Source organism: Takifugu flavidus, chromosome 22 (assembly GCF_003711565.1).
Source record: "Takifugu flavidus isolate HTHZ2018 chromosome 22, ASM371156v2, whole genome shotgun sequence".
Lineage (NCBI taxonomy): Eukaryota > Metazoa > Chordata > Actinopteri > Tetraodontiformes > Tetraodontidae > Takifugu > Takifugu flavidus.
In genome coordinates, this window is record NC_079541.1 from 8042547 (window position 1) to 8181091 (window position 138545).

The window sequence follows — 138545 nt, forward strand, 5'->3', positions numbered from 1 at the left end:
CATTAGGCCGAGGTCCTGGAGGAGTCTGTGGGACTGGTGGTCCTCCAGAAGATGTTGCAGGTTTCGGGTCCTTCCTGTGGAGGGAGCTTCCTTTTGAGTCTTCTGGAAAAAGACAAATAAAGAAATAACTCCATTAGCTTTATGTTACCAGTAATAAAACATTCATAGAAGGCACAATTATAAAAGCTGTAAATAAATAAACCACATGCTAATTTGTCTTGTCTTGGTTTCAGGACACGGTCCTACCTTTAGATGGCGCTATTCTAGGTGCCTGAGTGGGTCCAGGGTCTGTAGGAGCCAGCAGGGTTCTGCAGGACCCACCAGGCCCAACGAGTCTCCTCCGACGCTGCAGACATGGCTCCCTGCTCGCACCTGAAATATGATTTTAATGTACATTTCTCTGTGACATATTTCTAAGCAGAACAGACTTCTCACCCATGTGATCGGACCGTAAACCGGCTGATGGAAGGCTGCGGTGAGGAGACGCGTTTGTGGGACGAGGAACTCGGAAACTCTTCTGATATTCACTCTGCCGAACAAAACCACAATCACTTCACGATTTAATACCGTTACACCTCATCAGTCAACAATACTAATAACTCATGTCAACGTTTGAGACCTCCAGCAGACTCTTAAACATTGACTGTGGGTTGTTTTAAAAAAAATAGTGTTTAAGACTTGTGGAATCACCTGTACGGATATCAAAAACATATTACTATTATATTATATTACTATTATAGGTTATACATATTATAGGTTTATTGTATTTCCTTTGGTTGTTTACTCATGTCCTTGACAGACTGCTACATGTAATTACAACTGTATTAGCTCGGATAGTCATCTAGCGGTGATGGACGGGATTAGCTCAGATTAAATCACATTAATCTGGACTGTTCAGTCTCGTTCATAGTTCGGTGGTGAACTGGGTCGCATAGGTTTATTCGGTTCTGGTCATTTAGTCAAAACTTGTGCATTCACCGGGAATCTGCGGTACAAAGCTAACCTGTTGCTAAAGCCAAAGGCTACAACATTTACTTCTACCTTAAAACCGACGGTCATGACGACGCTGTGACGTAACGACGCGCGACATCACTCCACCGTCCTCGTGCCATCAGATGAGCTCGTTAACAAGTCGACAGAAAACGTCTCGTGAACGCAGCCGGCAGGTTAACCAGCCTTCCGGTCGCTAACCGGCGCTCGGCTTCTGCGAGGCGCCGCCGTTGTCATGGCAGCAGCTCAGCCTCGCGCGCAGACGCTTTAACGAGGCACAGGGCGGGGCCAATGACGTCACAGGGCGCTAATCTCGATATTTTTTATTGTCTCGATCTTTTTTATTGACTGAAAGTTTGGAAGAGAAGTCTGTAAATTAGACTTAAAATAAAAAAAGAGCCCAGAAACACTCCACACGGGTTGTTGGTATAAAATTGCACCACTTTTATTAATTAAGGCCTTTTAGTTTTTACTTGCATTTGGCTTTCCCCCTCTCGTTTTAGCACTGGAAGAAATCTCACAGCAACTGGGATGATTCAACGTTAATGTTAGTGGTTGAACTGGTTCCTTTAACATTTCACTGGTCTTCATGCCACACACAAAAAGAAGCATTTGCAGTGAAATCTTTTCTTTGTAAATTCATTATTTTTACTTTGTATTAGTCTGCAGCTGCTTCCATCACTTCATGAAAGAAAAGATAAGAGTGAGCTTAGCATAGCAGAGTGAAACTGCTAGGCTACCTCCGGTATAGTGGAATATTTTAAATCTTGGTGTTTATTTTGAACTTTTTCCCTCACTAAATCAAACATCTACCAATATGCTGTCAATATTTAGCATGTCATGATGCTAACGCTGACCAGTCTGACCGCAGCTGCCACCAGGCCTCCATCCGGTAAAACTCCGTCCACATTTCTGGTGAACATCCACCAGATGTTTTCCTGGTGTTTGTTTGTATTTATTTTAATATAATCCAGACAAAAGCATCAGTTTCTTGTGTTTATTCATCTATTTTAGTTTGTAATCTGATAAATGTGTCGTTTATTTCAAAAGGCCAAAACTAACAGATCCTGAGATGTAAAAATATATTTTATACTTCGGGCTATTAAAACAAAAAGTATTATATATAATGAAATGTTTGGAAATCAGTCGTCAAAGTGTCTTGGTTTCTTTACAGATTTACTATCCAAGAACTCACTATGGGGCAACATTTTCGCTTCTTTTGTGAAGAGCGGCTGGTTTTCTAGTCTGCAGTGGTGTTATCTTCTCTTCGGTCACCAGGTAACGGGTGTGAGCTGAATGTGAGGTCTGTTTGCAGCTGCAGCCAGATGGCATTACGAAAAGTGTTGCAGCATCAGATCACAATTGAGTAAAAAAACATCGACATGCTACATGACCCAACGTACCTGCAGGAGCAACAGAATATTGAAAACAGTACTTCTAAGTACTGCAGTACTCAACACTCAACAGCAGTACTCCCATTGACGCTCCCACTTTCTAAAGCCTTTCCGTGGCGGCTACTTGACAGGCTACACACCAACTGGCAGGGGCGAGGTTTCAGCCTCTACCTGCGCTGTTTGAGATCAAAATTTTAAGGTCAACTTTCTTCTTCAGCTGATGACTATTACCATCCAGGCATCAGTGCACATGCTAATGCATTCTCTCAACCTAGTGCAAGCTACATTGTTAGCACACACAATGGCACCCATGCGACTATGCAGAGGAGTTTGATTTGGCCCCGTTCACAGTTTAACATAAGCCGATCAGTTATAAATAATGTTGACCGCAAATCTGTCCGTTAATTCTGTATTTCCCTCTTTATGCGTTAATAGCATCATCATGACTAATAATACAATGGTAATAACACTTGCACAGTACACATCTTCCCTCACCCTGGGGCAACAGGGCCATCAGAAACTGGCCTAGTACAAGAACACACACACTCACTCACACACACACTCACAGTACTGGACTAGTGTGAGTCTGCTGTCTGAAGGCAATGTGTCTGCTGTTAGGAGCAGTTCAGACGCTAGCTGACTACACCTTTGAGCAAAGCATGTCTGCATGCAATTGTCATATATCTGTACGTCTGAAGTTATGGCATCATTAGCAACCACTTCCAACACACCAACACCAATGCAATGCATAAGTGGTTAGCCCTCATGCTAGCTCAAAACAAATGTAGCTTGCAGCAGTCCCAAAAGGTTACTGACCAATATTGACAAATAGAAATGTCATATTCGCATCTGGCAATTTACCTGACTGTTTAGTAAGGCTATGAGCCATCGCTTGGTACCATTAAACATTTCTAAGTTAATGTATTTGACTAGCTGCTATACTGATGACACAGTCCAAATCTCAACATACATCTAATTTACCTTGGGAAAACGGCTCCATGAACACACTTGTTAGCTTAGATTTCCCGTTAAATGTCCATGCTTTTGATTTGCTTCAAGGTCCAAAAAGGGCTACCAACTGTTGCTAACAGTCTCTTAAGGTACTCATTTAATGATAAAAATATTATTATGGTAGCTGGTTTGACAAAATCTTACTCAAATCAACAATATGCTAATATATTTTACAAAATGCTTAGAAAGAAAAAGTAAAAACTGTTCTGACAGCTAACAGCATGGTGAGCTAACTGTACGACCTGCTGCATTTCCCTAAGCTCCACCCCCAACCACCACCAAAAAAATAATAAAAACAAACATTAAATTGACTTTTATATCTTTTCACATGGTAACATATTATTAACAATAATCACTGGTTAATAACCACTGCATGTATCCACAGGTACTAAAAGCCACACACGCAAGGTCGGCCATGACAGGTGTGACATCACTCGGTAACCGTGGCAACAACATGGCTGACAACCATGTGCGACTGGCTCGGCACTGCTGGACAGCAAAAAGTAAAGAAAGAAAAGAAACATTGAAACATTGAGCAAAGAAGCCATTCCCCTGTGCAGAAGGCTGAGCAGAGAGCATGATGGGAACTGTAGTTAAACTGGGCAGTTGTTTGGTCTGCCCCAATTTCCTGCAACAGCAGAATCTTCGTCATCATCATCATCGTCGTCATCATGGCTGCTGCTGCAGTCTGTTCATGTTTGGTATCCAAGGCAACCGTCTCTCTCAGTGTGGTGGAATGATGAGGAAATGTAGTCATCATGAGGTCAGAGATGTCTGATGATGACAGGTTTCTGTGGCCAGCTGGAAGATGTGGCGTGATTGGTTGATTGACTGTCAGACAGGTGAGCTCAAACACTGGAGAGAAGAAGAAGAGAGTTTGTACAAACGCCAGAGTGCGTGTGCGCGTGTGTGTTGAGGACGCACCTGTCATTAGAGAAGCTGACAGTTGGACTTTTTGCGGGTTTTTCCTGGAACTGGACTCTTCCTGTTAATCTGCCGCACCAGGTCATAGAAGATCTGAGAGGGAAAGAGAGAGACATCAGCCAATCACAGCGCAGCTCCACCTGCTGCTTTGACACACCTGAAACAGGAAAACAGGGTATCTGTTGACTGTGGAACTGGCTGGACTGGCTAGTGATGCTGGTCAGGACCTCCTGAACGCCTGACCAACATCTCAACATAAGCCCGTTGCTCCAACTCATTCCTAGATGTTGTCAGGGCAACAAGAGTCAAGGAAATGTTTGCAGGAGTAACATTGAGAGCAACAGCAGTGATCCAGGGAGTCGGTCAGTCCGAACGGACCTCAAACTGGAGGAACTGGAGGCTGGATCAGTCTTGATCCTCTGGTGTTGAAGAAACACCAACAAGAGCCAGCAGAAGAACCAAACAAGCTCTGATTTATGTGGTTTTGTGTGTGTGTGTGTGTGTGTGTGTGTGTGTGTGTGTGTGTTCACCTCGTTGACGTTGATCTTGCTCTTTGCTGAGGTCTCCAGAAAGGCACAGGAGTTCCACTGGCGCGCGAGTCCAATACCTGACTCTTTGGCCACAACGCGCTCCACCTCCAGGTCACATTTATTCCCAACCAGGATCATTGGAACCTGCACCATCACAGAAGGAATTCACACTCACAACCACGTAAAGAGCAACGTAAGAAATCCAGACCATCATTTCATCTTTTCCAACATTCTGATCCAGGAAATAAAGTTAAGTCCACCGCAGTTCCGCGTCTGGCCAGCAGGCGTCTCCAAATATTAGCGAGTGCACTTGTGGTTTTAGCAGGTTGGAGATAAAACATGTTGTTTTTGACAAGTTGAACGCCTTAAGTGTGTGTTTTCTGTTTGTCTAAATACGTGGGGGCGAAACTTTCCAAACATTTGTTTTATGAGCCCAGAGTTTGATGTTGAATTCCAGTTTTTAACCAGCTGAATGTAATTTATGAAATTTTAGATTACGGTTGTAATTTACTCTGTGTGTGTGTGTTTGTCTTACGTCCTCGGTGTCCTTCACTCGGAGGATCTGCTCTCTGAGGTCCTGCAGGTCGTTAAAGGTGGACTGAGCTGTGATGGAGTACACCAGAGCAAAGCCCTGACCGTTCTTCATGTACAGGTCTCGCATTGCCGTGAACTGCTCCTATACACACACACACACACACTCACAGAGTCAGACAGACAGACAGACAGATGGACAGAGTGGACTCTAGGTCAGTCATGGCGACGTGCTTACTGTTCCTGCTGTGTCCAGGATCTCCAGCATGCACTGCTGCCCGTCCACCTCCACTTGCTGAGAACACAGAGGAGCCCAGAATAAACCTCATTTACCAACATTTGAGTGTTCAGAAAGACCCCGAAGACGCGCCACCACTCTCCAGAGTTAGTGTGTAACACACTAAAACAGCATATGTATGAAAAATGTTCTCATTTTAAAGACTTCGCACCAGCAGTTTCCGCTCAGTGAATATCAAGACTATTTTATGGATCCAACCCTTGTTTACGCCACCAGTTTATTTCTTGTGTTCTTCTGTGGGTTCATCACATTTTAACTTGGTTAAATCAACTTTGAATTTTGTAGCTTCTTACATTTTGTATCAGTGCTAAAATTAGCAGCAGAGCTAGCATGGAATAGTCTTACCTTCCTGTAGGAGTCCTCTATCGTTGGGTCATACTTCTCCACAAAGATTCCCTGTACAAACTGGACAGTCTGCACACACACACACACACACAGACAGACAGACAGGCAGAAGTAGGCCAGTGTTGTTAATGGCGCCTTGTGTCGCTCTATTGAAAGTCATTAGAATGGAAATAATGTGACAAGTCTCCATTTTATCATCTGGAGTAAAAAGACCTTCATTGTGTGACAGAGACAGACAGACAGACACAGTTTTCCCAGAGGAATTCTGAGACCTTTTCATCATCATCAAATACAACATCACACGTTTTAGCACACGAACATCTATATTTAAATGTTGAAGTAAGAAATTAAACAAACACGATTTTCTTTAGTCAGAAAATCTTATGAAAAGATTCAAACCGGATTCAGATATTAATAGATTACTGTTTCATTTGAAACAGCTGAATAATGTCTATGCTAACACACACACACACACACACACACTCACCAGTGCTGACTTTCCAACTCCTCCTGATCCCAGAACCACCAGTTTGTATTCACGCATCCTGGCTGTGTCTGCTGGGTGGGCGAGAGACACAGAGACACACAGGGTGAGAGAGGAGACCAGCCAATGACAGAAAAGCACTCACACAGGCTCCGCCTCCTGCCACAACACACCTGAAGCGGGGAAAATATGTTACACGCAAATAAGGAAGTTATAATTACCCAGAATACATGACAACAGAGAGGTCACGTGATCGCACAGCTGGTGGTGATGTCACAGCTGTCCAATCCTGCGAGTGTGTGTGTGTGAGAGGCTCTGTGAGTTACCATGGCGATAAGAGCACTGTAAGTAGTTTGTACTTTGTGTGTGTGTGTTTTACTCGTCACTGTCAAGAAACTATACATCTTAATGTTTTTGTTCATGTGATCAATGTGGAAAATACTGGAGTTGTGTCCATTTTTGAGCAAATTACCTAAATTTTGAGGTCATAGTAATTTGGGGGGGGGTTCATTTCCGACCCTCACACACCCCAGGGTGACAGACTTGTACATACAGTACATTAGGGGGCGGGGTCAGTAAATCAAACAGGAAGTTAATCACATGTATAATCTCACATAATCCAATTATATGTTGATTCATTCCAAACAATGTTTCGCAATCAAGCTACAAACGCGGATGGCATCGTCATAGAGACGACATGCCCGGCACGCGCCTCAGTGGTCGGCACATGCTAACGGATGCTAATTGAGGTTGGTGGGTTGCAGCTGGAGTTTAATCTAGTTTGACTTTTTCTGAGTACTTTTACGCCAGAACCACAGACGGCTCTGAAGTACCACTCCTGCTCTGCTATGATAACATTTCCACTGACACCTAACAGGATAATTCCGCCATTTCTCCCACAGAAAGACAACATTTCCGCTCTGAAAACTTTGGATCATCAAATGGCCTTGGATCATCAGAGCTGGAAGCTCAGAGGATGGACCAGGTGGAACAAAAGGGTCCTGATGTTTCTGAGGATCACTGTACAAAAGGAACTGGTGATCGTGTCACCTGATGGGAAACCATTTTCCCAACTAACACACAACTCCATCCAAGTAGTTAATCATTTTATGTTCTTTTTTCTTTGTTTTGGGGATTGTTTTTGTTGTCTATCAAGCAGTAACAGAGGAATACTCTAAGGAAGAACAAGGAGAATCAGGAACTTCGACTCTGGGCATCAGGATGTCTAAAAATTTCTGGAAACACCCAAATCTTTCACTGCGACCAAAATAGGTAATCAATGAGGGCGATGTTTCCAACACACCCTGAACGCAGCACGATGATCATCAAGTAAAGTTGGAGGATGGACACACACATCCCAGAACTAGGTGGGGCTTGTCAATACTGGTGTGTGTGTGTGTGTGTGTGTGTGTGTGTGTGTGTGTGTGTGTTGCTGAGAGTAGAACAGCAGAGGAATAAATCCCTTTGCACCCCAGCCAGCCTGGTCGGTCGGTCAGCTCTAAACTCTTCCCCACAGTTTTAATAAGTTTCTCTCTCGGAGCAGCGGGGGCTCCGCAGCTCCGGAGCCGCCTCACAACGTCCCCAACCCGGCCGCTCGACTCTGACAGGAAGGCCACCCACACACCCGCCTGCTCCTGCTGGGGGGAGCAGCTAAGCAGCCTCCCCGTGTTCTCCAGCAGACTGTTTCTAATATCAACAGTCCTTTCTGCCGGTCCGCCTGTCTGTCTGCCTGTCTGTCTGTTTGTCTGTCTGTGTCCACCGGTCGCTTCCGCAAACCCAGCCCAGCTCGGCACCGGCCTGTCTTCCCTCCGTGTCCGTCCCCGTCGCCGTGTCCCGGTTCCTCCCGAACAATACTACATTTACACACCGGAGGAAGGAGAGAGACGAAAAGGAAAAGAAGAGTTGGAAAGAGACGAAAGGAGAGAAAGGAAGCAGTACTTACTGTCATCCACCCGTCTGCTCCGCAGCTCTCTCTCTCCCCCGCTCTCTGTAGATGTCGCTCTACCCGAGCCGCTCCCTCCTGCTGCCTGTGCGCGCTGACGTCAAGTAACGTGGTGCACTTCCTGTCACGTCTTTCACAATAAAACCCCTACAACACTTTCTCAGAATTCGGAGAAAGATTTGATTTTTTTTTAAAATGTAAAACCAAATCCAAAGACACGTCAATTTAAATTGTTAAATAAAGTGTTAAATACAATAAAACTTAATGTATGGAACCGACTGCAATTTAACCTTCCCAGCATAAACGAACCATTAGGAAATGTCGAACATGTGTGTCGAACATTTGTTCTTGATTGTCCAGTTCGTCATTTACGTTTGTTGTTCCGGACTTTAAATTATATGCGTACTTGCAACAGCATGGGTTCTCTAAATTAACTTGATTTATTTTGAAGATGGCTCAGCATCACATCCGGTGTAACTAACTTCATCGCAAGTGACTAACCAGACTTTTTTCTTGTGACGTTTCAGCATCTTCAGCAACTTTATTTACTTGACACAAATGTTGTATGTGTCTTAAAAGAAAAACGGCCAGAAAATTTACCCTGAGTTTTTTTTTTTCACCCTGAGTGAGAGATGTGTTATTTTAATGATGTTTTCTCATTTAGGACAGTGAGCATCAACCCCCAGGTTAAAGTCCATTAACTTTTCAGGACAGCTTTGATTGTCTGCAGGGTGATGTGCTATCAGAACAGGAGTAGTGATCCATAGGAATCATGTTCTAACAATTAAAATGATCTGATATAATAAGAACTGCTGACACGGCACCTGTGTGGGCATGAAGAATGTGGTCATGTGATCGAACAGAAAGGTCTCAGAAAGGAGCCCCTGCAGGTAAGTGAAGGTAGCCCTGGGACGAAGATGAGATTGTATATTTGTTTTCTCTGACGATGTCACATGATGGCACAAGTTTCTCCTCTGGCTCTAAGAACTGTCTGGTCAAAGTGGAGGACAAAGGTCAAAGCAACCCAGAGGTCATTAAAATTAAACGGTAAAATCCAGAATTTCAAGCATAATGTGTGTGTTCAAAGAAAACCTGAGCATGTCACAGCATGATGGGAACATTCTTACATTCTCACTCACGCACACAGTATTTACAACAGTCAGAGCCTATGTTGAGAAACCACACCCAAACAGGAAGAAGTCACCAAGAATAGAGCACCCCCCCCCAAACTTCCCTTTTATACACTTCCTGTGTGTGTGTTCTTGTACCACGTTAGGGTTGGGGTCAGAGGTTAGCTGCTATGTTTAGGGTTAAGGTAGGGAGCTGGAAAATGTATTATTTCTATGAGAGTCCTCACAAATATTGAAGTACAATGATCATCACTTTTCTCTGTTCGCAGTTGGTGAAAAGGTTTAAGGACATTTTCTTTGAACTGTAGGGAAAAGTTTTAAAGATATTTTACATTTTAATGTTTGATCCTGAATTATACCTTTACAGATGTTTTTGAACTGAATCTACAACAGATTAAACCTTTGGTCGAAATTGAATGTCTTAAAATAAAAATTTATTTCGATGAGACACTTTGTAGTTCAGAAGCAAATACAAAAAACTGGAGACATTAACATGTCAATGATTAGCCAAGCTACAATTCAAGCTCATCAATTCGGCAGTTGCTAGGCAACCAAAGGACTGAACATCATTAACTGCGTTTGTTCTGTTTGCCATGAACAGCCAATAAAAGAAGGGCTCAGTGAACAGGAAGTTAGCCTTACCTGTGTGAAAAGGAACAGGTGATGTGATCGGAATCCTGAATATGGGCAGATTAAACCAATGCTGCGACGCTTGATAAATACATTTTATAGATTTAACAAGCAAAAACAATTTAAAACATGGGCAGTGTTTATAAAGTTACTGCAGTCTTGGATGCAAGTTCAGCAATTCTTATAAACCCCGCCCACTGAAACCAGAGGCTCCTCCCACTGTAGTGAAATCAGCAAATCAGTTCAATGTCACATCAATGAAAGAATTACTGCCAAATATAAAATAGAAGTTGGCAAAAATCATGAGAAATTTTGTATTACACTGTAATAAAAAAAACTAAATTTGTTTGAAATTCCCCTACAGGATTCCTGCAAACAGGACGGTTGTACTGACGACGAAGAACAACAAAATGAAGAAGACAGAACATGACGGCAGGCAGAAATGGATAGTTTTATTTTTCTTGGGCGACAGACAACAGTGGATTCCCCTGACTAGACCGAACCAAGTCTGACCCCGATGAGAACGCACAGGTGTTACCATGGAAACACCCTAGTTGATATGACTCGGTCCGCTCAGTCCTGATCCAATAATCTCCCCTCTTTCTCTCTCTCCTGTGGCAGGAGGAGGGCAGGTCTATTGAATCATGGGAAACAAAGAAGCTGTACAGTAAACCCCGCCCGTCTCTCCTCATTCACTATATCATTAATTAAAAAGAAAAAAAAAAAGCGAGCCCTCCTCCCATTGGTCAGCACATCCTCAGGCAGGAAAGACTGTTTCACTCCATTGGTCAGTTTTAACAACCATCAGTCACTCTGCAGCGGCCAATCAGGTTCAAGAACAGTACCTGTGGAACCTTCTGAGAAAAAAAGAATGTTGATGTATGGAGATCAGCCAATCATATGACCTCACTGAAAAAATAAACAGGAGGTGGGAGGAGCTTCCAAGCCTCAAATGCAACTCATTTTTCTGGATTTTTCTTTGTTTCAGTCCACGTTTGAACGTCAAGTCTTCTTCCATCACTAGGAGACGGTGCGTTAACCTGTGTGTGTGTGCATGTGTGTGTGTGTGTTTGCTGTTGTCATGGATCCGTGCTGCAGGGTTTAACGCACCAGCAGCAGGGGTGGTGCTGTGGTGTATCGGGGACGAGGGCGAACCGCCTCTTTAACTGGTGTCCATGGATTCCATGTTGGCGGAGCTGGAGTCTCTCTGGATGGAGTCAAAGATAGCCGCCAGCTCCTGATTGGCTGAGATCTGCGACTGAAACTCCGACATGAGCGGCGACTTCTCTGCCTCGGGGATGGTCAACAGGGCCACCACAGCCCGCATGGCCGACCGTTTCAGCTCATCCTGCTTCTCAAACTCCTGCTTTACCGAGTTGGCCTTCACCTGCAGAGTCGGAAGATGGATCACTGCTCTGGAAAATGCAACGAAGGTTCTTTAGGAAGAGTCTCAGTCAGTGAGGCCCTACCTTGGTGGTGCAGGTGGCCCTTAGCGGCTCCACCAGCCTGTCCAGCCTCTGCAGAACCGCACTGGGACACAGAGAGGACAGCCTGGCCAGCATGAGGAACGTCAACATCTGCAAAAAAAAAATCAAAAAAATAGCAGAGTCACAGCCGGAACTGTGAGCGTTGCCCTCTGAAGTGTGTGTTCAGGTGTGTGTTTGGACCTTGATGTCATAATGGTCCTTCAGACCGTCCTCCACGTGGTTCAGGAAAGTGAAGATATCGATCCGGTCCAGGCAGCTGTCCAGCAAAGTGTACATGCACTCGAAGGCAGCCTTCCTCAGGTCCAAACCATCATCAACAGTGTGCTTGAACGGGCCCATCTCCACCTGTGAACACACACACACACAACACACACACACACGCACACACACACACACACACACACACACACACACACACACAGTAAGGTGTCTGCTGGTGTACTGGGAGATGAAAGCACGCATCTGGTGTCGACGCTCACCTCTCGGATCAGCTCCTTCCTCACTTTGGTCTCGTTGTACAGCTGAGGGAGGACTGAGTCCAGCAGCTCCCGGATCAGACTGGGCTTGTTGTGGGCGGCCGAGTTGAACGTTACCAAGGCAACGCGCCGCACGTTCAGGTCGGGGTCTGCTAATGTCTTTAAGAAATCCCCTGAGAAAAGGAAAAGGCTCAAGTCCACCTCTGATCTTTGTGTGGTAACATGAAGGATCAATGAGTGATCACTGGGGATCAATGAGTGATCACTGGGGATCAGGAATCAGTGCGATCTCTTATTACCTATGCAGTTCTTCAGCAGGGGGTCAATGGGCTGAGGCTGGTCCGAGATGGTGAACTTCACCGCCGTCACCACGGAGCTGCGGGCATACGATGAACCTGGGGCAGGTTAAAAATAAACCACCAATCAATAAATCACCACAATCACAACACAGCTCTATAAACAAACAGGAAATGTGATTATTGAGGGGGGGGGGGGGGCAGAGGCGAGGCGTTCCTCCTGATCGCCATGCGATCGGCTTCAGTATTGATTACCTGACTGCAGATAGCCTTTGAGGCGTGGCAGGAGGGTTTCAGGGTCAATCAGCGTCAGTTTACCCAGACACTCGGCCACCACGTTCCGGGTTCCCTCCTCCTGACACTCGCTGTGTTTGAGCAGGAGGGACCAGACCAGCTCCACGTAAGGTTTGAGCCCCGACACCGATGCCGAGCTGATGATCTCCTTGAGCGAGTGCAGCAGCAGGTACTGCCTCTTGGACGACGTGATCTCCTGCAGGACGAAAGGCAGATACTCGGGGAGGTTCCCCACAGCGATGCTGCCCAGGGCGTAGGACGCCGCCGACTTCACCTGAGGAACACACCAGCAGAGGTAAATCCCAAGATAGATCATTTCTGAAATAAACACTTTTGGATTAACTAGCCTGGTGCGTCTTACCTCTTCACTGGAGGACGAGAAAGCGTCCAGAATAACCGTCTTCAGCTCCGGCTGGCTGCTGAGGTCCACGTGGTGTCCCACCTCACCCAACGAGAGCAGGGCGAGGAGCCTGATGGAGTCTGTGGAGCGGCTGTTCTTCACATCCTGTCAGAGAGGAAGCAGTTTAGCGCCACCCTGATCGGAGACACGTCAACCCTGATGTGCGCAGGTAGGTCACCTGGATGAACTGCCCCACGACGGCGGGCCCCTCGGCGGGACAGGCCCGCGTTAGTGCTGCGACACATTTGGCAATGGAGCAATAGGCCTGTTTGTGAGGAAGAGCTGTGCTCTGAGAGTAAACCGGACCTGTCAGCATCCTCAGCAGGTCCATGTAGCCCAGACCAGGCGTGTCTGTGGCAACTAAAGCCTGAACAGAAGCACATGCGGGACAGTTATGGTTTGATTGAAATTCTGACCGCTCGCCAAACCACGATGGCGTCGCTGTTGTACCTGATAGAAATCCAGCATGGCGGAAAGCGCCCCGCCCTGCAGCAGCGGGGATCGGACCAGACTGATCAGCTGCTGCAGGATGTTGCCGCTGCTCAGCTGACCCAGAGAGGCCGGGTGAGTCACCGCCAGCGTGGACAGGAAGCTCAGCGCCATCTGCGACACGTGCATGTCGCTCTCGGAGATGAGCGGCGGCAGTTCGGCGAGCACCGCGTCCACCATGACGGGAGTCACCGCGGTGCTGGGGAGCGCAGGGACAGCGTTTAGCGCTCGAGGGGAAGCCAGGCGAAGGTGGCAGGATCAAAGGTGGGGGTGTACCTGTAGTTCCTGAGCAGGATGTCCAGAGCAGCCAATGTGCAGAGCTTCAGCGCCCGCTGGTTCTTACGTAGGAAGGAGGCGAGGATGGGAACAGCATCCGGAAGAACTGGCCTAAGGTCAATCTTCAGCGGTGATCCAGCGATCAGTGTCAGAGCTGCCGAGTCAGCGAAACTCTCATGAATCCAATCAATATCCTTTGATCCTAACGGTTCTGGGAGGGCGGGGCTTACCTTTCACCGTTGTCAACCTGGTGATCTCGTTCTTCAGGCGTTCCAAGAAAATCAACAACGTTCCAGGAAGTTCTGCTGGCAGACGGTCACCTGCACAGGAAAAAAAAATGCAGGATGGTCGGACAGGAAGTTGCATCGCAGCTGACGCCATACCACTTTGACTGACAGGTGGCGGTCACCTAGGTTGCAAATGATCTGGCCCATGCAGGAAATGGCGCGCTCTTTGACTTCCTGGTCAATGTCTGCAGCCTTGAGCCGTTTGATTGTGCAGGAGAACAGATCGCTGATGTAGGGGGAGGGGTCGAAGCTGTCAGAGCTTTCTGATTGGCTGTCCAGAGGACGGATCACCTGCGAGAGGTCAGGTAGAAAATAAAGTAGACGGAGGGTGACATCATCAGTTCTACAAGGACCGGACCAGACGCCCACCTTTACGAGCTGCTGCGTGACGAGCAGGGCCTCTGAGGTGATCTTGTAGAAGGGGTCTCCCACGCAGGCCACCACGGGCGGGACAAGAGCGGGGACATGAGCGTGGAAGGCGTGGGCAGGATGCGTGACCATGATGATGTGAAGGCATGCCAGGGCATCAATTTTCAGGTTGGAGCTGCTGGATTTATCATTCAAGGAGAAGATGATGCCTGAAGAAAAAGGTTTTGTCAATCGTACTTCAACACCCCGCCCCCCCCAACACTGGAGGACAATCGGGGGAGTTCAGATGTAACATCACCTGGTATGAGGACAGGGATGTGCTGTGTCAGGGCTCCTGGCAGCACGTTGACCAGCTCAGTCAACATGTTGAAACAACACTGACGGGTTTTCACACTTTTCTCCTTTAGCTGCTTGTGAAGAGCTTTCACGATGATGGGGACCTGCAGAGAGCGAGAGACAATAGCTTACTGAGAGAGAGAGAGAGAGAGAGAGAGCGCCTCAACTGCTTCCTGTGGTTACTGCAGGAAGTTAACGTTTTCTGGTCCAATTAAAGGCGTCACGCCGCCACCTGTAGGAAAAAATCGGAACTGCACTCAAACGAACCAGAGGTCCCTGAAAATGTTTCAAAGCAAAAAAATACAATACAAATGATTCTGATAGATAGCTTATTTGCCCTAGCAGAAGAGTTACCTGGCTCTGCAGCATGGTTAGCGGGGTCTCTCCCTGCTCCATTGCATCTGGATCAGCCAACCAGCTTTGAGCCGGTCTTGTCTGTTTGAGCAGCGAGAGGTAAGCGTGGAAAACATCTGCTTTCACGTTCTCCTCGCGCTCCTGCTCACACGCAGGAAACAAGGGAGAGAAAGAGGATCAGTTGGCGTGATGAGCAATGGAGGCGGCGGGGACGTCGCCACAGATCGTCGATACCTTGAAGCGACAGACAAGTGCGGGAGAGACGGAGCGATAAAACTCTGGCAGCATCTCGTGGCGAGTGGAAACGACGGCGTCCAAACACTTGGCCGCCGCTCGCCGAACTTTCCAGCTCATGTCGTCGTCGTCACTGTACTCGTCATCACTTCCTGCGGAGACGGAGGCGCATGTTAGCTTCCACACCTCCCCCTGGAGGAGAGGCAAGTCCGGTCCTGTTTTCTAACCTTGGTAGTCTTCATCGTTTTGTTCAGCATCCATGGCGTTGTCGTCCTCATCTTCATCATCAAAGTTGTAGTTGGGGTCATAGGTCAGGTAGCGCAGACAGATGGAGATGACGGTGGGGACGTGGGGGTAGACTTCTTTGGGACACCTGTGAGCAGACACAGACTGTAGAACAAGGTCTCTGCAGGCCTGGTGCAGCATTAGTGCTCCTGTTACCTCCTGACGAAGGACTCGAAGGCCTGGATGCAGTACTCCCGTAGCTCGTCGTCGTCAACGTTGCAGAACTTCACCACCAGAGGGATGATCTTCTCCAGATACTCACCTACAAACAAGAGCTTCAGGATGACAACGCCAACTGAAGCAACACGGAGAAGCAGCGAGCGCCTCACCGATGCGGTGTCCCGCCTGTCTGCTGATGGCCGCCGTGCACTGGATGTACGTCCTGGTGGTGGACATGTTGTCGTTCCTCCCCAGCTCGGTCAGGAGATGCTCGATCAGATCGATGAAGACAAGGTTCCCGCAGGACATGACCAAATGTCCAAGAGCCATGATGGTCCTCTGAGGGGGTGCACGGCCACAAGAAAACAGTCGTCAGGACAACACGGGACAGGATGGAAGGCTGCCGAGTCGGAAAAGTGGGCGGTACCTTTCTGACAGCCAGTCTGGGGGAGGTGAGCTGAGGGAGCAGACAGCTGAGGATGGAGGGGTGAAAGTTGACCAGCAGACCTCCCTGTCTGCAGGAGAGCCAACAACAGCACTCAGCAAACACTCTGTAGCTTAGCATTAGCCACAGCCAAGCTAACGTACCTGCAGAGCATGTCGGCCATGATGTCCAGCGCTTCCAGCTGGACCGACACGTCTTCCTGTTTGGCTATGGCGCTGGTGAGACGACCCGTTATCTTCTTACAAACGCTGGCGGCTAAAGCTGAGCCTGCAAGAACAGAGACGTCCACGGTAAAGTTAAAGAAGAAGTACTTCACATTATCACAGTACTTATAGAGCATCGATCTTCTCACCGCTGGAGGCGGGCGGCAGCTCGCCGATCACAGTTTTCAGTCCGATTGATGAGATGTCTCTGAGCTGTTCCTTGTCCGACAGCATGTTGGTGCACAGCGTATCCACGATGGTCTCCACCTGGTACTCCTTCACCTTACTGACCAGGGGCCCCAGACTGAGCAAAACAAACGCGGTTACGAGCGCAGCCAGTCACGGTGTAAACGAACCCGCAGAAGCGCCATTTACCATTTGACAGCGAGATTCTGAACTTCTCCGTTTTTGTCTTCCAGCAATTTGAGAATCATTCTCACCACCTGTCAATCAAAATGTCAGAAATCAGCTCTCAAAGGCTGAGCTGGTCCCACCCCAAACCGATGGCCCCACCCACCTTCCGCTCGCTGTCATCGTCCAGTTTGATGGAATCTTTCTGCAGCTCTGTCATCAGGTCATTGGTGGCCATAAATCTGCAGACAGATCACACTGGTCACATGACAACTTCAGGTTAAGGGCCTCTCTGACGTTTGGATGAACAGAGCGAGCGTCTGATGGTTCTAAATTTCTTTCCTAAAAATGTTCTCATTTTGAAATTTAAACTTAATTTCATTCCTTTTAAATTAAAAAAACACTTCCGACAACTAAAAATATTACCCATGGAATATTTCCACAGACTAAGCAACTCAGGCCGTCTATCACAAAATTAAACTGAATAAAATAAACCCAAAAACTAAAAATGTGTTCCATTTCCAATCCAAAACTGTGCTGCATCAGCTTGGTGACACGCCACAGAAATGACATGTTTTATGCTGATGTTGAACGAAAATTTCATGTTAGTTTTGAAAATACTCTTTACTAAACTGTTACGTTCGGGGGATTTTATCATGTCTGTGTTGAAGTTGTCTAGACAAACTCAAACTTTCCAATGGGAACTATTTTCTGTGTTTCACTAAATCAAAAAAATCCAAACCCTTTAATTAAAAAGGGGGATACAGAGGTAGGCGAGATTAAACAACAAACATAACACTACTTCCTAAAGAATTATCAACACAAGGCGTAAACCTCGGGATTATTGTATGGATTGGAGTGTGCTACTATTAGAATCCTTTATTTTAAACACTTCGAAGTGATGCCTCCTACATCAGTGACGGTTGGAGAATCTAGTCTGTTTACATGCCGTTAGCCTCGCTGATGCTACCACACCCCCAAACATGCTAGCTAGAGAACTCACAGACTAATGCTGCAAAACCATAGCAACTAATTACATCCTAAGTCCTAACGCAACCCAGGATCCGTATGCACGTCTGGTAACTTCGCATTTTAGTCCAAAGCCAGTATTCACACTCGCACCATCACACACGCTATATCACGCTAGCTTGCAGCATGATAGAAGTTACTCTTGGATACCCTGTTAGCATGGGGCTAACTCTTCAGTGCTTGAATTCAGCAGAATAGTGTGAGGGTCGGCGGGTTATCTTGAAATATACATTGCCGAATAGGCGTTAAAGCTGTTTGACTGAGCCCAGATGCAAATAGTCGATAGTCTGGACAACGATGATCAGACAGGTGGCCGCTTAGCTTTTAGCACGACAGCCTGCGGCCTGACACACAACGATTACTGCCCGGCTACAGCTTTAACGCTGCGGGCAAAAACGTTGGGACTGGCATCGTGAGCCGTACGGTGAGTCGGCTAATCGTGAACGCGGTTTACCTGAAATCCTTGTCGCTGGAAGTCATTTTCTCCAGCAGATTGGAGATGTGGTACGAGGCGCTCGCCATGTTGGTACTATTAGCTGTAGCTGTTAGCCTCCTGCTAGCAGACTGCGTTCAGCTTGTGTGAGGTTCCGGCTGTGTGTCTGTCTGTGTCCCTGTGAGTGTCCTGTGGCTCAGAGTTTCGGGGTTGATGGCGTCTCTTTCCTTCGCGATGCTGTCGCCTTCTCTCTGTCTGCACAGCGACTGTCGCCTCCCGGGGCGCCGAGTTTGGTTTGTTTGAATGGAGCTCCCGTTCTCTCTGCAGAGGGGCGGGGTTTCCCGGACTGACGCGGCGGGGTCGAAGGTCAAACTATCAGCAAGTTTCTTCACAATTCTCCTTTTTCCCCCTGAAATAATTCTCCCCATATGCGTGAATACTTCATTAAACTGTTGAACAGAAGTGATTCATGATTAAACACGTGGATTTGTGTTAATTATAAATAAATTATTTTAAGTATTTATGACATTAATTAACTAATTGATGGGAAGTCACTATTTGTTGCTCCCGCATGCAGAGAATAAATGATTGAGTCATATTTATGTATTTACTGAGCCATGAAAATAAATGATTTCACTGTAAAGGGTTTTTAGTGATTCCTCAATGTTGAAGAATTGGGTTAAAGTAGTTTTTCACACTTGATATGTATAATTTTGATCCTCTGCGCTTCACCTGAAAACCTCTGGGCGCCACTTCTGGTTTCCTGTCAGCTCCAGCTGTGTGTTTAGAAATGGGGAGCTGTGGGTGTTGGTGAATGCGCCGCGGATCAGTCGAGTGGGATGTTTTCAACCCCCCAGGCGGTCTTTTTCCTCTCTTTTCTTCTGCTCACACATGACGTTGCTGGCATGTGCGCGCCGAGACCGGTGCGTGTGCGTGTGTCAGTGCGAGGCTGCAGCTGCTGGCGTCTCCAGGAAATGCGCCTGATTATGATTGTGACGAGGATGAGGAGGATGAAGCTCACACTGACGGTTCGGCGGAGATGAAAATGACTGTGAATTTAAATGTAAAATCAAAGCTCATTAGAATGTCCGAATGATGGATCGATACGGGAGTTGAAACTGGACTTTTACTGTATCTGTACTTTACAGTACTGGGATAACCTAATTCAATCATCAATCACGTGACCAATGAGCTGTCACACGTTCGAACAACGCTTAATTTGGGGAAGTGGGAGTTAGAAGCGCCCCAAAATAAATAAGTCAATAAATCACGTCAATATGAGGAAGAGGACCAATCAGCTGCCGTCGGAGCCACGCTGCATAGTTCTATTAATCCCGGTAAAATTGAGTTTTGGCGACGTCTGTCACGTAAAGTATCAAGTTCCTTAAACTGTACCTAAGTTAAACTGAATTGCGACATCAGAAAATACCCGTCATAATTTAGATTTTAGAATTAAGACTTAAAGAGACCCCCCCATTGAGGTCAGTCTTTGCTTTTTGTCTCCTTGCCTGCAGATTCTCATTCTTCCACTTCGCTGCATCTTCTCCTCCATCTTTCTTCAGCCCCCCTGGGGGGATCAAAGATGGCCGCTCGACATGTGATGTGTCTTACTTCATTCTCCAGTGGTGGGAAGTCAGAGTGCTGAAGATGGAACCATGCTGGGTTCTTCAGCTCTTTCTCACAGGAGAACCAGCATCTGTGAAGGTTCTTTAGAACCCACGCCGATAATTCTAAAAATAACTGTTTTAACACAATAGTTTTCCACAAATGGTTCTACAACTTAACCTTTTATGGTTTTTAGAACCTACAGAGGTACAACAGGTTCGTCGATAATTGTGTTCTCTGGGGTTTATGAAAACCACAGAACTGGTTCTCTCTCTCTCTCAAGAATTCCTATAGGCCTGTTGTGCTTCGCTGATGGTTCCTCTTCTCTGTTGGTCCTAAATCACACTTCAAAGAGGCTGAACACACATCCAGATGATGTGGAATTAAAAACAGAGTTTGGTGGAATCCTCCTTTAATCCAGAGGGATTGGGAACCACTGTCTGAATTCCTGAGGCGAGTTGGAACAGGAACCCCTCAGATACCTGCAGGTCAACTCAGCATGTTTAATGATTCTAGTGCTGAGGAAACAGACAGATCATCTGATCTCACAAGAGTTTTTAACATTTTCACTGCTGAGTTTGGATCGAAGTCCCAAAAAATCAGTCGATCTGAATCAGATGGTGTTTATATTAGTAGCTTAATCGTTTAAGCCCCGCCCACTAACATTATTACATAGCTAACTCGCAAACTTCTAGCATGGCCTCATGCTAACATCCATGGGAACACCTTAACAAGAGTCCCCCCATCCACCCACCACCCCAAAAAGGCCCGATGAGCTACGTGAGTCAGCATTCGGCAGTTTAATTGAAACAAGTTCCCCAATGAATATTTAGTATAATTTTTCACCCATTATGAAATGAGTGTTATTAGTACACACACACACACACACACACAATCGTGACCACCCCTGCAGCAGCTGTAACTGATCTTTGTGTTAAACCATAAACATCAAACGGGAACATGTTTTTTTTTAAAGGGTGTTCTTATCTTTTAACACTCTGCACCACACAAACCTGCTGACTATCAGAGTGATCGATCAGTCAGGAGTGGGAGGGTTATCGATCAGCGGCGTCCTCGCGCTGACTGCCCGTATGAATGAATGGAGGAAGGCGCGAGGCGCGTGCCCTCGGTGGCTAACTAACCGCTAACAGGAAGGAAACGGTCATAATCTGAGGAATCCACGGAACCCACGGCTTCTAGATGTTCACCGCGGGTTCTTCACGGTGATCACGTCACTCCCTCTCACACACGCCCCAGAGATGGAGACCCTGGAGGGGTAGAATTACGAAAGGGGGAGGGGGTCGAGAGACCTAGAAAAGACGGGCGAGAGAGGGAGCGCGAGAGAGATACGTGTGTGAGGTTGAAGGAGAGAGCGAGCGGTAGAGAGAGGTAGGCTCTGAGTGGAGGGGGAGGTGGGTCCTGTTAGCGTAACGGCTTAAGCTAAAGCTAACTAGCCATGTTGCTGTCGCCGCTGCTCCTCCCGCTGCTGCTGGTGTGTGTCTGCTAGTGGGCCGCCCTGGACTCCCTATCCGCCCTGAGGTGCATCATGCCCGGCTGGAAGAAAAACATCCCGGCCTGTCTCCAACCGGACCAGGAGGGAGGTAAGACCGGACCGGACCGACCCGCTCTGGTTCATACGGACCGGGCACGAGTGCGTCCGTGTGTTACTATACCTGTGTCTGCGGTCATGTGTATATACTCTGCGTGCGTGTGCGCGTACTAGCTAATTATCGCCGACGCAATCTCGCGCAGCGTGGTTTGGCGCCGCCGGCAGAGCTCGTGCAGACAGAGACTGTAAAAATTATTGAAAGTTGGTAACTGATACTCTCTCTCTCCCCCCCTCTCTCTTCGTGTGTGTGTGTGAGCGCGCGCGTGTGTGAGTGTGACGTAAAAGGTGAGGTTACAGATGACGTTAAGATGATTTCATGTCACTGAGAATTCACCGTTACCGAGTTAGTGGCTGCTGGCAGAGAAAGCGAACCGGGAGGGGAATTAAGGCAGGTGCGGTGCACGCAAGGATCTGCGGGAGTGTGCGTGCGTGCGTGCGTGTGACCAGCATCGTTCCGTCCTCGGTGTTTTCTCTGTGACCCCCGTTTATGATGCTGGAGGGTCAAAACACTTGTGTATCGACCTGCTTGTTGATACTGTCTGGCATTCGTAGCATCATATTGCAGCAACCCCAGTGTTTTTATTCCAACTCTGTGATGATTTAACAAGTGTTTTATATGCTTCTATGTGTGTAGGCACCTGCTTATTATATATCACTTAAAGATGTCGTGACTTTAAAAACATGTCATGTGTATTCAAGTGAATTGGGCTGTACTTTACAGTCCGTCAGTATTGTTGTGTAACTGTTGCATTGAGCAGAATTCTGTCCCCCGCAGGTGTGGATACATTCACGTCCTCAGGTGTGCAGCCTCTGGCTAAATTGCATGTTTGACAGCGGCATGCTGGGAAAATAACAATGGCAACGACGCTAAGGAGAAATGGGCAAACGGTAGCAGAGCAGGACAAATAGCTTGTGTAAATAACACAATCCAATAACCACAGCTGTGCTAACCCAAGCCACATATTGTGCTTCACACTAGTCTAACTCTAATGTTCGATTAAAAAAAATCTAACCTTTGAGCTATTTTATGAAACAAGGATTTTGCTAACGGTCTGTGCTAGTTTAGCACAGACCACAGCGGAAAGTGTAAAAACTGCTTTGGTTAATCCTGCGTGTTCGCACCTTTCAGACCGCCACCCGAACGCGTCACGTTGTCCATCACATCAGATTTACCTGATGAAGGAGACGGGGCACGTTAGTGGTGCTGTAGAATCATCTTCATAACTGATGACACACAAGTGCGCTATTCTTAGTTTGTGATCGTGTGTGTATGTGTGTTTCTTACGGAATGACATCATCCCTCCGTTTTCAGCTTCCTGACTTCAGATGCAGGGGAAAAAGGCTCAAACACACACACACACAGTCACAAATTACTTGCTTTTCTGCTGACACGCGCATACGCGAACACACACACACACACACACACACACACACACTCAGGTTTGGTTCAGTAATCCTGAGGACAAAAATGAACAGAGTTCTGACATCAGCACCTCTTAAAGGACACTGTGTGTGTGAGTGTGTCTTTGCGTGTGCATGTGTGTGTTTCTGTGCATCCAGCTTAATGTTTTATCTTTTCTTTTTCTCTCTCACCGTGACTGTGGAACAAACCTACAAACTGCTGACTGTGTTAGTGTGGGTGCGCGCGTGCATCTGTGTGTTTGAGGTAGAACAGCACAGTGTTGTGTGGGTCTGTCTACCCCACCTAGAGTACGAAGTGACAAATTGTCAAATTTCATAACACTGATATCTGGGTGTTCACATGTCATGTGACCACGCTGTCAGATCAAGGGGTGAAGTTTTCCACAGAAAACAGACTTACTGCCCTTCATCTGACACACACACACACACACATACACACACACGCATACATGCACACACATGGGCTCTGGGCAGTGTCCAGGTGGACCGCCAAGCTGCTGGCATCATACATATATACTCATTTTCTCCTTGGATAAACCCAGCATGGTCTCACACACAGACACACACACACACACACACACACACACACACACACACACACACACACACACACACACACACACGCTCATTATGGTTCAGTGTGTGTCACAGTTGGTCTGACACTGAAACCTGCAGAGTTGGCTCGTCTGTTATATCCACTCTGGCCTTTAAACAGCATGGACGTGTGTGTGTGTGCGTGCTTGTGTGTGCGCCCGCGCATGTGTACCAGCTGCATTCTTAAGATAACTGTGTGTGAGGCTGAGGAGACTTAAGGAGTGAAGCGGTCGTTACTAGTGATGAGGCGGCAGTGGAGAGTTGTCCATCATCATCACTGTGATGTCATCATGAATCTGAGAGTTTTTAATGGAGTCGATGTCCTCACAAGCCTGGAAGTTTCTGGGTTGAGTTTAAACATAACAACAGCTATGAAGGCAGACCCTCTGATATTACTGTAAAATAAACAAATTACTGAAAAAGTGGATGTGTCTAATTCTATATTGAGGGACATTTTTTACTGTGACCAAGAGATTTTTCATGTCAACACGAGATAAGTGGAAACGTTCCCTGGATAAATTTGTCCTGTTCAGTATGAGTTGAACCCTCAGGGAATGAGTGGCCCTTGTGTGTGTGTGTCTGTGTATGTGTGTGCGTCCATTAGAAATCAAGGTCAGTCACTCAACAATCCATTAAGAACTCTGTCTTTTGTCCAGTTGGTGTGTCTGTCCGTCTGTCAGCTTTGGTCTTTATCAATCACTGCCGTCTACATCACTGACCCTCTGAATTATGGGTAATTTTCCATCGGAAGTGAATGAGTTTAATTCCTTTCAGAGTCTGAATGCAGCTGATTTTCTCTGAAAAGCAACAGTTCTGTAGAATAACCAGCAGAGGGGGTGAGCGGATGAACTCTGTGTGTGTGTGTGTGTGTGTGTGTGAGAGAGAGAGAGCAGCGTGGAGAATTAGATTATAAACATACACGCGCGCAGACATACACACTCACTGTGGAGGCGTCCAATCGCATTGCAGAGCTGCAGAGGCTTGATATGCAAATTAAGCTATAGGTGTCATTTTTAGCAGCCTCTCGCTCTGTTTTTCCCTGTGAATGTGACTCAACCATCTGCCTGGCTAATATGAATCATGCTCGGGTGTGTTCTGGAGGTCTTACCTGCGTTTACACAACAACGGATGCGGTGGCTCTAGTCTCCATTTTTAAGCATTCCTTTAGCCAAAACGGAACCAAAGTTAGCTCTGCATTTTCACCACATGCGACACACCAACACACAGATCTGTGAAACATAAGGGGACATCATTTCACCTGTTCTTTCTCCGTCACTCAATGTCACGCACACACATTTTCAGCGGCTCTTTGGTTTCCCACAGGAATGTTGGTGCTGAACACAAACAGCAGTAAACTGGTGTGTGTGTGTGTGTGTGTGTCCTAAGACTACACGTGTCCAGGGGAAACCCAGAGTACACCCAGACCAGCTGTCAGTCATCGTGCCTGTGCCATCGTCAGAGGTCAGGGTTTAAAGTGTGTGTTCTTGTACGGGCGACACGGTGAGGACCAAAGTAGGTACAGTGGGACCTCTACTTACGAACGTCTCTACATGCGGAATTTTCAGGTTACGACACGTCTCAACGGGAAAATATTTCCTCTTGTTACGAAAGAAATTTCAGGATACGAAAGGCAAAAATACGCTCCCGCTGCTGCTCGCGGAGTTTAGCGAACGTAAACGTGCTTGTAGCTGCTCTGCCATTGGCTATCGCCTAGCATCTTCCTGTCATCCCATTGGCTAGGAGGGACGTCAATCTGTACAAGTTTGTGTGTATCCCAGCGTCGCCTTCGTTTAACTTTTATTCGCTATGGACCCCAGGAAAGTGATGGAGAAAAGAAAAAAAGAAGAAGAGAGCTTTTTTGTCCATACAAACGAAGCGGTGTTACCACAAGTGTTAATGTTCGTTGCTAGTAATGACGGCTAATGTAAGATTAGCCTGTAATAAAGTTCATTTTGTTCCTGGAGAAGCCTTGCACTGAATTTCTAAATTTATTGTGCGGTAATCTAATTGTAACATGTATTTGTTACATGTTTTGATGCATTTTTATGATTTATAAAAAAATTATGTCCGAATTTTTGGGGGCTTGGAACGGATTAGGGCATTTACATGGAAAACGCGTCTCTACTTACGTAATTTTCAGGTTACGAAACAACTTCCGGAACAACCAATTAATTTCGTAAGTAGAGGTCCCACTGTATTAGGGCACACCAATATAAAAGCTCTTGGCCATAATCAAAAAACAAAATTAAGAAAACTGAAATTGTGGAAACCAAGGCTGAAAACGGAAGCGCTGAAAGAAATTCTCATGCCAAATCATTTGCACCAAGCCGGGAATCTATTGTTGGTGGTAGGTTGCCGAGGGGGGAGGTGGGCGAGCACGACGCTTAGCTTGCTGGCTAAAAATGCTAACAGCGCCGGCAGCTGTTTGATCCGAGAACTGAAAATGCCATTGTGGGCTTACTATTTGGTGCAAGTTCAAAGTTGGGTTTGTGGGTCCAGGCTTGATTTGAACGTTCAGGTCAGCGTTTGGCTGAGGTGGGGTTATGGGTTATGAGCGTCCTCACAGAGATAGAAGTCCAAACGTATGCGCGTGCATGTTTTTGTGAACGAGTCCTTGGATGTCATGGTGACAGCTGTCGTCGTCACGTCAGCAGATTCTGGAACAAACCGACCAGTCAGAGTCGGTAAGTTGATGTCAGAACTCAACTGATGATGACTGTTGTTTGAAGCTGTGGGGGCGACTGTTTTTTTTACACCAAAGAAGAAGAGTAAAGAAGAACAGCAGGTGGGGTAACGGAACCAGAGCGGCGCTGCTGTTAAACACACAACCTCGTTTGCAGCTTTATGTTGTCTTTAATTCATTTTGGGACTAAAAACAATCACCTCTTTTATCCAGACCCTGTGTGTGTGAGTGTGTGTGTGAGGGGGATTATGCTTCCTCATTTCCTCTGCCAACATCCTGGACTTCCTGCCAACAGTCGGCGACATCAAAGCGCGTGAGTGGGAGGAACGCGGGGTTTTAGATTATTACTAAAACATTTGTGATGAGGAAATGCTCATTTTCAACTTTAATGAGCTTCAGGTGTTTGTGATGACTGATGGGTGGCTCCCGGTTTGATTCCCTGCTCTGCTTTGATGTATTTAAACAGCTGACGTCAGTGTTGTGCCGCCTCTACTGCCCCCTGTTGGACTAACGACGCCATCGCAGCTATAATTGAATTGAATGATGCCGTAATGAGCTGCTGAAACTGATCATTGATTATTGTGTGACATGCTTTAGTTAATTACGCAACAGTAAAGCTTCCTGGACTGCAGCGGTAGCCTTAGCAGTAGAAAGTAGCCTTAAAAAAGCTCTTGTGGTGTTAACAAAACAAGGCCAATGTAAAGGTGATAGGGTGTGAACCAAACATCAGACCCCTAAAAAGACATTAAAATCCACTTCTTTGCCCAGGCCTGGGGGTTTCGTAGGCTGCAGCTTCTGGATCCAGAAGGTTTCTCCCTTATTTAACTGTCTTTGTCTCCTTTTTTTAATAGAAAGTGGTATGTGGTCCATCCCACAGGCCTGTAAAGAAGCAGGCTCTCTGTTGTGATGTGCTCTTGTATATTTAAAGGGGTGATTCCTCGAGTATTTTGTTTACCGCAATTAGAAATAAATGATCGAGGAATTTTCTCTGCCTGGGGTAATCATTTATTTAAATGTGACGCTCAAAGCACGGAATTTCCCACAGACTACTTTTAACGAGGGGGAACACGTCTATGTCACCCTCGCAAATGGAAAAGAAGAATATAGGAAGCACAAAGGTTGAGTTGAAGAAGGTTTTGTCCAATTACTCGATTAATCGACGACCTTTTCAGCAGAAAATCCAGTTGGTAAAATATTCTACAGCTGCAGGATTAATATTTATATTCAGCCAGTCTGTTTCAGTCATGGTTTTTACATTTAGGACGTGACATCTACAGATGACAATGACACTTTTACAGTTAATAAAATGGTTGCTTTGTTGGCCATCTAGTGTCATCTGTGGACCAAATCATCTTGTAGTGTGGGGCACCTTCTAAAGCTGACCAGAGGAGGTTCTGATTGCTTATCTGATTAAATCATTATTTTTAACAATACCCCATTTTATTAGTGATGATCCCCTTGATTTGCTCTGCTTCTGTACTATAAGAAGTGACGAATATGGTCTGTCTTTGTAAAAGGGATCTTTGTCCTGTACTGATGCACTCTGGTTGACCTTACGGATGGTCAGATCAGGGAATATGATCTTTCCTGTTCTCCAAAGACAGTTTAAAGTTGGTGTTCAAGCTCTTAAAAAACTTCAAATCTCTTTCTGACAAAAACCTATTATGATAAATATTGAGTCCAAACCATGTGTTTGAGAAAGGACTTTTATTGGTTAAAGACACCTTCTTCTTCCCATTTCCTCAGTGACAGAGCAGCATATGATGGACTATAACAGGCACATCCCTTCCTCTCAACAGCCAGATTATTTTCTGGATTTTATGGCTTGAAATGCACATCTGGCTGCAGGAGCTGCTCTGCTATGTGTCATTGTGTAAAATAGGTCCACACAAAATGATTTCCATTGAACTTTAACTTCAAACGATCAAATCTACAGCCCTGTTGCCGATGGCAACGTGTTAGCTAACACGGAACAACGCCTTGACCCATAGCTAGCAGGCAGCTAGCAGTAGCCTGGTGTACGCCGAGTGTGATGTTGACAGACCTTTATCTTTATCTTCAGCAGCAGGTTGTGGAGACAAATTATTGTTTTAGCCAATAACATACCGTATTTTCCAGACTATAAGTCGCACTTTTTTTCCATAGTTTGTCAGGGGGTGCGACTTGTACTCCGGAGCGACTTAAATAAATACATTATTACGGAATTTCACATGTTCGTTATTTTCACAGTGACAACCACAAGAGGGCGCTCTAGGCGTGTGTACCTGAGGAACGAGTTCCTTTAGCGACGCAGAAGAAGAAGCGGTGCTTCGTCTATGGAGTTAGACTTGATTGTTTGGTAAACTTGCTCAGATGTTCTTTATGCTATAGTTATCTGAATAACTGTTAATATGTTACGTTAACAAAGCAGACACGTACTCAGTTCGTTGTGGGTCATGTGGCTGAATTTGTTATGTTAGCATACCCTTATGCTATTGCTAATCCATGCTAATGGATTGCTAATTGCCTTTCAAGATTAAGTGTATGTTCTTGGTCTTGGATTTTATCAAATAAATTTTCCCCCAAAATGCGACTTATAGCCCAGTGCGACTTATATATCTATTTTTCTTCTTTATTATGCATTTTTTGGCTAGTGCGACCTAAACTCCGGAGCGACATATAGTCCAGAAAATACGGTAATGCAAACGATGACCTTAATTGCTGTCTCATTGGTTTATAGGGCGATACGACTATAACAATCCATCTGAATTTAACCTGCGTTTTAAATGACTGACAACACAGGGATGACAGGTTAGCCCTTCATCTTTCGCTCCTCATGTCACCTTTCTGACTCTCCTCCTCATCCTCACCTCATTGGCTAGTCCCCCCCACCCCCACCTGTGTTCAATTACAGAGGCACACACACACACACGCCTGAACAGCTCCCATCCCCCCCTACAGGGGCAGTGTGTGAAAAAGGAGGCTAGGATATGAAAAAAATGGAAATGTGATCAAGGAAGGGAGGATGAAAGGAGGAACGCTCATTCCCTTTGCTGACTCTTCAACTACACATTTACAATTCACACACACACACACACACACACACACACACTCACACACACTTACAATAGAGTGCTGCGATAAAGGAGTGGTGTGTGTGAGGGTGAGAATGATGTGTGTGTGTGTGTGTGTGAGAGAGAGAGAGAGAGAGAGAGAGCGAGCGAGCGGGAGTGAGCCGTGAGTCCTGTGATTGGCTCAGCAGGGTTAGATGCACCAACAGGAGAGGGAGAGAGAGAGAGAGAGGCTGCATATCTCAAAGAATACAAAGAGCATGTGAGTGACTGTGTGAACGTGTGTGTCACAGAGTTAGCTTGTGTGTTTGTGTGTGTGTGTGAGAGAGAGAGAGAGAGAGAGAATAGAAGCGAGCAAACAAGGAGGAAACCTGATCTCCCTCTCTCTCCCTGTGGAATATCGCTCCCTGTGAGCGACCGCTGCTACTGCTGTCAGCCTATAGCTCACCCAGCCTGGCTCGGCCCGGCCCGGCCCAGTTCAGACCTGGTGCTGGTGTTGCTGGTGGGATGGAGCGGTTCATGGCACTGCTGCGCCTGCTGGGCAGGAGGAGGCGAGGGAGGAGGTACCGAGCGGATGACGATTATCAGGAAGGCTACGAAGACGTTTACTACTACACCAGCAAGTACAACACACACCTACTGAGTGAGTCTCATAGAGCAACACTGAGAGAGAGAAGAGAGAGGAGAGAGAGAGAGAGAGAGAAGCTTTCTTTTATTGTCTGGCTGGGAGAGCGAGAGGAGCTTATCATCAGATTACAGCATTTATGGCAAGTGTGAGTGTGTGTGAGAGCAGATTACATATCACACACACTCACACACAAGCAGGTATTCAGCTGAAGGAGGGCCAGGTGGTTTGTGGGTAATAACAAGGTAGGAAATGTTGAGTCTGGGACGGAATGTTGAGAACGTAGGGAACACACAGACCTATACACACCTACACACAAACATCTGTCAATAGAGGTTCCTCATTGACATAATCCCTTTTTGTTGGGTAAAAACATCCGGTCCTCATGAACCACACACACACACACACACACACACACACACACGGTTTTCCAGTTTATCTGTTTTGTCCATATTTAGTTGTATCTATCCATCCAGATCTGAATAATTTGTGTTGCAGCAGCACTAAGGTCAGTATCACCTGAGAGTTCTTCTTCTTCTTCCCTGGTTGCTAATTAAATCAACCGCTCTGTCAGTTTTGATACATAATTAATCCTGACCTTTAATTAGAATTTCAGATTAATTATTTTACTTCGACCTGAATTCCTTTCATCTGCCTGTGCCTTTAATAGTGTTTTAAATAAATAAACTGTTAGAATCATAATTAAACGGATGTGTTTCCATCATGGTAGAGGTGTTTCACCGAAGCTAACAGGCTAACTCACATGAGCCATCACATCAGGTTATGTGTGTAGGCTGGTGTCACTGGTTTCACTGGGACGAGATGCTGAATCATATCGCTGATTTGGTGGGTTTGTTTGGAACTTTCTGGTATCAGACGGGAGCTCAGACGGTTACAGAAACGTCCGAGCTCCCGTCAAACTAGCTGCATGGAGCAAACGATGGAGATACGGATGGAGCGTTCATTTGACTAGAACTAGAACTAGAACTGTGTGTGAGCGTGTGAATGCATCTGTGTTACTGCTATTTCCAAGCAGCTGAGATGTACTCCTGCAGCTAGCTAACAATGAGTGTGTGTTTAATGCAGAATCTGATTATATATAAAGGCTTTTGAAGGTTGGTTGCATACACCTACACACACACACACACAGACAAGATCACATGCACATGCAAAGCGAGAGAGACTCAGAACCTATATATAACAGTTATAGGTGTGTAGAGATGATGTAGAGCAGCTGTGTTAGCATCAGGGCTGTGTTCCCACTGTGATCTACCTGCTGTCTATGAGCTTACCAGGAGTCTTCAGACGGTTGTTGGGAATCACTCTGGAGGTTTTTGTAACTCTTAAGTGAATGTAGAGTTAATGACACCATGTAAGGAATTTATGGGCGGGGCCAGGGATTTGTCCAAACCCCACCCCCTATTCTACCTGTTTGTGAGTCTGAGTTTAAAATGGCCCGTGGCCACGCCCCTTTTATTTGACGTCCCCTCATGTTTTCCGTGTACCCGCTAACATCTTTAACTTTGATGGTGGTAACTTTGAAAGGTCACCAATGGGCGCGTGAGTTCCCAGCAAATACCGGGGACAGGAACCGTTCCTCTCACTAGGCCGTCTCCATGGCGATGTGCCTCCGCTGCAGGGTGGGACCCCTGGATGATGGCACAAGCTTCGGTCACCGCGTGATGTCGTACAAGAGATTCAGGTACCAAAAGCAAAAATAATAAAGAAGGAAGGAGGTAAACATGAAAGTAGAATATGATTTCCTACAGGTCCGTGAAGTGCGGCGTTCCAGAGTTTTGCCCTCAAATACAAAACAAAAATGGGCATTTGGCGCGTTTCTGGTTTGTGTACATGGCGGTGGATCCAAGGAACGAAGTGGGGAGGCGTTCATTAGGGACAGCCAATGGCTTTGGATTTAATAAAGAAGGGTTTGGTTATCAAAAAGCCCAGGCATCAAGACATCGCTCGTCAGAAAACTTTGTCGTTTAGTTCGAATGGGTCCTATATATAACCAGCCTTATTGTTTTGTCTAAGCTAAACCAGTTTAGATCACCCTGGCTAAAAGGCTAAAAGCATCACCGCATCGTGGCTCCCCTGATCTACGATCCCGAAATTTTTGAGAGGCGCACTTGTGCGGCGGTCGCAGGTGATCCAATACTGACACAATCCCTCCTGTAAACTACGCAGACACAGAAGCACAACGGATTACATTCCTCCAAACCCCACTAAGAGGTTTTTAGGGCTAAATTAGCTACACTACAGCTACAGTTGGGCCCCTTAAATTTTCCTGTAAATGGCTGTTCAGGGGAGGTTCCTGCAGTGGGTACACGCCCATATTAGCAGCTAGCCTAGCAGGATCGGTAAACATGGACATGACAAAATTGTAAAGGTGTCCATAGTTACGATCCCACGTAGCTATTAAACTATATTTTACTTGTGCAGATTAGCGGTTTAGTTTTCTACAGAACTCTTCACAGTAGCTAACACATGTAGCACACACCCCTGCGTAGGGGTGTACACTTCTGGCGGAGTTAGTTGGATTTAAAGACCTATTTTCCAGCATTTTGACATTGAGATTCAGTTTAAAATCCGCCTGATTTGAGGGGTTTTGAGACGAGGTTGATGTAAGGACGAGGTCGTCTCTCCTCTCTAGTCATGTGATGTGCTGAAGCGAAGCTTCTGAGTTTGTGTTCACAGTTCTGAGGTTTCAGCCCATCTGGTTCTCTCTCTCTCTCACACACACACACACATGCAGAGACTTGTGAGTCTGTATGTGACTGTTAACACTAATTAAAGCTTTACACTTCCTCTTCTCCTCTGATACTGTTATTAACACTGACTCCTCTTCTCTGTGTGGACTTACATAAGATGTCATAAGATGTGACTCAAACCCATGTGTTTAAGTAAGTTCACGCGCACACACGTGCGCTCTCACGCACACACACACTGCTTTCATCACTCAATATCACTCTTTGTACGGTGCAGAGACTATCTCCCTATCACCCTCTCAATTATTCATCAGCTTGTTTCCATGGTAACGGCTGCAGTAGTGTGTCTGTGTGTGTGTGTGTGTGTGTGTGGTGTGTGTGTGTGTGTGTTGAGCTTCATCAGCTTATTTTACTGTATCACGACAGCTGATGTGCATTTACAGGTCTGTGATAGGAAGCAGAGGAGAGGCAGTGAATGGACTTCCTCCTGTACGGAAGCCCGTTTGCACCAAAAAGGAACAACTCCAGCAGAATCATTGACAGCCTAATTTAAGTTCCGTTGTCAGAAGTTTGTTGCAGCTCATCAGGGTCGTGATCCGTCTGGTTCCGTTTCAGTTTGACGGGATTGCGGTTCGGCAGGCGTGGTTCTGGCTTCTCTACTGTGTTTATTGTTAAGGTTAAATATTGTTGAGCCCTATTTAAACCTTTTACTTCTGTTCAAGGTTTTGCAGCTTCAGTTGCACTGATATTTTAGTATTAGAAGCTGTTGCAGTAACAGTTGTACAGTATTTCATTAATAGTCAGTGTGATAGACAACATTTCAACTATTTAGTTCACCGGAAGTTATTTGTTGTCATCGAGGACCTAATTTATTCACATTTTGTGTCTCTGTAGTACTTCAGGAGTTGTCGTAGTTATACACTCAATACTGAGGTGTATCCAGCAGGGGGCGCGATGTGGTCAGACAGCAGCAGCTACTCTATACGAGCAGCAGGGGGCAGCAGAGATCAGTTCACCTCAAATCACAGCCTAAAACTGTTATTTGTGCGCGTGTGGTCGTTTGTGCTAAGGGGGTTGAGAGGAAGGGGGAGAGATGGGTTTTTGCATGTGTGTGTGTGTGATGTTATTAGAACATCACACACACACACACACACCACACACACACACTAATCTGGTGTAATCTGCATCTGAAACACTGACCCACATGTGTGTTTTTACTACCTGATGGATTAGACCACGCCCCAACGCGGTGAGTGACATCACAGACAGAAAAGCTGGTTTCCTATTGGCTCCGATTACTTTTGGATACCATTACTGTACTATACTCTTACTAGTCCTGACTACAGCAGTCTGTGCTGTACACTTATGTGTCTATGTAATATTTTACTGTGGTAACCTGGAGTAAGTCATATTATAACCGAACTTCCTGTTAGATGAAAGGATAATGATGATGTCATTCATCAGAGCCATATCAAGCCAGATCATATCAAGTATACAGCGAGTGCAGAATTATTAGGCAAATGAGTATTTTGACCACGTCATCCTCTTCATGCACGTTGTCTTACTCCAAGCTGTTTAGGCTCGGAAGCCCACTACCAATTAAGCTTATCAGGTGATGCGCATCTCTGTAATGAGAAGGGGTGTGGTCTAATGACATCAACACCCTATACCGATATTGATTACTCCAGTTTGTATTTGTAGTGATCAGAGTTTTATTGATGCTGTGTTTATGAGGGTGTTTACACCTCGAGTTTACCCTCTTTTCCTGGGAAACAAATCACTGGGCATTGTTTCCTTTGATGCTTTAAAATCATTCATAATTTCCCTCCTTTCCTTTCATCATTCACCTCCTCTTCCACCAGCATTTCGTCTTTCTTCATCCCTCCATCTCGCTGAGGGATTCAGCCACCCTCCTCCCACCCCCTTCTATCTTCCCCCTCCTCCTCTTCATCCTCTCATCTGCGCAGCGCAGCCCCCCCCCCCCATCGTTTTATGGAGGAGCTTCACATCTGCAGCCCTCCCTCTCTACCCCGTCTCTCCCTCGCTCTCTCTTTCGTTCGCTGTGAAACGATTACGTGCCGGTCTCAAGGAGCTCGTCTGTCATTTGGCTGCTCAGAGAGGCAGAGGAGGACGAAGAGGAGGAGTCAGAGGCGGAGGTGCATTCTGTGGCAGCTGCATCTGCATGGCTGGGGGGGGGAGGCCACGGTCAGCTCGGCTTCGCCATGATCGCCGTGTCTTTTAAATGTCGCTGCCAGATCCTTCGCAGGGTGAACAAAGGTAGAGAGCTGTGCATGGAGAGAGGGTGTGTGTGTCTGTGTGTGTGTGTGTGTGTGTGTGTGTGTGTGTGTGTGTGTGTGTGTGTGTGTGTGTGTGTGTGTGTGTGTGTGATGGGTTTGGCAGGATTTGAGCGGTGTTAACGTATGTTGGCATGGTGAAAACTGCTGACATTGAAAACAGAGATGGATTGTGTGTGTGTGTGTGTGTGTGTGTGTGTGTGTGTGTGTGTGTTGTGTGTGTGTGTGTGTGTGTGTGTGTGTGTGTGTTAGAGAGGGAGAGCGATGCTTTCATTCAGTAGGTAGCTTTGGAAGAGGGAGAGTGAGTGTTAGCAGGGAGAGTGTGTGTGTGTGAGTGTGTGTTCTTGTTTTCATGAATGTAACATTAATGGTATGCGTTGAGAGGAATAGGAGGAGGTCTGATGGACAAAGCTCTGCTGGATTTTGTAGCTGAAGTTGGTGAAAATGCTGCGATGACGGGGCACTCTGAAATACTTCAGTACTTCCGAGTACCGAAGTATCTACAGTGACGATGGGCTCAAGTGTGAAAACATTTGGGATGAGCGACCGTTTCAGGTTATTTTAATGCTGCAACATTAAAGATGTCTACTACATCCTAACATAAGCTGTTCATCCTGTATTTTTACTGTTGCTTTTACACAAAATTGAGACAGCAAAGCCTCTTTCTATTCAATTGGCTCAGATTTAAATACGGAACTCTGATCCATGAACACATGACCTCATTTAAATGATTATTTGTATAAATGTTGTTAAGCTACTGCTACTGTCCTACATGTGGAGGAAGAAGCCTTCTCCTCCAGTTAGCTATGGTGTGTGTGTGATTCTGTACTGTTATGTAGTGAGGACCAAAATTCCCATTTCACTGTCAAAGTGGGGACATTTGGTCTGATCCTGACAGCTTCAAAAGTGTCTTTACTGGTTCAGACTTGGTATGAAGGTTTAGCGTTGGTTTAGGTTAGTCATGATGGGTTTGGGTTAAAAGTGGAAGAATGTGTCATCATGTAAGCGCCATGTCCTCCGACCTTTATCCTTCTATTATTTTTTGTTCCGAGTTGTTTGAATAAATTTAAATCTCATTACACAACCAGGATTTTTGATGCCGATAACCGATTAGTGAATATCTCTATTAAAATAACTTGTTTATTTACTGTCTTGACATGTGTTTGCTTTACTGACCATCAAAAAAGGATTCTTAAAATGCTGTAATTAGATTACTTTGATGTAATTAAACTCTTTTTCTGTAAGAAATATACTGCATGTATGATTGTATCTGATGCAAGATAAGATTCAAAAAACTTTATTGACCACGAAATAGTGACAGAGCTCAAAACACAAACACAACAGAGACACAAAAAAGACACATTTAATCCAACAAGATGTGTCTATTTGGCTGTGTTTGCAAAAACAATGTCATTTGGTTCAAATGCGTCTTTGATGGACTAATAAAGTTTTTTTTAAAACTTGAATCATTATTGTTATGGCCCTAGCAACATCTTGGTCGGTGCAGTGAAGCTCCTTCAGAGTAAATAGGACAGATAAAACATGCGCATCCACCATCTACGCAAAACCCCGACGACATCTTTGAACGGATCAGTGAATTACGACATTGCGGACAATTGTGCAGATTACGTAAAATGCGAAATATTGGCCGACCCGATATAGCCAATCAGATAGGCCGGAAGCCTGACTTCATTACTCCTAATTTTTACAGATTACTAAAAGTGGCAGCTGAAATCCTGAGATGAATCCATCAGTGTTTTGAATACAGTGGTATTTGTGCTCTTGTTTATATTTAGGTTGGAGTATTTCATTGTCAGTGGGTGCTGCTGTAATGTGACCAGCCCTCAAATGCCAGAACCTCCCCTGTCATCAGCTGGTGGAAAGCTGATGACAGGAAAAAGAGCTTCAGATGTGGACCTCATGTTGTCGCTTCTCATTTCAGATGAAGGCCCGTACACCAAACACTCAGCCGGGTCCAGAACCCCAGATGGAGCCCTGGCCATCAGGAGGCAGAGTATACCAGGTGACCATCCTGTTCCATGATCTGATTTGAGATCAGAACCCTGAGGACAGACCTCCAAGATCACCTGATCTGTATCTGTAGTCTGACTTGTGGAGCTGGGACCAAACATCCACCTTTAAAAACCGAAAAACTAAACAATGTTAGCAAGTCTTCACTCAACTGTCCAGAAGAGACAAACAACAAACACACAGATGTGCTGTTCTTTGTGTTGGTTTTGGCCTCATAATTGAAGCTGTTGTCTATGATTGACTATGAATGGTAACAAATCAGAGCCATGATGCTAGCTTCCCCGTCCTGTTAGCACCAGTCAGAACCATGACCATCACATCCAGAGGAGAACCTTCAGAGTGCAGGAGAACAAGAGCGGTGGCTCAGTTTGATGAAAAAGAATGGTGGAGCGGTGGCCTTGGGCTCGGCCGGATTCGGCATGACGACTGTAGGATCAGTCAAAAGGCTGAGTCCCTTTTTGATCGACAGCTATTTTTAGATATACTCGAGCGTCACTTGAGCATTGGGAGCTAAGTCCCATCGCGGATTTTGTTAGTAAAGGCGAAAGAAAATCTGCAACCCAGTTCTTGATGTTTGCTCGGTGAAATCGTTTGATCGTTTCCAATGTTCATTTCTCACACTGCAAATGAAACACACTCCCTCTAGGTTTTTGTTTCAGTTTAACATCATGTCAGCAGTTCCTTTTTCGAGGGTTTATATTGTTTCATTAGTATCAATCATTCGTGCTGTTGACTAGGGCTCCCCCACCCGTGAGACTGGCAGCAGCCACTACATTAGACCCTCCAGATCAGAACCATTTGACAGGTTACTGAACCATTTAGAGCGCGGTGGTAGAACAACAGTTTAAAGCCCATCTATCCTTTTCTCTGTGGTTGGTGGGAGCAGAGCTGCTCTGGACTCGTCTCTCCTGCTCTTCAATATTTCAGCTTTGTGATGAAAAATTGATGAGTGACAGAAAAAGAGGTGACATCACATCTGTGGTCTTCTGGATTCTTCCTCTTCGGCCGGTCGGACGGAGAGCAGCGATGGAGGGATGGATAAATGAAAGAGACTACATGTCAAAGTGCTCTGCTGTGTGTCGTAGATGAGTTTCGGGGGTGTTCAGTGGTGGAGCTGGTGAAGAAGGAGGGTACGACACTGGGGCTGACGGTGTCCGGAGGCATTGACAAGGACGGGAAACCGCGAGTTTCAAACCTGCGGCAGGGAGGCATCGCAGCCAGGTAGTGCTACGGCTCAGTTTGTGAGGATTCCTCAGTGTGTAATGGAGACCGGTCAACCATTCACGCTAACTGTTGAAAATGAACGGGTTTAACAGGAGCGACCAGCTGAACGTGGGCGACTACATCCGCGCCGTGAACGGAATCAACCTGGCGAAGTTCAGGCACGACGAGATCATCAGCCTGCTGAAGAACGTGGGAGAACGAGTGGTCCTGGAGGTGGAGTACGAGCTGCCACCTGTGTGTGAGTACTGCCGCGGGGGTCCGTCAGCAGCGCCGCGTGTCTGTGACCTGCGGGTGGTTGACGTGTCGTGTCCCGTTGCAGCCGTGCAAGGGTCAGGGGTCATATTCAAGAATGTCGAAGTCACGCTGCACAGAGAGGGAAACAGTTTTGGCTTCGTCATCAGAGGTGAGGGATTTGTTTGTATGTGTGTGAGATAGGGACGATTGTGTTCATGACACGTGTGTGTGTGCGTGCAGGCGGCGCTCATGAAGACAGGAACAAGTCTCGTCCCATTGTCATTACAAACATTAGGCCGGGCGGTCCAGCTGACCGGTGAGTGACCTCTGACCTCAGCATTACTTGAGGCTTTCTGTCCTTCCAGAGCCTATGTGCAGACTCTCTCTCTCTCTCCCGACCTCTCCCCATCCCTTCAGAGAAGGAACGATCAAGCCGGGTGATCGATTGTTGAGCATCGATGGGATCCGTCTCCATGGCAGCACGCTGGCAGAGGCGATGAGTATTCTGAAGCAGTGTGGGCAGGAAGCCACGCTGTTGCTCGAGTACGACGTTTCCGTCATGGGTGAGTTCGCCAATCGATATCTACAAAACAAGCGGAGTCATTGCTGATCAATAACCTGTCACCTCTTAACTGTGATTGTAAATAAAAGAGTAAAACTAAGTTTATATGAAGGAACAAGGTTTTGAGGCATTCACTTAAATAATCACTGCTCAGCTCATCGGGATAAAGTTTTATATTTGTGAATAACACACCCGTGATGTGATGCCTCAGATTCGGTTGCCACGGCATCGGGGCCACTGTTGGTGGAGGTTGCCAAGGCGACAGGCTCCAGCCTGGGTATCGCTCTGTCTACATCCATGTTCTGCAACAAACAGGTGATTGTCATCGACAAGGTGAAACCAGCCAGCATCGCAGACAGGTATGTGGCCCCGCCCACCTTCAATGGCTCACCTGGGTTGACCCGACACATTCTCTGACCCTATGTGTGCGTGCGTGTGTGTGTGTGTGTGTGTGTGTGCGCAGGTGTGGTGCTCTTCATGCTGGAGATCATATCCTCTCCGTTGATGGGAAGTCAATGGAGTTTTGCTCACTGGCTGAAGCCACTCAGCTGCTGTCGGCCGCCTGTCAGACAGTGCGCATGGAGATCCTGCCCCAGCACCAGGCCCGACCAGCGTTGAACGCACCACAGCATGGTACAGTACACAGCACCAGGCCCGGGTGCCCCCTGAATGCACCAGGATAGTACAATATACAACAATGGGCCTCAATGCAACACAACATGGTACAATACTTAGCACAGCTTCTGAAAACATTACAGTACATTACAATACACAGCACCAGGCCTGAGTGGCCCTGAAGGTACCACAGGATAGTTTAATACACAGCATTGGGCCTCAGTGCAACACAATATAGTACACTACATAGCACAGGGCCTGAACGCATCACAGCACAGTACAGTACACAACACCAAGCCTGACCAACCCTGAATGCATCGCAGCGAGGTACAGTACACAGCATCTGGCATAACCGACCTTGAGCGCATCAGAGCAATTTTCAGTACACAATACCAGGTTTGTGTGGGTGTGAACACATGACAGCAAGATATCAGAACATGAATTACTGGTCAGGAAAAGGAGGGGAGTTTACCTTCTTCCCAGACAGAGAAGAATACGTGAGGTTTGGTTATCTATCGTGGAGGGTTTGTGTCTGGACCCGCTGTGTTCAGCCATGGGGCACTTAAGATAAAAGGTTATAAAAGATCACAGAGACATGTTTGATCTTTTATACGGAGGTCACCCGACCTCTGACCTTTCCTTCTGTTCTAACCTGAATACCCTATGTGTGTGTCTGTGTGGGCGTCTGTGTGTGTATATGCAGTCAAGGTACAGCGTAGTCCCCGGACCCTCCCCTGGGAGACCGGAGGCTCCGCGCCTGTCCTCCCCCCCTACCACTACAACACGTACCACCCTGACCAATCAGCTGCCAGATCGCACAACCGCCATCCCAACAACCCTTGTACGTCTGATCCCCTCTTTCTCTCCTGAAGTGTTACACGGTGACCTTCGCTCACATCTCTCTCTCTCTCTGTCTGCAGCGCTCAGCCACTCATACTCTCCTGGCTCCATGTCAGCCTATAGTCTCTCGTCCCTCAACATGAGCACACTGCCCAGGAACATGTATCCCACAAGTCCACGAGGCACACTGATGAAGAAGAAGTCCAAGAAGAAGGACTTCAAAAGTTGCTGTGAGTGTGAACTTTGACCTTTGACTCCAGGTGATTAACCGTGAGACACTGACGCCCTTCTTTCTCCCCCTCTCAGCGTCTCTTGCCTCCTCCACTGTGGGTCTTGCCGGTCAGGTTGTTCACACTGAGACCACCGAAGTGATGTTGCTGGGTGACGGCATCATGGGGTTCGGCCTGCAGCTGCAGGGGGGAGTTTTTGCCACGGAAACTCTCTCCTCACCGCCGCTCATCGCATATATCGATCCCGACAGCCCCGCTGAGCGGTCAGTTATCCAAATTTTACTGATTATTATTACACTACATACAACTGACTGTGTGTGTGTGTGTGTGTGCGCAGGTGTGGAATCCTGCAGATTGGTGACAGGATTTTGTCAATAAATGGAGTTCCTACTGAAGATTCAACTCTGGAAGAAACCAATCAGCTGCTCAGAGACTCGTCCATCACAGCCCAGCTCACACTTGAGATTGAATTCGATGTGGCAGGTACACACACAGACCCACACACACATCTGTGTTTTCTGTGGAATTGAAGCCAAGATTCCTCCTTGTTATGTGAGTATTTCAGAGAGCTCTGTCGAGAAGCTTGTTACGGTTTACTCACATTAAATGACAATGCTGGTTTTAATGAATGTTTTTGCTCGTTTTTGAAAAGTATCACTGATGAAACCTAATCATGAAATCAAAGCTACCATGGAAAAAATTAGCTGTTGGGACGCTTTGACGCTTCGCTGGTGTTTGACTCTGCTTCTTTGGCATCCTGCTGCCCAAGCATCCAAACAAGCATATGTTTGTTTTCCTGTCATCCAGCTGGATAAATAACACCTCTCTCTCTCTCTCCCCTCCCTCTCTCTCTCTCTCTCTCTCTCCTCTCTCTCTCTCCTCTCTCTCTCTCCCCCTCCCTGTCTCTTACTCCCCCCCCCAAGAATCAGTCATCCCCAGTTCTGGGACGTTTCATGTAAAGCTTCCAAAGAAACCAGGAGTGGAGCTGGGAATCACAATCAGCTGTGAGTAAAGACAGAGTGAAGGAGAGGAGAGAAGGATGAGAGTTATCTCTGTTTGTGCAGCGTGACATAAAAATGAGGTCACGCTCGCGCGCTGTATAACAATTATTTTTAGCCTCGTTTGCAGCACAGCAAGAGTTTCCACATCTGTGATTGAGACTTAGGCAGCGCCACCATGTGGTTGTTGTTTGATATTAAATATCCTATTGATCATTATTTAATTGTTGTTTTCTTTTTTTATTTCTTGAGACACAAAAATGTTTCTAAAAGCTGATGATTAAATCTGTTTGAGACCAATTTTCTTCACACGTATTTTAATCCAATTACAGAGTTCAAAATGTAACCAACATTGGAGACATTTAAAGATCAAAGCAGCACTCATGATTAATTTGTACTTTCATCAGCTTCTGACAACAAGACTTGTGGGAACTTAAAGTTTACATTTGCATAAATGTCATTTTAATATTGATTTCAGCATTTAACGTTTAATCTTCAGCAGTTAAATATATTATTAAAAATATAGTATTAGTAATTCATCTGAAGCCAATTCTGTGTGTTCAGCTCCATCTAACAGGAAACCAGGTGATCCACTGATCATCTCTGACATCAAAAAAGGCAGCGTGGCTCACAGGTAACCTCTCTGACCTCAATGATGCTGATTCTGTGTGTGTTGTAGGTCATGTACTCTGGGGTGGGAAACTCAATCTGGGCTGTTTTACTGTAGCAAAGATTAAAGGTGATGGAATTACGTGGTGCGTTTTCAGGACGGGAACGTTGGAACTGGGGGACAAGCTGCTGGCCATCGATAACATCCGTGTGGAAAACTGCTCCATGGAGGAGGCCGTTCAGATCCTGCAGCAGTGTGAGGAGCTGGTGAAACTCAAGATCCAAAAAGATGAAGACAACTCAGGTAGTGAGAACAGATCTGTGGCCGGATTAGCAGATTAGGATTTGTGGCTTTAATTTAGTCTGGAAAGTCAATTCAGTTCATCTTTATTTAGTACAGTCAAAATTGTCCTTAGGTGCTTTCCAGAATCCCAGGGCCTGACCCCCAACAAGCTACAGGGGCAAGGAAAAACTTCTCTTTAACAGGAAGAAACCTTGAGCAGGACCGGGCTCATATAGGGGGACCCTCCTGCTGATGGGGGGCTGGGAAGAGAGAGAGGAGAAGGGGGAGGAGGAAAGGTACAGGAGAGAATAGGCCTAAATCATGCAAATGCATTAATTACAACAAGCTATCAATGTAAGAGCTGACTGGGGGTTCGAGGTCAGCAGGTCAGTCTGCAGCTATGAAGTTACCGATTCCTGTAGATGGAAACAGCCAATCACAGCTCAGCACAGGAGCTCTGTCATTAGAGCAAACCAACAATGTTCTAAACGTAGAACCCTTCTTCCAGAAAGTCACATTTATGGTGTGGAACAGATTTTCAGTTTATGGCCTTTGCTCTTTCTTCCCTGTCACCATGGAAACACATAATGTCTTTGAAGGATCTCTGCAGGATTTTGCCCGGGCCATGAATTTGATACCTAAAACATAAAAACCAAACCCACTGACGCTAATTAGTGATGATCTTTGCCAGACTGTCTGTTGAGAGGTTTGTGATCTTTAATGAACCTGTGACATGTTGCAGATGAACAGGAAGTATCAGGCAGCATCATCTATACTGTGGAGCTGCAGAGGTATGGAGGCCCACTGGGAATCACCATCTCAGGCACCGAGGAGCCCTTTGACCCCATCATCATCTCATCGCTGACCAAGGGGGGGCTGGCAGAGAGGTAAACAAACACACACACACACACACAGTCACATACAGATGGTTACTGTAGAGGCTTTATAAACAGTGTCAGCTGCTCTGGTTTTAGTGGAGAAGATCCATCTGTTTTATGAGATAAATAAACCATCTTCAGTCTATTCAACAAGATGTTACTCGCAGGGGTAATGGCAGAGATTATTAAAAAGCACAGAGTGTTGACAGTGTGTTTGTGGGTTTGTAGGACTGGTGCCATCCACGTGGGTGATCGTATCTTAGCCATCAACAGCAGCAGCCTGAAGGGGAAACCTCTGAGCGAAGCCATCAGTCTGCTGCAGCAGGCGGGCGAGACAGTCACCCTGAAGATCAAGAAGCAGGGAGAACGTACGCAGTGCAGCGAATGCAGCTTTAACGTCACTAAACCACCGTTTCAAACAAACTCTTCTGTTTCGGTGTCCATCTCAGTGACCAGTCCAAAGTCCTGTGTGATTGGACAAAGCCTAGGCCCAGGCGCGGGGCACGAGCACCAGGATGGGAGGGAGGAGTCTGTCGTCACAGTCCCGCCTCTCTCCAGCCAGAGACCCTTCAGCACGCTGCCGTCGGTGGACAGCGCCGTGGAATCGTGGGACGGATCCAACATGGACAGCAGCTTCACCAGCCCGGGTAAGAGACTGACCTCTGGCCTTCTGAGCACAAAGATCAGGGACTTGTGGTAGATTCTGTAGAGCGCTGCTCCCAACAACTAACCAAACTGTAACTCTGTGTGCGTGCGCGCGTATGTGTGTGTGTGTGTGTGTGTGTGTGTAGCTCCACCCTTTCAGTCATCTCCATACAGTTTCCATGAGTGGTGCAACGCCAAGGTGACCAACAGCCAATCATCTTCTTCCACTCGCCCGAGAGCCAATCCCCTATCGGACCTGGGCCTGGGTGATGATGACTGGGACCGCCCCCCGCTCGGAGGGTGAGAGAGTTATTGGTGTTTTTGGTGGAAAAACGGCCACGCTGACCCCACTGACTGCCTACAGCTGATGTTAAATGCGACAAGCAGTGGTTTAAATTGTCTGCAGTAAAGATGATTTGATCAAATCTATGATCTGTTCAGTTCACACTTTATCAGGTTATGTTTTAAGCTGTTAAAAGCAGAGTCTGTGTCTCTGATAGCGTAATTCATAGTATTTGTATGGCAGATATACTTTCCGGGTACTTTGTTTCAGTATTAGGAGGATTTTGTTTGCATTTCCCCCTGTTATGTTCCTTATTGAAATGAACGGGACATTAGCATGCAGCTAACAGCAGTATCCACGGTTTGTCTCTGTCTACAGAGTCTGTAACCTCCCCAGCGGTTTAATCTCTGACAGCAGGTATCACACTGACCTTTGACCTCTAACCCTAACCTCACACACTTGCCTTCTAACACCCACCCCCCTGACCCCATCAGCAGAGACCCTCACTTGGTGACCCTTTGACCCTGTCTAGTGCTCAACTGTATGTGCATGACCTTACCAGTGTCAGAGCAGAGGAGCGTCTCACGTCTGGTTGGCTGACTTTTGACCTCTCTGCTCCAGGTTCACCGTGGGACACGATGGGACAGAACCAGACCAGGAGGAGAACTTCTGGTCTCAGGCTCTGGAGGACTTGGAAACGTGCGGCCAGAGCGGCATCCTCAGGGAGCTGGAGGTGAGTGAGAAGGTTCAATTCCAAGTGAAATGAGCGGATTTCAGTGAACTCATCGTCGAAGGAAGAGAGGAATTCAGGGTCCCTCCAAAATCCTTCAAAAGTTTAAATACTGTTGCGTTTGAGTCCCAAAGCTGAAAACCAAATTAACTGGTTCTCTTCCAGGAGTCTGGACAGGAAATGCACCTCCACACTCTGGTACCTCTCCTCCTCCATCCCCCTCTTCTCCTTTCTTCCTCTCCTCTCCTTTTTTTATCTGTTTGAATGTGACTAACGACGCTTCAGCAGCAACGCTGTGATGTCATCATTTTAATGTCACATGGCTTCTGACCAATCACGTTGGCACGGCTGGTGTGAGGAAGGCATGCTGGTACAGCTTCTGCAAAGCCCGATGGGAGGTCTGTGATGCTCGCCTTTAATTGGCTTGAATGTGAGAAAGAAGTGATTGATCTAAACTGTAAACAGGACAGATCATTCACGACTGGATCTAGTAGATCTTCAGCAGGTCTATAACAGCCCAAGATCAGCGGTGGGTTGAGGAACCTGTCGGAATCCGATCTGCTCTCTCTGGATCATCACAGGCTTCTCCTCAGGCTCCCCGAATGCATCTGTCCTGAGTTGTGATCAGATGCCTTTTGATTCGCTGTCTCCAGGCAACCATTATGTCAGGTTCCAGCCTCAGTCTGAACCACGACCCCACCCCCCCACGCAGCACACTGGGCCGACAGGCGAGCTTCCAGGAACGTAGCAACTCCAAACCGCAGGTGACCACCCCTGACCCAGGTCAGCCGCTCCACTGAATAACTGTGTCATAGCTTTATCGGCTCCTTCACCGTCTCACAGGTGTCGGCGCGGTCCAACACCTTACCATCTGATCCTCAACGTCGTGCATTCGCCATGAGGAAGATGAGACAGGAAGTCAATGACATCCTGAACCAGAACCCCGTGGAGCTCCACAAGGTGCCCTCTCAGACACTGACAGAGATTGGTGTCGTTGTCATGACGTTCAGATTAATATTTACTTTATTCATCCCTGTAGGGAAATTGAATTAACTGTGTGTGTGTGTGTGTGTGTAGCTGACTCTAGAGAAGGCCTCAGATCTGGAAGACTTTGGTTTTAGTGTCTCTGATGGTTTGTTGGATCGCGGTGTCTATGTTAGCAACATCCGTCCAGGAGGCCCAGCGGAGCAGGGTGGCCTCCAAGCCTACGACCGAATATTGCAGGTAGTCAAACAATGACAACGCTAAATAAGTATAAACAGTACAACAGCTCCCCAAACCTGGGGCTCCGCCTGGCTCGTTAACGGCATCCATGTTGTTTCTCCCAGATTAACCACGTCCGGACCAGAGACTTTGACTGCTGCCTTGTGGTTCCGCTGATCGCAGAGTCTCCAAACCGCCTGGAGCTTGTCATCAGCCGAAACCCCGCCTCCTCCCCTTCCCTGCTGACCAATCACACTGAAGGCACCGCCAACAACAGCCACTCCCCCCAGTCAATCAGCTGTGACCTCGGACCGTCTGAGCTCCCTATTGGACATGCAGAAGATGGCGTTCCAATCAAGTGGAGCCAACCTGGAGACGTGCTGATGGTGGGTCAGGTGACAAATAAGTCCTTATAGCAGACACAAAAGTAGACAGAGCCAGTTAGGACCAGACAGAAGAAGAGAGATCAACAATCAAAGAAGAGAGCTGAACTGGTTCCGGCCTGAGTCACAGTGGACCCCCCATGGTGCTACACACCTAATGGATGAACTTTAACTCATAACCACTGATCTTTGAATTGCTGAAGCAGCACAAAAGCACATAGATGGACACCTTAACTGTCCATCTGAACCTGTTCTGGATACTGGTCCAAATGGAACAATAGAAATGACTACTGATCAAAAAGGAACCACTGAAAATACTGGTGAGACTGGTCCAAGAATGATGGGTAATTGTTCTGTTAGAGCCACTAGCAAAGGTTTAACTCGTTCCAAGAACTATACGAGCCAAGAAGGAAGACTTGAATTGGAGTTTTTGGGTGGTTCTGGTGGATTTCTGAATCATGGCAGCTGACTCCACCTGGGTCAGAAGAACTCCTCTGTTTCTGTTGCCGTGTCCTCAATGGAGCTACAATACTGTACTGGTCCCAATGGACCCAGAGCCTCAGCCAGTAACCTTATTTGTCTTAGATGATTCTCATTTTTATTTTGGGTCACTGCTTGTCCCAGTCCAGTGCTGAACCAGTGCCGTGGTTCTGTCCAACCTGGCAAAGAACCACAGAATCAGATTTCAGAATCTGACACGCGACCGACCTGGATCTTTTCACTTCCTGCTTTGAGGAAACAAATATGGGAAAATGGATGATGTCATTGGGGTTACACACTTCCAATATATATCAAGGATCTATCAACGTCCGATCATTCTGGGATGGTTCTGATCGGAGCATCTCCAACCAGAGTGAGGGTTTGAATTTAAGATTTTAGTTCTGTGCCATGAATGAGCTGCCGGCTGGAGGAAGACAATGAGGAAGATGGTGATGATGAGCAGTTCAATAAGATTTTTCTACCGTTTACACCTGTTGGACTGGCCACACTGTGTGTATGTATGTATGTGTGTGTGTGTGTGTTGTATTTAGAATCAAGGCCAGTTAAGCCCCTCCCACCTTATCCTGGCTTTGTCCTTCTAAGGCCCTGTTCACACTGCCGCCCCAAATCGGGTTTCTATCCTGTCTGGAATCATGAAAATCCGATTGGGACCAATAGCGACGGACATCATCAAGAGGGAGACGCTAATAACGGCACAACATTCGGGAAGAGACACCTAGAGTCACCTAGTGGGACGCCGCAGTGAGGACACCAAGGAGAATATCGCGCTGTGGAGCTTGTCCATTGTCTCACATGCTTCTGTGTCGCTACTTCTGTGTACTGAAGCCGACGTCGTTACCACGGCAACCGATCCAGCCCGGGCTCTGAAGTTCGGACGCGAAGAAATCTGATTTGATCACTTGCAAATGTGGACGCTCAAGCTTCACGATTCGAGCAGCAAAAAGGGGTTCGCCCGCAGTGTGAACGGGGCCCAACTTCCTCCCTCATCCAAGTTTCATTTCTGAGCGCTTCAGCTGATTGGCTGGAACCAATCAGAAGATAAAATCTGCCCCCTCCCCCACACAAAAGCACCAATCAGCTCCGAGAAAGAAGCCAAGCATGCCACCCCCCCACGTCCCCCCACCCCCTCAGTAATAGTAATCTATTATGCTAATCGATTGTGTGTTTTTGATTGATTGTTGTCAGTTTCTCTGTTTGTTTCTGTGGCGACTGAATCTGAAAACATGTAAAATAGATTAAATACAGTTCAGTCATGTTGCTGTTGACATAAAAAAATCAAACCCTGAAACTCTTCACCTCATGACCACAAAACATTACACAAAAGATCCTGAAAAACAGGAAGTCTGTGTCAGTAAACATGAGTGTGTGTGTAAGTGTGTGGGTGTGCTGTGTGTTAGAAAAATTAGCATCTCACCTCTAAACTCGTAATTTTCAACTGGCCAATCAAATCCCTCCTGCTAGTCATTTGTTAGCCACAGGCTGTTTGACAGGACAGAAAGCATGATTGAGGTTTTCACACAGTGCTAACATGCTAATGTGCTGATAACAGCCTCTACATACAGGGTGTCGAGATTGTCTGACATGTGGCTACCAAAGACAGCACAATGCTAGCTGTAGTTATGTTTCCCACCAGGTACACTGATGCTTTAATCCTTGTTGGTAACCCAAGCGCCAACACAGCTCCTGATGGGTCTGTGCACGAGTAGCACAAGGTTAACATAGGGCTACAATCCATCAAAGTGGCTGGTCTTATATTATAGACGACCTAGTTAAGGTTGCTACTCTCTCGACAGCACAAGATATGGTTTACACAGCTAGTATTTTACATGCCACCTTAGAGTTAAGAGAATGAAGTGACCTCACAAGTGATTATGTGTGAAATATGTTGACGGCAAACACTTATTAAATATTTCCATGATTTCCAGGGCGCAAAAGTAGAGGCTGATGATAAATAATGTAAACAATAACGGTGTCATTGTGGTACATAGTATGTCTCTGAGAAATAGCATATTGTTCCTTTACATGTAGCCCATGCTAACGCATACCTGAGACCCACCAACGGGATTAAATGGCTGTTGATATTGCTGTTAGCCATGTATTCCACACCACTGTGAGGAGCCTTTAAATTCTGTCACAGTGACAGCAAACATGACGTTTCTACTGTTTTAGCGTGTAGCTGCGTATGGTTCAGTGACATTTACCACACGGGATTATTCGTATCATGGCTAATACGGCTGGTAATGCTAATCTAGCTCAGTTCTACCAATGAGGAAGAGCCACAGGGCTGTGGGGGTCTGGCTTCAGGAGGGTTTGAAGAGTGAGATCTAAAGCCATACACACAGGATTGTGCAAAAAGATGGAGTCTGTGTGTGTGTGTTTTAGCGTTTGTGTGCATGTGTGTGAGTGTGTAGCACTGCAGGGATTTGCACGCTAGTGATTCACCTCAGCAAGACTTCCACATACACAAAAAACACACACAACACGCACATGCACACACACGCATCGCACTGCCATTTGAAACAGTGGGTCAGATTAGTTTCCATGTAGCTTCACCAACCAAACGGTATTTTTCTTTAAAGGAACAGGGATGTTGTAAAGTATTTTTGTACAAATTTAATACTTTGGTAGCATGATGATGTTCCTGGTGTTTGTCCTGTTGGGCTCAACTGCTCCCACCCCCACCCCCACCCCCTTTGTATGGAAGACTACTGAACAACAATAAAGAGGAAGACCCGCTGGAGGAATTGGCTCCTTGGTTTCATTATCCATCCATCTATCATGGCTAGAGTCTAACCCAGCTACCTTTGCACAAGTTGCCTTTAGTTGAAGGAACCTTTTCAGAACCATATCTGATAGACCCAAACATAAATATAAAAAACTTCAATGTGGGCCTTAAACTGGTCTACACTTATGTCTCAAATTTGGGATTCATTTGTATTATTAACGATGCTCAGTTCTTGGTAACATCGTTTAGAAAACGATAAATATCTTAAACCTGAACCGGATGTGACGTTTATTCCGGGCGCTCTGCCTGTTCGCTGACTCTGTGTTGGATTGCTTCTGTCTGTCCCCCGAGTTGCTGTTGCCGTTAGCCGGATGTGACGTTTGTTTCGGGCGCGCTGCCTGTTCGCTGACTCTGTGCTGGATTACTTCTGTCTGTCCCCCGGGTTGCTGTTGCCGTTAGCGGTTGTTTCTGCATCTCTTCGTCTTCCTATAAGAAACGGGAACATTTATCGACTTCTCTAACGTAAAAGGAGCCTCCAAGCCCGGCAGCAGCCATGTCTACCGCCCTGGAGAGCTATATTAACCGTATCCTGCTACATGCGCCGAGCTAACGTGCTAACTGAATGAATGACAACACGCTAAGTAGCTTAGCCTTGGAGCCCCGAGAGGTGTTTGTTTTGATATTAAGGCGTGCATGCAACACTACATAGTAAAAGCTGTAAAATATAATCCTGCTTTTGTCCCGGTTGTATTTACCTTGACCATGTGACTCAGGTACTGTGGCCATCGTCACCTCAGACGGCAGAATGATAGTGGTGAGTTCACATGTACATGTTAATACTGCCAGCATGCTCTTTTCCATATCTGGGGGAAAAACTCTACAAAAATGTAAAATACAAAAGACTTTCGGATTTCAGGTACATTGTCCAAAAATCTGAGGTTTTGTTTATTTTTATGAAGATGGTTGATTAAGGCCACAGGGAGACGTTTTATTTGTACAACTGTAAATAGTGACTAAGGTTACAACTATGTGTTCAGGGCACCCTGAAAGGCTTCGATCAGACCATCAACCTGATCCTGGATGAGAGTCACGAGCGGGTGTTTAGCTCCAGTCAGGGGGTGGAGCAGGTGGTTCTGGGACTGTACATCGTCAGAGGAGACAACGTGTGAGTGACCCATGACCTTTCACCCTCAGACAGCTTTCAGAGCTTTGCTTGACCAGCGATCGTGGCGACATTTATTTCGGTGGATTTTTAGAAACTCATTTTTGTCGACTGATTAAATGATTGATCTTCAGGGCAGTGATCGGGGAAATCGATGAGGAAACGGACTCCACCCTGGATTTAGGAAACATCAGAGCAGAACCGCTCAACTCTGTTGCCCACTGACCACATCCTCCTTGTGTCTCCATGGCAACACATGATGGCGTGGCTGCTGTGGGATAAGAAACCTTCACTCGATTTTTTTGATGGTGATTTTGTTTTATATATAAATAAAGATTTGAAATAATGAGACCGTGGGTACATTTTTATGCTACTAATCTTTATTAAACTCATTTTAATAATTCAGTATTAAGAATGAGGTAGCAGAAGTTCTTCAATCAATTTGGGCCGTACACCTGTGTCAGCGTTTCCAAGCATCACTGCATTCTGTAATCGGCTGATTAGGTCTGGGGGCAGGGCTGCGTCCTCATGATGGAGCCTCAACCAAGAATCGCCTGAAAACAGGAACGCGGGGGTCTCAACACAGTCCTAAATGCATTGTGTTAAAGTTGGATATGACCTCTGACCTTTAGCCACCCGCTGGCCGACAGACACCAGCAACTCTGCCCCCACGCTGTGATTGATAGCTTGTCCAGCCTTCGTTCGGCCTGCCCCCAGGTTATGAAGAACCTCAGCTATAACTAAACCGTTGATGTCCAGAACCGTTCCTGTGGGAGGAAACAAAGGTTATTGATTGTTTGGTCAATCATTGATCGGCTTCTGAGCTTTCTCTGAACTTCCTGAACCTGCACAATAAAAGATCTGAGTTTGAAGTCAACATTGGTCACAAAACCCGTCATAGAGCAATGGTCAGGATCAGGACTCTGAGAAACTCACTTTGAAGTCGCACAGAAACTTCAGGATTAAAATGTCTGGATTTGTTCGTCCACAGCATCGGAACGTGGATAAAACAGATGGATCATTCATTCGTTAGAGGGTCGAGCTTTTTACCATCTGCTCCAGACTGCAGCTCCAGCTGATGCTCAGATTTCCTCAGGACCTTGAAGTAATCAGTGTGGGCGGAGCAAAGCTGCATGGCCGCCTCTCTGGCCACGCCCTGAGCTTCCAGCATAGCCTGGAACCTGGACAGGGCAGCTCCACCTGTCACCGCCTCATGAATCTGCTTCCTGCCCTCTGACAGGTCAGGAACCAACCCAGTCATCAGTAGCAGGACTCCACCTACAGCCACAACAAAAAATAATTCAACCTGTATTTTTAAACCTCTGCTGTAAATCACCTTATTAAAACTATACATGTAAATAATTAGATATTGGAAGAGGTTAAACAGTTGATGTCCCCTCAAATGCATTTGATTTTTTTTTTCAAGCCTTTGCTGACTACCTCAGGGATGTGGTTAATGTTGTTACCCAGAGTGTTGACCAGCTCCATCAGGTCGTCAGGTCCTCGGCCCTTTAGCGTCTCTAGAGACTCCATCACCTCCAGACTGTTTCCAACACATCGACCAATCATACTGTTCATACAGCTGAGTACCGCCCCCGTTCGTATCCCCAGACCATTTCCGACTTTCACCTGCAACATCATCCACATTCGGGTCACCTTTGTCCCCCTCAGCCGGAAACATGCAGACTGAACCCTTTTTACGACGTTTTGATGCTTCTTGGTTGCCATGGATACTCAGATGGCATAAAATGACCCTGGTTGTGTCAGAGGTCAAGTGTTTATATTTACTGTGTTTAATGGAGCTAATCCAAATTTTTCTTAATGACTACTCACAACTTGACAACACTTTTCTCAATGTACATACCAGCAGATGAGCTAACTCTTTAGCACCCTTCAGGTCTTTATACAGAGCAGCTTGTCCAAACTTGACGTCCAGCACGAGAGCAGAGAGTGACTCAGCACCTTTCTTTGAGATAATAGAACCTGAAAAAAACAAGCCCTTTAAATTCACTCAGAACTGGGGAGCTGGTATGATGAGAACCATTTCAGTACCAGCAATCAGTGGCAGGCTGTCCACAGTACTGGTGGCATCTCGCAGAGCATAGAGGACCCGATCTGCAGGAACCAGACTTTCAGTCTGACCCACAATGCAGCAGCCCACAGAACTCAGGATCTCCAGAATCTGTGGAGTCAGAAAACTGCTAGGTCACACCGGTGCTATAGGGGGCAGCATCAGGATAGTGAAACCTCAAGCACAGCTGATGGGGTTCTTCTCAATGTATTTCATTGATCAAAGAAAGAAGTTGGCTGTCTCCCAATTCCAGATCTAAGGATTTAAGAGAAAACAAGTCCTCCCCTTTCACATGCCACAGGTAACAGATGTTCTCCAGACTATAGCGTGTTTTTCGTATCAATAGACTTGAAAGATATTTTTTTTGTCCCTGTAGCACAGCACAGGTGGCTCCTCCATTTTGAGAATAACAGTTCAAGGTCCTTCCGTTTGGACTGTCACTGACCCTACAGATATTTACACAGTGTATAACAGCAGTTCTCTCTCCGCTACAAAGCAGGGGTATGAAATACCAACCACATATGAACAATTGGTTTCTCCAACTCGAGAACTGGTTATCAGGGACACGGCCATTCTGCTTAATCACTCACCTTGGTCTCACAGTCAATTACACAAAGAGCGGCTAAAGAGCAGAAGCCTGTTCACTTAGACTCTTTGGCATTGCTAGCGTCCTTCTGTCTGAAACAGACGCCATTCTTTAGCTTCTGCAAAGCTTCAGGTACTGGAAGTTTAAGTGATTTACAGTCTGTACCTGTCAATGGACATGCTGACTTCAGCCACCTCGGTTCGTAGGTCAGACAACCTCTTTGTGGTGAGTCCAAGAGGGGAGTTGCTCCGACCAAGCAGAGCCTTTCTTCTTGGGTGGTTGAGATTATGGAGAATGCTTACAGCCCACAGGGTCTTCCTGTATCTAAAGGCACTGACTACCCACTAGGAGCGTCAAGTCATGGGCTGCTTTGAAAAGAGTTTCTGAAGATATGTGTGCAGCTGCTACATGGGCCTCTTCTTATACCTTTACCAGATTTTACAGGGTGCAACTCTACATAATCGACTGAGTCCTCTGTCACTCGGACCCTCGTTTCACAAGAAGATCCAGTAGGAACAGAGCGTCTGCTGACACTGGAATACACACATTTTTCTGGGCGACCCAGGTGACTTTGTTGGTAATATTACTCAACCTGCGGATGTGTGAGATGGAACATCCAGTAAGCATCATCCAGAATGCAGAGAACCTCAGTTACATTCATAACTCTCGTTAATGGGAGAACTGGGCAGACCATTTTACCAAGCGCTGATTAATTTGATGTTCTGACATTGACACATATGAGGTAGTAGAGTCTTGTATGTACTGTACAAAGGCACGTCATTTTTATGTTTGTAGGATGTTCTGAGGGAGAGTTATGGTGATTTATGGAGTTTCTAGGTGAAAGTCTGCCAAAGCTGTGGGACATTAAACAGGGGTGAAATTGCGTAACTTTTCCGAGGCCTCTCCCAGACAAAAACATGGGATTTCAGGGGTCCTTTAAACTGCGATATTTATAAAAAATCATGGCTCCGATTCTAGTACTTTACACACATTTTGGTGTAATTTGGTATCTGTATGACAGGTGGTGCTAGAGGAGATAATGGCCAGTATAGAGGCACGCAGAACAAATCATTTCGTTGTTTAAAGTAACCAGAGACACCTGAGAAGCAGATTGGTTGATGTTGAATCCTGGAATCGATTCCATTTTGTCCAGAGTTCCTCCCGTATGAGCCAAGCCCCGACCACTGATCATTGGCACCTAAAGACCGCACAACAGTTGTCAAGACATCAGTGTGTGTGTGTGTGTGTGTGTGGGTGTGTGTGTGTGTGTGTTCTGACCTTACACCCACACACAGCGAGCGCTGGCACCAGCACCAGGCTGACCTTATCCCCGACCCCTCCAGTCGAGTGTTTGTCAACCACCAGCCCCTCCCAGCTCTTCGGCCATGACATCACTTCCCCTGATGACATCATCTCCCTGGTCAGGGTCTGGATCTCGCTGTCAATCATTCCCTTCTGCCAGATGGCCATGAGCATGGCTCCTGACCACAGAAGAAGATCACAGTGATCAGTTCAAGTTGTTGTACAGGAAACGGTTTTCTTAGAGTCTTCGCACCGATTTGAGCCTCCTGGATGGACTTGTCGGTCACCATCCGGACGAAGGTCCTGATCTCTTCATCACTCAGGACTCGTCCGTCACGCTTGCCTTTGATCAGATCTGGGATCGTTAGCATGTTGATCTGGAAAAGCAGAGTTTATGAAAGATCAGCTGACTGAAGAAAAGTGCTTTGTTTATCGGGGAAATTCAATCTGGTAGTCCAAGTCAAGATGATAGAGTTTTGCTCAGGGTTAAAAATAATCTTGTATTATTAATGTATGTCTATGAGAGACCTCTCTCCTAGCTCTCCTCTCCCTCCTCTCCTCTCCTCTCCTCCCTCCTCCCTCTCCTCTCCTCTCCTCTCCTCTCCTCTCCTCTCCTCTCCTCTCCTCTCTCTCTACCCAGCCCCCCATCAGCAGGAGGGTCCCCCTACATGAGCCTGGTCCTGCTCAAGGTTTCTTCCTGTTAAAGGGGAGTTTTTCCTTGCCACTGTTGCTTGTTGGGGGTCAGGCCCTGGGATTCTGGAAAGCACCTAGAAACAATTCTGATTGTAACAGATGCTCTATAAATAAAGATAGGTTTGATTTGAATCTTGTATTAAGTTCTTGTAGCAAGGAGACAAGTCAAGTTTCCTTTCACATTGTCCTTCAGACTCCAATCCTACCTCCCCGTTTTCCCACAGTTCCACTCAATGATATTTCAGGAACACTTAGGCATAGACAGAATTGTTCTGGAATGTAATTTTAGTTCTGCTCTATTGAGAACAATACTGATTTCCTTCCTTTGATCCAGGACAAGGAAGGCTTTGATCCTCACTGGAGACATCTTAGCTTAGATTTAGCTGAAAGACTAAAGAAGCTGGGACCTCATTCCTGTCAGGTGGTCTTGAAGGTCTGATCATGTGATCAGTTGTGTCCTTACACTCAAAGGAGACCAATGTTGGATTGCAATACCTCTCGTGTGTCACTGCTAATCCGTGTGTTCTTTGAATGAAGACTTCAAGAAAACAAATGCCAATTTCAAAATGTATTTAGCAAATAGAACCAATTCAAGATCCAAATATTACAGAGCTCCGGGCCAGTTCATAACCCTACAATAACAGAGTCCATTGCCAGGGCATGAAGTCTGACAACCTAACTATCCCTTGACCCAGTCTTTTATAGAAACACATATGTAAATTATTGATGCTAATTCAGTCCAATCCAGTCCTTCTTCTTGGATGACCTCATCTTCTTCTTCCCGTCCCATTGGATGCTGACACAGTCCTTGTTCTCCGTTGTCTAACAAATGGCCAGTTCAAAGTTCACCTTCTTGCAGAGGAACTATCAACACCAGTAAACTATTCTGTCACGTCTTATGATTGACCCTTCCTTGACACAATTGTGTCAAGGAAGGGTCAACTGACCTTTATTACACTTACTAAACATTCTACCATTCCTAACTTCTAAAGTGCTTCTAACAGAAAACAGAAACATATGGTACAACACATGATAATAAAATAAAGACAATTCTCTTCACCAACATCAGCCTGAAAACCAGTCTATGAGGACAGACTTGGTCTGCTGTGGACTCAGGTCCAGCAGGGGCACCACGTGGGCCCAGGTCTACTGCTGACCTTTAACCATACTGCAACCTCTGTAAGCAGGTGTTTACCACCAGCAGGAAACCTTACAGAACATTCTTGAACACATATATACAGTTTGTGGAAGCAGGGAAAACAGGATTTTAGAGAAGACAGTCCTTTTGACACTCGCTGAATATTTTCAAGTTTCAGGTTTTCATTTTGTTTCTAGAATGTTTTCAATAATGTGTCCCTTTACAATCTGGCTCATAGGCAGACCGGGATTTACATTAACCCTCTACTCATCAATGAATAACACACACACACACACACGCACACACACACACACACACACACACACACACACACACACACACACACACACACACACACAACATACCTGTTCTGCTTCTCTCTGTCAGTGAATGTCACTAACCTGTTGTTCATCAATAAATGGTTCCTTTCAGCCAATCAGAGATCAGGAGGTCGACAGCCAATTGGGGCTGAGGTCTCCGTGATCCGTCTGATCTGGACCGATTTAAGAAAACGTTCAATATTTTCACATTGTTAAACAGCCGCTGAAGAATGGAGTAAAATCAGAAATAATCTACTGTGGAGTGAACTCTGGGGTTGAATCTTCCCCTGGGACGGAGAAACTCTTCAGACTGTCCTGAACATATGACAGGCTTTTATTGTGAAGGAATCAGACAGGAAGCCAGGGGTTTAACTCTGTAGTTTAATATTTATTATAAAGTTACAATCTGTAGGTGCAGAGCTCCTCGGTGTTTACAAAAGGAAGAAGAAAAAGAAACTACAATGACATCACTCACTCCAGAAGAACTACATACACACTGTCAAAAGAGGAAGCTGGACCATCAGAACCTTTAGAACTAGCAGGACCATCAGGACCTACAGGACCATTACAGTCTTCAGGACCATCAGAACTTTAAGAACACTCAGGACCTTCATGAACCTTCAGGGCCATCAAAATCATCAGAATCTGCAGGACCATCAAAACCAACGGAGGACCGTCACAACCATCTCAACCTTCAGTGCTGTCAGAAACAATAGTACTGTCAGCACCTTCAGGACTACCGGAACTATCAGGCCCTACAGAACCTTCCATTAGACCATTAGAATAGTCTCAACTTGAAGGACCCTCAGAAGAATCAGGTCGGGCTCTCAGAACTGTTAGAACCTTGTCACCATCATTGGGGTTGGGGTTTTATTCACAGGTTAGACAGTTTGGATTCTCAGCCAATCAGCAGGAAGCTGAGGTCTCCATCAGCCGACAAATGACCTCATATGATTGCTGACAGATCACATGACCTCTGACAACTGGTCTGCAACGGTCAGTTTGAGTTTCTGCTAATGCGAACAAAAGTTTGAGCTTCTGAATGAAGGTCTGAAAACTGAAACAGTCTGGATTTATGATCCATATCATTGATTATTAGAACTTATCAGACAACAACAACTGTAAAATGATCAATAACACATAAGAAAGAACCAATAACCTTCAGAATGAGTATATGAAGCGATCAATCCTCAATAAACCCCAATAATCTCTTTGATATATTGATTACTGATGTAACAGGAACATCAGTTTCCGTTGTCCTCACGACATCAACAAAAAAGACTTCAAGGCTAGTCCTTCAATGCTAAGCTAGCAGTTAGGATACACTGGAATGTAGCTTCCCAACACTGAAAAACCTTCCAAAACACAAACTCTTTAGTTATTTATGTTAGTGAAAAACACAACGATAAACGGTTGGCATACCGGCTGGAGCGTTTTGCCGGCGGTTTGAATTTGAACATGACGTTGTTGTTATCATTGTTAACTTTGTCGCTGTCAAAAGAGCAAGTACAACACTTGGCACTAACAGGAACGGTTTGAGAAAGTTATAGTGCTACCTGATCAAAAATAGCATTGCTAACATTATGCTAGTTTAGAAAGGTGTTAAGCTTATAACCTGTGACTGTCAGGCTACAGCCGGATGTTGTTGTTTTCCTCCAAATTTCTGAGGGGGAAAAAAAAAATCAGTTTTGCACAAAACAAAAATGAGTTAAAGCCCTTAAAAAATACTGATGTCATAGATGGGAATACTGCAATCTACCAAATACGACTGTAGCAATATTAGCTTTTACAAAAATGTACATGTTACAGAATGGCTACATTATTTTATAATATTTATTACACTTTAAAGTTGACTGTAATGTGCAGAAGTCACGTTCTAGATCTGTGTGCATCATGTCTGAACGAGGTTTCATGATTGTAGCATTAGCTTGTGTTTAGGGCTGTTGTTGTGGAAACAGGCACTGGTACGTTGATTGTGCTTCAGAATGTGGCCATTAAATTCATCGTGTCCAGCTTTTATGAAAAGAGCTGCAGTGGAAGCTATGATAACCTAGCTCCATCATTTAGGTACAAAAGTGGAGGAAATTCAGGTTTTGAGTGGAAGGAGAAGTTGTAGATTGCACATTTTCTGCCCTGTTTGTTAAAAAAAAAAAAGGTCTCAAGCAGCAGTTGGCATGATTGTTTTGTGCTTGCATTCTCTCGTAACTCTGGCCAGATATATTAACAAATAACTTGCTCACAACGCGTAGCAAGATTCAACATGGCTTTCTTCAGCTGGCTAACTGTTTCTCCCTGCTTCTGCCCTGGAGTGTCCAAGTGTAGATATCAGAACAGATTTCCTTTACCGGGCAGAAAAATTAGCTTTGCAATGGTACAGTTTGAGTTATGCTTGAAACATGAGTGTAGCAGCTAGGAAAGATGCAAGGCTTGCTATTATTGCCATTCACAAGCTGTAAATAGAACCCAAAAGAACAGGATTACTGCAGGTCTGAGGGGGTTTGAGGAAGTATGAGCCAGTGACATCATGGGGAGAATTAAATGTAGGGACTTTACCTTCATGTAAAGCCACCCCCCCATAATAATTAGTGTTGGGGAAATAATAATCACAAAAATTATGGATTACACCATTAAGAACACTGCAGATCCTCTGAGTCACCATGTCAGCATTGATTTCTGGATCAGGTCATTGATCATTCACACTTAAATGCTAACCAGACATAATTTAAGAGCCATTTGTAGTGACAATCAAAACCATGAATTTTGAAAGCTGTCAGAGATTCAGGATGGAGGGGGCGACAGGTATTTCTGTGCAGATGGCTTTAAAGCGATAGCACCATGTACAGTCAGCCCTCATTAGAGACCAGAGAGGTTTATAGATGGAGCTCCCTGAAACACAAGTCAACATCCACAAATCATTAGCACTTCCAAAACACCACAGGAAATCCTGAACTTCACACAAAAACATGAACTTCAGCTCATCTTCAAACCAAAAGAATCTCTGAATCGTCAACTGCGGAAGTCCTCACAACGTGTTCAATTCTTCAAGATCGGTATTAGAATACAAACTCAAAGTCAACAAGTCTTTAAGAGTAAAATTTGAAGAGAATAAGATTCCTCTGCAAACCTTCTGTCGCCACAGTCGAGATGCTAACTGGTTCTCGGAAGCAGAGCGATGTAAGGGGAAAAGCCTGGCGCATTACGATAGTGGTCACGTCGCATCAGTTCTTTGATCGTCAGTTTGATAAAAACGGGTAGTGAAAATCAGACACTTCACGAAGAAATGAAGCTAACGGGACGCTAAGAAGCTACTGCAGCTTAAGCAGATAATCGAAGTCAAAACAGATATTTTAAGATCAGAAGGTGATAAGCAAGGAGCCGCTGACTTTGATTTTTGATATCATCACCCTGGGTTAAACACAGCAGATTATTAATCCTAAAAATAACACAACAAAGGTTAAAGGTTAAAGGCCAGAGTCATACATAACACTAAAAATAATTGATCAAAGAACTGATGAGCTGGGATACGAGCCCACTGGTCTCACCTGAAAGACTCAATCAAGGCTAAGATCTCCTAACAAAGATGGTCAGGTATCTGACCAGAGGTTATGGGGTCATAGTTCAGGATGTGTAGAGGTTAAAGGTCAAGTGGATCCATCCAGCAGCCCCCTGAGTGCCCTCTCGATGTTGATTCTGTGTCCCAGTCTAGTGACACCCAGTTCCAAGTAGTCCTCTTTGGTGAGGGCGGGGAGATGTGAGCCTTCGATCTCGTGCTCCTGGAAGCGCTGGCGATGTTCGGCCAGGCCCACGCTCTCCAACCAGTCACCCACGTCATACTTGTTCCACAGGTTCAGGGGTCGCTGCCTCCACGGGCGCAGGGCCAGCAGGGGCCCGCTAAGGACTGGAGAGGGGCAGGGGGAAGCGTGGGGTGATGGAGAGGGGGATCGAGATCGGGTTCGTGCACTGGCGCTTCGCATCACAAAGCGGACCTCCTTCGGTTCTGAGGGGAGACTCAGACTGGACGACTTCAGGATGGTTAGACCGCGGCTGGAACCTAGGTCTGGCCTTTCAGAGGGCAGTCCCATGGACCTATCAGAGGGGGAGGGAGAGGGGGAGGGGCTTCGGCGGGTCACAGGGTAGCGGGTTCCGGGTCGGACAGTGTAGCTGGTGCCAAATCCTCGCTGGGAGATCGTATGAAGTTCACCAAGACTGGAAAACAATCTGCAATGCAGGAAACAGGACCTGGATCAGATTAACGTCACCCAGAGCGGCAGCTTTTACATGTCCAGCAGATATTTTACACATGGGGGAAAAGCATTAGTACTCTGGATGACAGGAAGTCCTGCTCTGAAAGACAGGAAGTTCTAACCTGGATGACAGGATGTTCTACCCCTGCAGACATGAATTTAAATAGTAAGTTCTGCCCCCTCCTCCGTGAACCATCACCTTATTGTGGTGGAGGAGATTGCGTACCCTAATGAGCCTGGGAGCTATGCTATCCAGGGCAGTTTGCCCCTGGTAGGGTCTCCCAAGGCAGACTGGTCCTAGGTGAAGGGTCAGACAAAGAATGGTTCATAATGACCCAACATGGAACATCAAAGTGAGAAGCCACGTAGGGTTGGAAGCCTGGAGGGTTAGCGGGGCCCCACCCTGGAGCCAGGCCTGGGGTTGGGGCTCGATCGCGAGCGCCTGGTGGCCGGGCCTACGTCGATGGGGCCCAGCCGGGCCCAGCCTGAACTGGCTACATGGACACTTCCGTCCCCAGTGGACCCACCACCCGCAGGAGGAGCATGAAGGGTCCGGTGCAGTGTGGATTGGGCTGCGAACCAAGACGGGGGCCTTGGCGGGGTCTGATCCTCGGTTATGGACATTGGCTTCCGGAACATGGAACGTCACCTCTTTGGCGGGGAAAGAGCTAGAGCTCATGGGGAAGGTTGAGCGCTTCCAAATAGATATGGTCGGCCTCACCCTCACACATAGCGTCGGCTCGGGAACCCAAGTCCTTGAAGGGGGTTGGACACTCTTCTACGCTGGAGTTGCTCAGGGTGAGAGACGGAGAGCTGGGGTGGGCTTTTTGCTTGCCCATAGACTCTCTAGTTTGACGTTGAGGTTCTCGCAGTCGAGTGAAAGGGTTGCTTCCCTGCGCCTTCAGGTCGGGGAACAGGTTGTGACGGTTGTTTGTGCGTATGCACCAAACAATAGTTCAGAGTACCCGCCCTTTTTGGAGGATCTAGGACGGACGCTGGACAGTGTCCCAACTGGGGACTCCATTGTGATGCTGGGAGACTTCAACGCTCACGTGGGCAACGACAGCGTGATTGGGAGGAACGGTCTGCCCGATCAGAACCAGAGTGGTGTTCAGTTATTGGACTTCTGTGGTAGTCGTAGTCTGGCCATAACTAACACCATGTTCGAACATAAGATTGTTCATCGGTGCTCTTGGCACCATGACAGCCTGGGCCGTGGGTCAATGATTGACTTTATAGTCCTGTCAGGACTGAATGGGCCATGTTCCGCTCCACCATTGTCAAGGCGGCTGTCATGAGTTGCGGCTGAAAGGCTGCTGGTGCTGATCGTGGCGGTAATCCCCGTACCCGATGGTGGACATCAGAGGTGAGGGGAGCCATCAGGCTGAAGAAAGAGGCCTACAGGTCATGGCTGGTCTGTGGGTCTCCGGAAGCAGCTTACCAGTACAGGTTGGCTAAGCGGGCTGCGGCTGAGACGGTCGCGGAGGCAAAAATTTGGGTGTGGGAGGAGTTCGGTGAGGCTATGGAGGAAGACTTTTGGTCGGAGAAGATTCTGGCAAACTGTCCGGCGCCTTAGGGGCGGCAGGCGGCAACTAGCTCACACCGTGCTAGGTGTGCATGGGGGGCTGCTGCCGTCTCCTGGGGCAATTATCTGGCGGTGAAAGGAATACTTCCAGGAGCTCCTCAATCCTACCAACACATATCCACAAGGAGGAACAGAGTCGGGAGACCAGGAGGTGGACCATCCAATTTCCGGAGCAGACGTTGCTGAGGTAGTGGAACAGCTGCCTGGCGGCGGAGCTTCAGGAGCGGATGAGGTCCGCCTGGGGTATCTTAAGGCTCTGGATGTTGTAGGGCTGTCCTGGTTGACACGCCTCTGGAACATTGCGTGGACATCGGGGGCAGTGCTCTTGGACTGGCAGACCGGGGTGGTGGTCCCTACTTTTAAGAGTGGGGACCAGAGGGTGTGTTCCAGCTACAGGGGAATCACACTCCTCAGCCTCCCTGGGAAAGTCTATGCCAGGGTGCTGGAAAAAAGGATTAGATCGATAGTCGAACCTCTGATCGAGGAGGAGCAAAGCGGGTTTCGCCCCAGTGATGGAACCACGGATCAGCTCTTTACCCTTGCTGGGGTGCTTGAGGGGAGTTGGGAGTTTACCAGTCCGTATGTGCTTTATGGACATGGAAAAGGCCTATGACCGGGTCCCAAGGAGCATCCTGTGGGGGTTGCTCCGAGAGCATGGGGTGGATGGTCCCTTGATAAGGGCTGTCCAGTCCCTGTACCGAAGGAGCAGGAGCTTGGTCCGGATTGCCGGTTGTAAGTCAGACTCGTTCCCAGTGAGGGTTGGACTCCGCCAGCGTTGCCCTTTGTCACCGGTTCTGTTCATAACTTTTATGGACAGAATTTCTAGGCACAGCCGGGGAGTGGAGATTGTCAAGTTCAGTGGGCTTTTTGCGGATGACGTATTTCTTCTGGCACCATTGAGCAATGACCTCCAACAAATGCCAGGGCGGTTCGTGACTGAGTGTGAAGCGGCAGGGATGTGGATCAGCACCTCCAAGTCAGAGTCCATGGTCCTCACTCGGAAGAAGGTAGAGTGTCTTCTCTGGGTTGGGGAGGAGGTCCTGCCCCAGGTGGAGGAGTTCAAGTATCTCGGGATCTTGTTCACGAGTGAGGGTAGGATGGAACGTGAGATCGACAGGCGGATCGGAGCTGTGTCAGCAGTGATGCGGGCGCTTAACTGATCTGTCATGGTAAAGAAGGAGCTGATCTGGAAGGCGAAGCTCTCGATTTACTGGTCGATCTACGTCCCAGTCCTCACCTCACCAAGACGAGACGAGACAAGTTCTGCTCCAGGATGACAGAAAGTTCTCATCGGTGAAAAGAAATCCACCCATTTGGTTGTATGGTATCAAAAAGGCCCAAAACAGAGTCGGATGGCGCGCCGCAGTCAAGAAGGGCTGCAAATCCTTCGAGGACCACAGAAGAGGCAAAGTCGCAGCAGCCAGGCAAAGAAGGAAGGAAGCAGCAACAGCCCCACCCACGGCGTCTTTCCCATGTCCCAACTGTCCCAGAGTGTGTGGCTCCAGAATTGGGCTAATCAGCCACCTTCGAAGTCACCAGAGATGACTGCACTGACATCATCGGATCGATGGTCAACCCAAGAAAGAAGAAGACATGAGCAGGATTCAGCCTCCAAACTCACCATCAAACCTTTGACAGGAATAATGACTGACCATGTTAGTCATCTGCAAAGATGGTGAAAGTTAGTTTAGTTAGTAAGCGAGGATCATCTCAGAGCGATAAGGAGAAATGTTTACCGGAGAATAAAACCTATGATTTACTGTCTCCGTTGCCACATCTGGAACAACACAAACAACAGATTTGATTACTCATCACACACTCATTGAGTGGCGCAACACACAACAGCTGGATGTACCTGGCCCCGCCCACTGGCGACCTCCTCCCTGGATCCAAGGAACTTGGCTCCTCTCCTAGCGAGTGGCTGTCTTTATTGAGCAGTTGTAGCCGGTTAGCAAGGTCAAGTCCAGACCCAGCTCGTCCGCTCAGCTCCAGAGCCGATGCCGAGCGGCTGGTCAGGTCGACAGCTGACCCGGAACCCTGACCTCCAAGAGCTGCCGGACGACCTCCTACCTCTTCTGTGTTGAGGCCTCGGCGCTCCTCCCCGCGGTCTTCTCCACCCCCCCATAACTTCGACCTCCTCTGGAACAGGTAGCGTGGCTGTCGGCTGCTGCTGGTGGGGGACGAACAAAGTGGGGAAGAGGGGGAGGAAGCAGAAGAGGCAATTGGGAGGAGCTCGCTGTCTGACGACTGTTTCAGGAGAGGGTCCCGGAGAGCAGAGCGGCCCCGTCCAATAGGGGAGCGAAGGCGTGGCTTGAGAGCAATTGGGGAGGTAGCTGGGGATGATGGGGAAGGCTGAGCTGTGGGAGGGGAGGAGGGGGATGTTGGGGCTGGAGGGGAGGCCAATGTGATGGAAGGAGGAAGTGAGCTAGGGGAAGAGGAGCTGTCTGGGACGCGTTCGCTGCTTCCTTCTTCTTCATCCCCTCGTCTACCCAGCGAGTCGGGACCACTCTCTCCGCCTCCGCCTTCCCCAACTCGCCGTGGCAACAACGTAAGCGAGGAAGGTGGTGGAGCACATGTATTGGAAAAGGCAGGAGGCGGAGTAACAAGACCAATTCTGCGGAGCTCCTCCCTCGTCTCCTCATCACTGGATGACAGTAATGCTGGAGGGAGTGTTACTGTGTAAGCCCCGCCCTCTTCCTCAGAGCTGCCCACTGTTAGGCTTCTGCGTCTGTCAATCAGAGCAGCATGACTCTCATTTGCCAGTGGTGGCAGAGGGGCGGGCTTCCAGCGTTCAGGGGAGGGGGCAGCAGGTGACGTCACCCCTCCCTCTGTTTCAGGGCGTTCCACCTGTCCATCAGGGAAAAGGGGTGGGGTTATGCGTTTATGCCTCATTTCAGGGCTGGTCTGGGGAGTGGTGCGCTTGGTTCGCTGCTCAGGGCTGGTTTGAGGGGTGGTGCGCTTGGATCGTGGCTCGGGACTGCTCTGTGGGGTGGTTGCAGGAGTTCTCTTGTGTCTGCCCTCAGGGCTAGCGGCCGGGGTGGGAATAGGTGTGGTGGAAGTGGACGTGTGTTTCAGTCGAGGCTCTGGACTCGGTGTACGAGCAGTAAGGGCTCGTTCACGGGCGGCGAGAGCCAGGGCCAGTGGAGAGGAGGGGTCTGAGGAAAGATCAAGGGAGTTAGGGATTCAAACTTAAATATCAGAAAATCAACTTTATGGTTGTTGTTGATAATCAGTAATCTTGAATATTTTAACTGAGGTCACAGTTTCAACTGTTTCACATTGTTGAAATGTTTGGACTCAGACTGACCCAGCGGTTTCCCTGTCAGAGGATGGAGGAAGGTGTGAGGCGTTGGCGAGGGCGACAGGACAGGTGCTGGAGGGGGAAGTTCGCCCAGGTCGTCCATTGAGTGACTCTGAGTCAGGAGAGGTGGGACCTGGTTTTCTGATCCGGATCCCTCCACAGACAGGAAGAGGGAAGACCTGCGGCCCTGAACACGAGCCCGCTCTGACAGAACCTGCTGCTGGTATAACTCCGCCCTGCTGGGACTGCCCGGCGGTTCCAACTTGGATGGATCTGAATCTTTTATTCCGAGACCTTTAAGGGAAAAAAACATGGAAACTCCATAATGAGCAGGTTCCTGGTCAGAATTCTTGAAGAATAGGTCATGTTGCTAGTAGCGTAGCTAAGTGTCTAAGCTAATAATAGATAAATGAATAATCCTAACCCTGCTCCTCAACAGGAAGTTGTTTCAGCAAAGGTGATTTCCTCCTCTGTGGTTTGGAGGGTGGAGCCTGTTGCCCTACATTAGCATAAGGGTTTTCTATGGGGCGTCCTCGTCGGCGTGACAGCGGTGAGTGCCCGAGGGCGGGGCTAGTGCTGTGGACGGACAGCGTGGAGGTGTGTGTGGCGGTGTGAAGTGTGTGTGTGGCTGTGTGTGTGGCTGTGTGCAGTGCATGTGTGTCAGGTTGAAGAGCTGGTGGCATGTCCTGCAGGATGATCATGGATCGCGCCTTCCTCTGCCGCTCGGCGTGGGCGTGGCTTCTCAGGGGCGAGTCGGAGAGCTCCTGGAGCCTTGGCTCTGCACCCGGCTTGAAGCTGGAGCGGGACAGCCCCTCTGCTCTGGAAGGTGGAGGAGGTGGGAGAAAGGAAGGAGGAGGGCCAGAATCGAGGAGGAAGAGTGGGGAGGTGGAGGAAGCGGAGGGAGGAGGGGGTGGAGCTGTCTGGGGAGGGGGAGGGATGAAGCTTTCCGTCAAGGAGGAGCTCCGAGGAAACCGACTTTCGTTGATCAGTGCTGTAATCCGGTCATCCTCCGGAGTCCCTGATGACAGATAGTAAGGTCAGTCAACATGACATCAACCTCTGACCCATATTAGCGTTAGCTCTGATTGGTTGATTTAGTGTAGTTTTGTCTTCATTTTTGGTCCTGACTGGCTTCATACTCAGTGTTAGAGGGTTAGAACGGACCCCAGGTTGAGGTTTAGGTTCTGGTCCAGGTTCTATTTGGATCTGTGAGGCAATAGATGAGAAGGTAAAAGTTTAGGTGTCTCACCAAAGCTCTTGGTTCTCGACATTCCTCGAGGTACGGCCATGGTGCTCTTTTCGAGACCTGTGGGTGGGGTCACACCCTGCCGCTCAAACAGGGACTACACACACACACACACACACACACACACACACACAAGCACACACACGGAGACACACAGACACACATGTTTTGTGAGTGGCTGGTTCAGATCAGAGAACAGACCTTATCACTTAAAAAAAACAGTTTGAATTATTCTATTATAATAATAATTCTAGAACAAAATCAGGAGATCTGAGCTTCAACAGTTCCTGAAGAACAAACGTCCACATTAGAGGAAGCCCTCAACAACCGCGATCAGCCCCTCTTCTCCTTCATGGCTGGACGAAGAGACCAAGGCTCCTCTGCTCCTGTGGCCATCAGGTTGTAGAACAGCACTTTGTGTGCCAGGAACTTGTAATTCTCCTTGACTTTTTAACTCTGCATCTCTATTCCTGGATGACTTTTATTGCCTGGTTTCATTCCATCTTAATTGTTTTTATGTTGCAATCGGAGTGGAGCACAATGTGCTGGACTCAATGAATTTCCCCCTGGGGATCAATAAAGCTTGCTCCCATCCATCCATCCACCCACCCACCCACCCACCCATCCACCATCCATCCATCCATCTATCCATCCACCACCCAACCATCCATCCATCCATCCATCCATCCATCCACCCATCCACCCACCCATCCATCCATCCATCCACCCACCCATCCATCCATCCATCCATCCATCCTGAACACAAACACTGACATTGATCTCAGCCTGAGTGATCCGTCGGCTTGTTGGTCTCTGTTTCACTGTTGCTGCTCTGAAGTCCTCTGTTGGACGGGCTCTGAGGACCACTTCCTGTTGACCTCCAGCCAACATCTCATCTAGTTTCTCTGGAGGGAGGACAAGAAGACAATCACGAAACACATCAAGGCAACTAGGTGACTCACAAAACCCAAATGTGACTCCAAAATGCTGCACTGCAAACAATCGCACGACAGGTGAAGACGTTAACTTACAAGACATCACCGACAACAACAACCGAACATCAACATGCAGCATTTAATAATAAACAACAAAACAACAAAGGGCAGCGTTGTCATGCCACTTACCAATTCGGCGCCTCCTGGCTGCAGACAGAGCACAGCACAACTCAACCCAACAGTCTGTGTGTGTGTGTGTGTGTGTGTTTTGTGTGTATGCATGTATGTGTGTGTTTGTTTTACCTATCTCTTCCAGGTCAGCAGTCATGGACTTGGATCGAAGCGTCAACGAGGTACTTGGAGCACGTTTTGGAGGAGGTGGAGCTACACAAGGCAAATCGAACACACACATTAAATTATTTAAAGTTCCCCATTTATTCTTCATCCATCATCAGCAGAAGTTAGACTAAAGTTGAGTTTGTTGAATTCTGAAACTTATTTTAACACCGGGCACCTTTTTTCCGGATCAGGTTGGACTCAGATTTTCGGGAGACAGAGACAACCTTCATCAGGAGCCGACTTCCTCCCTGACGGATAAGAGAGACGACCTGCCGGTGACCCACCTTCACCACATCGCTGCCATTCACCTGAATGATGGAGACATAGGTGAAGACGATCTGCTTATTGAGCTGAGGAGATCTGGGGATGATTACTTACCTCTATCAGGAAGTCTCCAGTCCTTAGCCCCGCCCTCCAGGCCACACCCCCCTGGTCAACCGACTCCAGGTACTGCAGTGCAGGAAAGGCTGGGGTGGGGACAAACTCCTCAATGGGGGTCTCAGCTTGAAACAAGATTTCAGAGGACATTTTTAAGGATTCATGTAGAAGGACATTTATACCGTTACAATCCATTAGTTCCATCATCCCCCATCCATCCAAGGTCACGGTACCTTAATTTGTTGTGCAGTTAGCAGTGCTAGAAAAAAAAAAATGCCCTCAAACAGTATACTTATATATACAGGAGTACAAACAGGGAGGGAGGACGTGTCACACCATTAAGAGGTCCAGCAGTGATAGGGACAAATTCATTTTTCCAGTCTATTTGTCGTGCACAGATGAGGGGAAGCAGCTTGACCGCTGCACAGAGAGGCTGCAAACTCCATCTAAAATGGTCTGAGCCCTCTTTGTTGCTCTAGTTTAGAATAGAAGAGAAAGATTAAGGCCAGATCAAGGTCAGAGACTGGGTGGTGGTAGCTCAGTCTGTTGGGAACTGGGCCAAGAATCAGAGCCCCAGCACCACATGGAAGCTCCTATCAGGCATCATAGCGGCTACCATCAGCAGCCACATGGATCAGTACATGAGCAGGGCACAGAAAGGTATAGGGAACAACACCAGAGGTGCCAAGCACCAGCTACTGGTCGACAGGGCGATCGCCCAGGACTGTAGGATGCGACACACCAACCTGTGCACTGCCTGGATTGATTACAAGAAAGCCTATGACTCAATGCCGCACACATGGATACTGGAGAGCCTAAAGCTGTATAACATCAACAGGACACTAAGAGCACAAAGTTCTTAGCACCTTCAAGGTGACCTTGGTGCAGTAGAGTAACCACAGCAACCTCAACACCTCTGCCTGGCCTGAATGGATCCAGAAGTTGCTGAGTTGCCCCGAAGAGCTCAGCCTTAATGATTTTCTCAACTCTATTCATATCGAGGCGTAAGATGGGGCAAAAGTCATTATCAGTCCATCGTTTCACCTTTAGCTCCTCTGAGGACGAAGCCGAAGCCCTCGCTGTCTCTCTTTTGTAACACGGCAGTCTTCTCCTCGATCACGTAGTCGCTGACGCACAAAAAAACATTGATTTCAGAGTGAAAGTACGCAGACTGGCAGGCAGAGGCAGGGACCTCCACTGCTCACCTGTAGGAGGTGTAGTTGTCATAGGAGCCCACGGTGTAGTGTCTGAAGAGTCTCTTGGTGCGGTCCTCCCTCGTCTCTGTGGAGTGCAGCATGCAGTATAAAGTACCGCGGGGGCAGGAGTACACGTACACGTACACAGGTGGTGGTTTTACCGAGTCGTGGGTCATACTGTCTCATCTGCACTTCTTCAATGCAGTCGGCAGGAAACCAGCCGGTGCGTCCTTTCACGCTTCCTTCCCAGAATCCTCCCTCACCGATAGACAGAACTGTGCAGTACAAGGAGCATCAGAGGGCTGGAACGCATGACTGCAGTATCACAGTACACCCATCTTACTTCTGTGTATGATGTCTGACCTTTGACCCTCTCCCCGCGGTGCAGCTGGATCTCTCCGGTCCCCTGAGGCACGTAGGACTGGGTGGCGATGAAGGTGCGTCCTGGCACGGCACTGTACAGCCTCCTCTTCCTCATCTGAGGGGTCAGAGGAGGTGAAGATGGTGGGCTGTTTTCCCCCTGACCCCCACTGCTGGGACTGGAGATGGACCATTGGTAGACCAGTGTAAGAAACTGGACCATTACTGGTGCCAGTACTACAGTACTGCAGTACTGACATCAGATACTGCAGTACTGACATCAGATACTGCAGTACAAAGTAGAGTACTGCAGTATAGCGGAGCAACATGTATACACGTGTGTACAACATATGTCAAAGCACCTGAGTCGTCGTGTGTGTCGTCGTAGTGAGTGTGTATGTGTGTCGTGGTGCGTTTCCAGGCTTTGGAGGGAGGGGCCAGGAGAGGAGGCGGGGCTTTCCAGGGCGTTATCGCTGGCTGAGCGAATCAGAGATCGAGGCGACGACAGTCCATTTCCGGCCGGCATCCTGCTCTGGCCCTGGCCCACTCTGCGGCGCTTTGTGTAGGAGGGGGTTTCTCTGAAGGGAACTACTTGGAGACACACACACACGCACACACACACACACCGCGGAGTTACAGCAGCTGTTGCGTGTGGGCCTCTGTTCTTACACTTAAGTGATGTGTCTGTGGACTCACCGACATCAGAGAGTTTATGGATCTTAATAATTTCTGCAAGATCAAAGTTTCCTGCAATTATTGCCACCTACACACACACAGAAAAGGAAGGATCAGTGTAATTCTCAAAGCGACCACTAGGAGGAGACCAAACACTTGCACTGAACACACACAAGCAAAAAAGTAATATTGATACATTAATCAACAAATTAACAACACATTTCCCAAAGAGTGAATGAGTATTTGCGTCACTTTAAATTCTCTGTAGATGAGAGAATGTTGTTGTGAAAGTACTGCTGTAGTTCTACTGTTATATTGTTGAAGAGATTTTTTTTTTTTTAACCTGAAATGCAGTCTGGTTGTTGTAGTTTTTGATGTCTTTGTTTGCCCCTCTGAACAGCAGCACTCTGGCACAGCTGTCCTGCAGAAGCACCAACAATTTCAACGTTAGCACCAAAACCAGCAGGATTCTAACACAGAGACGCTCTCCATCTTACCTGGTTGTAAAGAGCACAGAGGTGCAGTGCGGTGTTTCCTGATGCGTTCTGGGAACTCATGTCAGCACCATAGAACAGCAGGTGCTCCAAGTGCTGCACGTTACCATGGCGACATGCCTAAAGTCACGCAAACACACCCACAAATCATAATTGTATGTTAAGACGGATCATTTAAATAACTGTGGTGCCGTCTTTGTGTGTGTGTGTGTGTGTGTGTGTGTGTGTGTGTGTGTGTGAGTCACCTGGTGAATTTCCTGCCACCCATTCTCATCAGTCATTCCTGCAACCATGACAACAACTATTATTTCAGCAGTCAAGTGTTTTGTCTCAAAATAACAGATGATGAAAATCATCACACACACACACACACACACACCACACACACACACACACACACACACACACACACACACACAAACACACACACACACACACACACAGAGTTCAGATCAAAGATCAAACCACAGGTGTAACACACAAAGGGTCTTTGTACCGATGGCTGCGTGGTCCTGCAGCAGCAGTTCGCAGCAGTAGGGGGCGCCGCCCACAATGGCAGAGTGATAGAGGGGCGTCAGGCCCCTGCTGTCTTTGTAGTCAGGAGATGCTCCAAGGTCCAGCATAGTCTGAGGACCAGAACCCGATTTAGAAAAGTCACCTTAAATATCAGCAGTCTGCTTTCTACTTAGTATGCTAGCCTTTTAGCCAAAACACTTTTATCTTGTAATATCACATGTTGCCTGCAGGGGTCACGATGATTTACTGCAACATTGTGCAACATTCTATCGTGTGTGTATGTGAGTGTGTGAGCTCCTCACAGTGAGCGAGGCACTGTTCCTGCACAGGACAGCTCGGTGCAGAGCGGTGATTCCATCTCGAGTCCTGAAGTCCAGATGTGCTCCTCCGTTTCTCAGGACCTTGATCAGCTCGCCGCTCTCCTCCAGCTGGACGGCGAGGGTGAGCGGACACTCTGACACACACACATACACATGCGCGTGTGTGCTCGTTACTGTGACGCATCAAGAACAACTAAACAAACTGTGGAGCTGTGAGAACGAGTCAGAACGCGTTATGATTTACGAATTCAGTCGAGGTGAGAAATGATCACGGTGTTCGTGCTGCGCGTGTGCTAAGCTAACTGTAAAACCCCAACACGTCTCTTTCTGATGGAGCTGAGTGTGAAAGAATATTCACCAAAAATCAATGAAGGTTTTAACGTGTGCTCACCTCCGCTGTCCGAGTCGTGGAAGTTGGGGTCGAGGCCTTTCTCCAACCATTTGGAAACTTTCTCTACATTCTTCTGGTGAACGTGCTCCATAAAACGCTTCAGATTAGCCTGAAAATTCAAATGAGGATTCATGTGAGCACTTTTCTCAACAACAGCCACGATCGTTTACAATTTACACACTATCTGTGTGTGCGTGTGTACCTTAGTGTGCAGTTTGGCCAGCTGTTTATCATCCACGTAGCTCTGTGTATAAATCCTCCTCTTGTAACGAAACTGTAAAATCAGAGGATTAATCCGGTCAGAGCTGTAAACAGGCACCAGGTTTATCTCAAACATTCATGGAAACTTTAAACTTTTTGTCCTGGAGTTTCTAAAAGGTGGCCGAATGTGATTGGCTGTTTTTCGTTCAGTGACAGCAAAGGAGGGTTAAAACGTTCCGATCAGATGCTAATCGAAATACAGATTTTCCTGCGTAAAGAAATAGTCCCTTTGACAGCAGGGACAAAGGGTGGAGGCTGACCTCAAGATAGGGGATTGGCGTGATGGGGGGCAGAGGATACTCCTTCAGCAGGCGCTCCTCGTCCAGGAACTTTCCTGCTCGGCCGTTGAACGCCGGCTGGAAGAGACCATAGTTCAGAACATCCGACAGAGACTGAGTCAACGTCACCAGAACCCTCTGCTTACTGGTCCAAACGGGTAACTCTGGATCCAACCGCAAACACTTCTGCAAGACACACAGATGGACGGACACGCACACAGACAGACAGACAGGTGGAAGGATGGATGTAGGGCTGATTAATCGCGGGTTTGATTCTTCCAGCCACACAAAAGGTTTCGAGCGTCAAAAACTTTCATCGTAAACGTTTACGACCACAAAAGTCTGGTCAGAGATCACAGCTCTTCTGTTCCGTGTTACCGTCTGCTGAAGGTCTGGGATGCCGATGCGGACAACAATACTGTTTCCTGAGGGCGGCTCATCCCCGTCCTCGTCCCTGGCAACAGCAGAGCCTGTTGGGTTGCCATTAGTAACCGCCTGTTGCCGCGGGCGATCATGTTTGGTGTCAGCGGCTGGACTCAGAGGCATGTGGCTGCGCACACACACACACACACACACACACACACACACACACACACACGCACACACACACACAGCGTTATAAACTAAACTTAGCTAACTTAAATTAATTGAAACAGCTGAGCAGGAGGAAGGCTCGTTAGTCAGTGCTTCGAACAACTGCTAGCATGCTAACATGGTAGCACTGGGATTCTACTTGCCAGGTTATTTTAAACAAGAACTGGGACCAACAACCTCCCACGAATCTCACAGCATTTTGTTTCTAAAGGTGTGAGTTTATACAGAGGATGGTCTCTCTCTCTCACACACACACACACGCACGCACACACACACACACACACACACACACACACACACACACACCACACACACACACAGATTTGTGTGTTTGTGCGGTGATGTCTCCTTCCTCTGGTCTGACCTCCGTCTCTGGGGTTAATGGCAGCCTCACATGTGACATCACATCCTGTTTTTCACACACTCAGACACGTTAAACTCATTGGCTCATTTTTGAAAAACGTGTTTTTTCAGTCAGTTTGAGATTATGAAAATACAGAGGCATTACCACAGTTTAGCTCCATGTCACCTGGTGGGAGACGTAAAAAATCCTCACTGGGCCTAAAAATGCACTTCTTGTCAAAGAACACCTTATTGGTGGATGAAAACAGATGTGAAATTCCGCCAAATTACATGTGACATAAGTTTAAACACTAGATTTAAGTCAGAACTGCTAATATATAAACTAAATTATCAGTATTTATCAATGCAGAAATGTGACAATAATCAGCTACCTGGTGTTAGCATGATAGTAAACAAAAATGAAGCAGCTCAGGGTTTTAGCGTACTTTCACCTAAATATTAACGTTAAGTTAGCCCAGATAGCACATCATCTGTGGTTAATATGTGGTTATGATTGTTTGTTCACGCTTCTTTTGTGGTGTGAAAATGGTTTCTGCTTTATCTTAAAGGAGCAAATAAAACATTCACCTAAATTCAGACTTCTCATTGTTTTTGCTGTATTTTAGCGTGAGCTCTTTTCAGATGCCGAAGTGAAACTAGCATTTGGTTGTCTGCTGAGTTCTTTAGTTTATTCCCAGATAAAGTTGCACCTCTCTGCTCTGCGGGTCATCTGTGGACCTTCCAAACACATAAAAGTACTGTTCACTCAACACGTCGGAATTAATTTAATTATCATTTTTAGTCACAATCAGACGTGCTAATTAGCTCCTTTTCTGCCAGTAAAGGACGACTGGAGCTGAGGGTGAAGTGCCGAGTAGGACGAGTTGTGCGTTGTCATGGAAACAGGATTAGCAGGGAATCCTGTGCTAACCTCACACTGTCACTCGGAGTGTGTGTGCTTTAAAAAAGCCTCCTGATCTGCATGCTCACTGTTGCTATGACAACAGGGTTGACCAATTTTCGCAGTTCCTGTTTTCTACAAACGAGCGTCCTACCTGCTCCTTATTCATCTGCGCCTCACTCAGCCTTTGCTCGTGTTCTCCTGACCACACCAAATCACACAACTGGAATCAAGCGCTTGACCCATTTCCAAGTGGAGCCTGACTGAAGGAATGCCACCAGAACCTGATGGCATTTCAAGGACTTCTGAGACGCTTCCAGAGATCGAGATTCTTTAATGATGCATCAAAGATCTCAAATTTGGTTGCATATAATAAAAGGATTTTAAAAATGTCTAGCCTTAAAAATGATCTGCTGACTTCCTCTCTCTCTCTCTCTAGGTCTCTCTCTCTTTACACCTGCTTACTGACCTCTGACCCCCTTGACTCACACAGTTTATTTCTGCATTTTCAGTGTAGCATGTTGCATAATGTATGTGTCTTTTGTTGTCCTCTGTCCATCAACCCATCAGCAGGAAGCCCCCCCCCACGTTCGAGCCTGGTCCTGTTCAAGGGTTCTTCCTGTTGAAGGGAGTTTTTCCTGCCTCTGTGGCTGTTTAGGGGTCAGACTCTGGAGACAGACTGAATTGTAAAGGATAAACAAGCGTACAGGGCAGCTGTCTCAGCATCCAGGTGTGAGACACATGGAGAAAGTCCCGATTGCCGGAAGGCGGCCATTTTGGAGCATGTTGAGCAGAATTCTGCGTACGTTTATTTCTGTTCCCTTGCGCTCTGTGAGCCGATGATGGTTTCTCCTCGCTCTGTTGCGTAACCTTCCGAGTTCTTCGGGTCTGATCTGATCGAGGATGTTCTGCCTGGCTCCACATCACTGCCGAGCAGAAGGTGAACTCTGCTCAGCTGGAGGCTTCATCCTGAAATAACTCCCGATTCCTATCATTTCCTGGATTTGTGTTGTCCTCCCACACAGAAACCGATGCTTGTTCAAAGTTTTAGTGCCGACTCGAAGATCAGCTCACATTCTTAATTCAGCTAATCTGGAATATCTGACAAATTGAATTTAAAGGTTTGTGACAGCAGGGACAGCGTTTACAAGTGAAGTACTACAAATACTGTAGTTTCAATACTCGGTAAAACTCACAACGTCAACCTTTAGGAAACGCTGTTAGATAATCGAACATGTGACCAGAAGTTGATTCAGCTAAGTGACAAACGGCAGCTCGGAGTTTTCAACCACCTGCTGTTACAACCAACACAGGCAAGGGAAGGGGGGCGTGGCCAGAGAGGATGGGTGGGGTCCGGGGCGCCAATGCTAGCTTCTCTAGCCTCTTGGTAAAACCCTCGAAAATTCAGAGTTCGACTTGATGCCAAACGTCTGCCGATACAATGGAAATAAAACGGTGTTGGCTTTCAAAATACGATTGGTGATGAGTTCTGGCTTTTTTAAAAAAAAAAGAAAACATCAAAGAAGATCAGAAGGAACCCTAAACTGAGACCCCGGCGGGTCGACCGTCTGGGTTACGCTCATTTATCGCCACGCATGCTCTGAACGCTAATGATGTCAAACAGTTTCTTCATACTGAATTAAAAAGCAAATAGTGTCTTGCAGTAGACGTTAGAAAGGTTCCTCAGCCAGTCCGGCGCCATGTCGTTTGACCAAAGTAAAGAGGGCGGCCATCACGTTCGACAACCCGACTTCGACCCTGGAACATTGGACAGGACTCACCTGTTGACAGCAGTCCCATCAACCTCTCCCAACAGCCTTTGCTGGCTCTGACTGGTCTCTACTGGTCTGTCCTGGATCAACAAAGGATCTGATTGGGGTTCTGGACTGGTACAGGTTGGGTGTGCTTCTGGTTTTTGGTCCTGGTCCAGTGTGAGATGGTGGGTTCTCGTCTCTTTGGGTTGGAACAGAGCTCGGAAGTTTCAGGCACGTTCTTGTATTCCTGGAGGTGAAGTTCCTGAAGATGTTCCTGAAGATGCAGTAGAACGAGCAAACCAAGCGAAGCGCAAGTACTGGTGAGGTACTCTTTAGGTAGTCGGTGTAGTGGGACTGTAGTAATCCTGTGGTGGAGCAATGGTCTCAGAGTCTCAGAGAGTATTCTGGGATTGGCCCTGCCCATCCTGTAGAAAGAGGAAGAGAGGGAGGAAGAGCAAGAGGAAGACCGGGAGGAGGTGGTGAGGAAAGGAGAGGGAGGCCAGGATGTGAGGGTGGGGGAGGGGGAGAAGAAGAAGAAGAAGAAGAAGAATACATGTGAGGAGAGGAGGTGCAGAGCATGCTGGGTCCAAGAGCAGAACTGGGTCAGGCACAGATGCTGTTCGAGGAGGCCAGTCCAGGTCCCCTTGATTATGCAAACGATGCGTCACTCGCCGCGCAGCGGGTGCACGCTAAGAGCTGCTAGGTATCATTACATAAACTTCGAAATATCGATTCAACTTCCTGTTGCTAATCTCAGTGGTGTGATGGTTGGACTTGGCCCAGAGCAACGGTGACGCTGCGCAGAAACAGCAAACAGAGGTTAAACAGCAAAACCGCTTTAGTAGGAACATGTTCACAGACATAGACGTTCCTGGAAGACAAGGTTTAACTGCTGAGCAATGTCAGATATGGGAGCCCAAAAAGGGGCGGGGCTTACGTTGGACACAATGGAGCTGACAGGGAACATTTTAGGCTAGTTTTCCTTTTGGGGATCAACAAATTAATGCGGAAATTAAGCAACAACGATATACTGCGACTCAAAATGGCATGTTAAGCTAGACGATTAACGTTAACACAACTGAGGAGCATTCGTCACATAGATAACAAAAAAGAAGCTAAAATAGACCTTAATAATCACTGCTGTTGACATTTAGCGGCACATTAGAAGAGGGGCGCTAGGCTGGTCTGTTTAGCCAGCTGGTACACTGCTAATAGCTAACAGCATGCTAGCCAGCTGGTGTGTTGAAGGCCATGGAAGCAGGATGTTACTATGGCAACACAGACAGACAAAGTACATGTTGGACACAAAAAAAAACAACAAAAAAAGACTTGACAATGATTAGAAGCACTTCCTGTGACTCACACTTCCTGCTTCCCGTCTAGGTTTCCAAGGAAACGGATGTTTGTCAGGAAAAGCTGTGAAGCTGGAGAGCACTGATAACTCTGTGTGTGTGTGTGTGTGTGTGTGTGTGTGTGTTAGACTGGTCCAGATCAGGATAACATTGGTGTTTTAATCATCCTAATTCCCATTTTTGCTTTTTTTCCTGTCCTCAGCAGGACTGAAGAGACCAGAACCAACCTGACGATTCTTGAGAGTCCAGAGATCAAAGTTATGCAGATGCTTCTTAAGTTTGGTGTGTGTGTGTGTGTGTGTGTGTGTGTGTGTTGTGTGTGTGTGTGTTAGACTGGTCCAGATCAGGATAACATTGGTGTTTTAATCATCCTAATTCCCATTTTTGCTTTTTTTCCTGTCCTCAGCAGGACTGAAGAGACCAGAACCAACCTGACGATTCTTGAGAGTCCAGAGATCAAAGTTATGCAGATGCTTCTTAAGTTTGGTGTGTGTGTGTGTGTGTGTGTGTGGAGGGGAAGGGGGTGACAGAAAGAGAAAAGAGAAAGAAGAAAAGAGGGAGGGAGAGAGAGAGTGAGTGCCTGTGCTTGTCCTGAACATGTAGCTCCCTCAACCATTGCCATGGTTACCAATGGCAGGAGCAGATAACTGGGAGTGTGTTATCATCTCTCTCACACTCACACACTCGCAGAGTCAAATTTCTCACATCAGCTCTGAATCCTGGTCACAGATTCAAAATGATTCAGATTTTTCTTCACAATCAGTGAACCTGTTTAACCTTTGACCTCTTAAGAAATGTCCCGTGTCATCTGAAGGACAAAAACATGATGCCGAAAAGATCTGAGAAAGACTTTAAAACACTTCCTCTTTGAAGATCATCAACCTGAGTCAGCCCACACACACACACACACACACACACACACACACACACACACACACACACACACGATTACATAACGCAATATTTAATCCAGAGCAGCAACTATCTGTGAACTTTTGTGTTAATTACATCATTAAATCATAAAAACTCCCACTGAGACAAAAAGAAGAAATTGATCCTTCAAAAAAAAACAAAAAAAACACTATCAATGTTAAAAAGACTGAAGGACTAAAAAAAGGGACAGGAGATGCACAGAGAGCATGATGGGAAATTTAAAAAGGCAAGAAAGGTGGAAAAATAAGAGGAGACAAAAAAACACGAAAGAAAACTTTTATCACAAATTCGATATTTGAAATCAATATTTACTTTCAATGCAATCAGATTACATTGCTCTGTAATCAGATTACATGAGAGAAGGTGATGAGATTCCAAATCTGTAGAGCAGTGATGCTGACTCAACTCCCCGATGAAGACGGAGGATGAGAACAGACTTTGATCATTAAAAAAAAGGGGATGCCATCACAGGGATCAATAAAGGAGAGACGGAAGTGTAGGACAAGGAAAGTGATGAGAGAAAGAAGAAAAGCCAGGGGAGGAAGAACTGATGGATAAGAATGTTCTTCACCGAGGGAGAAAAGAAAGAAGGAAATGAAGTGAGGAGACGAGAGGGTGAAGACGAAATAGGAAGGGAGCAAGGAAAGGATGAACGGAAAGGATGAAATGATGAATAAATTCAATCACGACTTTAAAAGTTAGACGAGTGACAGATGGAAGAACAGCAGCAAACACACACACACACACACACACACACCCTCTTGCTGCAGAGACTTACCCAGAAGAGCGACTCGTTCTCCATGATAAACTGAAAAGAAATGGAAGAAGTGATGAAGGGAAAGAAGAGAGGTGGAAGAGAGATCATGTAGGGTGGGGAAAAGAGGAGAGGAAGAGGAGGAGAAGGTGCATGTGCGGATGGAAAGAGAGGAAAGAAGAGAGAGGCAGGATGAGTGGAAGGCTGGTCGGTTCAGCCCACACACTGCTAGCATGACACACACACCGTGTTCCCTGTGTGTGTGTGTGTGTGGTTGTGCGCATGTAAGTGCACGTTGTCTCCCACTCCAATGCGTGGGTTAGAAAACGCACCTCTCTGGTGAACAAGTGAGAGAGGAGAGAGAGAAAGAGGGAGAGAGGGGTAAGCAGCGTGGGTGTGGAGGAGTGGCCCGTTGCCATGGTAACTATGCACTGACAAAAACATTTTTTGGGTGGGGGGGTCAGAGTCAGCATCTTTGGAGCATCGTCCTGATGGCTGTGTGATGTTAGAAAGCCCAGGTGCTGCATGATGGGCTGTACTGGCATCCTTCTGGAAGTGGGAGCAGCCAATCAGAACGCACGTGGCAGGAGTCACATGATCCCTGCAGATGATGAAGAGGGTGTTTTCCACATGTGGACATGCTCACTCGGAGGGCCCGCAGCAGCACTCGCCATCGGCATACCACCATGCTAAACGCTAGCCATTGGTTTTGACGAATGGGGGGTAGTTACAGGTGTGTTTTGGTCGTCTTATGAGGACAAATCGGAAAAATCGGAACCAGGTTCTGTTGTAAAAACCAAACATGGAACAGAAGCCATCACAAAAACAAGCCATCAACAAAATGAGCATCCTGTGGTCACTCTCCCAGCTTGGCTGATTGAACAATTCTGTTGTTCAGTTTTTGTTGTAAATGATGCAAATACTAATGTAACTTTTGTCCACTTGTTTCAACCAATCAAAGCATCAGAATTGGCCTGAAGTCCCCCCGCTGGCCAACTGCAGTACTGCAGATAAACGCTGCTGACACTTCAGCAGAACTTCTCGACCAGGAACTAAAAAGCTCCTCATGCTGACATCACTTCCTGGAATTACCTTATAAAATATTGTTTTAAAATTTTTGATTCTAAATTTGCCAAACGGTATACAGTAATAATAAAATTTTTATCTACAGCCTGTTGGTCATGGGACCTGCAGTAACCGCATGGTGCGGCGCCCTCTGCTGGTAAAAAGGTGAATGTTCTTCTCAAATGTGGGTCATGATAAAACGGGAAGATGAGCTGATCTCAGAACAGCCCGAAGCTTCATTCACAGGTAAAAATCTCTTCCCGGTTGGTAAAACACGGCATTTGTGTCCAATTCACCTGAAAATCGGCTCTGGGATTAACATTCACATTCAGCCTGAACACACATCTGATATGACACCAGTTTCCATGGCAACCTCCAGGAGATTAAAAACCCCATGGAAGTGTTATCTGAGGTGTGTTCAGGAACACATCGGAAAGTGGACCCAGCTGTTTTATCTGCTGCTGGACTCAAATGCTGAAACTTTATTACTTCAATGGGACCAACAACAGCTTTTCTCTTTTTCTACAAAATTCATCTCAAATTTTAAACATTTCCATCCACACGATGCCAGAAAATGGAACATTTGCATTGATCTGTAAACAAGCAAACTGTTTCCCTTAACAAATGTCTTTTTTCTGCATCCTCTCTGATTGAGCTTTATTTAAAATAAATAAAATATCAATTATTTCCTAAAACAGTGAAACAACTAGTCCACTGTAATCAGATTACTGGGAGTTTTACTGTAGCAGATGATCAGATTAGTGTTTGTTTAAGAGCAGAAGGTCCATGTAGGCTCCCGTTACCAGTGTGTCCTGGGACACACCCAGTTTCTCCATCAGATCCTCGGCAACCTGTAAACATTTAAACATTCACTATCACCACTGATTCCGGTTTTACAAGATTCATTTTTGAACTACAAACACAGAATAAACTTCAAGGTTAATTCAAATAATCACCAGACTAGCATTGATAGTTATTGTTTGTAATTCTCTAAGAGTCGAGTCATTTCCCATCCTTCTGGATGCAATAAAAATGAGTGATGAAATTAAAAATATGTCAAGCACACAAATCCTGACACTGGCATCTTTGATGCTACGCTAACATTTAGCACAGAAACGTACCCGCTGCCCATCTTCGACAGTCTGATCAGGACGCATGACCACCTGAACAAACAACCAATCAGGTTAAAAAAAGAAGGCACTTCCAGTTGTCTGTGTGTGTCTGTGTGTGTGTGTGTGTGAATGTTTATGTCAGTTACCTCCAGTTCCATGAAGGTTCCCAGTCCCTCGACTGTGTCCAGGTGAATTCGGGTCTGACCAAACAGAAATAACCGTCGCTCCTTCCTCACCTCACCTTTAACTCCAAGAGCATCAGACAAGACGGTCTGAGGGCATGCACGTGCGCACGTGCGCACACAGTCATTAACCTGGACGAACATGAGCATATTTCTGCAGAAGTACACAGATGGTTTCTTACGCGCAGGCCTGATGGGTCGCTGGTAGGGCTGATGGAGTAACGGGACAGCTTTGGTCCGTCAGTGTCGGGACGCTCGTAGAAGATCAGCTGACCTGAGTCGTTCTAACAGATAGATATTTTTATTCTGGGGTAAATAAGAGGAACGAAGCGATGGGTGTTGTTCTCATAGTGGCCACCAGGAGGAGCCAAAGGCTGGAACACTAATACAGAGTACGGACGTGGACACACGCACACACAAAGGCTGTTTCCGAAACCACCCCCTGTACCCTACATAGTGCACTCAATAGTGTGGACGCCATTTTGAAATAGTGTCCGAAATGTTAGTGAGCATCGCTGTACCCTATGTAGTGCACTCAATGTATCCCACAATGCACTGCGAAAAGTAGTGTACAAGCGAGCACCCTAACACGGAAAATGTATCCCATCAGCCTTTACGGTATCACGTGATACCGACAGGATACATTTTTTAACGTAATTTCTACTGTGCGGTTTGATATATGAAATATTTGGAAATAAGAATATTTTTTCAGTAGGGGTCCAATATGATCATCTTAAAATATTACAACATAAATGTGTAAAAAAAATAAAAATCAATCAATCTTCACTGATCCCCTGCCCCTCACGTAAAATTGTTCTTTGGAATCGTCTGTTCCTCACCAGGCGACAGAATCTCAGTAAAATATTTACAAAAATGAAAAGTAGCTCTGGAGCCATTTTTTGATGAAAAATTTGCTTTATTAAATGTTTTCACTCCAGCGGAATAGGACATGAGAATGTACCATCAGGTCTTGGCTTGAAAATGTCAAGGGACACTAATTATTTTAGGTAATAAGTAATTATTATTGTATTATTATTGGCATTTTCATTTTATTATATAAAGTTAATTATAGGGTAAAATATTGCATTTTCATCAAATGACCGCTGAATGTATTTCTGATGGGTTAAAATAATTAAATGGACCTGGCCACTTTTCCCAGCGACCGGTTCGTAATTATTATGCGACACCATGACATCACTTTACGTGCGCCGTAAATGACACTGTTGTCCGAATACTAACTTTAAATTGAGTGCGCTACGTAGTTCACTCAATCCATGCCCCCCATGTAGTGAGTAGTGAACAGGGAACGAGTGTGTGGTTTCGGAAACATCCAAAAGTATGTACCATGAAGTCCCGCAGCTTTAGTCGTCCCTGGCTGCAGTTGAAGAAGGTGTCCCGCTGTCTGATGATGGTGCCCTCTGATTGGCTGAGCTGTGCAGCCTTCTCAGCAAACTGGACCTGGTCGCTCACTCTGGCTTTGATCTCCACGTTGGATGGCATAACTGTACAGAACATGTGCAGGACACACAGGTGTTAGCTGGGACCAGGACTGACCTGGTCCCCATGACTGCAAAGAATACAGGAATAGAATGTTAATGTTTTCTGACAAGAAATAATTAGGTTTTGGAAAATATTTGAAGACATATTCAGGTTTGTTTATCTTCTATTATACATCCATGGTTATGCTGACTTAATATTTGGAAATCGAAATGAATGAAAACATTTAAACAAAAATAACATTTTAAAACGGTTTAAATATTCAAAGACTTCGATCCTTTAAAAGCGTCAGCATACAATATTCTATAATAATTTCATCCACACTGGAGATGAACATAAGAATTTACAGTAAAATGTTCTGTTACAGTATAAGAAAACCTTACATACCACAAAAAACCTTACAAACTACTAAAGTACATAATTAAACGACTACACTAATAAGTGTATTTTTAATGCCACATTTTATTATGAATGAATAACATTAGTAACCAATTCAAAAAGGAGCATCAAATCCGTGTTAGCACTTAGACATTCGGTCTGCTGCAGTTAGCTAGGCTAACATCAGCTGCGAACTAACGCGTTTTTAAAGCTAACCAGCAAAACAAGCTTCAGGTTAACCCATATGAGGTGACCGTGATCACAAAAGAAAAACCCTCACCCCTTGTTTTTGAAGTCTCCGCGTATAAGTATTTGCAGCACTCAATTTTTCCGCGAAAAGCTGTTTCCGGGGCGGTGAACTCAACGTAAAACTGTTTCCGCCGACGGAGTCACACTGCGTCTGCGCAGAAGATAGAGGGAAAGGAGATGATGTCTCACTCTGTTTAATTTTCCGTTGTACATTAAAACCGTTCTCACTCCGCTAAATTTCTGAAGAGCAAAATGTAAATACTTTTCTCCCTGTTTTTCTGAGAATTTTTCCCCGAGTTTTTCCAGAGTATTTCCCTCCTTAATTATCGAGATAACTTAAAAAAAACCGCAAAAACCTCCAGCAAGTGACTCCATGGGGAATAATACTAAATATCCAGCTGATTCTAGAGAAACACTGCTATGTGCAGGACTTTGCTGTTGAACAACTGCAAAGTCGACAAACCAAGTAATATTATCTATATGACTTGCCTGTTAAAGGCCAAAACCTTTTATAAAAATTCATTTTACATGTCATCATGACTTGAGAGCTCTAAAGTCCAAGTATTTGTCCTCTATCGTAGCCAATATAGCTTTAATCACCCAAGAGTTTAGTGCCATCGACTGTTATTAATCCTTGCCCAGTGTCCTGTTTGATGCTTCTGCCACAACCTGCAACAAGTGCTTCTTTTTTACTAACAGGGTAGAAACTGTTAGGCAGAATGTGTAATAAAGTAATTTCTCCTGAGTATATGTCTGTACCTCCTGCACGATCGGCTGTCTTTCAGCAGAGTGATCATTCCAGCCATGTTTCTAAAGGAGGTTCTTGACTCGGTTGGGTCAAGTCTGCTTGTTTTTATCAACTCCTGTCTCCCCTCTGGGTCTATTTCATCTACCCTCAAACATGCTGTGTTAGGCCCTCTTTAAAAACCTTCTTCTTGACCCCTCTGTGTTGTCTGTCTGCCATTTGCCTTTTCTTTCAAATTTGCTTGAAAAGTTTTTACAGAGACAAACTGTGTTTTCAACATTTTCCAGTCTGGCTTTTGGTCCCGACACAGCACTGATGTGACTTTTCCAACAAAGCGGTTCCAGGGCTGATTCGGAGCCAGTCCCTGACTTTTTTTATGTGTGTTTTTCATCACCTAAGTAAAAACCAGTTCCAAACTGGTTCCAAACAGGTTCCAGGTAATCACCAACTTAGGGGGCCAGAGCTAAGAACCCATCACGCTGTGAGAACACAGACCAAAAACATCAACAGCAAAAGCTGTGAACCGCCATTTTAAAAACTACAACCTGCAGGCTGCAGCCCACATCCAGCCACGTGATCATGGCTAACAAGTCCCATATTGACATGGGTCTGACTTTGCTCCGCTCACCTCTTGGTCAAGAACTGGTTCTAGCACCAGCACCTGAACAAGCACCAGGTTCTTTTTTTTGGAATAGTTGCATGAGTCAGCTTACTTAAAGGAGCAAAATGACATTGCCTTGCCTGGCGATGCTGGGAACCCCACCTTGGTTGTGTTGAATCTCACAGTATTTGACACAGTTGACCACGCAGTCCACCACTGAACTTCAGTGGTTTAGCTCATACCTTACTGATAAGGATGCAGGTGCTGAGCCATGCACCTGCATCCTTCTTTTGTGGGGTGCCACAGGGTTCCATCCTGGGCCCTATCTTATTTCTATTGTACCTGCTTCCCCTGGGTTCAGTTATCACTAAACCTAATTTGTATTTCCATTCATAGGCTAATGATCTCCAGATTTATTTGCCCATTAAACCCAACAGAAGGACAGATGTTAGCACATTAACTGAGTGTATCAGTGACATAAAGTAGTGGCTGTTTAAAATTAAGCTCTATGTTCAAAATGAGCTTCTACCAGCTTTGTTTACTCACCAGATTCAAGCTTTTTTAAAACCTTGACCATGACATTTCATGAGTTAATGGTTGGGCCACGGCAATGCTCTGTACGCCGGCCTCAGCCTGTCGGCCCTCTCGTCTACAACTCGTGCAGAACGCTGCAAGAGCACATAACACCTGTGTTGTCATCACTCCATTGGCTTCCACTTCATGTTATAATTATTTAAAACTCCTGGTTGTTTTTAAAGCCCAGACTGGCTCCTCTCTATTTATGTGAGATTTTAACTATCCCTGACCAAAGCAGGACCCTGCATTCGTCTGGCCAACTTCTGTTAGATGTCCCAAGGTCTCTATGTAAACTGTGACCGTTCTTCTGCTGTCGCTACTCCCAGATTGTGGTTACACCTCAATATCGCCACCACCGCATCTGACTTTCATTTCTGTCTTTTAGTGTAAGATTTTTCTTTCTTTTCCTCTTAGCCCTTTTCATTTCACCTGTTTTATTGTTCCTGTCATGACCCGTGGTGTTTAGCACACTTCACCCCTTATTAAATGGATGTTTCGTCTGTTCAAGTTGTCTTCTGGGAAGCACTTTTTGGTTTTTGTAGTGCTGCATAAATAAAATTGGACTGCCATTAGTTCACATAAACACGACATGTAATATTTTGGAGCTCAGTGTGGACTGCGAGTTGTGCAGAGTGGTTCCCAGAGTCTCTAGGGGTAGAATGGGGGGCCGAGCATTTAGCTACCAGGCCCCCCTGCTGTGGAACCAGCTCCCTGTCCAGGTACGGGAGGCTGACTCCATCGCTACTTTTAAGATCAGACTTAAAACCTACCTCTTTGAAAAAGCTTATTGTCACTAATTCTGTAGTTCCAGTTACTATAATAGACAGACAAATTATCATACTTTGGGGATCGTCTAATCATTAGGTCACATCTTAGCTATGCTGCTATAGGCCAAGCCTGCCGGGGTCCGGAAACATGATCACGGACCAGACGAGAACCCAAATGCGACACCAGAGTTTGGCTGAACACCACTTTATCGTCAGAAACAGACAACAGACAGGATTCACTGGGGAGAGAGCAGGATAGAACAGTCAGGAACAGGCAAGGTCGGAACCAGGCAGGCAGGCAAACAGGAATACGCTGGAAAGTCATCGGGAACGAATAACGATCTGGCAGAGAGCAGGTGTGCCTCCGGGGATTAAGAAAGGGGGCTAATTAGTGTCCTGATGCGCAACAGGTGCGCGGGGTGAAGCGACTCACGGGCGAGATTGCCCGCAGCTGTGACAGACAGGCCTCTGTCACCACACTGGGTCCTCCTCTCCCCTCCTCTCCTCTCCTCTCCCCTCCTCTCCTCTCCTCTCCTCTCCTCTCCTCTCCTCTCCTCTCCTCTCCTCTCCTCTTCCCCCGCCTTCTCCTCTCCTCTCCTCTCCTCTTCCCCCGCCTTCTCCTCTCCTTTCCCTCTCCTCTCCTCCTCTCCTCTCCTCTCCTCTCCTCTCCTCTCCTCTCCTCTCCTCTCATCTCCCTCTCCTCTCCTCCTCTCCTCTCCTCTCCTCTCCTCTCCTCTCCTCTCCTCTCCTCTCCTCTCCTCTCCTCTCTCTCTACCCAGCCCCCCATCAGCAGGAGGGTCCCCCTACATGAGCCTGGTCCTGCTCAAGGTTTCTTCCTGTTAAAGGGGAGTTTTTCCTTGCCACTGTTGCTTGTCTGGGGTCAGGCCCTGGGATTCTGGAAAGCGCCTTGAAACAATTTTGATTGTAAAAGATGCTATATAAATAAAGATTGATTGATTGATTGATTGATTGATTGATTGATTGATTGATTGACTCGTTAGCTCACCCTGGGGCTAGATTGTAGGGCTGTTTTTTAATGAAGGAAATGGTCACTTCATCAAACTGACTTCATAATTTCCCCAAAATTAGAAGTTGTTTCTAACGTCTCTGTTCAGGGTGAATCTTAATGTCTGGCATCAACCTGACTTAAATAACTACTACCTACAACAGATTTCCACACTGAGAGAAGTTATATAGTTATATAATAAATAAGTTAAAAATTGTGGATGATTCTTCAAAACCTGACATTTTAGGAAGAGCCTACATGTTGAAATGATGAGTCAGCATTATTAAAACAACTCTCTGATTAGAGAACTGGCTGAGGTAATGAACTAGTATTGAAATAATCAGATTGATCAGGTCCTGACAATGAGGGTTTTCATAACATTCTCCTGCTCAGTGACCAGACATGAGCAGAGGAACAAAGTCCTCGCATAGTTTACGTATTGCAAATGCTCAACAAAGCTCTGCTGACAACATATGAACCAGAGCGTAGGAACCTGCTTGTCCACGTGAAAGCTTTTGCTGTCTGCTGCTGAGATTCTAACTTGAAGCCAGCATGGGGGAGCACTTCTGAGGAGATCTGGGCCGATTCTCTGCTGCAGCTGAATTCCTACACGCGTCTGCTCCGACAGGAACAGCGACAGCGAATTCCAAGACCAGAATTTAGCCAATGACAGGTCAGTCAGACACAGTTGTTTTGGTTCTTTTACTTTGAACAACATTTGTAAGCTGGAACTTTTGAAGTAACAGTCTGGCACAATCTGTGTGTAATTATATAATAACCGCACACCAGCTTTTTAAAGTCTGATTTCAGCACTTATGCACATTCAATATTACTAAAGCATCTTTTTTTGTCCTTGTTTTGTATTGTAATTTTAATTTGTAGCTTTTCATCCCAGACACTTTCCTCATGGATTTAAATGACTTTTAGAGTTTGAATATGCTGCATTAAACTTTAGTTTTATTCTGCTTTTGTGTAACTTTATGAGTACCTTGTCACTGATTTACAAATTGTTGATAAGATAAAGGACTGACTCAGCTTTTCATTCATCCTATCAGCAACAGTTCATTTTTACACGCTAACTTAACTTGTGTAGCTCATGAGTAGATCAATTACTGGACATCAATGCTGTGATGCAAATTACTACTTGAATTATTGACAGAAGGGTTTCAGCTGTATTTTTGTTGTTTCTTTTTTATTTGTTTGTTTTGCGATGCTCAAAAATGTAATTAAAGGCGATCTAAGCACCAGACGTTTAACAGTAATCAACAGATTACGAGATGAATTGAGCAGGATCGGAATTCAAATTCAGGGGAAAAACCAAATCTGTTTTCTTTATCATGAAACGTTCCTGCTGTTGCAGGATGTATGGAGGGGTGCTTTTTGGTTCCTAGAATGTTCTGACTATTTCGCAGGACTTTGAGGTTTATGTTGCAGATCTGCGTTGTAGATTTTACCTGTCTGTTCTGGTGGGGCTCCCTCCTTCCTTCTCAGACGACATAAAAAGAACAAACAAAAGTTTGAGCACAAGTTCCCCAAAGCGTGACAAAAGTGCACTAACAACCGTGATTTTCTGATCACCCCAAGTGATGGAAGGATTTCCAATTCATTTCGGCATAGAAAAATAGATCTAAATTGCCGTCTGTGTGGGGCAAACGTGAGCACTTGCGTCTGTCTTCTAATGTTTAGACAGGCTGACAGAGGGGAGTTCAAACTGAAGCCCAGTTACACATCAAACCCACATCAGTCAAGCTCATCCTAGAACAGATGTGATCCCCTGCAGGTTATACTGGGTGAGAACATCATTGGTAGCCTGAACATACGCCTTCCAGTTTTGATTGTCTGCCCGGCCCACTCTAGCTTCACCTTTGTGTTATTGTCATTCCCCTCTCATGTGCCTTGAGTGCGAGTTTCTCTCTGTTTGTCTGCTCCTCACCATCTGTTTTTGCGTTTCTTTTTTTAATTATCTGCGTTTGCTGTCAAAATCCTTCACCCCCGCCCTTTGGATTGGTTTGCCTGTATGGACTAACTTTCATGTACCGAACCTCCCGGTTTAAAAGTAAACTGTCTTTGTTTGAAACCCACTGTTTGTTGGAGTACGTGCATATCAGTTAATGTGTATTTGTTTTTCTTAACCCTTTGCTGGGGGGTATGGGGGTGGGGGTCGTCACTGTGCTGGACAGAGCGGCAAAGAAATGAAAGGAGACCGACACGAGGACAGATGAAGTGGTAATCGCCAAGGGAAAATAGAAATATCTAATGATTTTACATTGTCAGGACAACCTTCTCCTGAGATCAGAATTAGTGCACGATGGTGTTGAGTTTTTATTCCTGTATTTCAGCTGCAGGAAGATCCTGAACGATGGAACACTTCCAGAATGAAAACCTGACTCGGGGACTGACTGAGCCTGAAGTCACCCACTGGGATTCGACAGCACAGCAAACATCAGGTGGGAACCAATGAAAAAGTCTCCATTTTGATTGACGAACATTGTTTCAAGGATGATCTGTGTCCGCAAAAAGGTTTTTGAACAGCGCGCTGTCCTCCGTACCTTTAACAGTTAACATCATAGTGGTGCTGGGCGTGTTGACCTTTGGCCTTCAGCTGTGTTTGGTTCTCTTCTTCATGTCCAGATGTCAGCGACTCGACAAGAGAATACGAGACGCCCTTAAGCAGCCAAAAGCTGCCAGCAAACACACCAGTGAGTCCAGTGAGATTTAAATGCGATTTAACAAACTGTGACAAATCAGGAGGATTCAGGCTTTTTATGGAAAAGATCCCACATCTAAATCATCTGTCTTTGCTTTGTCCCTCTCTCCTCAGCTCTCTCATCGGTCCATGGAAACATGTATAAACAAGCCAACTATCAGCAGTGTAACAAAGACTCTTCATCACCGGCTGTGTCTGAAGTTAGTGACCAGGCCATAAACTCAAACCTGTTTGGACCTTCCATTCCCTGGGACCTCATTCAGAGCTGACACACTCAGCTCAGTTGCTCTTTTTAGCACTAGATACATCAGTCCCTTGAAAATTGATGCGGTAATATTAAATGTATAGGTTTTTATAGGTTAATTTCATGGGATGTTTTCATTTAATTTAGTTTAACAGCCCTGATGGACTCAGAGTGAACTGTTGCCCCATTTGGTGAAAAGGTGGCTAATGAGAGGGTTAAGGTCAGAGGTCACAGTTTGTATTTATCTGTCTCATCTGACTCGTGTTATGGGAGAAAAAGGCTTGGGAGCCTGAGGAAGTCCACTGACTTGTACTTGTACCAAACCACCACCAGGGCCGGGACAGTGTCCGGGTGAATATAATGAATTTTTAAGTTTAACCTTGTGTAATATTTACATTATAAAGCGGGAAAGCTCCTTCATTTAAGTAATAACTGTAAACAGTAACATGGATAGTTTAATAAAAATATTAATGATAAATATGATTCATTTCTCTCAATTCCACTCAAGATCGAAGAACTCAGCTAACTGAACCAAAGGAAATAAAATGTAAAAATTTAATTGTAATAAATACTTTTAATAAATATATATATAAATGTTATGAATGTAATATTAAAATATAAATAATATTTATTCCATTTTAGGCCTTTTTTCATATTAATCACAACAGTTTCATCATAAAAACCAGAGAAACAAGCTTTAAACCAAAACTGGGAATATCCTAAAGGCTCTTTGCTTGAGATGCCGAAGCCAAAATGTCCAGGAAATATATTGATGAAACGTATTGGTCGGTCAATGAAGGAAATAATCCTTACTTAAAATATTTATTTGTCATTTCATTTTTAGACTGTACAACTTTGTCTCTGACTTGCAGCATCACAGACCCGTTTTCTAAATTACTTTCTCGAGACAAGGGCTTCCACCTGACTCCCCAGTTTCCTCGGTAAAAACAGATGGACAGAAAATCTTCTCAGATTAGAGCCCTAATCCAGATTAATATTTCAGAAACTGTTTTATAGACCCATTGATCCAGCAGTTCCAGTCCACTAACCTTCCAGTAACCCGATAATGATTTCCACATAGATGCCACCGTCCTTCATTCGCTCAGCTGTTAAGTGCCAGACTGTCAGAGGGGCCTCTTTATTTTGGCTCCTGTGGTGTAGTAGACACCACCCAGTAACAGCAGTCAGGATGCTGCCTCGGGATGTGGGATGATGACCCCAGTCTGCAGAGACTCCGGCTGGTGGCCAGATGACCCCTCAGAAGCAGCTCGGCTCAATTCTATCTGATCTTTAACTATCAGCTGTCCATACAAGCTACTGGCTCTTGTAGATAAAGATAAGCTTTATTTGTCACATGCAGTTGTTGTTCGTGGTGCATAAATAGTCCAGTTTAGGGCTCAGAGATGAGCGGAAAGATGGCTTGTGGGTAAAAACAATTCCCAGGCAGCATCAGCCTGAAGGGAGAAGAGAGAGTGACCGGCGGACAAGCCTGTTTGAGAATCTGTTGAGGATGTCCTGCAGGTTGTGGTTCTGAAGGTCTGCTCTGCTGAGTAAAACACCTTTTTTAATGGGCCAAGAAGTCCTTAAAGAAGTAGTTTTCCATCTAGCCTGTGATGCTTCTGTTCGTGAGCACCTTGAATAGGAGCTTATTGTTGGTTGAGATGCTGTCTGGCCTTCTTCATCATGAACTTTTTGATGCGTCTCTCAAAAGGTTTCTGCCTGAAGTCCAACATTGGACTCCATCATTTCTCCGCAATAACAAACTAAGATGGATGGATGAAGAATTTCAAACCTCTGCAGAGAGTTTTTAAGTTTTTATTAGATGGACTTCATCATAATCCATTTACTCCAGTATGGCTTTGACTTGATTTATTGATGTATGTAGCTGCCTTTGTGTGTGAAATGTAAAACAAAGTGCTTCACAAGAGTCAAAAACATCAAATCAAAGACTAAAAACCTCCCTGACAAAACAAACGTGGAGGCGCACAGAGGGACCATGTGCGGGAAGCCTTGTGAAGGGGCACACACTGGAAATCCATTGGGCCACTGCTAAAGAGGCCTTGCCATGGGCTGCACTGGTGAAACCAAGAAAACCCCTGGTTACCATCTGGTGTTGAGGCCCCTGTCAGGGAAACACAGAGTGACATTAAAAGTAGATAAATACAAAAGGTAAAAAGAACTACAGTCTGAGATCAAAATCAAACACCATTATTAAGAAATGAAAAAGGGTTTAATGCTTTTATACAAAAGCTTAAGCCCTTAGCTATTAATTCTTGTTTTCCAGGCGAGAAAGTTCCAGCCAGGTTGTTCCTCTGCCAAGAGGTTTCTTCTTGCAAAAATAATCTGGCTGCTTCATGGAGATCACATGAAAAAGTGGTTGTGTATCCACTTGCAGACAAAAAAAGGTCAAGGAGAGCATGAAAGAGAGAAGAAATGGGGTACTTCTTGTCAAAGTGACAGGTTGACCTTTCCCTGAACCCGCCCACATCTGTTCCCCCCCCCCCACCTCCCTTTCCCGCCTTTCTCCCTTTCCCGCCTTTTTTTAAAAAGGGAAACAGTTAAAAAGGGAGGAGGGTGGATCCCCCCCCCCCCCCCCCTTCCGTACCTTGCCCGCCTTTCTTAAATAAGGGCAACAGTTACAAAACAGTTACAAAACAGTTTTGCCATAGTCCTGGCATAGCCATCTGTGGATAACATGAGTAGTTCTACATCCGTGATTGGTGAGACGGCTGTGACCGTTATAAGAGAATTGTGTGGAAAAGTAGTTGAAAAATCCACGGTGTTTGTACAGCGTTCTCAGGCGTCACCTTCTGAGCCTTTGCAGCAAGAATGGTCTTTGGAGCCTTATAGTCAAACAGGGAGTTTTGGGTATGTGTTCCGTTACAAGACGGGGGAGCTGATTCTCTATCAGCGGGAAGAATCTTCCAGTGAGGGCCCTATGTTGTCGGCTACGATGTCTTCCAATGACTGGGGTGTGTTGAAACTGATCAAACCGAGAATGGTGTGTGTGACTGAAGAAGGCTGTGAAGAAAGAAACAACACAGAACAGAAACCTTCCACAGAACAAACATTTGTGAGCATTTGGTTGACGAAAACCTCGGGTACGGGAAGATGGTTCTATCGTGCTAGCTACAAGATGCAGATGGAAGAGATGTCAGGGAAACCGAGACAGTATTTTGTCTTGGATCTTTTTAGCTCAGACTGTGGGGTTTTCAGCAACGTGTTGACTCTACCTCTTGCAGCATGGATCGAAAAGATGCATGAAATGGATGATAAAATCACAAAATTTTTTCACCATTGTCGTCTTTGGAACAACACTGTGGTGACGAAAAAAAGAGTCCTCCCTCGTGTAAGCCCACACCCATATCTCAAATGTATAAAAGACGTTCGTCTGAACCATACGTTACCCACTACCGGAGTGAAACACTAAGGAGAGCATGTCTACCAACAGAAGCGTCAAGAGCGGATCTGACACTCCGAGCAATTCCTATCTGTGGGATGAGGATGAGACACAAGCGGAACGCCCTCAACGTCGGCTTCGGCCTCGCAGGCTGGACTTTGACTCACTCATCCAACGCTTGGATCCCACGGATTCTAAGGAGTCTCTCACTCCTTGGCTAAGCCCTCCACCAACCCCACCCCTCGGACGCTCGGCATCAGATCCTGGGGTGTCCAGTCCTCACTCACCCTCACTGACACCACCCGTCAGAGACTCAGCATCACTTCCAGAGCTGTCCGAGTCTCTTCTCCAAGGCAGAGATCCTGCGCCGTCTCCGGCTTCTTCATGTCCAGGTTCTCCAATCTCTGTGAGCGGTGTGGAGAGTCTTTCACGCTCAACAACCCCTGATCTGCCTTTGCCCGACGACGCATCGGATCTCCCCGGGGGTGTATGTAACGGTGCTGACCAGCTTGACGGCTGGGCATCTGAATTCTTTGGTCTGGTAAAAAAAGGCGTTCTTCATCTACTTAGCGTCGTCCTGGACCTGTACAAGGGTGAGGTTTGCAACGGATGTCGGATCGACCACCCCAGCCAGCGCCAACACCAGTGTTTGGATGTGATCGAACCGGGTTTCTACCGCAACAACTTTTACATGTTGATGAAAAGACTCTACACACCCAAGTTCATTCCTGCTATTCAAAATTTCCTGAAAGCGTGCGGTGTCAACGCTGACTACGTGAAAGTCAAGATCGCCGCAGAGACCCTTTTGTTCGAGCTGAAATCCAGCGAATTAATCTACACTCCCATCCAACAAATGTACGAGAGTATCGCCGACAACGACAGCGAGATTAAACAGGAACATCTGGACACGGTGACTCAGTACTGGACTGAAAACACTTATATCTGAAAACACCATTTTCAGATATAAAATGGGGAGCTTCTGGGGAAAAGTTGTAAACGATGTAGAAGGTGTCAAGATCCAATTGATCAAGGGTCAGATAATAAACATCTTGTACCAGGCTATTGAGAACAAAACGGCTTCAAACAAAAACATCTTGCTGGAAAAAACCAGAACGTGTGCAGGACCCGCACTTTGGGAAGAGATGGTAAATGACACGATGCTTATGAGCAAATCTGGATTGTCGGATTGTTTTAAAGTAATTTTTAAAGAACTGTCCAACGATGTTGTAAAACCATGTCATATGATAGCCTTTTATGCTTTGCTCATTGATGTGACCAGCAGACTTGTGCAAAACAACCATTCTGTAAGCATCTTGGAAGAACTTGGAAAATTACACGATGATATCTGCCTCAGTCTAGATCATAAAGTCTTAACTCAAACTCTATTGATGATAACGCATTGGTCTTGGACTAGTTTTTGACTATCTGTACTTTCACATTACAAATGTTACAAATGTATTTGCTCATGTTACTCACAAAATGTATTTACTCATGTTACTCACAAAATGTGTATGCTAAAGATTTCTTAACAGCTAATAAAAAAATAAATACCTCTCAAACGAGCATCCCTTCTCATTCTGTTTTCAACATGTCTGAGACACGCTTCATGGAAAAAGTGTACTATGATCCCGCGCATCCCGGTAGCCTCGGTGGTGTAGAGCGGCTCCATAAGGGGGTGCAAGAAGAAATGGGAAAGACGGTTCCTCGAGAAAATGTTAAAACATTTCTACAGGGACAGGACGCTTACACTCTACACAAACCGGCCAGGATACATTTTCCAAGAAACAGGGTTTTCGCCCCCCGCCCTTTAAACCAATTTCAAGCGGACCTGTGCGATATGCAAGCCCTGTCGGAGCATAATGACGGATATAATTATTTATTAACGGTCATAGACATATTTTCCAAAAAAGCTTACGTCAGGGCTCTGAAGAGAAAATCAGCGGCTGAGGTGGTAAAGGCGTTTGAATCCATTTTTGAGTCAAGTCAGACGCCTGAAAAAATACAAACTGATGCGGGGAAAGAATTTTTTAACAAGAGTTTTGAAGCTTTGATGAGAAAACACAATATCGTTCATTTTTCCACCGCCAGCCACCTTAAGGCCTCTGTGATTGAAAGATTTAATCGTACATTAAAAGGTAGAATGTGGAGATATTTTACAGCAAACAACACTCTGCGATACACCGACGTCTTACAAGACTTGGTGAAAAGCTATAATCACAGTTATCACAGCAGTATCAAGATGAAACCCGCTGAGGTAACCTCGGAGAACACTTTTAAAGTGTTTCAAAACTTGTACGGTAAATCTGAAAACCGACGGAAGGTTGAAACCAAGATGAATTTCAAGAAGGGGGACCTAGTTAGAATTTCAAAACTGAGAGGAGTGTTTGATAAAAAATATGAACAGAGTTTTACGAACGAGGTGTTTACGGTATCTGAACGCATCCCTCGCGACCCTCCAGTGTACAAGTTAAAAGATTACGATGGAGAACCCATCCAAGGGTCATTTTATGAGCCAGAGCTACAAAAGGTAACGATGGGGGAAGACAGACTTTTCCACGTAGAAAAGATTCTGAAGCATCGCGTCGTCAGGGGTGAAAAGCAAGTCTTTGTAAGTTGGAAAAACTGGCCGGAGAAATTCAACAGCTGGATCAAAGCCGCAGATTTAAAGAACGTATAAAAATCAACTCGCGATCGCAACGGATATCATTTCATCATGTACGGTCCGAAGGACGAGGGTTTTTTTATTACCCTACCCTCCAACGCCAGCGTCGATGTTTTTAAAGAAAACACGAGTTTGTGAGGGTGATGTTTGGTCACCCGCGCTGTTCGTTCACTAGACTCAGATCAACCACACAGACAACCGGAGGCCTTGCAAGGGAGAGCCGACGAGCAGTTCAAGCTTCCTCTCTCAACTCCGTCAGTCTGCTGCTCGCTCTCCTCTTTTATTTGGTTCACACAACATTGGTATCAAAACAACTTCATGATTCCTTCTCCTCCTATCTCTACGACTTCCTCGTGTCCTTGAACATGATACCTCCCAGTGCTGGGAACATAACAGCTACAATACTTGAGTCAAACACTCATACATTCTTTTTGATTAAACATTCTAAATCTACTTACTATACTTACTATAGCATTGAAACGATAATAGTAATAACAACAATAATTCTTCTCACATTTCCCTCCTGTTTATCGTTAAATGCGTCTAGATTCTCATTGTCAGTATTACATCATTTCATTTCATGAAATTTAAATGCATTACGTCATTTTCCTAGAAACACATTTCTTACACTCAGAGTTCAACATGGGTACAGCTTAAGACATCTCAAACATTTCATTTACATCTTGCATCACATTTGTCCATTCTTCTTCTGATTCCTCTTCATCGTTGTCCAGTAGAGATCGTTCTTCCACCTGCAGCAAAGTACTAGTAACAGCTGATCCCACGAGTCGGCCAATGCAACCCCGAACAAGAGGTACTACACAGCAAGCTAGTATGGCTAATACTAGCAGCACTATCCCTATCATCATTCCTATCTTGAACAACAGTTCCCTCCACCTTGACAACATTCCTGTAAGCCAGTCTGGTGGGGGACTACCATCATCAATCATAGCTCTCTGTAGTTTAGTTAAATTTTTCAATGCGCTATCTATCAAATGACCGTCCGCATCATTCTCTGGGATGAACGTACAACAGTAATCTCCTACCATTGCACAAACTCCTCCCTGGGGGGCCGTTATGAGATCTAAGGCCATCCTATTCTGCATGGTCATCAGTCTTAGCGCTGTCATTTCTTCCTTGACTCCTGTGAGAGCAACTTTTGTCAAATTAGTAAATACTTTCAACCTGTAATCAACTGTTTCCAATCTCAATATGTTCTTTCCTATTCCTAGCCACGGAAAGAGTGTCATGATCACTTTATTTCCGGTTGGCCAATGCTTAAACTCTCGTGGTACATCTGTGCCCCACACTGAGTCATGTGGTTTGAACTCGTCATTCAAATCTCTCCTGGAACGCAACTGTGGTGCAGATCTAGCATTAGCAGCATAAATTATGACTGTGTGATCCTTGAGATGTACTGGAGCACACACTCCTGACCAGTTTGCTGGTAGGTCTGCATACGCATTGTGTCCACATAACCACCATCCCTTATTCACTAATTGCGTGCCTTTGTCTCCTGGCGCGAAAGCGGGATAGTTACATGTACAGTTATAACCTTCTGGACACCTCTGTGTTGAATGATTCTGTGTCCAAGCTGTGAAAGTAGCATAGCGCCACCATGTATTCAAACTGTAAGTGTGTGAGGACTCTGGATTTTGTTCTAACCACGAATGTTCTAAATGGCTAACTACGGTGCGTTTAGCGCGCGCGTAGCTCTCATCCTGTCTCAGAGCATCTTTCTGTCCCTGATTACCTCCCTCCTGTCGGAAGTTCCAAAGACCAAAACTCACGAGTCCCGCCGTCACAGCACTCACCACAATTAGGAAGAACAACTTCATTTCCTTTTAGATCCTCTTCACAGGTTCCGACGGGGTTCAGCCGTTGCTGGACCTATACAGGCCGTCAGCCGTTTACGGAGAGTCCGCCACTGCTCCCTCGCCTTCACCTGGAAGAATTTTCTGTTTTTTACAATGTGAAAGGTGTATCCACGACAGTTTCCCGTCCACTCGAACTGCAGTCTTTGTGGTCAGCTGTACTTGATAAGGACCTTCCCATCTAGGCGTGTTCCACCTCTTCCGCACAAACTTCTTCACCCACACGTAGTCGCCCGGTCGAATGGGTTCCTGGGGGGTGGAATCTGTGGAAGACACAGGACTAGGCAGAACATTTACTGTATTCACACATCGGTTAAGTAACACTTTTTTCAGATAATCTGCTATTGTTTCCTCAACATGTTTTAGCTCATTTGTTGTTGCAAAGTATGGTAGGCAATAAGGCCACCCATATAATGCTTCAAAAGGTGTGATGCCTGTTTTCTTGTGTGGTGTTATGTGCATCCATAATTTCACCAGGTCAAGACAAAACATCCAGTTCTTTCCTGTCTCGTCCATACACTTCTTCAGTCTGTTCTTAATAGTACCGTTGACTCTTTCAACCAACCCTGCGCTCTGAGGGTGGTATGCGCAGTGATTCTTCAAATCAATGTCCAAAGTTACTCCTACAGTTTTCACTATCTCATTTACAAAATGGCTTCCATTGTCGCTCCAGATGACCTTCGGGATGCCAAACCTAGGAATGATCTCTCTACATAAAACTTTTGCCACTGTCAGTGCATCTGCTTTTGCTGTGGGGAAAATTTCTACCCACCTAGTAAATCCATCTAACACTACTAGACAATATTGTTTACCTTCACATGGTGTTAGCTGAATAAAATCTAGAAAAACTGCGTGAAATGGATGATTTGGCAATGGTGTAGTGCCTGCAGGGGCCTTAAGGGCTCCCTGTGGGCTGTGTTTTACACAAATAGCACATTGTGAACAAAATTTTTTGAGTAGGTATGAAATCCTATAGTGTAATAATGTTCATTAACCATCTGTACCATCCCTCCTGTTGAGACATGGCATGGCCCATGGCTCACTAATGCTGCCCATTTATGCATATTCCGGGGAAGGATTGGTTTGTTTCCTATGGTTAACAGTCCTTTGTCATCCAGTTTGGCTCCTCGCTTCTTCCACGTGGCCTTTTCTTTTTCTGGAGCACTTTGTTGCATTTCTTTTAGAATATCATTATCTGCAGGTTCTAAGGTAAATGATTCCTCATTATCAAGAAGTGTGTTGTTATTTGCTGCAGCCTTTGCGGCTCTGTCAGCAAAGGCATTGCCTTGTGAGACTGCGTCTGTGTTGTTAGTGTGTGCAGTGCATTTACATACAGCTATTTTACGTGGCTGCTGTACTGCAGCTAATAACTTTTTTTAACAGTTCTGCATGCATGACCGGTTTGTCGGTCAACGTTTTCATCCCTCTTAAATTCCATTGTTGAGCAAACACAAACAGCGTGGAAAATGCATATTGACTATCTGTATAAATGGTAACATCTTGTCCTTTGCTTAGTTCACAAGCACGTGTGAGTGCGACGAGTTCTGCAGCTTGAGCAGAATAGGAGGAGGGAAGTGATTTCGCCTCCACCACCTCAGTTGCTGTGACTACTGCATAGGCAGTTCTAGTGCGTCCACAGTCATCCTTTCTCGATGATCCATCCACAAATAGTGTCTGTCCTGTAGTCAACGCGACATCACTAAGATCTGGTCGCGGCAGGGCCTTGGTGGAGACCTCATCCAAGCAGTTGTGCTGGTGTCCCTCTTCTGCGGTGGGTAGCAGCGTTGCTGGGTTTAAGGTCGTGCAGCGTCGAATCGTCAGATTCGGCTGAGACAGCAACACCGCCATGCAGGAAAGATGACGTGCGGGCGACAGGAATGCTATCTTACTTTGTAGCAGCAGTATTGACACTGCATGTGGAACTAGCAAAGTTAGCTCATGATATAGCACCACTCCTGCGGAGGCTTTTACTGCCTCAGATGCTGCCACCACTGCTTTAACGCATGGTGGGAGTGCACAAACTACGGAATCTAGCTTGTGGGAGTAATAGGCCACTGGCTGCCTCTTATCTCCGTGTTTTTGCAACAAAACTGAAGTCATAAAATTACCTTTGCAATCTACGACCTGCTCAAAAGGCTTCTGATAGTCTGGCAGCTTTAACACTCCAGCACCTACAAGGGCCTGCTTTGTGTGTGTAAATGCTTCTTCAGCTTCAGGGGTCCAAGTTAACACATCAGTCATTGCTAAGGGATTATCATACATCAATGCTTGTAAAGGGGCAGTTATTTTCGCATAATCTAAGATCCATGATCTGCAAAAATTCACAAGTCCTAAGAATGACATCATCTGCTTCTCTTACCCACAGATTAACCATTCTATCTACAGACCACATTCCTTCGGCTGTGGTACGAATCATCAACTGAAGCTGAGAGATAAGATCTCTTCCTAACAGATTTACGGGACATGTGGTGGAGATCACGAAAGGGGCTTTAAGTGTGATTCCACTTACAGGGTCACAAACATCTACAGGAACTGACATTCTTTCTTTAGTTATGAGACCTTTTGCTGATCTCACAAAAATCTGTGTAGAAGTTGGTGTCAGGGCTATTGGATCTCTAATTACTGATTTACCTGCACCCGTGTCTACTAAAAATGTTAAAGAATTACCTAACACGGTCAGTTGTATTTCTGGTTTGCCTTCAGCAAACAGGAAGATGGTTTCTAAGTCTAAAACATCTTCTAAGTCTTCTTTTTCAAATTGGTCAAATTTTGTGCCCTGATTTGTTTTAATTTTTGTGACATCTTTTTCCGGTTCTAGTCATTGTTGAGGTGGATTAGAACCTTGCTGCTGTCCTCTATTGTATCTCTGGTCACGTTGTTTTTTTCTGCAATCACGTTCCCAGTGTCCATAATTTTTACAATAATGACACCGATCATTTTCACGGGAGTTGCCTCCTCCTCCCCTTCCGCCTCGGCCTCGCCCACGTCCGCGGCCTCGGCTTGGGAGAGGGTTGGCATTGAAAAACATGCCTGTTGATTGGTTCTTACTTTTTTGGCATTGTCTTTCAGCATGCATAGCATGTTGTTCATAGCGGTTTAGGTTACAAGTTCCGAAATCAACTAATTGTTTTTCTACCCAGGTTTTTATCTCTGATTTTGATGGTAGGGACCTTCTGGTTCTTCCGCATACGGAATTCCACTATTTTTTCGGAACACATCTTTCATTCTCATGCTATAGTCTTCAAAACTTTCGTCAGTCTTTTGTCTCGTGGCCGTAATGGCGCTGTAGTCAGCTCGTCTGGTAAAAGTAGTTCGCATGCGCTCGTACAGTCTGTCAAGTCTGTCATTTAGTTCTTGGCTGTCAGGCTGCCATGGTTGTTGAGTGGCTGGATCCACTGGGACCCAATCTCCTCTAACAGTGCCCCATTTCTTGCCATTAACGCACATGAGGACTTGCTGTGTTTCAGTACCGTTAGTATGGTAACTTCTTTTAATTTTATAATATTGCCTGGCCTGTCTAAGTTACCATCCCAATCGAACTTAGTCATCCACAGCTGAACATATGAGCATGAACCTGGATATTTGTCTTCCATGTGTTTACATGATGCTGGGTTTTCGAATTCAGCACCTTTTGTGGAATGTTGGTTGCCCATGTTTGCACTTTATTTATCAGTTTTTATGTACTTGAGTGGAGACGCCTGATCTCCCGACTGAACAACCCTCAATCCATACAGGATATCTAGTTCAGTCCCTCCGCCGTGGCCTTATAACCCCTCTTTTTTAATCAGGAGAGTATACACCAAGCTTCTACCTCCGAGGAGGCGGGTGTATCTTGCCTCTGCTTCTCTCCTGATGACCAGGCAGGTAATACCGCGGTATTTTCTGTGTAGCGCTTTTTGTGTCTTATACTCACTCCGTTGTCGCTATGGTTTCTTTCTGAGTTGTTTTAGTGCCTTCTTCCCGTCACTGGAGATGGTCGCCCTGGGAGGGACGAAGACCGGCCTTCCGTCAACTCGTGATGAAAGGTCTTTCACTTCGGACGTCCTTTTGACTCCGCGCTGTGCACAGACTTCGGCGTTCGGTCGTCCCACGGCGCTCCTCTCCAGGTCTTGGGATCCGGCTCGAAGGACCAATTTTTGTGAGGGTGATGTTTGGTCACCCGCGCTGTTCGTTCACTAGACTCAGATCAACCACACAGACAACCGGAGGCCTTGCAAGGGAGAGCCGACGAGCAGTTCAAGCTTCCTCTCTCAACTCCGTCAGTCTGCTGCTCGCTCTCCTCTTTTATTTGGTTCACACAACATTGGTATCAAAACAACTTCATGATTCCTTCTCCTCCTATCTCTACGACTTCCTCGTGTCCTTGAACATGATACCTCCCAGTGCTGGGAACATAACAGCTACAATACTTGAGTCAAACACTCATACATTCTTTTTGATTAAACATTCTAAATCTACTTACTATACTTACTATAGCATTGAAACGATAATAGTAATAACAACAATAATTCTTCTCACAAGTTCCAGTTACCGCGTGGATTTGCCTCAACATATCGATTTAGAGGGAAGCTGGGAAGTAGCTTTAACGCAGATTTCATACCCGCACACCTTTTATCACCTTTATCAGGAGGATGCCTACTTTTACTGGAGGGAAAAACCTCAAGAACCGGCCACGGAGAGCGAGGTGCATCGTCAAGAGATGAGAGAATCATATTTCAACGGCATCTCAGCCTTTAGATTCGAGATGGACGGACAATTTAGAAGAATAAAGTCTGATATTTACCTCGTCTATGACAGTCTTCTGAAAAGATTTGATTTCCAATCGGGAGGTAAAACCCACGTATTCTTCGAAGGACCCCTGGCATATTTGATGGGTATGAAATCAGGGGAATGGTTTACATTTGACCAAAGGTATGCGTACTATCCCTGCGATTTACGAGCTGGGTTTTATCACATGTATTGTTACAGCGACGTAGTTGCACCGCAGATGGTCGGCGACGTTTATGCGCCACTTTTGAGAACGATTGATGTAAAAGGAACGTTCGGTGAAATCGTCACACAGTATTTCAATCCTGCTTACTATTTACCGGTGTCCAAAAACCACATTGAAAACATTCAGGTGGAGATAAAAACGGATCAAAACAAACCGGTAAAATTTTCATACGGCAAGACTATCGCGACTCTCCACTTTAGACCTAGAACTTGAACCCCAGGGTTATATATATTCCATTCGCCCGCGTCCTCATCATTCATTTTCAGGAGGCTGATCAGCTATCCACACACAAAGTGTTCAAGGCTAAGAGAAAAATAGAGAAAAAGAAAATGGCTCGGGTAGGTTTGAGAGAAGATCCTCACCGATTTGTACAATATTATGAGAGTCAAGTAGGGGGGAATTTGTCGGGGTTTTACGGTGCACCGGTCATGTACGGTCGGGGGATAGGATCTTTGTTTTCTAAATTATTTTGTTTCATCAGCCCTTTGGCCAAGAAAGGTTTCGAAATAGCTAAACCTCATCTTAAAGCCGCTGCGAGTAACATCGCCTCCAACGCCGTCAAACACGTGATGGAACGGTTCGCCGGTGATCAAGAAGATGATCAAGAGATGAAGCAAGAAGGATCCGGGGGCATTATGGTGTTGTCGCGTAGGAAGAGAAGACGACCCCCCGGAGAACGCATCCCCTCGAGCTTTAATAAACAGCCGTTCGGTAAAAGGAAGAAATCAGTTGCAAAAGGCCGTCGTGTGAAGAAGAAGTCCGTCCGGAGCTCTGATATTTTTTAAGAATATCTTTTCTTTGAGAAAAAAGAAAATGGCTCTAGTACATCAGAAATCTCCAGAGTGTACTCTGGCCGAATTGGATTTATTTTCAGCACCTATGACGCAGCTGTCTATCGATGAAAAAACCTACACGGAAATTTCTCCCCTGTCAGCCATCACCGACGGGGGACCCATTGAGTTTTTCATCCCCAGAGACGGGGACCGGTATCTGGATCTGAACGACACTCTGTTGCATCTCCGTGTAAAAATCACCAACGCTAACGGATCGAACCTAGCTAATGACGCAGCGGTGGGTCTTATCAATTATCCTCTAAATACAATTTTCAGTCAATGCGACGTGACCCTGGGGGATCGACTCATCTCTCAGTCGAGCGCTACCCACCCCTATCGCTGCATGATTGAGACCCTGCTCAACTTTTCACCGGACACACTCTCCAGTCAGTTTACCGGGGGTCTTTTTTACAAAGATACCGCCGGGTCAGTGGACTCTATCGTGCTCGTGAACGGTCCAAATAAAGGGTTAACGAGGAGAGCCGCGTCCACAGCCCGTTCCAGAGAAGTACACCTGCTCGGTCCTCTCCACGGGGACATCTTTTTCTGCGAGAGACTATTGCTCAACTCTGTCGATTTGAGAATTAAACTGACGCGAACCAACGATGCTTTCTGCCTCATGGGGGCGCGTGACTCTGCTTTTAGCCTAAAAGTACTGGGGGCTTCCCTATTTGTTAAAAAAGTAGCCGTGTCCCCTGCAGTCAGGTTAGGTCACGCCGCCGCCTTAATGAAGGGCAACGCTCTCTACCCCCTTTCACGCGTTAATGTGAAAACTTACTCTATTCCGGCAAACTCTAGGGTTTGCAACCAGGAGAATCTGTTTCTGGGTAGCATACCAAAGTACGTGGTTCTGGGTATGGTACACCACGAGGCTTTCACAGGAAGACGAGACCTGTCGCCTTTTAATTTCAGACACTATGACATCGAATACCTGGCTCTCTGTCAGGACGGCCGGCAAGTTCCGGCTAAAGCTTTCCAACCCGATTTTAACAACGGGGTGTCCGTCAGAGAATTCTACAACATGTTCCTGGCTACCGGGAGACATCTCAAAGATTTACCCCTGAGTATCAGCCGTGATGACTTTAATGACGGCTACTCTCTGTTTGTGTTTAATCTCAATCCGAGCGATGACAACGACGCACTGTCTACCGTCTCAAACGGAAACCTCAGGCTGGAGTTGAGATTTAGAACACCCCTGCCGCACACCGCGACCCTTATCGTCTACGCCTGTTACGATTCTATTCTGGAGATCAACGCCAAGAGGCAGGTGCTGGTGGACTATTATTAAAAGATGGACAACGTTCAACTAGAGAACCTTCTGCATAGCCTGCTGGGAGATGTGTTTTGCGGGGTGTGGGCGTCCGATCAACTGCCCATGCTGAATCCCTCTTTTAGAACCCCGGCCTACTTTATCGTCAACACACATCCGGCTCACATGCCGGGGGAGCACTGGTTAGCTTTGACGCTGGAAAATGGTGGCATAGCCACCTTTTTTGATTCTTATGGATTTCCGCCGGACTTTGATCACTACCCTCCGAGCATCTTACAGTTTCTGGAAAAACGTTCTAAAAACATTGAGTACCACGACGTTCAGTTGCAGCACCACATGTCGACGGTCTGCGGACAACATTGCATCTATTACCTCTGTCACCGCGCGTGCGGGCTATCTTTTGATCAAGTACTGTCTTTGTACAATGATGATGTAATAAAGAATGACTTCATGGTGTACGACTATGTGAGGAAATATCAGCGCTGTATTAGAAATAAAATCAATGGTCCCTCCAAGCAGGGGTGTTGTTTTTTGCAATGTTTTAAAGATTTTTAAAGTTTTTGAATGAATGACTGTACGCTCGAAAAAAGTTTAATAAACGCTTTATTGGTAAAAGACAAAACTTTGTGTATTACATTTATTCACGATGAAATGTTAATCCAACGCGGGGGGTCATTTGTTCGTCTTCTAGTTTTTGACGGTAGATCCGCAGGTGTTTCAGAGTCTTGAGATCCGATCGCATCCATCTTGAGGAGTTGGTATTGATTACGCGCTTGTGGGTTACTTATAGAAGACAAAGGGATGTTTAATTCTGAGAGAGTATTAAAAAATGTGTCCATCCGGGAGGTTCAGAACCCTCTGATTTTTTCTTTTTAAAAGGAAACAAGAGTCGTTTGAATAGATCGATCATGTGAGACCCTTTTACAACGTTGCCCCGGTACACAAATTCCCCTTTTGTATTCCAAACATCGTGACGGTCGGATAATTTCTTTAAGACGTATTCGGCGTTCTTGCGATCTCGCGGTGGGAGGCTCTGAAACACGTCGTCGATGATGCTATCGGACGTCCGTACGTCCGTCCCAGAATCTGCCTCTGCCTCCGTCTTGTCAGATTCTCTGTCAGATTCTCTGTCTGATCCTGCTTCACAAAGGTCAGATATCTTTGCAGTAACGCGTTATATTTTTTAATTTTTTCATGAGAGCTCAGCCCCTGCTCGTTTAAGATGGCTCTCATCCTAGCATCCAAATCGTCCTCCGCGACATCTCTGATGGACTGGGAGGGTCGCGTCAGGCGGTTGAGTTGATGAGGGGTGACGAGAAACATTTTTTGGGCCTTTTTCAAAGTCATTTTCGTATCAATCCTCCGACGAGGTTCCCGATCAAAGGTACCACCGCTGAGAGGAGAGGTAAAAGAAATCCGCCCGTCTGCTTCTTTAGAACCTGTTGCTTCCTCTTTAAACTGGTTCTTTTATCAGCCAACAGTTTGATAATTTTTTTCTGTCTCTTCAGTTTTTTAAATTGAGAAGGAGTCAGGGGGACGTTTCCTTTTAGAAGATTTAAAGAAATCTCACACAGTGTCTGGATAAAATCCGGGGAGCTGTGAATAAGAATGTCTCTACGTTTCTTGGGTGTGGCACGGTACAGGGCCTTCAGCAGGGGTGCGTTTCTTTTTATACGCGCTGACATGATGATCTACGTCGACGCTCTGGGGATGTAAACGGCCGCTTGCTGGTGAGGAAGTACACCCGTCCTCAGTCTGTACGGATCTGGGCAGACGGGGGTGAGATCCACTATTAAATACCCGTGAGGGTCTTTTGTGGCGTCTTCAAAACTCTCCAAGAAAAATGTCTTTTGTGATGGAAAAATCTGATGAGCCAATATATTCATTTGTAGTTTATCCCGTGGGTTTTTAAACATGACCAAATAATTGCTGTTCAAACTGATGGTGCGACTGTGTTTACCCTGGTGAAACACGTTTTGAGTCAACATCATAACACTCATGTTTCTGTGGTGGCGATACTGTGTAAAAATCTTTACCACTTCAGGATGGTCAGAGGCTTGAAAAATAACATCGTCCAAAATAATCAAATGCTTTTGATCAGGAGGAAACAGTGTTTCATCTTCAAAAGAATCAGGCAGACCTTTGACAAATTTAATGTTTTTAATCATCTTTTGCAGTTCAGTGTACATAGGTTGAAAAGAGGTATAAATCCACACGATATTGTCAGGTACAACATTTATTACACGGTCACAGTTTTCCAATACATTTTTTACAAAATAGGTCTTTCCACACCCGCTCGGACCCACGATTAAACAAGAAAAAGGAAAGATAAACCTAGGATCAAATTCAATTTCCTGCATTTCTAATACCCGAAAGGCAGAGTTGTTCCGTCAGCAAAGAGTCGTCTTTTGTCATACACCACCCTAATTTTTTATCAAATGACACATTTCTCAATGCAAAACCCTTTTTATCACGTCTGATGCTGTGTTGACGGATCTCGATCGTGTTTCCCTCTTGTTTATTACTCAGGTAACCCTCCACCAGCTCTCTGACACTGTCAAAGCTCACACGCTCACAACATTCCCGGGTCTGAGTGATACCTTTCACACGCATGACGACTTTCTTTTTATTTCGTGTTTGGTACGCGTAACTCTTGGGACCCGCCGCTGCAAACTCTTGAATGCTGTCACCATCCAGTTCATCCGTCAGGTCACCTAAATAGTTACCCAGCTCTAGAGGTTTCTCACCCTCTTTGACCAGATAGATTAAACTATCTGTGTCGATGTAAAACACTCTGTCTTGTAGTTTTTCCAGAACTGTACAGCTTCAGTCGTGCGTGTGCTGTGGTGAATGCTGCAATAAAAACATTACTCTGTTACCTGGGGGTTGAACGTACCTGTCGGTGTATTTCCACCTGATGAGAGCTCTGTTGCTGTGGAGAACGGAAAAGTATTCGACTTTGTATTTACCTGAAAACATGTAACTAAAGAATTCTTTAGGATCTGAGACAATGGTGGTTTTAAACAAATTATCTCTCTGTGCAAACTTTCCCCACAAACTGTTGAGACACAATTTAGCAACCTGTCTTTTCACAGGATTGGTCTCGATTTTGCCAGCATCTAAAAGAATGCCCTGATGCTCCTGATAGTCCCTGATGTATTTTTCCCTGCTCTCTCGGTCCGTCGCCTCAGCGGGGTAACCGAGGCTTCCTGCTTTCCTTTCAAAAAGGTGTGTATGTAGTCGGTAAACACAGTGTCGCTGCTCTTGTCAAAGTGCCAGACTTCTGTAATTTTACCCACCCTGTACCCCACCTCCAGAGCTTTGATGAATTCAACGGTGACCCAGACCCCCGTCAGAGCTCTGCCCTCATCGTCGTGTTCGCAGGGGCCACCCTCATTGTTAGTTTCGGCACAGGTGCGACACAGTGTAAAGAGTAATTTACCTCCCTCACTTTTGTGCGGTAACACGGGGAATAAAAGACCTCGAGGAGGATACACAGTGGCTCTGATGAAGCCGTAGTAGCTGCGTGGGTCCTCGAAATCTTTGTAGATGATCACGGGGTGACCTAAGGGGTAAGAGCAAGTACTGTTGACAAACGGGTACAGTGAGGTGACATCAACATAGTGGATGGTTTCATCGGGCGCTGCCGTGTGTCGCAGTTTTAAAGCGCTCGTTCTACCTCCGAAAAGTGCTTTTCGGGGGTTGAGAGGCTCAGGAGCGTTAAAGCAACGGAGAAATTCTTTAACCTCCGTGCATGTTGTTTTCATCTGGTTCCACGTGTGTTCTCTCATGACTACAACACGAACCCCATGTGTGGTCTGTAGCTCACTCACCCTCTTCTCACTTTTGTAGTGCAGTTCACCAAAGGTGACGCCTCTCATATCGCACTGTACTGTGGGATCAAAGCAACTGGGACAGCCGTGGTAAAAACATCCATGAAATTCCCAGACATGTTTTACACCGTCAATCTCAGCATATCCGTCTACGAAAAATGCACCAATCTGTTTTTCACCCATGTTTAGAGCATGCTGTATAAAGATTTTTTCTTTGTGCATCAACCATTCTAACCATTGAACCGATGCGCTAGAGAATCTTTTGCTCTGATTCAAATAGTTGTGAGGGCAGGGGATAGCCAGAGTGTTAGGAGTCAGATAATTGGTGCGAAACACCTTCATACAGGCTCCGGCTATGGTGATAGAACCAAAAGGGTCTACCCCCGTCTCACCTAGGAACTGATCTCTAAATTTAAGACTGCCCTGGGTGAGAATGTCAACATCATTTTTGCAGTACAGCGAGGCCTCCTTTTTGAAGTCAAAGGTACCTCGGCTGACCTCGTTGTACCACGGGTCAAATTCTTCCCGTTCGCGCACCGTCATGCGATCTACGTCGTAGTCGGACGGAACGGGATAGGGCCCCACGTAATTGAGGTGAATTTCTGAGCTAAATTTGTGTGGGAAATACCCCTTGGTCTTGTCAGTGAATCCTAAGGCTTTGGGCATAGCGCTGAGACGCATGGGGAGAAATGACAGGGAATCTATGAATTTGAGACCATAATGGGATTCCTCAAAACTGAGGATTTTACTCCCGTTCATCAGAATCTGTTGTGGCGTCACATCCAGTTCCAACATACCTTTTAACACCAGATAACTGTCAAACCCCTTGGCATTATGGGCTATAAAGATGTTCTGTTTGTATAGTGGCTTCCTGAAATGCAAAATAAACATTTTAGCACAGTCAAGACCATAAAACGCCTTCTCTTCACCTTTGGATGTTTTTGTATGCACTAAAAAAGGAACATGCTCTCCATTTTGACCCACAAATGTTTCAAAATCATAAAAAACCAAATCAGGATGTGAGATGTCTGGTTGGAGGGTAGGAATGTAACAACTATGATCGACTTTAGAGTCGCTCTGCAGTTTTTCACCACAGATTTTACATTTTTTCACCGCACAGCGATGCTTTGCATCGTCTAACGACAAATTGACACTGTAGTATAGTTCGCATCGTGCGCATTTTTTGATTCGGTCGCAGAGGCTGGACTTTCTGCTTGAACCGACCAATTTGTGTCTGGTGAAACAAGAGGGTGAGCGACACGTTCTGTTACAGTCAGAGCAAACCACTGTGTTGAACCCTTCTGTGGGGCAGGCAGGATCGTTGCACACTGCGCAGTAACCTTTACAAAAGTGGGTATAGGGGTGCTTAAAAGTCTTGTAACAATAATTACAGACTGACGACCCCAGGAAGGCTTTGAGATTTTTTATCCCATAATAGTGATTTTGTAGTAAAAAGAGAAACAACTGATTGGAACGATCAGAGAATTTTGTCTCATAATGTGAGAGGGGTTTACTGTGGCATGTTCTGTAAAACACAACAATTTTACGCCCCAGAATATTTTCAAATTTACCAATGTCACTGAAAGTGACGGGGGTCTCATCATTTAAACCAGCCTGATGCTGCAACTTCCTCGCAATATCAAGGCATTCTCTTTCAGTAAGTTTCGGGTAGATAACGTGAGCTAGACTGATGGCGAAGCAAAGCTGGTTGTCTCTGTTGTCTACGATAAATAAGTGACGTCTTTTTTTGTCAATGATTTCACAGTCTAGAGTTTTCTCCATCTTACGTTTGGCACCTCCTCCTGGGTTCTGCACCACGTGAAGGATGAATTCTATATTCTCATCCGATGAAATGATACCGTTTGACTGCACAATCCGATCTAGCATTCCATTAAAAGCCGGTAGAATATTTTCACCTTGTTCATCCACAGCAACTGTAACATGATTGTGTACGTTTTCACCCACCACCTCCAACTGTATTAAATCATTGCGACTACTATGTCGTCTGGCAACATCCACCAATTCGCTGATAACCCCTGTTACATCTCGATAGAATGTTGCAATGTCAGGCACATTTCCCCGAGTGGGAATGTTAAAGGAGCGTCTTGTTCTCCATGTGTTAAAATCATTAAAAAACCTCTCACCCCGCTCAGGAGAGAGATCGGATGGATTTTCTCCTAGCCCTCCTCCCCCTTGCTGAGGAGAAAGTTTAGGAGGGGCCATGTGTGTAAGGCGTGAGGGGCTGCTCTCTGACCCCCCTTCTCCTGGCCTCTCATCCTGTTCAGGAGGGGGTTAGGAAGAGCCGATTGTGTCTCTGCTGAATCCGTCTCTGATCTGATTGTTACCGCGTGTAAGACATGATCACTTTGCGTGTGGAGAGCTGATGAAGGAGAATGATTTTCAAACTCTACTGCATTAACTGCATTAAGGTTTTCGAGGGCATCATTTATGAGTTGTAAGGTGTCAAGTTCTAGGACGTTTTCATTTTGCTCTGCTGCGTTAGGGCTTTCGGGAGCATCAATTATCGCTTCTGTAAATTGTAAATTATTGGAATGGAGATTGGAATTTCACTTAATTGATCAACAGCTATTTGTAAAGCATTCGGTACTTGATTAAAATATTCAACATTGAAATCCTCATCCATATCTTAAACAAAAGACAGAAAAAGGAAAAAAAATTACAGCTTTTTCAACACTGTTTTAGTACACCTTGGTTACAATTGGAGGAAACAATATACCGTATGACATTATTGAAAATCTCCAGCACTACCATGTCTTGGGGGTGTTGGGAATGAATGTAGCAGCCTGTATCCCCCTCCACCCTGTCAAAGAGCGGTTCAGGAACGCTCTCGTGGTGCTCGTGCTGTTGTTGGGGATGATCGTTGCCCCCCGTATCCCCCTCCACCCTGTCGAAGGACGGTTCAGGAACGCTCTCGTTTAATCTCAACCCTGAATCTGTAATTAGATGAGAGATGAGTTATTATTTTTTTTATATATTATTATTATTATTAGTCAAGAAGATATAGTATAAAATATACCATCAAACAATCTCCTGACAATGTTAGACTTGTGTCTCTGGTTCCTACGTCTCCTTATCGGCCTCGCAGGTTCGAAAGGATCTGGTGAAAGGGAGAGTGGAGCTGCCGTGGGTGCCGCTGTAAGTACAGGGGTCAGAGTGGTACACGCTTGCCGTATTCTACGTCTCCTCGCAGGGGCAGAAGGTTCACGGGAGGGTGGAAAGGCCGTGGGAGTCACAGTGCTCAGAGAGGCGCACGTTTGAAGGTTCTGTTTTGATGGTTCTGTTTAGACAGAGGGGAAAATCGTTAAAATACAAATCATCAAAACGGCACATATTTGTATATACTTCTAATCACAGATAAATATATTACCTTGTACAGTCGACTTCGGTCCTCCTGGCTGTCTCACACGTCTTCTGGAGAGTTTGTTCGTCTGCTTACTTGAGTCAGTCCCATGTTGAAGTGCCGAGGTTTCCCTCTCAATCTCAATTTCACCAATTTCAGTTACACAGCAATTTGTCCCCTGCACGGGGAGTGGGGTTTCAGAACACAGCAATGCTTTTACTGCTTTTTCAGTTTCTTGGTTGTCTTCGGATACCAATCTTTCAGCCCTGGCTAACAGATCTGAAAAATGTATCATAAAAAGTTATATTTCAGCAATCTATGAACAACTGAGCTGTTCATAAAAAACAAAAAAAAAAAAAAAAAAAAAACTGAGTTAATCATTTAAAAGAAACTATACCAACGTCTGTTTGCGTGAGGGTTATTCCTTCAAACTCATCGGCGCTGACTTTAAAGATACAGAAAATTACACTTAAAAATCTAGAATAAAAATAGAACAACTTTCAGGTTAAAAAGATCACGGATTGCTTACCAGGATAAATTGGCATATGGTTAACCTCTACTGTAACTTCTAAAACACAGTTATTCGTAAATAGTAGTTAATCATTAATAGTTCATTCATTAATAGTTTTCTAAAACTATTTAGAAAACTACAGAGAAAAAGTTTGGGAAGAATTTGAGGCTTACCGGTAGTCATCTTTGCAGCCATCTTTGTTTGTTACACGCGCTCGCAGACGGTGAAGCTTCCGATGAAGTTCTGGAGGACTGAGCTAATGACTGTGAGATGATCATGTATATATTCGCTTTACAATGCTTGGCGAGAAGGAAAAAAAAAAAAAAGTTGATTGGCGCCGAAAAGTCTGATATTGACGATTGCCCCGGTGGACCAACTGGTGGTGATGTAACTCCCATGGGGATACCTCCCTACACGGGAACTCTACCAAACAACAGGTTCAGGCGATATAACTCATGTTAAGAATGTTTTTCTCCAGGAGGGCCTCCAGGTCTCCACGGGATTTAAGCTTCTTCAGTTACACACCTCGGACACCGGAAGACAACGTAGGCCCCTAAATTTCTACTTGAGGCCACCAACTCTTTTCTCTTTTCTTCTGAACCACAGTGTTAGGGTTCTAACAGTCTAACTTTCTCCAATAGTTTTCTCTTCTCTAGTTTTCACAAATGTTTCACAAAATGTTTGTTCTGTGGAAGGTTTCTGTTCTGTGTTGTTTCTTTCTTCACAGCCTTCTTCAGTCACACACACCATTCTCGGTTTGATCAGTTTCAACACACCCCAGTCATTGGAAGACATCGTAGCCGACAACATAGGCCCCTCACTGGAAGATTCTTCCCGCTGATAGAGAATCAGCTCCCCCGTCTTGTAACGGAACACATACCCAAAACTCCCTGTTTGACTATAAGGCTCCAAAGACCATTCTTGCTGCAAAGGCTCAGAAGGTGACGCCTGAGAACGCTGTACAAACACCGTGGATTTTTCAACTACTTTTCCACACAATTCTCTTATAACGGTCACAGCCGTCTCACCAATCAAGGATGTAGAACTACTCATGTTGTCCACAGATGGCTATGCCAGGACTATGGCAAAACTGTTTTGTAACTGTTTTGTAACTGTTGCCCTTATTTAAAAAAGGCGGGCAAGGTACGGAAGGGGGGGGGATCCACCCCCCTCCCTTTTTAAAAAAAAAGGCGGGAAAGGGAGAAAGGCGGGGGGAAAGGCGGGAAAGGGAGGTGGGGGGGGGGGGGGGGGGAAGGGGGGGAACAGATGTGGGCGGGTTCAGGGAAAGGTCAACCTGTCACTTTGACAAGAAGTACCCCATTTCTTCTCTCATGAAAAATTGATAGATTATAGTTTTTAGGTATTTTGTGGCTGAAGATGCACAAAAAGTGAGAGAACATATGAAAAATAACCCCACCCCACAACAGAACCCTTAATAACATAACTGCACAGTATGTCTGTATTCATAAAACAACATCCACACAGAAAAGAGAAAAGGCACAATAGAACTGTGTTACATCTGTGGACAGTGACTAAAGGTAACCATATTCCAACTATGTTCATTTTTAGCCTGAGTTTTTAAATTTAGACACATAACGTACAAGACATAGATACTGCTGTCTGCTCACATCCAAGGATGTTGCTACAGGCATAGACAGTAATATGGAGATGAACCCCCCTGCACACTGCCATCACAGGTGGGAATCAGAGAGGACAATATGGTAATATGCTTTGTACCTTTCACAGGTTAGACTTAACAACTGCCTTTGTAATAATGGTAATGTTTTTGATGGTATTATTCATGTGTTTTTATATCAGTTAATCAAAACATATACAGTTAATATGACAACTTATTTAACATATCGATAGTCGGTAGAGGAGTAGTCTCACCATAAAGTTAATAATGTTACTCAGAATGCAAATTGTCACAGCTGCGGGCAATCCCGCCCGTGTGTCCTCGCTCAGTCCGCGCACCTGTGGCGAATCAGTAATCAAGAGCCCTTATAGTTCCCTGCGCTACGCTGCCTCCCTGCTAGATACGGATGGGATACCACACTTTTGGGATTCGATACAATACCCAAACTTTTTCTTGTATTTTCATCGATATCGCTACTGTTCATTTCTTACTGGCAATTTTTGTCAGTCAAAATATTATTACATTTAAGACAAATCATAAGACAAATACAGACCATTTATATAAAATGTATTATGGTTAATTGATAACTAGGATTTCCTTATCCCTTAAACCTGCATAAGACAGTTGTTCTATGAGAAAATTAACTAGAACAATGTCTGACACATCACACCTTTAGTGCACTTGAGATATGTCATCACACTTTACTGAAGTCTTAGATTGCTGTTCAGAAAAAGTATCATATTCACATTTTCTGCTTTAAGACGATTGCGCCTCTGGCTGATTATTTCTCCGGCCTTCGAGAAGAGTCTCTCTGCTGGAACAGATGTTGCAACTGTGCCAAGGTATTTTTTTGCAACTTTGTTGCAAAGTGGAAATGCAGTGGAAATGTGGTTTCATTTTTTCCCCACCAAATCAAAGGGTCCTCGCTTCTTGGGATGACCTTTTCCTCCATGTATCTTCTCATTTCAATACATGCATCTGTGTTTGTTGTGCGATTGCTCTGAAAAGCCACAACCCGGCTGCCAAACTCCCGCCATAATCCCTTGGATGATGAACACTCAGCAGGTGACCCTTGTGTCACAGTTGATGTAGTCGCAGCAGCCTCATGTCTGGTTGACTGTGTTTCAGGGCAGGGCAGGGCAGGGCTTGCATCCCTGTGATGATCCGTGATTTAATCATTTCCACATTTCATTTTTGCAGACAGGAGACTGGGCTTTTGCAGCAGCCTGTCTTTTTTCAAACTCACTGTGGCTCTCGGGATGCGTCGTCTTGTGTTGCTACTGTGTTGCTACTGTGCAAAACATGTTTATCACACACCTGGCACCTTGCAGTGGTTTTATCAACTGGTGAATAATAACACCACACCACGCTTCGTTTTTTGTCTACCATCTCAGATTTTCCCCCGGCTCTGCCTTTTGCTGACTGTGTCGGCTCGGCGGGCTGTGTTGCACGTTGATGCTCATTCGCTGTCTCCTGTCACGTGGCATGGGCCAGCTCAATATGCCGCCAGGTATAGGGGTGTCCTGCACATAGTAATTTAAGGAACTTATCTAAAACGATGGAAAGTGATGCATACACTCCCAATTTTTTTTTTATTTAATATCGATATTTATAAAAGAAAATCGATGCCAAATGAGTAGAGTGTTGTGAGTATCGATATATCGATACCACGGGATCAATCCGCCCATCCTTACTGCCAGATTGTCCTGTGTTTCCACATGACTCTCCAGCGTTTTCCCACCTGCCTGTTTTCCTGGTTCCGACCCTGCCTGCTTCTGACGACTCTGTTTTGCCCGTTCCCCGGAATACCGCGTTTGCCTTCGGTTCCTGATAATAAAGCTGTGTTCAACTGAACTCTGGTGTCGCTCTTGGGTTCTCGTCTGCTGCCTGACAGCAAATGACTTAATCAATGAATTATCTTGCTCAAAGCTGCCTTTAAATAATGAAGTCATCATTTGTATTTTAGTAAATTGCCATGAACATTTTATTTAGAGTGTTATGTGCTTGGCTAACTGTACAGCGATGTTGAAACCCAGTCCTCAAGGGCCGTGATCCAACCGCGTTTTCTGTCCTTCCTTTCTGTCCCAGGTCACTGTGACCTAGGTTCCCACTTGTTTTGGTGGGAGCTGTTTTCTGCCTGGGAGGAGAGAAAACGCACATGGATGACGGCCCTTAAGGACTGGGTTTCCACACCCATGATGTGGCTCCCTGGAGGGATGAATTTTCTAAATTTAATGGGATTATACTGCGATTATAAATAGTCATCAGCTTAAAAAGCCCTCAGGACATCTTTTTTTTTTAAAAGCAGCTCTTTCTTTTTGTCAAGGTGGCACCATCATAACAAAGTTGGAAAAAGCAAGATCCGTGTACAGAGTGTCAACCAAGGGGAGAAAATGTACAAAATCATTCTTTTTAAATGATTTTTGTGCTATTTCCTTAACAGGAAAGGTTCCTCTGTGTGTGTTGTTAAGAATGATGAAGAATAAAGATGGAAAGCTATGTATATTTATTTTGGTAAAACTTCTTCTTGGGGGAAAGGGGGTAACGCAACAGTTTTGGTCGTGGAAGAAGAATCCCCCCTCCCCCCTGCCTGGGAAAGAGGTCCCTGCAGAGAGGAAGTTGCCAGGGTTATCTCCGCATACCATGATTTTGCTGGCCAGCAGGGGCCACCAGGATCAGGGAGAGCCCTTGCTAGCGTACTCTCTCCAGCACCGGCAAAATCATTTCCACTGGGGGAAATGCATACACCAGAGTGTGGGGCCATAGGTGTGCTAAGGTATCCATCCCCAGGGGTGCGCTGCAGTCCATCATGGAAAAGAACAGGGGGCAGTGGGTGTTTGTCCTGGAGGCAAACAGAGCCACCTCTACCCTGCCAAAACGGCTCCACATCTGTGCCACCACAGATGGGAGGAGGCTCCATTCTCTCACCAGAGGACTGCCTCTGGAGAGAAGGTCCGGTCCCAGGTTCAAGTGACCCGGAACACGCGTAGCTCTGAGAGACAAGAACCGAGCATTGCACCACAGCAACAGAGAGTGAGACAGGTTCAAGAGGGGAAGAGAATGAGTCCCCCCCTATCTGTTTATGTAAGAAACCACTGTTGTATTATCTGTCCTGATCAGAACATAATAGCCTGTAAGAACAGGATGGCAATGTTGCAGAGCCAAAAAGGTTGCCAACAGTTCCCAATAGTTGATGTGGAGCCTGCATTGCACAACAGTCTACAGCCCTCTCACTGCTGCTCTGTCGCACAGTGCCCCCCACCCTGTCAGGGACGCATCTGTCGACACCACTTTGCAAAAAGACACCCTCCCTGTGGAAGATCCTAGACCTAACAGCCCGGGTTCCCTCCACGGGAGGAGAATAGTCATGCAAGACGGCGTTGTCGCCAGTTTCATTTGGAGGTGATGCGGTACACAAAGCTGGTGAGATAGCGTCCAGCGTTGAAATGCTCGCATCTTTAACAGCCCGAGTGGTACCACTGCGATCATTGACACCATGAAACACCGCCACCCTGTGCTCTGACAGACGTGCCCGACCTGAGGGGGAACATATTTCCAACCCGAGGAAGGAAAACTGTTGACTGGGGATCATTGAACTTTTTTGAAGATTTACTGAAAACCCCAGTGCTCGGATGTGTTTGTGACAGCTGCGCAGCTGCTTGATCCTCAGAGCTCGCAACTAAAGCCCAATTGTCCAGATTGGCTAATATGTGAACATCTGTTTGCCAAAGCAGAGCCAACGCCCATTTGGTAAAGGTGTTGGGAGCAAGAGACAGACTGAACAGCAGAACCAAGTATTCATAGGCTGTGCCTTCGAATGCGAACCTCAGAAACTGCCTGTGGTCTGGGTGTATCGCTATGTGAAAGTGAGCATCTTGATTTATCGTTGTGAACCAATCTCCTGGGTTTATAGCGCTCAGCGGCTGTCTTAGTGTTAACATCTTGAATCTGTAAGTGCGTAGGAATCTGTTTAGCGCTCGAAGATCAAGAATAGGACCGAGTCGTCCCCCTTTCTAGTGGCTATACCAGCCTCTGTTCGCATCCAAAACGGGAACAACTCATATCGCTCCTTTGCTTAACAAGTTGTTTATTTCTTCCCTCAATACTGTTGCTGCCTCGTTCCCCACAACGACAATATACGACACTGTGGAAACGAGGGGGCCAAACTTTGAACTGTAAACAGTAACCTGTGGCATCGGTCCACTCTACCCAGGGTGAGACTGCGCATGTGCGCCAGCGAGTGGGGTGAACGGCCAGCGGCTGACCTGCAGTACTGTGGGTGAGGGACTGTCGTCCCCTGGCGTGCTGGTGGGAAGCAGCATTACCAGTCCACCCCGATGTTCGTGATTCATATTTTTTTGGGAAAATGATTGGACCTTTATTGAATGTAATTGCACATTTGGGACATCCACACAGTGAACAATGGGCACCTTTATTGAGGCATTGGTGTGATCGGGAAAGCTGTGCTTGGGTAACTGTATGTGGAAAACGGAGTGCCTCTTGGGGCTCATTGTCCGAACAAAATGAAAACGCGGCCTCTTTGGCGGCAACAGACGAGGGGCAGCGGTGTCTCTCTGCTGCATAAGCCCCACCTGAGTCAATCCTAAGACTGAGGCTTTTTGTGTCCAGGTGCCGAGCCTTTATGGAGGCTACGTGGGGGCCCTTGCTCCAAGCCAAGTGGCGTGGGTTTCCACCAGACTTTGTTGGCTGAGGCTCCAACCTTGCAGCTGGTGCCGATTTTTTAGGAGGATAAGGTAACACAGGTCTGCGGAGGTTCGCAGGCTGTTTAGGTTTGGTATCACACTGGAATTATACTGCTGAGAGCTTCAGCGTGCTTCTTCCTCACCTCAAACTTTGTCTGGATGGCATTGAGTGACTGACCAAACATGCCCTCCTGGCATGGACAATCCCCAGGCAGGCGGGACAAGTTTCTTGGAGATCCTTTTTGTGCAGGGGGAAGCCGCACCCCTGAGGACAGGGGCGAACTGAAGACTTCTTCCTTGTATGATTAGGTTCCGAACTCATAGAGAAACGGAAATTTGCACGAAGACAAACTTGATATTAGCGCTCCGCATGTAGCCGGTGGCTAACACCAACAGGGGCAGTTCAGCTAAATTCGAGTTGGCTGTAGCCGTAACAAAGACAAAGCTAACTAGCAGCACCCAGTTAGCCTGACTTGTGGAGGTGTTCTCAGTGAAGTGAAGAGTGTAAGAACTGAAAAATGACCGATGGGAATTTATATGTGCAGGCGGACCTCACATCCGTCACCACGGGTCATTTGCTTTAAAAGGCGTGAATAGTGGTTTCTTCAGCAGACCACACAGATGTGTTTACCGAGTGAATCGAATGAAAGGGCACATTTCTACAAAAGAGAATGTCCAAGTCTCCTTCAAGATGTTTGATTTGGAGAACTTACACATGGAGTTCTAATCTTAAATTCTTATCTTAATCATCTGAGAAGAGTCAATACATGGTTTTCTGTGCTTAAAAAGGCCCCTCGTCCGTCTTTATGGCCCTCTTAATCCAGCGCTGTTGTCTGTCATATTCTGACGCTGTCATGGAGTCACAGGGGACAGAAAAAAAGAGAAACACATCAAAAATTTACTGATCGGCTGCCAAAGGGGACGGCAGCAAGTATAACGAAGATAGACAAGTACAAAACCAAAAAAACAATAATTAAGAAATGCATAAACACAACACGTAGACACGTAGATCAGGGACATAATGGCATGCGTTCAAAGTAAACACAGGATCAGCACATTAAATTCAGATATATTAGTGCACGCCAAAGACAAAATAGGAAAAAATAAAAAACAAATACAACGTTAAATGTGAGATACCGCGTCTCTCTGGCAACAAAATATACGAAATATAAGAGAAACAGAACATTTTGCTAAAAAAATAAAATAAAAATAGAGCATCAAACAGAATGCGATCAGGGAAAAAACAAAAGAGATGAGGCTTAGCTTTGTTTTTGGCTGTCACACACCTGGAGCGACATCCGGACAGCTGGAAAGGATGAGGCGATCGCCCCGGTGACCGTCAGGTGACACATGCGTTGCATCACCATCTCGTGACGCCTCTGCTGAAGACGGAAGTACACCGTCGAAACATGTCAGGTATGTGCACAGCAGATTACCTACGAGCCTGACAGAAAAGAAGCAAAAAATAAAGCGACTGAAATGTAACCAAACACGTGATCTTATTCACTAAACAGTCTGCAGAACACGCAATAGCACGAGGCGTCGCAGCGTGACTCTCACACACACATACTCACACACACACTTACACATACACAATCAGACAAGCATCTTTTGTACACGACCATATTCCTGAACAGAAGTCAAATACAGTAAAGGTCAACAAACACCAGCCATTTCCGATGGAAACCACAATTAATTGATTTTGGATGTATTTTCTACACTAGAGGAGAATGGAGAAAGTGCTCATCCCTGATAGGAAGTGCAGAAATCCCACACAGAACATTTGCAGGCGGGATATGGATCACACCAACTCCGCAAAGTTTTGGGCAGATTTGTAATTTCATTAAAAAAAAAGTGCTTGCAGGGTGACGTTACATGAGGAGCGCTAGAGTGGATGAAAAGGGTATTACAGAATTATTACTAATTTGTTTTATTTCTCTTTTTTAGCTTGTTTTTACACTTTTATCATTGAGCTGATTGTACTGTTAAGCCCCTGCAGGGAAATAGCATGTCATTCCGGGTCGTTTCGGTGCTGTGAAAGGGCTGTCGTGGCATTTTGTCCCACAACTGACAGGCAGGTACATGAACTTTGTAAATTAATATCCAGTATGATGACTCGTGGCTAAACTTCCTGAACATCTCCAGCTAGCTAGCTGCATCACCGGTGTCCTCCATGTCCCCCACTGTTGTCAAGAATTTAAGACAAACACATTATTTGCTCACATTAATGTAATTTTAAAAATTCTTTATATTTATATTATAATTATTCAGGAGTGACTCCTTCACTTCAAAGCCAACCCACTGATACAATAAATTCGGCAGAATAGTCAAATCTCATTCGTTACATCCGTTTCTAGATTACCCACAGATTATATCCGCCTTTGCTAAATTAACAATCAAAATGGTTCAGTCTGCGCTGCACTTGTACACTTGGACAAAATTTCATGAAACAAAACAACAACACAACGCAGAGTTCTGCCTACATAGAGGTGTAATGAGGATGTTGTTGATGATATCTCATGAGAAGCATGAATAAACCTCAGCGGGAGGTCAGAATCCACTAAATTTACTTAATGGAACATAATGGGAGACTAGAGGGATTATAAAAATTCTGCTGCCAGATCTAGAAAATTATTCGGTTGATTTGAGTTCTAAACACTCTTCTGTTTAAATCACGAGTACGCACTTGTTATTTTTCACCTTCTCTGACACATTGCCTTGGAACATTTTCACACCCGTTTAGACCAGATTAGACATGAAGTAGGTTATTTATTTACAGTTCTCATTCTGCTGTCCCATGTTTGAGCTATTCTACTGAGGACCGAAAGTGTCTAAACCAGGGGTCGGCAACCCAAAATGTTGAAAGAGCCACATTGGACCAAAAAAACCAAAAACCAAATCTGTCTGGAGCCACAATAAATTAAAGCCTTATAAAAACTTTATTATGAAGTCAACACATGCTGTAAGTGTCTATATTAGCCCATTTAAAAAAAAAAAATCAGTAGGCTACAAATACATAATGAGCAATCATGATTAAATGTTTATTTTCCCTGCAGCATCCTGGAGAGAATGACGCACCATGTGACCACTCTGCTGCACGATGGTGCTTTAACTTCCATTATAATGAGATCTTGAAATTAAATACTTATTATACACATTTTTGCAGCATTGGAAAACTTGAAGAATGTTTGTTGTGTTTTTCCTCCTACAGAAATTATATCAAAACAAAACATATATTCACACATCTTTTTACATTTTTATATTTTTGAAAAAGCTCCAGGAAGCCACTAGGGCGGCGCTAAAGAGCCACAACGCGGCTCCAGAGCCGCGGGTTGCCGACCCCTGGTCTAAACTAAAGATATAACAGGAAAATGTTGCACACATTACTTATTTTTTTAAAATCATATCATTCATGATATATTTTCGGATGGGTCACTCAGTCTTTGAGGGACAGATTAAAGTTTCCTTTTCTGTCCTACTGGGAGACAATTTCACTTCCCCTTGGTGACCGTAGTTTCACCCTGGTACAACTCAAATCCTGGCGTGAATCCGCTCCTCGAGGACCGCCTACCAACAATAAAATAGTTGGTAGGCAGTTATATCCCAGTGTTAACGAAAATCGTTAACCTTTAAGTTGGGTCGATTTGGAGTACAGGAACTGCCAATGAACCGAAACTGGTCTTCGTGTGAATAGCTACGCAGTAAAGGAAATAAAGCGCCGTTAAATACAAGTCAGATATGAATCGATTTCTTTGATCTTGCTTTTACTTTGTCTTTCCCGAGATCTTCCTCTATTTTGCGTCGGTGCGAGCTGCGCTGCGCAGATCTGCCGACACGTCTGATCCACAGCACAAAGTTACCATATCTCTTAGGAATTCATCTTGGGGTTTTTTCCGTCATCTTAAACAGAACAAAACAGAAAATATGTTGACTCCAAAACTACTTTGAGGATCTGCAACGTAAGATTTCTCCGGACGGTTGTCTTCAAATAACTCTTCTGAGGTAAAGCATTCAGAGCTGCTTTTCTGCTTAATTCTCTCTGCTCCATGTTTGATTTTCTTAGAAAATGATTGTTTATTGGTTGGCTGGTGACACCTAGATATGCTTAAAATCGTTTGTTTTTAAAATAGCAAGCATTTACTTAAGTTTGCCGCTACTATACTTATAGCTCTAATCATGATAATATGACAGTAACGATTTACTCAACTATCTTTTAAATCGTTTATGATTTAACGTTTTGCTGATAATGCATCTAATGTTTGGGGCCTACAGAAAAATGTAGAAATCTGATGATCGGTTAAACGAAATGAAATAGATCAGAATGTAAAACGCGTGCACACACGCAGAGTATTTCAAATCAAAAGAATGAATTCTGTAAAAATGAACCTTTGGAAGTGAGGCAATCATTGCAGCTAAGGTGATGAGGCTTTTTTTTCTTCCAAAGGTCACGAAACGGACCTTTTTCTGATAAAGGATGTGATCAAATAGGCATTTATCTGCTCATCTCGTCCGGGACTAAAATAATCACGTGATCGAGCCGTGGGAAAGATCGCTGTTGTCAGCCTGGGGTTGTAATCCAAAACATCTGGAGTTTTGAATTGGCATGCTGTTCCTGTTACTATAAATCTAAATATAAACGTGCTCTTTGTTGTCACAAGCTCACAAAATCTCAAACATGCTGCCAAGTTGCAGTAAATGATCAATGTTTGAGCAGAAAATGTGGCAGAAACACATAAAGAGAACCAGAGGAGCAGCACGCCAAGCAAAAATGACCTGGAACTTTTATTACAGAAGTTGTTGTCTTTTTTTTTTAACAGCAGACGATGGTGACAGTGCCTCATTGTCATGAAGGTCAGAACCAGAACTTGCTCTCCGAAGCGCTGTGCTTACTTCCTGGTTCTGGCCATTTGTGTTCTAACCATGCTGTGGATCAGGAATTTCCTGAAGGTGAGACAACTTAAGTAGTAGCTGAACAACAGGAAGAGAAGAATGTACTGTACACAGATTTGGCTTTACATACTGCAGTAATACCCCAGTTTGTTCTTCTTTAAAGACGTAGGAGTAGTGCTAGATTTATTGAAAATGGACACACCGCAATTGGAGAGTTGGCCAAGATAAGCTCTAAATAGTGAAATAAATAATGACTGCGACATTTGTACCATTGTGGAATTCTGCTGAGATTCCAAAATGGCTGAGAGGCATCTTAGCCTGAAGCTCCGCAGGCTTCACATCATTTTTTGAATGCTCAGTTGACTGTGTGTAAAACCACAAGAGAAACAGGAAATGTGTCATAGGATTGGCGCCCACGAACAAGCAACAGTGGCACAAACCCCCTCTTTTAATAGGAAGAAAGCTTGAGTAGGATCAGGAGCAAATACCAAACATACTGTAAATGCAAATCATTGAGTCTGTTTTTCATCTTGGACATTCAGAAAACTGAGGGTCAGTGGGGCAAGAGAGAGAGAGAGAGCACTAATGTAAATATAATGACTGTAGGGCGTAATTACTGTGTAATTACTGTAGGAGAGCACGCCGAGAGCAGAGTGGTCTACTACGATGACATGGCTTTTTCCTAATCAGCGGAAAGTCAAGGTGGTCAAAACAGTCCAAAGATTACTCTTATCGATGTCTTTCAGCAGTCTAGCCGCAGCATTTGGGGTTAACTGGGAGGTTTTCAAAGAAACTTATCCTGGTAAAATAATTAACCGGTCCAGCCTTAAAGTAACAAAAGAAAAAAAAAGTTTTCCTGGCTCTTTGGAGCATTTTAGGCAAACAAAGAGAAAATGGTCCCAGAGAAAGGAAAAAGTGACACGATGAAACAAACGAAAAACATGTGTTAAACGATGAAACGTGCAAAGCCACACAAAGACCAAAAAGTCACAAATTAACAACTAAATAGAATTAGTCTTCAGACACAGCCCCCGTCCCGTCCCAAGCTGTGTGAGAAAATAAAAATAGGCCACTAAATAGGTCCTAAAATTAGTTGCAGTGAAACTATGCAGGTCCACGATATTGTGTGGAGAACAGCACTCATGGTTTAAATGTGGGTGGAGGACACCGTGAAACCACGTGGGAGCCTGAAGGCAACACCGTCATGTCTGATTTAGTCAGTCTCTTCTTCTACAGGATTTAACCAAATAAATCCTTCTGTTATTCGATCAAGTCTACTTCCTGTAAGTACAAAACTGGGAAAGCAGCTTCTCATGCTTGGGTGCATTACTGCAGCCCCGATGCCAAAGTCGGCTTTGCTCAGGGAATATCTTGTGCTGGGGTCAGAATTGAAGGCTATATTTAGGTTTGCATAGGAATGGGGGATGATAAACTTTACAAGATTCCCAGTAGCTTTCCACAGCCTCTAAACTTACAAATGTGGGGATTTCATGTTTTTTAGGTGTGTAAATTAGGACTGACAACTAGGATTATGGTGACAAAATCAGACACAGCTCACCAACAAATCTATGCTCATTTTCCTTATTCATCCTTTCGTTTTTGCCTGTGTTTCTTTGACTCAAGCTGTTTCTCTGTCTCAGACTCAGACTCAGACTCAGTATCATGAGCCAAAAGACACAATGGCCACTGTCATGGTTCCTAAAGTTTATACCTATTCCCACAACAACCATCAGAACTTCTGCGTCTACCGACCATTGTCTCCCAAAGATGCTCTAGAGGAAAAGCTCCTACTGGAATCCATTTCTTGGCCAGCGACTCCGGTTTGGCCGGAACCTTTGTCCCTGGAGCGGACCACCGACCCCGCCCACAGCACCTTCACCATTCTTCCCAGGAATGGAGGGGGTCAGTGGCAAGAAGGGGATCAGCTGGAAGCTCTGATCAAACTGAGGGATTTCAGGGGGCTCCCCAAGACGTCCGGGGGAGACGTCTTACTGGCACGGATGCACGACCCTGTTCTCAGCGCGGGTGTAGCGGGTCAAGTGGTGGATCACGGCGACGGCAGCTACTCTGCCTTTTTCTCCTTACTCTGGAAAGGAAGGGCGCAGGTTGAGGTGGCGTACACTGTTTAAAAGAATATTCAGCTATTAGCTAATCCAAATAGCCGGAACCTTTCTGTGTTTTCTTTCCAGGTGACGTTGGTTCATCCCAGCGAGGCCGTCACAGTTCTGCGCAGGCTGACCAAGGAACAGCCGGACAGAATTTCCTTCCAGAGCCTCTTTAGCTCGGGTGGGCACTCCGAAACCACCACGTGCAACGTGTGCTTGCGCCCAATGCAGCAGCCCATATGCAACTATGTCGACCCGCGCACGGGTGAGCCCTGGGTTTGCCTCAAACCCAAGACACTGGGCTGCCACACAAGAATCAAGCACTCAAAGGGAGCATTTGTACAGGACCTCAAGCCCAAGGAGGAGTTGCTCTTTCAGAGGTGAGGAAGCAATTCCTGGGATTCACAAATTCAGAGGAAAAGCCAATTACTGAAAGTGCGTTTGTGGTGTATATTTAAGTTGTAGCTACTGGAATGAATGCATGAATCCGTAACAACAAGTTCTCTCTGTTCTTCTGTGTAGTGATGTCAACATGAAGGTCTCCATTCCACCATCAGGACCTGACACAATCACCGTACTCAGAAGAAAGAAAGGTTTAGTAGAAATGTTCACTCTCTTTGCCATGCATCTGTTAATTTATGGCATTTTCTGAAGGAATGCTCCACCTTCAAATACCAAATTGCACTTGTTCCCTATTCTCTATTCACTACAAAGGGAATACTAAGTTCAATCACTTTCAGGGCACTTTAAACCTGGTGTTGCAAATTAAATTGGTCCTAGATCAACATGAAGTAAATTTAAATGTATTTTACAGATTGAGTAAATATAAACACTATATTAAACACTCACTGGTAGTTTGTCTGTTAATGTTCTATGTACTGTAATTTAATTTGTGACACTAATTAGTGGCAGGTACCTTCTTGCACGAGTCTGCAAAGGATGATGGGATTGCTTGGTTACACGTTAGTTATACATTGCTTGGTTAGGGAGCATCGGATATCCACATCTTTTCACAGCGCATTATGGGATAGATTGAGTGCACTATATCGGTACAGCGATCCTGAGATAACTTTCCGACAGCCCTGCAAAATAGTATACACCCTATTTAATGCAGGAAATAGGGTGATTTCAGACACAAGGTATGTTTTACAGCCACAACTCAATGGACCGCCTCGGTTTGTTTACAATGTGTTTACTTTACTTCCAGTTGCAACTTTGCAGCCAATATTAAAAATAGTTCCTTTTATGTGAGTGAAAGAATACTTAACTTAATACTTACTTAAGAGTGAAAACAGTGCAGCTTTCTCTCGCTCTTTAAAAATCACCTAAAGAAAATGTGTAATTTCACTGTAATTCAGGTGCAGCAGAGGTGAAGAGCGGGAATCTGGAGTCTCCAGTAGGTTATTACTACCAGGGTGTCTGGCGAGCACTGGATGGCACCACAATCCAACAGTTCCACACTTCCTCTGCTGTCTGTCAGTGTCTGAAAGGCAAAATGATTCACCTTTATGGAGATTCCACCATCAGGCAGTGGTACGAATACCTCAATGCAACAGTTCCAGGTAGCTGCTTGACACACGTCTCAGTCCAATATTTCACTTTAAAAAAAAAAAAGCTTCATCTTCCTCCAAAATCTTTTCAGATCTGAAGGATTTTAACCTACACAGCAGGATGCAGACGGGCCCTTTCACGGCCTTGGACTACACCAACAACATCACGGTGACGTATCGCTGCCATGGCCCTCCTATCCGTTTCGTCGACATCCCAGTCAGCGAGCTCCGTTACATTGCCAACGAACTCGATGGCTTGGTCGGAGGTGCTAACACGGTTGTGGTAATTGGCATATGGTCTCACTTCAGCACCTTCCCACATCAGGTTTACATCCGACGGCTGCTGAGCATCCGCGGGGCCGTCGAGCGCCTGCTGGACAGAGCTCCCGACACCCTCGTCGTCATCCGGACCGCAAACTTAAAAGCGTTAACTCTTTACGAGACGTTGACCAATAGTGACTGGTACTCGATGCAGCGGGACAAATTGCTCCGAGCCATGTTCCGAGGACTGGACGTGCGACTGGTGGACGCCTGGGAGATGGGATTGGCTCATGAGCTGCCGCACAGCCTCCACCCACAGCCCCCAATCATCAAGAACATGATTAATGTCCTCTTGTCTTATATATGCACTCCGGCCACGAAAAGATGGTTTGACTTATTTCCCATGTTTCCGTTTTGAAGTAGAGTGAGTGACGGATTAAGATTGCCTAAAACAGCAATATGCAAAAGTTTGCACTATTTTTTTTTTGTTTTACATTTTGTTGCAGGCTATGGTTAAATACTGTGGAAAATGTCACTGTTTCTCAATGCATACTTCTAAGTTCTTGCGCTCTTGTGAACTGAAGCGTACTTGCTCCGCCCATTTTTTCACGTAGGCATCAGCCATCGTGCGGACTTTGGGCAGCCACCTATAGATGCATTTTAACTCAGCCAGAGACAGCAGCAGCAACAATGGTAGAATGAATTAAAAACACTTCCAAGTATGCAAGAATGTATTTAAGAACCTCACAGGACCCTGCTTGTGTACTGGGTATTGTTAGGCAGCTTATTAGGAGCTTATAATGCACATTTATTTCAGGGCGTTCTCCAGATTTCTGGGATAATTTTTCACTGAGAAAAGGATTTTCAAGATATATGTGTGGAATTCAGAAGATTGCTTGAAGGAGCTTTTTTTTAAAAGAACTATTTAAAGCTGAATACAAACAGACCGTTTCTTTTTTACTCAGGAGAATGATGGTTACAAGCATCAAAGTACAATACTGTGAATTAATACCAGAACATAAATAAATGAAATAAATCAGTTTGTCATCAATGTTGTGTTCAAATGCCAGTTGTAACTGGATTTGTCATTTTTATTTTGGCCTTTGTTTTTCATCCAATGACTGTCAAAATAATAATACCAGGATTTTACTCCCTTTAAGCACCTTTCCCAACACTATCATTTAAAAGAATATGTGCATTGTATAAATGTGGAAATTATGTGACTGTTATATATCAGTGTATGAATAATTATACCAGGCTGGGGAAAACGTTGACGTCATCTCACACAGACTTGATCATCATTCTGGTAGCCTTGAGTGAGTAAGGAGCCCGAGTCTTCCAGGTCTCCCAGTGCAGACCTGAAGCCCAGCCAATGTGGTCTCCAGCTGGATGCCAGTCGCCGTTCAGGCTGGCGGAACCACAGCGGCTGAACCACCAGCCCCCACGCACAGAAAAAGTGCACTCCATTTGAGAAATATCGCCGAAGATGCACGGGGAGCAGCCGTCGTTGTCGCGGTCGATGGTGCTGAAACCGAAGCCGTTCTGGTCGATTCCTGCGTAGGCACCTCGGATGGCATCGCCTATGGGGAAAAAGTGGCAATTTAGGATTCAAATGGTCGATTTGAAAGGAGGAAAAGAGCAAATGGAGATATTATTGTATCAAATGCTCCTATAAAGCTGCATCAGGCAGGAAGCTAAAGCAGAAATAGGCGTTGACCTGACCTCCCTTGCATGTATGTACCTGTGTGCATGTGTAAAAGCAACCAAAAACCCAACCAAAATACTGAGTAGAAATACTGTAAATCAGAGCATCAGGAGCTCACTTTGTTTGCAGCTCTTTTTGCTCCCACATTGATGCTAAGAATAATGTTGCCAGGTTCCCCAAGACAAACCAAGAGGTTTGGAGAAGATTAGGAACGCCGAAAGACATTTGATGCTGTAAATGGACTTCTTGATTTTTTTCAAATTTATCTATGTTGATGATTCCACTTCTGAAGTAAAGCACGCGGGAAACGCAGATCTCAGCAACGCAATGAACCCAACAAGAACGGGCAACTCCTTGAGGGTAAAGTTGAACCCCAGGTGAAAGCGGGGTCTACCTGTTGCACTGAAAACGGTCTGAATTGGCCCTCGAGGACTAGAGGTGCCCCTGACTGCATGGATGTTAAAGTCCCAAATACAGTCTGGTTTTCTGTCCACCCAGGCAGAGAAACAGAACCCAGTTGACTACCTGGTGGGTCAGAAAACCCGGTTGGACTATGGCCCTCGTGGCCCGTGTTTTGACATCCCCAATAGGCAGTAGTAATACAAGGTTACCTAACATATTAGGTTACTAAATAATGAAAAGCCTGATTTTTGGAAGATCCAACATCCAGAACATCACCCAATAACCCTTTGATCTTTGGTCCATTGTCAACATTTCCTGTAAATGTCATTAAAATCTGTTCACCTCTTTTCTGAGTTATTTGGTTCATAGACACAGACAAAATGCTCCCATAACAGGCAGATGAAATTAAAACTTTGCAAATTCGATTTGAACATCCAGAGCTGGTTACAAATCAAATCAAATTTTCCATAAAGACGTTGCCATAATCTCTTCACTTGTCCTGTAATGCTTCCCCATTATGCCAAGGTGTACCAGTTACTGTCATAAATATCGTTAAGTGGAAAAACATCTCATATTTGAGTCTGAACAGAGCCTAATCTGATCAGAACACTTAATGGCCTCTAATCTTTCTTCTGCGACATCCTGTGTTTGGAATCCATAAATGCTAACATGAGGTGGCAGATTTACCCACACTAGATGCAAACTTATTAGATGTTCAAACTGATCAGAGGTTTTGTAGATGATTTTGGAAACAGATCCATGTGCTCATGCTTCTGCTACCCAGGTCATGTTATAGGACCCTTTCCATGGGTGGGTTTCCGAGGTTTGGTTTCGATCGGACAGTGACAGGAAGTGGTGATGCAGTGTCCAGGAGCTCCAACCATTACATTACCTGCATTTCCTTTGAATTTCCCAACGTGCAGTTTGAAGCCGGTTCCCTCGTTGCCCAATCTGAAGTTTTTGTACTCGGCAAAAGCATTGCCACCTTCGTGATCCCAAAGGTCCACCCGCAGGATCCACTTCCTGGTTTTGTTCTTGGTCAGGGAGAAAACTTTGCGAAGACCAAGCCAATGATCCTCTGAGAGAATTAGCCAAACACAAGGAAAGGATTTGAAGTTGGGGTTTTTAAAATAAATTCTGAGCAAATTCCATCTGGAGTCTGTGTGTGTGTGTGTCCTGACAAATCAGCCTCACTCTCCCAATTCCACAGTCAACAAATACTTACGCGTCAAGTCTCCAAACCCGTTTTTATAGGCTGCCCAGTTGCGGTTGAAGGCCACACTTGCGCCGCTGCGTCTCTGAAACACCGTCCAGCCTCCATCTGGTCGCATCTCACAGTACACCTGAGCCAGTAGTCCACACACACCATTTTAAAACTATTCTGACACGCCAAAATATGAACATACTATAAACAAGTGATAGGAATGTATACTAAATCGCAGCATTCTGGTTTCAGAAGCAAAATCTAAATAAAATATACAATAAATAAAAATATAAGTAAAAAACTGCTGCAGTTTAAGATAAATGTGCTTTCATCAAGCTTGTCCTGAAGCCTACTTGCTAATTTTAGCTAACATATTAGCAGCATCAGGAAAAGGCAGCTTGTAAACAACTCCATTGAACGCACCATATGTCGCCTAATGTTACCTTAAATGAGGCCTTTCCGCGAACTGGCTGGACTACATAAACCCCACTGGATGCTTGTGGTGAGCTAGCTTTAATCTCTCTGCAATCTGCTCCTGTAACCACCGTGACAGGAAAAACAAGACGTGTTACCTTTGGTTTCAGTCAGGGACAATATGCATTGAACATACCATGAGGAGAAGCCACGCTCCTGGATTTCTAGTGAAGTGAAGAAACTTTTTGAAGTGAAAGTATAGCTTGATAAATGTAGTTATTTATATGTACCTACCTGTTCTGTGCAGCTCAGAAGAAAGGCAAACAGAAAGAGAGCACATCCAAACACACTCTTCATTTTGGCCTATTCAGAGCGATGTCTAACAAACACACAAACATGTTATCGGCAAAAGGAAAACTTATTTGTCCTTTGTTTTACTGTGATATTTTCAGCAATAAGTGTTAAAAGGCAAACTGTAGCTTGGGACTTCACTGCTATACAGCTGAGATGGGTTCAAATTTCAGAATTCATTTAGTCCATTTATTTTAATGAAACAACAATTTAATGAGATTGAAGTCTTTATATTTAGTGTAATATTTTTTACTTGATTACATCACAGAAATACTTTCATATTTTTCTGGGAGGCAGTAACACACTATCCAAATTTTCCTTCCATCCATTTAACTTTTAATGTGTCGTACATATGGAGCATGAGAGCCCAAAAACAAAACTAAAAAGGAACATTACCTTTATTTGGATATATTAGATACATCCTGATATATATATTTCCACTGTGAATTATTTTGTCTGAAATAAAAACTTTAAAGAGAAAATCTGGGTTTTTAAGGTAAGAATTCAATCAGTGTTTTATCAGGTTTCCATAAATGACTTTAAAGTAAATATGTTTTTTTTTAGCAAGCATGAGATTCTCATTGTACAATATATATAATGTGTCTGTGGATCTTTTCCTTTCCTATTGTACGATTTCTACTACTTTGGATGCATTTATTTAAATAAGAACATTTGTCAAATCCTTTAAGTTTTAAAATTACAGTTTAAAGCAAAAAAGGTAACAATTCTAAGGGAGTATAACTGATAAAAGCACTTTTAAAACACATTTTAAAGGAGCAAATAGCAAGCACTTACCTGCCTGTTGCACAAACAGAGCTCAAATTCCACATGAACAGTCGCGCCTTCTTATAGAGACAGAACCAACAACACACCCAGTCATAATGTTGCTGAAGTCAGTTTGAACAACGTGACACTTCTATCACAGGCATGCTAAAACAGGCCAAATAGGTTTGTTTTTATCCCGGTGACAAACGTTGACCTGTGCAAGGAAAATACCCAACAGATTTCAACATATTCCACTTGTTTGTTCCAGAAATAAACAAGACACAGAGAACTTTTTATTTTTGAAATGACTAATCTTGTCCCTTCGCAAATCGACCTGAGACATTGCAGAGAAATGTCCGAGCAGAGGACAGTGTCTCCTAATGTCAGAGCTTGTTTGTTTTTTTTTTTTTTTTTGAGACAGTCATGTTTTCATGCTTTTTAGTGCACGTAACTCCCTCTGCCCCTCACAAGCACACAACTGACAACGGAAAAATTCATAACTTTAGTTATTGAGAAAAGGATTTTAATGTTTTGTTAATCAAAGTCTAAATATTTTAATCTTTTTATATGGTAAAAAGCTTGTTTCAATCCATGTCTCATTTGATTCCAAGCTAATCATGACATAAAATCATCATCAAACATTATTGTACAAGAGTCGGATACAATAATATATTTAAATATTTTAAATATGTAAATATTTTATATTTTTTCAGCTTTCCGGTTACAAAGTTGGAAAGCAAGATGGCAACCTCGGCAAAAGCTGTTCTTGCACTTGCCTCATCCGAATACAAACAACTTCTGGACAAACATGTGGTCCTTCTGCAACTTTCAAACATGGTGGATGAGGAGGAAACACAAAGCGTGGCAATCGTTTTTCTCTCTCTCCGTATTTCATTGTTTACAAAAAGCATCGAAGAGTGAGTGCTATGTTTACTCTTTACTCTCGGGGCAGCCATCTTTGAAAGCCAACTTGGGGGTAGTGATGACTCTCTCTCTCTTTCCAAGAAGGAAATTCGACCTTGGGGGTCTTCCAACTGAATTGTTCAAATTGAGACTCAGAAATTCCGACCTCCGAGCATGAATGGAAGGTGACCCACAATCTTCTAACTTTGTATTACTACTGTACTGTATTGTATTGTACTACCAAGTCAGTAACTAACATCATTTAAGAGACTACTACTCTACACTGATGACAATTACTGTAATCTAATCTCCCTGTAAATTTCCTTAAACTTTCTGCCTGCCCTTAGTTTCGTGAATAAAGCATCAGAACCATTGGCTTCTTAATGTATTCCGACCAATAGTCCGTCCCAGATCCTGTTAGTCTTACAAACTCAGACCTCTCTTTCCAAATACCTTTTGCCACCTCAACCAGCAGTCCTTTCACTGAGTGTTATCCTTGAACATCGGTCCTTCAGGCTGGATTAAATGCAACCTAAGAAGATCACTGCCACTACTGCCACCCTGCCACCCTGGCAAACCTGATGGCACTGCTTAAGCGCCAAGTACGCATGGCACTTCATTCTGTAGGACTGCAGCCCGCTCGGGCATCAACAGCCAATCCTGTGATAATGCCGGAACCGGCTGCAGTCCTGTAATACCTGTACGGCACCCTTTAGTGCATGTCATCGCCTCTATAACTCTGACCAATACACTACAGGCAACATTGTCTCTTTCCTCACAATTCCCTAGTGGTCCAACATTGCCAAATGACTTACACTTTAACCGGCCTTCTGCTAATCCTGTAGAGTAGTTTACCAACCTGCTTGTAGCTGTGGCCATGGATTCCCCCGACCTTCCCTGCCAGGGACAGAACATACACTCAACAGAACTTGAGTAAATAAAATTTCAAGCAGAACACATGTCTAGTCTTTATCAGATTGATACCCTCCGACCAGCTAGGATCAGCCCAACCCATAGAGAAGCTACCGATTGTGCATTTCTATGTAGCTCAGAAAGTAAGCAGGGAGCAGTAAACTGTATTTGATTGAGATTTGAAGATTTGAAGCATCAATCACCTCTTTAAATAGTAAATTAGACATGATGTGATTTTCTCACAAACACACGTAGCAAGAGAAAAACATTGATGTTTCAATGTAAAGAAGGTAGGAGCTGAAAGAGGTTAGGAACTACAGTCAAAGTAACTAAAAAAAATCTTTTTGATCCAAATGGCAAACAAAGGGTTAAGAAAATGTTTGGTTATAGGAACAGCAACCAACCCCCTCCGGTAGTGAAAGGGACTTATCTCTCACCTGGGGTCCATTGGCGCTGCAGCATCAACCGATAACGATCTTCTCAAAAATGTGAAGTGCCTTTGACAAATGAATACCTTGCCCCACTCGGACACTAACTCAAACGAAGATGAAAAAGCTCTTTAGAGTAATGGCACTTGGCACCCCACGCTATGCCCCACTTCTTTGCCATAGAGCTGACCTTGCACTCGTGCAAAAGGAGTACTCCCCAGGATTAGCAGCACAGAGGGGAAGTTCCCTAAGAACCCTGCACAATCGTAGGAAAGCCCTACAGGTCAAGGTCCAACAACACTATCTGAACAAATCAGGGCAACTCCCACAGTAATTGGGTCAACCAACAATATGATGATCATAGGATCTGAGAGATTTTGATTAACAAGGAGTTTGGATCATAAAGCAACCTATTATGCTATGTAACCTTGAATTACTACCGTACTGTACATTCTGACAGACAGCCTATACTAGATGCTGTTCGTCAGAAGAACTCAGACCCCTCTTTCCAACCACTTTGATTCTTTAACTGGAATCTTCGATAAGCCAATTGATAATTTTTTTAATCGTCTAAATAACAATGGAAAGGGGCCTGCAGCAAATGTTTAGGCGGAGTTACATAGTAACACCCCCATTTTGGCCACTACAGCTTGTAATTGTCTTTGTTATCAGCAAAGGTTTTCAATTCTTGAGAGATTCTTGCCATTCTTTCTTCCAAATGTCTGAGATACCTCAGGCAAATCTTCTTAGAGGTCTTTTGCTGCTGTTTGGATTTGCTTTTCTAGCAATTACAAGTACTCTAATAGTTTTATTAGTCTTTGCTTGAGCTCCACTGTTGCAGTTAACTGTTATTACAGCTTTAGAAATGACTTCATTTCATTACTTGAGTCAGTTGGTTTCCTGCAGCAGATAAACCAACTGACTCATAGCTTCAATCACACCCTAGATCCAGTTCTGACTTATGGTGTTGAGGTAGAACATGTGTCAGTGTTCCCTCAGAACCCAGTCCTGTCAGACCATTCTTTGATCATTTTTACATTTATGATTAAGGATTCTTCTATGCTCAGAACAAAGTCTTACTATAGCAGATGTCTTTCAGATAATGCTGTAGCTAAGTTTAAGGAAGTGATCCCTGTGCTGATCCCAGGACCACCGTGTGTTTCCCCAGGGATCAGTCATTATAATCTTAGCCCTGCTGAGGTTGACTCTATTGCTGAAGGTGCAGCAACCTCACTGAGAATCACGCTTGATTCTGTTGCCCCCCTGAAAAAGAAAATAGTAAATCAGAGGAGGTGTGCCCCCTGGTATAATTCACATATCAGGACCCTCAAGCAGAAAGTGCGAAGACTAGAAAGGAAGTGGCATTCTTGTAAAATAGACAGCTACCATGTAGCCTGGAAAGACTGTCTATTAGTTTACAAAAAGGCCCTCCACAAGGCTAGAACAGCTTATTTTTCTTCTTTAATTGATAAAACAAGAACAACCTCACCAATAATCCTCCCAGCTGTGTTTTTATTTATATTCTTATTCTTAGTACAGCTCCCTTTGCTTTTTGCAAAAGGTTTCTGTGATTTTACTTGCATTCGTTCATGAGTGGCAGAACAATATTGGGCTGACTAAACTCGTTCAACCACGTTTTGAGTCTTTGATCAATTTATTTTTCAAATGTTGCTTCCCCAAAACCCATATTATAATCAGCTACATCATAATCACACAGCCATTAAAAAAACATTATAAAAATATCAAAAGACAAATTAACAAACTACACACACTTTGCATCGACCATTTTCACTTAAAAAACACACCCAGGAGGCACCAGAGGGCGGCGCTATCACTCCAAAGACTATAGTCTATCTCAAAGTATAGTAGCGAAGAAAAACTTGTCATACAAACATTTGTCTTATAGAATTTAACAACATATTTTCAGTAACTATGCAGCCTGCACGTTTGATCCCGTGTAGAAATTACAGTTTCTAGTTTTGCGTGGATGAACAATACTAAGGTTTTGTCAACTGTGTGTTTGTAGCAGACGGGCTGACAGCTGCTGAGCCAA

The 138545-nt window shown here is 45.4% G+C and overlaps 12 protein-coding genes across 36 annotated transcripts in view; 4 read left to right on the plus strand and 8 right to left on the minus strand.

The window, feature by feature from the left end:
- mdm1 (Mdm1 nuclear protein) overlaps nucleotides 1-1240 on the minus strand; it is a 7881-nt gene extending 6641 nt beyond the window's left edge. Inside the window, 4 exon segments of the mRNA XM_057022871.1 lie at nucleotides 1-102; nucleotides 247-372; nucleotides 436-529; nucleotides 1042-1240. The exon segment at nucleotides 1-102 is cut by the window's left edge and continues 117 nt beyond it. Of these exon segments, the coding sequence (XP_056878851.1) occupies nucleotides 1-102; nucleotides 247-372; nucleotides 436-529; nucleotides 1042-1059 (340 nt within the window). The 5' untranslated portion in view covers nucleotides 1060-1240.
- Nucleotides 1241-1410: 170 nt separating this feature from the next.
- On the minus strand, nucleotides 1411-8564 carry LOC130519413 (ras-related protein Rap-1b). 2 transcript variants are annotated; one of them, XM_057022847.1, is made up of 8 exons: nucleotides 8450-8564; nucleotides 6511-6581; nucleotides 6024-6092; nucleotides 5619-5675; nucleotides 5385-5525; nucleotides 4850-4993; nucleotides 4320-4412; nucleotides 1411-4250 (listed from the first exon to the last, which is right to left on the minus strand). In XM_057022847.1, exons 2-7 carry the CDS (start codon nucleotides 6565-6567, stop codon nucleotides 4326-4328), a joined length of 555 nt encoding a protein of 184 aa, XP_056878827.1. In that variant the 5' UTR covers nucleotides 6568-6581; nucleotides 8450-8564; the 3' UTR covers nucleotides 1411-4250; nucleotides 4320-4325. The 2 variants fall into 2 exon arrangements, with proteins under 2 accessions (XP_056878827.1, XP_056878828.1); XM_057022848.1 differs by having other exon boundaries at nucleotides 6511-6578; nucleotides 8450-8525.
- A 2072-nt stretch (nucleotides 8565-10636) lies between these two features.
- Nucleotides 10637-18754, minus strand: cand1 (cullin-associated and neddylation-dissociated 1). Its single transcript, XM_057022836.1, has 25 exons — nucleotides 18434-18754; nucleotides 17117-17192; nucleotides 16975-17042; nucleotides 16749-16903; nucleotides 16540-16663; nucleotides 16379-16466; nucleotides 16122-16290; nucleotides 15949-16054; nucleotides 15735-15880; nucleotides 15508-15659; nucleotides 15274-15414; nucleotides 14882-15023; nucleotides 14584-14792; nucleotides 14337-14505; nucleotides 14158-14247; nucleotides 13928-14081; nucleotides 13613-13850; nucleotides 13341-13529; nucleotides 13124-13267; nucleotides 12724-13036; nucleotides 12472-12567; nucleotides 12176-12345; nucleotides 11877-12041; nucleotides 11679-11786; nucleotides 10637-11596 (listed from the first exon to the last, which is right to left on the minus strand). Exons 1-25 carry the CDS (start codon nucleotides 18499-18501, stop codon nucleotides 11372-11374), a joined length of 3705 nt encoding a protein of 1234 aa, XP_056878816.1. The 5' UTR covers nucleotides 18502-18754; the 3' UTR covers nucleotides 10637-11371.
- Nucleotides 18755-21154: 2400 nt separating this feature from the next.
- Nucleotides 21155-49995, plus strand: grip1 (glutamate receptor interacting protein 1). Of its 7 annotated transcripts, none has more exons than XM_057022841.1 (27): nucleotides 21155-21618; nucleotides 36945-37025; nucleotides 38119-38254; nucleotides 38350-38495; nucleotides 38577-38660; nucleotides 38732-38807; nucleotides 38909-39054; nucleotides 39265-39412; nucleotides 39517-39686; nucleotides 40372-40509; nucleotides 40589-40738; nucleotides 40815-41001; nucleotides 41076-41221; nucleotides 41662-41742; nucleotides 42301-42370; nucleotides 42504-42649; nucleotides 43371-43515; nucleotides 43735-43874; nucleotides 43956-44153; nucleotides 44298-44451; nucleotides 44813-44851; nucleotides 45056-45167; nucleotides 45330-45362; nucleotides 45818-45928; nucleotides 46008-46124; nucleotides 46242-46388; nucleotides 46493-49995. In XM_057022841.1, the coding sequence occupies exons 1-27, from the start codon at nucleotides 21564-21566 to the stop codon at nucleotides 46781-46783; spliced, it is 3447 nt and encodes a 1148-aa protein (XP_056878821.1). In that variant the 5' UTR covers nucleotides 21155-21563; the 3' UTR covers nucleotides 46784-49995. The 7 variants fall into 7 exon arrangements, with proteins under 7 accessions (XP_056878821.1, XP_056878817.1, XP_056878818.1 ...); XM_057022837.1 differs by lacking the exon at nucleotides 21155-21618 and adding an exon at nucleotides 29591-30018; XM_057022843.1 differs by lacking the exon at nucleotides 21155-21618 and adding an exon at nucleotides 34850-34985.
- Nucleotides 49996-50329: 334 nt separating this feature from the next.
- On the plus strand, nucleotides 50330-51487 carry lsm8 (LSM8 homolog, U6 small nuclear RNA associated). The gene is made up of 4 exons (XM_057022850.1): nucleotides 50330-50560; nucleotides 50750-50790; nucleotides 51014-51141; nucleotides 51273-51487. The coding sequence occupies exons 1-4, from the start codon at nucleotides 50530-50532 to the stop codon at nucleotides 51361-51363; spliced, it is 291 nt and encodes a 96-aa protein (XP_056878830.1). The 5' UTR covers nucleotides 50330-50529; the 3' UTR covers nucleotides 51364-51487.
- A 9-nt stretch (nucleotides 51488-51496) lies between these two features.
- On the minus strand, nucleotides 51497-57472 carry tymp (thymidine phosphorylase). Of its 2 annotated transcripts, none has more exons than XM_057022845.1 (10): nucleotides 57294-57472; nucleotides 55351-55474; nucleotides 55074-55276; nucleotides 54895-54993; nucleotides 53191-53320; nucleotides 53003-53121; nucleotides 52605-52767; nucleotides 52189-52416; nucleotides 51765-51905; nucleotides 51497-51692 (listed from the first exon to the last, which is right to left on the minus strand). In XM_057022845.1, the coding sequence occupies exons 2-10, from the start codon at nucleotides 55466-55468 to the stop codon at nucleotides 51547-51549; spliced, it is 1347 nt and encodes a 448-aa protein (XP_056878825.1). In that variant the 5' UTR covers nucleotides 55469-55474; nucleotides 57294-57472; the 3' UTR covers nucleotides 51497-51546. The 2 variants fall into 2 exon arrangements, with proteins under 2 accessions (XP_056878825.1, XP_056878826.1); XM_057022846.1 differs by lacking the exon at nucleotides 57294-57472 and adding an exon at nucleotides 56286-56308.
- Nucleotides 57473-57615: 143 nt separating this feature from the next.
- Nucleotides 57616-80691, minus strand: shank3b (SH3 and multiple ankyrin repeat domains 3b). 9 transcript variants are annotated; one of them, XM_057022832.1, is made up of 28 exons: nucleotides 80422-80686; nucleotides 77386-77783; nucleotides 74146-74317; nucleotides 73914-73953; nucleotides 73750-73845; nucleotides 73431-73502; nucleotides 73229-73337; nucleotides 72820-72971; nucleotides 72498-72627; nucleotides 72247-72284; nucleotides 72005-72121; nucleotides 71851-71928; nucleotides 71529-71595; nucleotides 71195-71423; nucleotides 70836-71011; nucleotides 70634-70747; nucleotides 70482-70557; nucleotides 70321-70403; nucleotides 69277-69401; nucleotides 69074-69206; nucleotides 68863-68943; nucleotides 68749-68766; nucleotides 68399-68529; nucleotides 67628-67721; nucleotides 66803-67396; nucleotides 66385-66672; nucleotides 64933-66232; nucleotides 57616-61466 (listed from the first exon to the last, which is right to left on the minus strand). In XM_057022832.1, exons 3-28 carry the CDS (start codon nucleotides 74280-74282, stop codon nucleotides 60890-60892), a joined length of 5055 nt encoding a protein of 1684 aa, XP_056878812.1. In that variant the 5' UTR covers nucleotides 74283-74317; nucleotides 77386-77783; nucleotides 80422-80686; the 3' UTR covers nucleotides 57616-60889. The 9 variants fall into 9 exon arrangements, with proteins under 9 accessions (XP_056878812.1, XP_056878813.1, XP_056878807.1 ...); XM_057022834.1 differs by adding an exon at nucleotides 64814-64854 and having other exon boundaries at nucleotides 61297-61466; nucleotides 73750-73953; nucleotides 80422-80691; XM_057022833.1 differs by lacking the exon at nucleotides 73914-73953.
- A 1238-nt stretch (nucleotides 80692-81929) lies between these two features.
- LOC130519414 (uncharacterized) lies at nucleotides 81930-90048 on the minus strand. Its single transcript, XM_057022849.1, has 7 exons — nucleotides 90030-90048; nucleotides 84912-85031; nucleotides 84101-84258; nucleotides 82939-83040; nucleotides 82721-82846; nucleotides 82584-82625; nucleotides 81930-82313 (listed from the first exon to the last, which is right to left on the minus strand). The coding sequence occupies exons 3-7, from the start codon at nucleotides 84254-84256 to the stop codon at nucleotides 82221-82223; spliced, it is 519 nt and encodes a 172-aa protein (XP_056878829.1). The 5' UTR covers nucleotides 84257-84258; nucleotides 84912-85031; nucleotides 90030-90048; the 3' UTR covers nucleotides 81930-82220.
- Nucleotides 90049-97791: 7743 nt separating this feature from the next.
- On the minus strand, nucleotides 97792-101808 carry LOC130519379 (uncharacterized). The gene is made up of 2 exons (XM_057022744.1): nucleotides 99403-101808; nucleotides 97792-98340 (listed from the first exon to the last, which is right to left on the minus strand). The coding sequence occupies exon 1, from the start codon at nucleotides 101806-101808 to the stop codon at nucleotides 100804-100806; it is 1005 nt and encodes a 334-aa protein (XP_056878724.1). The 3' UTR covers nucleotides 97792-98340; nucleotides 99403-100803.
- Nucleotides 101809-124143: 22335 nt separating this feature from the next.
- LOC130519242 (NXPE family member 3-like) lies at nucleotides 124144-131861 on the plus strand. 9 transcript variants are annotated; one of them, XR_008948269.1, is made up of 8 exons: nucleotides 124144-124604; nucleotides 125420-125549; nucleotides 127133-127603; nucleotides 127682-127977; nucleotides 128120-128190; nucleotides 128956-129159; nucleotides 129240-131641; nucleotides 131771-131861. XR_008948269.1 is itself a non-coding variant. In XM_057022478.1 (8 exons), exons 3-8 carry the CDS (start codon nucleotides 125448-125450, stop codon nucleotides 129824-129826), a joined length of 1731 nt encoding a protein of 576 aa, XP_056878458.1. In that variant the 5' UTR covers nucleotides 124144-124333; nucleotides 124512-124604; nucleotides 125420-125447; the 3' UTR covers nucleotides 129827-131861. The 9 variants fall into 9 exon arrangements, 8 of the variants coding, with proteins under 8 accessions (XP_056878458.1, XP_056878460.1, XP_056878457.1 ...); XM_057022478.1 differs by having other exon boundaries at nucleotides 124144-124333; nucleotides 124512-124604; nucleotides 129240-131861; XM_057022480.1 differs by having other exon boundaries at nucleotides 124144-124333; nucleotides 124512-124604; nucleotides 125423-125549; nucleotides 129240-131861.
- Nucleotides 130462-134430, minus strand: LOC130519243 (angiopoietin-related protein 5-like). Its single transcript, XM_057022486.1, has 7 exons — nucleotides 134280-134430; nucleotides 133428-133512; nucleotides 133330-133357; nucleotides 133163-133254; nucleotides 132741-132858; nucleotides 132408-132593; nucleotides 130462-130988 (listed from the first exon to the last, which is right to left on the minus strand). Exons 2-7 carry the CDS (start codon nucleotides 133488-133490, stop codon nucleotides 130690-130692), a joined length of 786 nt encoding a protein of 261 aa, XP_056878466.1. The 5' UTR covers nucleotides 133491-133512; nucleotides 134280-134430; the 3' UTR covers nucleotides 130462-130689.
- Nucleotides 134431-138341: 3911 nt separating this feature from the next.
- Nucleotides 138342-138545, plus strand: part of LOC130519380 (NXPE family member 3-like) — a 9720-nt gene continuing 9516 nt past the window's right edge. The window contains exon 1 of the mRNA XM_057022745.1: nucleotides 138342-138545. This exon is cut by the window's right edge and continues 71 nt beyond it. The gene's annotated coding sequence lies outside the window, so the exon portion shown is untranslated.

Bases quoted from the DNA above. Each gene is read 5' to 3' on its own strand.
- lsm8 (XM_057022850.1), top strand. From the start codon at position 50,530: ATGTCTACCGCCCTGGAGAGCTATATTAACC. The intron at 50,561-50,749 runs GTATCCTGCTAC...CATGTGACTCAG, and splicing joins CCTGGAGAGCTATATTAACC to GTACTGTGGCCATCGTCACC. The intron at 50,791-51,013 runs GTGAGTTCACAT...CTATGTGTTCAG, and splicing joins CAGACGGCAGAATGATAGTG to GGCACCCTGAAAGGCTTCGA.
- LOC130519414 (XM_057022849.1), bottom strand. From the start codon at position 84,256: ATGCCATCCAACGTGGAGATCAAAGCCAGAGTGAGCGACCAGGTCCAG. The intron at 82,847-82,938 runs GTAAGAAACCAT...GCATGCCCTCAG, and splicing joins GCGACCCATCAGGCCTGCGC to ACCGTCTTGTCTGATGCTCT. The intron at 82,314-82,583 runs GTACGTTTCTGT...AAATGTTTACAG, and splicing joins CTGTCGAAGATGGGCAGCGG to GTTGCCGAGGATCTGATGGA.
- grip1 (XM_057022837.1), top strand. From the start codon at position 29,883: ATGGAGCGGTTCATGGCACTGCTGCGCCTGCTGGGCAGGAGGAGGCGA. The intron at 30,019-36,944 runs GTGAGTCTCATA...TTCTCATTTCAG, and splicing joins GTACAACACACACCTACTGA to ATGAAGGCCCGTACACCAAA. The intron at 46,125-46,241 runs GTGCCCTCTCAG...GTGTGTGTGTAG, and splicing joins ACCCCGTGGAGCTCCACAAG to CTGACTCTAGAGAAGGCCTC.
- shank3b (XM_057022827.1), bottom strand. From the start codon at position 74,313: ATGCCTCTGAGTCCAGCCGCTGACACCAAACATGATCGCCCGCGGCAA. The intron at 72,628-72,819 runs GTGAGGAGCTCA...TCTGGTCCTCAG, and splicing joins GGAACAGTGCCTCGCTCACT to ACTATGCTGGACCTTGGAGC. The intron at 70,748-70,835 runs GTCAGACATCAT...TGTACTGCACAG, and splicing joins CCGCGGGGAGAGGGTCAAAG to TTCTGTCTATCGGTGAGGGA.
- LOC130519379 (XM_057022744.1), bottom strand. From the start codon at position 101,808: ATGATGTCATTCTTAGGACTTGTGAATTTTTGCAGATCATGGATCTTA.
- LOC130519242 (XM_057022477.1), top strand. From the start codon at position 125,448: ATGAAGGTCAGAACCAGAACTTGCTCTCCGAAGCGCTGTGCTTACTTC. The intron at 127,604-127,681 runs GTGGCGTACACT...TTTTCTTTCCAG, and splicing joins AAGGAAGGGCGCAGGTTGAG to GTGACGTTGGTTCATCCCAG. The intron at 128,191-128,955 runs GTTTAGTAGAAA...ACTGTAATTCAG, and splicing joins CGTACTCAGAAGAAAGAAAG to GTGCAGCAGAGGTGAAGAGC.
- LOC130519243 (XM_057022486.1), bottom strand. From the start codon at position 133,490: ATGAAGAGTGTGTTTGGATGTGCTCTCTTTCTGTTTGCCTTTCTTCTG. The intron at 133,358-133,427 runs GTAGGTACATAT...TCACTTCACTAG, and splicing joins TTCTGAGCTGCACAGAACAG to AAATCCAGGAGCGTGGCTTC. The intron at 132,859-133,162 runs GTAACATTAGGC...CTACTGGCTCAG, and splicing joins GCGGAAAGGCCTCATTTAAG to GTGTACTGTGAGATGCGACC.
- LOC130519413 (XM_057022847.1), bottom strand. From the start codon at position 6,567: ATGCGTGAATACAAACTGGTGGTTCTGGGATCAGGAGGAGTTGGAAAG. The intron at 4,994-5,384 runs GTAAGACAAACA...GTGATGGTGCAG, and splicing joins GAGTGAAGGACACCGAGGAC to GTTCCAATGATCCTGGTTGG. The intron at 4,413-4,849 runs GTGAACACACAC...TTTCCCTCTCAG, and splicing joins GCAAGATCAACGTCAACGAG to ATCTTCTATGACCTGGTGCG.
- tymp (XM_057022845.1), bottom strand. From the start codon at position 55,468: ATGCTAACGATCCCAGATCTGATCAAAGGCAAGCGTGACGGACGAGTC. The intron at 52,417-52,604 runs GTAACAACATTA...TTGTGGCTGTAG, and splicing joins GGAGCTGGTCAACACTCTGG to GTGGAGTCCTGCTACTGATG. The intron at 51,693-51,764 runs GTCAGAGGTCAT...TCCTGTTTTCAG, and splicing joins CGGCCAGCGGGTGGCTAAAG to GCGATTCTTGGTTGAGGCTC.
- cand1 (XM_057022836.1), bottom strand. From the start codon at position 18,501: ATGGCGAGCGCCTCGTACCACATCTCCAATCTGCTGGAGAAAATGACT. The intron at 16,291-16,378 runs GTACCGCCCACT...GCACCCCCTCAG, and splicing joins CCAGACTGGCTGTCAGAAAG to AGGACCATCATGGCTCTTGG. The intron at 14,506-14,583 runs GTGGGCGTCTGG...GACCTCTCGCAG, and splicing joins TCACGCAGCAGCTCGTAAAG to GTGATCCGTCCTCTGGACAG.